Here is a 144,179-nt window from a genome sequence, read left to right as displayed (position 1 = left end):
CATTCTTATTTATTGCATTTGATGTTCCGAAATGCAAATAATGCTATATAAGATCCAAGTCATGACATGCAAGAACCGTCATCTCTAAAACAAACTTACTATCAGTGTTTTGCGCCCAGATTACTATATAACAAATCAATCCTCTATTTGTGATGTACTTCACAATTGGTATTTGGGATGTCTAATTTTATTCAAGTTTGTTACCAACCTCATTTAGAAGAAGTGGATGTCTTGCCCTTTTATTTTTCAATCTTATTCCCTTTTATTTTTGCCAATAAGAGGATTGATTGGTTGAATCAGATACTGATACACTGATACTTCACATGATTAGCATTTGAACGTGAAATGCTGTAGAGTTGTCTCTGGAAGTGTTATTACCGATTCATACAACTATACTGGTAATTATGATTCTGTTTTTTATTTGCTCTAAATAAATTTGCCAATGGATAAACAACTCAAAACGTTATGCTCGACTCCTAGTGGCATGTTCTTATAGCATTTCACATAATAGTTTCTTCTTCCTTTTCTCGTTTCTTGTGTTAACTCCTGTGTCATTGCACTGATTAATTTCGGATTCTTGCAGGTCGACTTTGGTCAGGAGATGTCAAATGTTACCCTCTGGATTGTCTAGATAGATTATTTTCTTAGGATTATATATATACTATGTAATAGTTGGTTTTATGGTACTGGGGACTCTTGAATTTTCGGCCTAGAATCTCTACGGGCAGTGGAGCGCACAAAGGCACCTGTGTCCATATTCAGCAAAAATTAAGATGTGGAATTCTTTAAATTAAATAAAGATGGTTGAGCGTAGCTCTTACTACAAGTACGTTTGATGAATTTTTTTAATTGTATCTTAGATTTTGAAGTACTCCCTCCTCGCAAAATAACTCGCTCGAATTTGTCTATATACGGGAGTACTACCTCTGCTTTGATGAATAAGACGCACACGTATTTCAGGATGAACTTTAACCGGAAAAATTGAGGAACAAAGTCTTGACTATATGTAGGAAGTTAGTATTGTTGGGTTGGTTTTAAAAATCATTTTCTAATGTTATATCAGTATCCTTATATATTTTAGAGTAATTCTTAGTTAAAGAAAAAAACATGAAAATCGAGCACATCTTACTCATTGTAATGGAGGGAGTATGAAATATAGACATTAAAATCAGCCAAACCTATCACATAGCTCATAGCTCTGTCGTGGGCGTTGCTACGGACAAAACCATGGAAGCTACCAACATCAGCAGAGCAAATCCCGTCATTTTCTACTGTGCTACGGTTTGGTTTAAAAGGCTCACTTTCAAAAACACTCAACTACAAAAACCTCGACGGTTAATGCTCCCGAAATAAAAGCATTTAGTTTCAAAACCCTCCCCAATTTATGCTTTAAAATTGTATTTCTCCGCGCTGTAAGATGTAGTGGTATTCTCACAATGAACATGTAGTGTCAGTGATTCAGAAAGTTGGCACATTTTTCTTAGCGAAGGCGACAACAATAAACCAATAATGCTCTTGTCTTCTACAGTACAACTTATTGGTTCAAACTGCTATTCCGGAAATACTCCTTGTAGGATTTATTTCATGTGAAAAATGCAGGAGCAATATTGGAAACCGAAGAAAACAGTCCTTCGTTAGAGCATGTCTAACAGGCCCCTTACTTTTCTACCCCGTATATCGCGATTATTTCGCCCCGTATAAAAAAAGTGCTCGTCGATACACCGTTCCGTCTAGCAGACCCCGTATATCACCCCGTAAATTCGTAAATTTAAAACCCGGGAAACTTGTTCATATTCATAGTTCGTCGATCATACATACGGATCAACGTATATACAAACAAAATGCGCGATCCTCATGGATCGCGACTTCTAGTCGGAGAGGTCGACGATGTACGAGTCCGCCTCCGCCTCCGCCTCCCGCAAATGCGCCTCCTTCACGGCGGCGATGGCCGCCGCCTCCTCTTCCTCCTCCACCATCTTCCTCTCGGCGTCGTCCTTGAGGGAATCTTGTATCGCCTTCAACAAGTCGGGGTCCTCCTCCTCCTCGCCGGCGAGCGGAACTCCTCCGCCGCTGGTGCTCCCGATGCTCGCGTTCCAAGCCGCCTTCGCACAGCGTCGGCGCTCCCACTCGGCGCGCCACTCGTCGAACTTGGGGCCGCTCATCGGCTTCATCGGCGGATCCTGGTTGTACCAGCGCCCGCCCGCCGCAAACTCAACAAGCTTCGGCGGGACGTACGCGGCGCCGGCGTACCTGCAGGCAGCACGGCGGCTCCCGGCGGCGGATCTCTTGCATTGGAGACGCCACGCATCCTCCACGGTGTCCGGTGACATAGGCATCCCCAATGGGCCTGCCGAAGATAGTACCATGGGTTTACTGAAGGCCCACGACCCAAAGAATATGAAGATTCGGAAGCCCAAGTTGATATTAAGGAAAGTTAGAATTGTAATAGAGATGATGTTTGTAATCTTGCGGGATGAGTTGTAAACCCTCCCGGACTCTGTAACTTGTACAATACGAATCCCTCGACTCCACCTCCTATATAAGGGGGAGTCGAGGGACAAAGAAAGCATCGAATCATTGTTTCTCAAACCCTAGTTTTCATAATCGTCGAGTACTTTTCGGCTGAAACCTTCGAGATCTACTTGCCCTCTACTTCCAACTAAACCCTAGTCTACAACCCGTAGGCATTGACAAGTTAATCCCTTGTCAGTTGGCGCCGTCTGTGGGAATTAGAGGCGTCAAGGATCTGGTCTCGATGGCACGTTCAAGATCGTCGACTTCATCAACAGCAAGCAACGCGATGGACCGAGGTAAACAGATCGCAACTGGTCTTGTCGATTTTGTTACTCACCCGCCCTCCCGTTTGGATGCATATGCGTATCTGGAGGAGCCTATGGAGATGACGTTCGGAAGATTCCACTTTCGCGTCGAGAAAGAGGGAACGTATCGTCTCGAAGTTCCGATCTCGTCGGGATTTTTGGCGGTCGATTCCGATTTTTCAAGCTCAACATCGTCAATCGAGTCAGGCGAAGAGAAGACTTCATCGCCACGCTTCATCAGCACCAGGGCAAGCGAAAAGCTCGCCAAGATCTTCAGCGACATGTCCTTCGAGTCATCTGCAGACTCCTATATAAGCGATGACTCGAGCAGTGTCGACAACTTCAACTTCATCGACAAATCCACTACAGTGGGCAAGGTCTTCACCAATCTTTATGATGGTGTCACCAAACACAACACAGATCTGAATACAAAATACCATCAGATTTATGCCATCGGAGAGCCAAGCCGCGATCAGGAGGAAACATCTGAGGCTTTCGACGATTTGGGAAATCCATATGTCGATCCCTCTGATTTACGACGAGGTCTAGGCAACAAATATATCGGGTCTGAGCCTCGTGATAGAGTTCAACTCCCGCAAGCAGCATGGGACAGAGCCGCAAGAGCTATGGATGGCTCAGAACCAATGGCTACAACAGCTACGCCAGAAGAGTTGCAAGCATATCAATATAGGCTCGCACGAGCTGCGAGGGAATTGGAAAAACAGACAGCTGCCCTGAACAGAAGAAAGGAGGCAGCCTCTGCGTCAAGCAGGCGAAGGGCGGAGCTGAGTCGACAATCTGGAACCTCGGGAGATAGCCACAGGGAAGCTCGAAACAGAGCAAGGTCAAGGTTGCAACATATACCTGAAGGAGAAAGAGAGCACTTGGTTTAAAACCTCGACATGTCTTTTATGTCGATAGACACGAGAGGGAATATTATCCCCAAGACACCAGAAGCTGGGTATATGGCGACACAATCCTTTATCCTTGCGTCCAGGCCACCTCCAGGAGATCCAAGGGAGGCACTGTACAACATGGCAATGGCAGGAGTTGGAGCCATGGGAACGGCGTTTGCATCAACACCTCCCGAAGGAACAGCAAGGCAAAATAGTCCACGACCTGTGGCAGCAACAACAGCGACTCCCGAAGGAACAAGTGGAGCAAGAGACACGGCATCACAAGCAAGGGTGGACAGAGCACGACAAAGCAGAAGGGAACATCGGCACTCCCCAGAACTAAACGACGAGGATATGTGCGGTTTGCCATGCTTCACAAGGAGAGTACGAAAAACTCGAGTCCCTTCGGGATTTAAATTGCCTGATAACTTCAAGAAATTCGACGGCCTGCAAGATCCAGAGGATTGGCTAGTTGATTACCTCGAGACGGTGAAGCTCACTGGAGGGACCAGAGCAACAGCTATGCAAAGCATCCAGGTGCATCTAAGTGGAGCTGCGCGATCTTGGATCAAGAAGCTTCCTCCAGGATCTATCGACAGTCTGGGATAGCTTCGAGGACATATTCGTCAAGAATTTCTGGTCCACCTGCAAAAAACCCGCATCGCTAGAGGAATTGCGGGCATGTCGGCAGAAGCCAGACGAATCAATGAGAAAATATATCCAGAGGTGGAATATCATCAAAAACTCGGCAGAGAATATATCTGACGAGAGAGCGATAGATGCGTTTGTCGCAGGAATCAGGCGAGGAGATTTTGTCGAGGATTTGGGGAGAACCAATCCAAAGATAGTATCAGCATTAATGGAGATAGCAAACAGATGGGCAGATGGAGAAGATGCTGTTCACAACAAACGACATAGGTCACCAGAGGAAGACCGCGGCCGAAATTATCAAAATAGGCGACGATTTCCTCGGCAGTACTCGGGTTATGATGCACCTGGGCAAATTTCGGCTGGCTTCCGAGCGAGCGCCGGAGGAAACAATAGAGATGATTACCAGAGGAGCAACGAGCAGCGAGGCGACAATAGAGATGACTCTCGAAACAACAGGCAAAACACCGGGTCGAGGTTTCAGAGGCCTTTCGTGTCTCCCGAGGAGATGATGAACGGGCCGTGTCAAATGCATTTTTATCTTGACAACAACGGAAAAGAGAGTCGGGACATTTGCAGAAGGATTGCCGAAATTTTCAGGCAATGTTAAGGTGGGCCGGGCATGCCAATGCTCATGTAGCACCCAGAAATCCTCAGGGGCCCAGGAGTGAGATTCACCTACCACCCCCTCCCGCAATTACGGACGATAATCGACACCAGCTCAGAATTGCGGCAGCACCTGCACCACCGCCTTATGTTGATCCCAATTCCAATGGAGCGGTCTCGATGATTCAGAAAAGCAGGCCATCCAATAGAGCTCAGAAAGTAATCTCGCGACAGGTGTTCATGGCAGAGAAGATGCCTCCACCAACGGTTGAGTATCTTAATTGGTCAGGGCAAGATATTGGCTTCACAATAGCGGATCATCCACAGCAAGTTCCTCGACCAGGGCAATCAGCACTCATCTTACCAGCAGTAATTGCAGGATTCGACGTATCTCGAGTGTTCATAGACGGCGGCAGCAGTTTAAACCTTATGTATGCAGATACATTAAGGAAGATGAACATATCCCTAGCAAATCTAAAACCAACCGACACACGATTCCACGGCATTACACCAGAGAAGCCAAGTTATCCGCTGGGGAAGATTAATCTCGATGTTCAGTTTGGCACCCGAGAAAACTACAGAATAGAGAGGCTGGAATTCGAAGTCGTGGATTTCCCATCACAATACCACGCTTTGTTGGGACGACCAGCATATGCTAGGTTTATGGCGGTACCACATTACACGTACCTGCTGTGGAGGATGCCTGGGCCTAAGGGACCAATCACAGTCAAAGGGAGCTTTGCGCTAGCCGATAAGTGCGATAAGGATTTTCATCGACTGTCAGAAACTTTCGGGATGTAAGCAGAATATATGGCGTCAAGACTCACGACTGACTATGATGTGCTACCAGATGTAGGAAGGCCAAACAAAGAATCAACTTTCAACACTGAGAAAAATTCTAAGGAGGTGCAGATTCACCCGACAGACCCGAAGAAGACGACGTCCATCGCAAAAGATATGGACCTCGCATAGGAAAGCGCGCTTGTCGAGTTCCTCCGTGAGAACTCGGAAAATCTTCACATGGTGTCCAGTCGACATGCCAGGAGTACCCAGGGAACTTGCCGAGCACCACCTAAACTTGGATCCACTAGCGAGACCAATCAAACAACCTTTGCGGCATTTTTCGGAGCCAAACCGCAAAGCTATGCTGTCAGAAATAGATCGACTAGGAGAAGCTGGTTTTATAAAAGAGCTGCATACAGAGGCCACATGGGTAGCAAATCCAGTGTTGGTGCCGAAGAAAAACACTAAAGTCCTTTGCATGTGCGTCGATTTTACGTGTCTCAATAAACATTGTCCAAAGGATCACTTTCCCCTCCCGAGGATCGATCAAATTATCGACTCCACGGCAGGATGTGAACGTCTTTCCTTCCTAGACGCATATTCTGGTTATAATCAGATCAGATTGAAAGAAGAAGATGAAGTCAAAACAGCGTTCATCACACCTTACGGCGTGTTTTGCTATAGAACAATGCCTTTTGGTTTGAAAAACGTGGGAGCAACATACCAGAGGATGATGCAGAAGTGTTTGGCAACACAGATTGGAAAAAACGTACAAGTATACATCGATGATGTCGTCATAACATCAAAGAAGGGGACGACGCTAATCGAGGATCTGAAGGAAACTTTCGACAACCTCGACAAATTCTGCCTCAAGCTGAATCCGACGAAGTGTTCCTTTGGCATCCCTGCAGGAGAACTTCTTGGTTTTCTAGTTTCAGCGAGAGGGATTGAGGCAAATCCCAAAAAAATCCAAGCGATCATAACCATGAGGAAGCCAACAAAGTTAAAGGAAATACAGCAGTTAACTGGGCGAGTCGCAGCTTTAAGTAGATTTGTTGCCAGGCTGGGAGAGAAAGCGTTACCGTTCTATGCTTTAATCAAGCAAGGGGAGAAATTCCAGTGGAACGAAGAGGCCGATAGAGCTTTCGAGGATTTGAAGCGCACAATTTCGACACCACCAATCCTGGTGGCGCCGAAAGAGAAGGAACCTCTCCTGTTATACATCGCAGCCACACCCCAGGTGGTTAGCACGGTGCTAGTCGTTGAAAGAGAAGAAGAAGGAAAACTCCATGGAGTGCAAAGGCCGGTATATTTTATCAGTGAAGTTTTATCTCCTTCAAAACAGCGGTACCCGCAGTATCAGAAGTTAGCGTATGGAGTATTCACGACAGCAAGAAAATTGCGCCACTATTTTTCGGCACACCCGATCATAGTGGTCAATGAAGCACCTCTATCACATATACTGAATAATCCATAAGCTACAGGACGTGTCTCCTTTTGGGGAATAGAACTCTCCCCTCGGGACATCACGTATGAAAAAAGAAAAGCAATCAAGTCGCAAATTCTGCCAGATTTCATTGCAGAGTGGATGGAGCTACAAAATACAGGACCCCCAGATTTGTCGAGAACCTGGACCATGAACTTCGATGGGTCCAAGAGAGTAGAAGGAGCTGGTGCAGGGGTGATACTCATATCACCCGAAGGCGACAAATTAAAGTACGTCCTACGGATGACGTTCCCGAACGCATCTAACAATGAAGCAGAATATGAAGCCCTTATACACGGGATGAAGATGGCGAAAGCCTGCGGCGCAACTCGACTAAAAATCTTTGGCGACTCACAATTGGTAGCTCAGCAAGTTATGAACCAATGTGATGCAGTCAACGACAGTATGGTGGCATACAAGGAGGTATGCAACGAACTCGAGAAACTGTTTGATGGATGCGAAGTAAATCACATCAGTAGGCTGAGCAACGATGAAGCCGATGTTCTTGCAAACATCGGGTCGCAGTGCCTTGCAATACCGCCAGGAGTGTTTTGGGAAGAAATAGCTGAGAGATACACAAAGCCAAAGAAGGCGCAGAAGAAAACGAAGGAGGAGAAAACTTCGGCGCCTCTCAAAGAATCTCCAGACGAAGAAGAGGACCAGGAGATGGTGATGATGGTAGAAGTTCCTTGGATGCAAGCGTACATATCGTATATCCTAAGGAAAGAAATACCCGAAGATCCAATTGAAGCAAGGCGAGTTATTCGATGATCCAAAGCCTTCACAGTGGTCAAAGGGGAGTTATACAAGCGAAGTATTTCGGGCGTGCTGCAAAGGTGCGTTACACCCAAAAAAGGAAGGAAAATCCTAAAAGACGTACACGAGGGAATATATGGTCACCACGCGAGCAGTCGAGCTATTGCAGCCAAGGTATTTCGGGCTGGATTTTACTGGTTGTCGACAATCGAGGATGCAAAAGAGATAGTACGAACCTGCGACGCGTGCCAAAGATTTGCAGCAAAACCCCACTCTCCGGCGGCAGAGTTGATGCCAATACCATTGTCTTGGCCGTTTGCCCAATGGGGACTCGATATGGTGGGAAAATTGCACAAAGCTTCGCCAGGAGGATACGAGTACATGTTGATTGCTGTCGATAAATTCACCAAGTGGATAGAAGCAAAGCCGATAAATTCACCAGATGGAGAATCAGCAGTCAAATTCGTAAAGGGCATCGTTTTTCGATTTGGAGTACCTCACAGCATCGTCACAGACAATGGTAGTAACTTTACGTCCAAGGAATTCAAGGAATACTGCGCGGAAGTAGGCATCAAATTGCACTTCGCGTCAGTTGGGCACCCGCAAACCAATGGACAAGTCGAGAAAGCCAATGGTATCATCTGCAACGGTATCAAAAAGCGTCTGCTAGGACCACTTGAAAAAGCTCGATATACCTGGCCAGAAGAATTACCAAGTGTTTTGTGGAGTATTCGAACAACACCAAATACGGCGACACAAGAAACTCCGTTCTTCCTCGTCCACGGAGCTGAGGCAGTACTACCAATTGAGATAGAGCATGATTCTCCAAGAGTGACAGAGTATGACGAGGAAACTTCAAGAAAGGCTTTGGAGGACGACGTAGATGCACTCGATGAAGCTCGAGATGAAGTACTTTCACGAGTCACCAAGTACCAGCAGGACCTCAAAAACTACCATAGTCGACGGTTAAGGCCAAGATCTTTCCAGGTCGGAGATTCGGTCCTACGGCTAAATCAAAAAAGTACTGAAAAGCTCGAGTCGCCATGGCTAGGCCCTTACGTTGTCACAGAAGTAATCGAAGGAGGAGCATACAGGATCAAGGATAAGAAAACGGGGGTTCCCGAGAAAAACCCCTGGAACGTGGCGTAGCTCAGGCGGTTCTACGCCTAGAGCTAAAAATATAGTCCTCCCTTGTAAAGATACAATGTACTGAAAAGCCCGCGAGTTTTCAAATGCACTCTTTTCCTTTTCAGTGCACCGAGTGGGGCTGGAAAGGTTTTTAATGAGGCGGGCTCGCGGTGCTGCAATATAATAAAAATAGTGAAGATATACTTCTTGTTCTTCGACATGCTCGGGGGCTAAATGCCTTCAAGGTTACAAAATATAAACAATATAGATGAACTAGACTTACAAAAATATTTCGCCTTGGTACAAAATACCTCGCCAAATAGAAAATCAGGGGTTAACACCTATAAATATAGTATACTCGTTCAAATTCTATTGCTTTGGTCTGAAAACCTCGCAACAAAAATATAGAACGTCGCCATCAAGACACTCGAGGGCTCATAACCCATCGACAGCAAAATATATGTATTCTCGCAACAAAGAAAAATCTTCGAGATAACAAAATAGTATAAGCTCCAGCCAAAGGCTCGGGGGTTTCACAACATAGACTACACTTTACAATATAAACAACTTCATCAATACAAAAGAGTTCGACAAAAATATAGACATAACGTCTCGCAATATAGTACAACTCAGTCAAGGCCTAATATACTATCTATGGATAAACCTTTGGCTGTCTTGTGCTCAGCATAGGTCCCCTTGACGAAGAATTCTGAATCCATCCGAAGAAGTTCATCCATCATCGCCTCAGCTACAGGAGTCACCATGTCATTGATTGCGTCAATGTTATTTTTTCGCCGCGTTTTCTTGGCCAAGCAGTCAGCGACAATCTTCGTCAGGTCCAATTTGGGATGGCAAATATGTATCATGATCATGGCGAATCTTGCTCCGACGAGTTAGCCGAGCTCGCACAAAGTTATGAATACGGGGGCATCTCCGAATTTCTCCATCAATCCAAGAAGAGTTTCGGGAGCCTCATCTCGAGGGAACAGAGTCTTGTAAACAAGGGTCAAGGTTCTCGTGCAGAAGTTAAGAAATTCGCGAACCTGACAGGCGCGATCTTGAAACCTGACAATTTGTTGGGTTCGTTCGGGAGTGGCCCAGAACAGATAGCCATGGTTAAGTGAAAGATTGACGAGGAGGTTCGTTCTCACATTCACTCTCTCATCTTCAGCAGCAGCGTCAAGAACTAAACCTATTGAGCGACAGAGCAAGAAATTTAAGGAGAGGTACATCAAAAAGCAGAAGCAGTGCTAAGTTGGAAAAACATACCTAACATATCCACACTAGCTTCAGTCATTAGCTCGAGCATACTATTTTCTCGAGTAGTTGCTTTCTCAGCTTCCGAAACAGCAGCGTCCTTAGCAGCTATGGCTTCTTTAGCTTGTTGAAGAGCAATTTTCTCTCTTTCGGATGCTTTTCGAGATTGCTCCATCATCGCCAGGGTTTGTTTTTTCATGGATTGAAGTTGTTGGCGAAGTTCTTGCAAATCTGGCGACAAGTGTTTGCTTGAAGAACCTTCGATAAGGTTGTCATCGACAAGGGTTTTCTTCGAAAAGGAAGAAGCAGGCGAAGTATCGGCAGGACAAGGATTGGCGGAGTAGTTATCAAATATCAACTGGAAAAGAAAATTTCAACATCAAATGATCACGCAAGATAAGAATTCCATTAATCTTCAGGAAATTTACAAGGATATTACAGGAGTTCTTCAAAAGGACTACTACGACTATTGTCGCCAAAGCTACTGTCGCGACAATATCTACAGAAACAGAAAATATAGAAAGGAAAAGATAGGGCATTCAACTAGACCTCCGGCTTTGACGAGCTAGGAGTTGAAGTTGGCTTGATTCCAAGATAGGCAAGGATTTTCTTCGTGTTGGGCTTCGCAGCCTTGATCAGTGATCGCCACTTAGTGGTCTCCAACTCTTGTGTGTCGCCCACTTTAGTCCAGTCGATGGTTTGCTGGCTGTCTGCAATTAAGGCAATAGTGCTTTCGACAGCAATCTTCATATTCTCTTGGCGCATCTTCAGTCCAAGATCTTCTGGTGGATTGAACTCCTTGGCAAGAGCAAGGAAAGTAGCGGGTTCCTTTTTCTTCGGGAAGAAGTAAGGGAATAGCCGCGACAATCCTGTTTCGGCCTGTTCAATGCCTTCACGAGTTTCTGTTCCATGAAACTCAAGGACAGAGAGTGCGTCGAGAAGAGGATCGTTGTCGGGATCTTCAAGCTCAAATTCTTGGTTTGTTTTATCTGTCAAGGAAAATATATGTTGGTCGACAAGCAAGTAAAGAAAAGCAAGTCTAAAGAAGACAAAATAGATCGAAAAACTTACTGACAAAGCGCCGATTCTGCGAGTTCAAGCGCTTGAGGATCGCTTTTTCACGAGTAGCCTGCGCGGCTTTATGCTCGCTCAAGGAAGTTTCGGCATCATGAAGTCTCTTCTCAAGATCTTCGACACCAGCAGCTTCTGCCTTGGCCTTATCAGCCTCTGCCTTAGCTTTGCCAGCATCAGATTCGGCCTTCTTGCGAGCTGCCTCACTTTGCTCTAATTTCTGAGCAAGCGTGTCGGCAAGTTTGTTGGCCTCCGCAAGTTTTTCCGCCAAAATAGTTAAAAATAGTCAAAATTGTGATAAAACAGGAGCAAGAAGTCATGAACAAAGGCAAGCAGGGAGTCATTACCTTCGGTCTTGCTGGCATACTCGCGATACCCAACGAATTGGGCACCGATGCGAATAAGTTCTTTGATCATAGGCTGTCAAAGAAGGGTAAAGAAAGAGAGTGTTGGTATGAAAAAAAAAACATGATGGCACAAAGAAGCAAACAGAGAAAATATAGACAATGACAAAAAGAAGTTAAGGACTTACATCATCCAAAAGAGGACTCGAGGAGCTACCCGATTGTAGGGTAGGCTCCGTGATTGTTTCAACCCTTGTCCTTTTTGGTGAAGGGACAAGGGGGCTTGCAGGAGGAGTAGGAGCGTTGATGTTTTGTTGAGGAGGCGAAGATTCTTCTCCTTCAACATGCACTTCAGAAACAACTAGAGTATGCGACGTACTCGTTCGGGCAGTCGCATCAAAAGTTGGCATTTCTTCCTCGTCGCCACTACGATTAAATGACGGCACTATAAAAAGCAAGATAGAGAAAAATCTTCGAGTAGCAAAACAAGGAGAAACAAAAGATAACTTACGAGCTGACGAGGGCTTCAAGGTATGGATCAAAAGCTGCCTTCTGGCGTGAAGGAGCAGCTTCTTCGGCTTTGGAGGTGCCGGAATCTTCGACATCAGCCCTTTTCCTTTTGTTCTTTGGAGAAACAGCAGGAGGAGGAGATTGTGCCGACGTGGTACCCTCTGATTCAGCTTCCTTTTCAGAGGATCCCGTAGATTTTTGAGAACCTGCGGGTTCACTATCAGGGACAGGAGCATCTTGGTTTTCTTCATTGACAACAGCACGTTCTTCGACTTCTCCACCTTCAGGAAGGGGAGGAAGCGAGACAAGATCTGGATGGTTCTATATGAAAACAAGGGGGAACGTCAGCAAAAGAGTTATGCAAAGGATGGTAAATCAAAATGAGCAAAGTCGACAAAGGTTACCTCGGGGAGCGCATTGGTGGCGCTGTATGGTTTTACGCGACAAGAAGAAGGGACAGGATCCTTTTTGCTGAGGGAGGAGATTTTTCGGACAAGTTTCTCTAAGTCCTTGACCTCTAAATCCACCGACAACCGATCCGCATCCTTGTTGCCAGCATACTTCCAGAGAGGGTATTTGCGAGCCTGAAGAGGCTGCACTCTGATTCTAAGGAAATATGTTGTGATTTGGATACCTGATAGCTCTTTGCCGCGAGTGTTTTGCAACTCGTGGATGCGAGTCATCAATGCCTCTGTCGCCGTTTTTTCTTCCTCGGTAGCCTCTGCATCCCAAGAGCGGCGGCGATAGATTTTCTCGGCACCGTCAAAAGGAGGAATATTATCTTCAGCACATCCATGGTTCTCCTCATGGATGTACAGCCACTTCTTGCGCCACCCTTGAACTGAGTCAGGAAATTTGACGTCGAAATACTCGACATCGGGGCGAACGCAGATAACAATGCCGCCTATATTATAGGCGACATTGGGAGAGCCATTGCGGCGACAAAAGAAAATGCGCTTCCATAGCGCCCAGTTAGGTTGGACGCCAAGGAAGGCTTCGCAGAGTGTGATAAAAATGGAAATGTGGAAGATAGAATTGGGCGTGAGGTGATGAAGTTGCAGACCGTAAACAAAAAGCAATCCTCGAAGGAAAGGGTGAATGGGGGCAGAAAGGCCGCGGATGAGATGGTCGACAAAACTAACCCGATACTCCATTGGAGGGGCTGGGTAGCTTTCTTCGCTGGGGAAGCACAGCGCCTTGGGTTTCTTGCTGATCCCTAGTTTCTTCAGGAGGTTGATGTCTTGGGTGGAGATTTTGGATCTCTCCCACTCGACGCTTCCCAGATCCACGGAAGCCATCGTCGATTCTGGCGTGCTGTGTCTGGTCAATCTGCGTGGTGGCATTAACAATGGCGCAGGAATGCAGCTTGGGAGAAGATGAGCTCAGGGAACTGTGGGGCGCAAGAGGAGTTTTTGCAGAGGAGAGCAGGAGAACGGCGCGAGCGGAGGTGCTCGAGGAAGAAGAAGGGGATCTTATATAGAGGTGCGGCGAAGCGGCGTACCGTTGGATGGAAAAAGTGTGCGGCAGATGATGGCCACGTGGAATAGGGGTATAATAGTAATTTAACCCTAGAGGAGTTACAGTGCGTGCGCCAGGAAAAGCGGAGGACGTGTGTCCCCCACTTGCACGACGTGTCAACATGATGCGTAATTTGGGCCCGCAAGGCAGCGGGAGAGGACTGATACGTCCAAAACGTATCTACTTTCCCGAACACTTTTGCTATTGTTTTGCCTCTAATGTGTGTATTTTGGATGCAACTAACACGGACTAACGCTGTTTTCAGCGAAGCGTTACAGTGTCTCGTTTTTGTGCAGAAATCCAACTTTCGGGAAAATCCTCGGAATTTATGCGAAGGCCCTATTTTCCCGGAATGCGACGGAGCCGGAGAAGGACAATTAAGGTGGAGGCCCGAGGGCCCCACACCATAGGGCGGCGCGGCCTAGGGGGGGCCCACGCGGCCATGTGGTGTGGCCCCCTCGGCCGGCCTCCGACGCCCTCCTTCGGACTATTTATCGGCCTCGACCTAAAAATGCACTGAGAGAAGTCGAAGTCGCCAGAAACCCTCCAGAACGCCGCCACATCGCGAAACTCCGTCGCGGGAGCCGAGAGTCTCCGTTCTGGCACTCGGCCGGGACGGGGAATTGGAGGAGATCATCACCGCCATCACCGCCAACGCCTCTACATCAACCAGCCATGTTTCCCCCATCCATGTGTGAGTAATTCCCCCGCTGTAGGCCGAAGGGGATGGTAGGGATTGGATGAGATTGGTCATGTAATATCATAAGATTGTTAGGGCATAGTGCCTAGTGTCCGTAATTGGTACTTTGATGATATTGTTGCAACTTGTTATGCTTAATGCTTGTCACTAGGGCCCGAGTGCCATGATCTCAGATCTGAACATGTTATTGTTTCATCATGATATTCATTGTTTATTGATCTTACCTGCAAGTTGTATACACATGTCGTTGTCCGGAACCGATGGCCCCGAAGTGACGAAATCGGGACAACCGGAGGGAATGGTAGCGATGTGAGGATCACATGTGTTCACGGAGTGTTAATGCTTTGCTCCGGTACTCTATTAAAAGGAGTACCTTAATATCCAGATAGTTTCCCTTGAGGCCCGGCTGCCACCGGCTGGTAGGACAAAAGATGTTGTGCAAGTTTCTCATTGCGAGCACGCACGACTATATATGGAACACATGCCTATTGATTGCTTTGTACTTGGACACCGTTTTATTATTATCCGCAAATGCCACCGCTATGATTGTTACATGAGTTTCTCTCATCCATGCAACGCCCGTCATCCGTCCCCGTGCCTACGGTATTTTAATCCTCGTTGTTTACTAAAATCACTACTGCTATGCTGTGTTACTCTGTTGCTATTATTTCACTACTGCTATTGCTATAAAGCTAGTTACTATCGATAAACTCTTGCGAGCAAGTCTGTTTCAGTGTGCAGCTGAATTGACAACTCCGTTGTTAAGGCTTCCAAGTGTTCTTTGTCTCCCCTTGTGTCGAATCAATAAATTGGGTTTTACTTCCCTCGAAGACTGTTGCGATCCCCTATACTTGTGGGTCATCAAGACTATTTTACGGCACCGTTGCCGGGGAGCATAGCTTTATTTGGAAGTTCACTTGGATTAATATTGTTCGCTGCAAATTCTCCATCATGGGTAAACCTCGCGATACTAAGATCGCCATATTACCATCCACTACAAGAAAAGGTACAATCCTGAGTACCTCCGCTACACTTGATTCACCATCTGTGATTGATAAACTTGTTTCACCGCCACATGCTTCACATGCGGGTACTTCGCTGAATCTGAAAACTCTCATAATATTGATAATATTTCTGCTGTGCTTGATGATAGTGGTTCTTTGGGATCTTTTCTAGATGCTACAATTGCTAGGTCTAGACAAATTGAAAATACTGAAACTCCTAATGCTACTACACCTGTTAATTCACCTAAACTTGATTATTTTAGTGATGATCCTGATGAAGATTATGTGGAGCTTAATGATGATTTTATTGAAAAATGCAATGCTACTACTGATGCAAGAAAAATTAAAAAGTTGCTTGCGAGAACATGCTGTTAGATATAAAGCTGTCTCCCGATCCTAAGTTTGCCACATCTCCCATAAACATTAAGGATAAAGATTATGATTTTTCTCTTGATCTATCTCATATAGCTATTGTTGAGAAAACACCCTTTTGTGGTACTTGAAAAAGAAAGTGCTCGTTGAACACATGAGCTGAGTTATCTACTCTAAGTAGCTTGTTTTCCGATGATGTCAAGATGCGTACTTACTTTGTTGCTAAAATCTTTCCATTCTCATTAAAGGATGACGCTAAAACTTGGTATAATAGTTTGCCACCTAATTCTATTAAAAGTCCAAAAGAATTGCTTGATGTTTTCTTCCGTAAATACTTTCCTGCTAGTGCTCAACATATTGCTTTGCGGAGAATCTATAATTTTGACCGGGGAGATGGAGAGAAATTGCTCGAGGCTTGGGCGAGATTTTGCTCTCTTATTAGAGCTCGGCCTGATCATGATTTGGAAAAGCATGATTTACTTGATATATTTTATAGCGGACTAACCATTGAGTCTAGGGCATACCTGGATAGTTGTGCTGGTTGTGTTTTCAGGAAAAGAACTCCAAACGATGCTGAAAAATTATTGGCTAAAATAGGCCGTAATCATGATGATTGGACTACGCCTGAACCAACTCCAACGCCAATATTGAAGAAGAGGGGTTTAATTAAATTGAATGATGAAGATATGAGGGAAGCCAAGAAGTCTCTCAAGGAGAAAGGTATTAAACCTGAAGATGTGAAGAATCTTCCTCCCATAGAAGATATATGTGAGATAATTCCCCCTTCATCCATGATTGAGGTAAACTCCCTTCAACGCTTTACTAGGGAGGATATTCCGTATTCGAAACCTCCTGCACAATGCTTAGATGAGTTTGATAATTATATTGTTAAGCAAGAAAATTTTAATATGAGAGTAGAGAATCATTTAATGGAAAATTCTCGAGCTATTAGTGAATTGCATGATATTGTGGAGAGAACCTCCAATGATGTTAAGATGCTTGTTAAACATTTTCATATGATTCAAACTCAAATTGATCAACTCACTAAAGTGCAAAATGACTTGTTGGGGAATAATTCTAAAGAGAAACATGCTTATGAAGTAACAACTAGAGGTGGTGTCTCTACCCAGGATCCTCTATATCCTGAAGGGCATCCCAAAAGAATTGAACAAGATTCTCAACGCATTAAACCTAGTGCTCCTTCTAAGAAGAAAAAGAAGAAGAAACATAAAAATGTTGTAGAATCCTCTGAACCTGTTAATGATTCTAATAGTATTTCTATTTCTGATGCTTGAAACCGAAAGTGGTAATGAACATGATAAAGATAATGATAAGAATGATGCTCTCGATAAAGAAGAGGTTGAAGAAGAACACTGAAAAGCATGCTAAAAATAAAAAGTACACTAAAGAAGATTTTATTGCTGAGAAACATGGTAATGAAAGAGAACCTTGGGTGCAAAAGCAAATGCCTTTTCCTGCTAAGAAACTAAAATCAAAGGAAGAAGAACACTATAATAAATTTTGTGATTGGATGAAACCTTTATTCTTGCAAATCCCTTTGACTGATGCTATTAAATTGCCTCCTTATTCAAAGTATATGAAAGATATTGTTACTAACAAAAGGAAAATCCCCAATGAGGAAATTTCCACTATGCTTGCTAATTACTCTTTCAATGGCAAAGTTCCAAAGAAGTTGGGCGACCCGGGTATACCTACTATTCCTTGTTCTATTAAGAATAATTATGTTAAGACTGCTCTATGTGACTTGGGAGCCGGTGTTAGTGTTATGCCTTTTTCTCTTTATAAGAGACTTTACTTAGATAAGTTGATACCTACTGACATATCTTTGCAAATGGCTGATAAATCTACTGCTATTCCTGTTGGTATATGTGAGGATGTTCCTGTTCAAGTTACTACTAACTGCTTGATATTAACTGATTTTGTTGTGTTGGAAATGCCTGAAGATGATAATATGTCTATTATTCTTGGGAGACCTTTTCTTAACACCGCGAGGGGCTGTTATTGATTGCAATAAAGGAAAGGTTACTTTCAATGTTGATGATAGGGAGCATACCGTTTATTTTCCCAAGAGGATTGAGAAAGCGTGCGGAGTTAATACTATTTCTAATGTGAGAACTATCAAAGTGGGAACTATTGATTGTCCTATATATGAGCCTAAAGAAGAATATCAAACTCTCGTGATTGGATCCATATCAATACAATTCAAGGTAACATGATTGATTTGAGGTTTATTTCTTCTTATGCTATGTAAAATTTATTTGGTGGCAAGACTTGATCAACCTTGTTAACAAATACTTTTTATATGCATAGAGGAGGTAAACAACATCTCTTTCTTCCTCCACTTGCTCTAGTTGCTGTAGCACTTTTAATTTGCAAAGTTCCTTAGTTAATTGGAGATTTCAAAAATTTTCCTGGCCAGTATTAATAAATTAAATACCCAGAAATGTGCATTTTTCAAAGTTTTCAAAAATTCACAAAAATTATACGATTGGTCCTATTTTTCGACGAGGCACTCGGGAGCACCGAGAGGATGACCTGTGGGGCACCAGAGGGTGCCACACCACAGGCCGGCGCGGCCAAGGAGGGGGGCGCGCCACCCTGTGGTGTGGGCCCCTCCTTGCCCCACTATCTCATCTCTTTCTCCCAGCACCTTCTCTCTCCCAAAAAATTCGTACCAGGTTCCTCTCACTCGCGTTTTTGCTCAAGAGCTCCAGATTTCTCGATCTCTTTGTTCAGCCCAGATTTCTTGCTGAAATTTGGCACATTTGTTCCTTGGTATGTGACTCCTCCACCCATCCAAGTAGAATTTTGTTTGGTTGAGTATATCTTGAATATTTTGCTGCTGTAGGTAACATGTTTAGTGAGCTTGCATGCTTGTTCTAAGTGGTAGAAACTAGTTTTGATGCATGATTAGCACTCTAGCAAATTCCTATGGTAGTTTCCCTCGATTATATGTCACCAAATCAAATTTTTATATTGTTTGTTGAAATTTCAGAAAATGGAGTGGAATAGATATCACTTGAACCAACAAGAATTGGAAGTCCAACAAGTTATGAGAGTCAATCGTGAAGAGGGAGTATACCCCTCTTACTACCCGTGCGCGGATTTCATGAGAAGCGCGGGAATATTTGAAGATGTTCGAAGCCTAATTTCTCGTGCAGGGCTGAGTGACTTTGTTGAAGGAGAGCCAAGACAATATGCAAAATTAACTATGTCTTTTCTGCAGGACTTTAAGTTCAATTGGTCGCGATCTAACCCTACGGTCCAGTATAAAATTTACAATAAAGCTGTCAACTTGCCATTCAGTGATTTTTGTGCAGCAATTAGAGTACCGCAATGGGGGTCATGCGAGAAGATAAGGGGATCGCCGCAAGAACTCTTGGACCTCTTCAAGATGATTTGCTATGGAAGGAGTTTCTCAGAGGATAGTGGTAAAATCACTAGCATTCAGCTCCCGGCTATCCGCTACTTTGCCTATTTTATTACCAAATGCGTTCTTGCTAAAAAGATTGGTGGTAAACTTTCTATCCCGGATTTAGCTTTTCTAGCTGCGGCACTGCAAAGTAGTAGGACTTATAATTTGGGGGCATTGATAGCTTATAGACTTGCTACTAACCGTGAGAAAGGTGGAATTTGTGGAGGTCTCATCGCCTCTCGTTTACTAGCTTTTCATAATGTAGAACCTCATCATTTTGATATTCCATTCCCCATAGAAAAACTTGACATAGCCTCTATGATTAAACATGAATTTGTTTCAGATTCCTCCAACTTGGGTAACCTGTTTTACAAGATGACATTTTATAAGAAAGTCTGGAAAATAACTAAGAAAACTGAGAAACTAGTAAGATTGCCTGCGCCTGTTCTGTCTAACCTTGATTCCAGGGGAGATTGGTCGGTCACGGAAGGTGCACTGGATGCACACATAGAGAGAGGAGGTCAACATGCAAGAGACGACACGGAGGTCGAGGAGCACCTCGACTCATCATCCGATGCAGCAAGTTCCTCGCATCAACATGTTGGACATGTGGAGCCTCCACGCTTTTCTTCTGCACAGGAACTTTACTATGACTACTCCATGAATTACCCACCGGCGAGGAACAACGATCCTCGTTGTGGTTGAACTCCACTTAGGCCAAAAGCCTAAGCTTGGGGGGGGGGGTATACCGGCATCACTCATTCTTTGCATATTATGGTTGCTGGATACTTGTACATATTTGTTTTGTTCGTTTGAGTGGTTTTCTAATGAGAGGAAGATGATATTTGGGGAAGTACTGCCTGAAAACAGATTCTGGACTGTTACTAGAAAAATTCGTGCGCACAGCCAGAACGTTATTTTGAGCTGCCAATTTTTGTGCAGGTTCCCCAGGATGTTATCTAACTTTCATTAGTTGAACACTTTTCGAGCTGAGCAACGTAAGATTTTTGTAAAAATCGATTTCTGTACTGCTGTCAGGTTTTGGCAGATTTCCGCCATCTCGCTTTTCTGTGTTTCTTCTAGTTTGCTATTTCTTGTTTTCGCTTTGTTGCTTTCCCAAAACACAAAAAGACCAAAAATATTTCTGTTTTTTCTCTTCACCATTTGTTTGCTTTGGTTTCTTGCATTTGTTTTGCTTTATTTGCTGTTGCTAGTTTGTTATAAGAAAACCCAAAAAGATTTTGCTTTGTTTGTTTGTTTCCTCTTGTTCTTGTTCTCAAATTCGAAAACACCAAAAATATTTGCTGTTCTTCTTTGGTTTGTAAAGTTCTTTATGAGTTCAATGGTCTTCGGTGGCTGGAGCGTGGTTTTCATTTCATATTATCCAAGCTACACAAGTGAAAAGGCAATAATGACGATCTACGACAATCGATTGTGGTGAGAGGCTGGTATGAACTCTATTTGTTTTCATTTTTGTACATATACTCATCCATGTGAGCATGCTTAGTTGGTTCATGTGAGGTATATGTTATTTGAGAAAGTCTATTAGTTTATGATCTCTCATGTTTAGCTCCAATCTATTAATATGAGTAGCATGTCATGGATGTTTGCTTGCATTGTTTTATTCATAAGTAAGTATGGCATTGTGATATCCTCCTCTGAATAATTCATTTATATCGACTTGGCACATGCTCACGCATGCATATGACTGAACAAAAAGTCAATTAAGCCTCGATGATCTATATTGCTTCGAGTTCTTGTATCACTTTTATGCCTCCGTTAATTTATTTTGCCGCAAGCATGATTATGACGATTCTTGCTCTCTTGATTTGTCGCTCCCTAGTCTATTGCTAGCCTTCACTTGTACCGAGCGGGAACGCTGCTCGTGCTTCCAAACACATGAAAACCAAGTTATTCCGGAGTGTCCACCATAAATACCTATGCATGGCATTTCAAACCATTCCAAGTAAATTCTCATGCGCTACCTTTAAAACCTTCAAAATGCTTCTCAATTTGTGTTTATGTTTCATAGCTCATGAGGAAGTATGTGGTGTTTAGCTTTCAACCTTGTCATTTACTTTTGACGGACTCTCATATGGACTAGTGGCACATCCGTTTATCCAATAATTTTGCAAAAAGAGCTGGCAATGTGACCTCTCCATGATTGACATAGCTGTTAGATGATCTTATTTGCATGTATCTCATTATGAACTGCTTAAGTATTAGCCATAGCATGAGAATATATACATCATATGAGCAAATGTGTTCGTGAAAGTTCTTTTATCGCTCGGTTGTTAATCGAATTGCTTGAGGACAAGCAATAAGCTAAGCTTGGGGGAGTTGATACGTCCAAAACGTATCTACTTTCCCGAACACTTTTGCTATTGTTTTGCCTCTAATGTGTGTATTTTGGATGCAACTAACACGGACTAACGCTGTTTTCAGCAGAATCGTTCGGTGTCTCGTTTTTGTGCAGAAATCCAACTTTCGGGAAAATCCTCGGAATTTATGCAGAAGGCCCTATTTTCCCAGAATACTGACGGAGCCAGAAGGACAAATAAGGTGGAGGCCCGAGGGCCCCACACCATAGGGCGGCGCGGCCCAGGGGGGCCCGCGCGGCCATGTGGTGTGGCCCCCTCGGCCGGCCTCCGACGCCCTCCTTCGGACTATTTATCGGCCTCAACCTAAAAACGCACGGAGAGAAGTCGAAGTCGCCAGAAACCCTCCAGAACGCCGCCACATCGCGAAACTCCGTCGCGGGAGCCAGAAGTCTCCGTTCTGGCACTCCGCCGGGACGGGGAATTGGAGGAGATCATCACCGCCATCACCGCCATCACCGCCAACGCCTCTACATCAACCAGCCATGTTTCCCCCATCCATGTGTGAGTAATTCCCCCGCTGTAGGCCGAAGGGGATGGTAGGGATTGGATGAGATTGGTCATGTAATATCATAAGATTGTTAGGGCATAGTGCCTAGTGTCCGTAATTGGTACTTTGATGATATTGTTGCAACTTGTTATGCTTAATGCTTGTCACTAGGGCCCGAGTGCCATGATCTCAGATCTGAACATGTTATTGTTTCATCATGATATTTATTGTTTATTGATCTTACCTGCAAGTTGTATACACATGTCGCTGTCCGGAACCGATGGCCCCGAAGTGACAGAAATCGGGACAACCGAAGGGAATGGTAGCGATGTGAGGATCACATGTGTTCACGGAGTGTTAATGCTTTGCTCCGGTACTCTATTAAAAGGAGTACCTTAATATCCCGTAGTTTCCCTTGAGGCCCGGCTGCCACCGGCTGGTAGGACAAAAGATGTTGTGCAAGTTTCTCATTGCGAGCACGCGCGACTATATATGGAACACATGCCTATTGATTGCTTTGTACTTGGACACCGTTTTATTATTATCCGCAAATGCCTCGCTATGATTGTTACATGAGTTTCTCTCATCCATGCAACGCCCGTCATCCGTCCCCGTGCCTACGATATTTTAATCCTGCTCGTTTACTAAAATCACTCGCTGCTCGTCCGTGTTACTCTGCTGCTCGTTATTTCACTATCGCTATTGCTATAAAACTGTTACTATCGATAAACTCTTGCGAGCAAGTCCGTTTCCAGTGCAGCTGAATTGACAACTCCGCTGTTAAGGCTTCCAAGTGTTCTTTGTCTCCCCTTGTGTCGAATCAATAAATTGGGTTTTACTTCCCTCGAAGACTGTTGCGATCCCCTATACTTGTGGGTCATCAAGGACTTCTCGCGATTTCAGAAAATTGCAATCGTGGTTATCGTCAGCAGTAACGTCACTTTGGTAGGAGAAAAATTCGACTTCACAGCTTCGTGAAAAAGGCGATAGTAAAAAAAATACATTGGAGAGCCTTTGATCAAATACAAGTTTTTGATCAAATGCTCGGGGGCTACTTTGGAAAAATGAAAAGTTCGAGAAAGACAAAATAGAAATGGCGTGAGCCTATGATCAAATACAAATATTTGCTCATAGCCTCGGGGGCTACTCCCATCGGGAGCGCTGTTCGCGCACCCGAGAAATTTGAAAAATTCGGAAAAGAAAGAAAATATAGCGGCATAAGGCGTGAAGCCTACACCCAAGCACAAATCCTTGGCTGTAGCCTCGGGGGCTACTCCCATCGGGAACGCTGTTCGCATGCCCGATGAAATTATAAAAAAAAAGAGGGAGAAGAAGACAGATCAAAGCACAAGAGAGTATACTTCGAGTTATGTACATAACTCTACATATACTGCCATCGGGAGAGCAATATAAGTCATCCGTTGACTCAATAAAATGTGTCATTCCAACAGCCGAATAAGCACTCGACAATATATTCTCAGAACGCCAAAGTTGCGAACAATTTCTGAATGCCGTAAATTTGCGAAGGTAAGACCCCAGATCCGTTCTGTGTGGCGTGGCGCCGTCTCTGACGTTGGTTTGCTAGTTCTATCTGTATCAGCTGATACGAAGAAAAATCCTAACGGACGCGTTAGGTACCCGATAAATATGACTGGGACTCGATAGAATGGTAAGACCTTAAGCGGCACCTGTCGAAGTTTACACCAGTATCCCGAGATCATGTCCAGGGACGTGATCTTGAAGTAGGTTTTTGCGGATTGCCACTAGAGCAGTTAACTAGTACCTGATCTGTCAGATGAACTAGCCCCAACTACCATTATCCCTGTACAATATAGAAATTCATGTGAAGAAATATAGTGAAGTGTTAAGTTGTCGAGTAAAAATAAACAGTGGAGATTTTCCCTGACTCTACGATTCAAGCAAAATCTCGGGGCTATCGACATAGGCATCCCCAATGGGCCCGCCGAAGATAGTACCTTGGGTTTACTGAAGGCCCACGACCCGAAGAATATGAAGATTCGGAAGCCCAAGTAGATATTAAGGAAAATTAGAATTGTAATAGAGATGATGTTTGTAATCTTGCGGGATGAGTTGGAAACCCTCCCGGACTCTGTAACTTGTACAATACGAATCCCTCGACTCCACCTCCTATATAAGGGGGAGTCGAGGGACAAAGAAAGCATCGAATCATTGTTTCTCAGACCCTAGTTTTTATAATCGTCGAGTACTTTTCGGCTGAAACCTTCGAGATCTACTTGCCCTCTACTTCCAACTAAACCCTAGTCTACAACCCGTAGGCATTGACAAGTTAATCCCTTGTCATTCGGCGAGCGGGATCGCTTCGATCCGCTCGCCGGCGAGGCGGTACTGCGGCGGCGTGCGTCCATGCCGAAGCTGGGGTGAAATGTGGAGCTAGGTAGTGAGGGATTGCTCGCCGGAGCTAACTACGGAGGCGGCGGCGCACGGCGGAGCTAGGGGTGCGAGTGAGGGGCACCTGCACCCGGTATAAGTAGGGGGCGGCGGGGCCGATTTCCTGGGGCCCGTATTCCGCTAAAACGGGCCGGTTGGAATACGGGGCCTGCTAGACGGCCCAAATCACGCATGTCCCGTATCCCGCCGGAATTTTACGGGGTGGACGGATTATAAGGGGCCTATTAGACATGCTCTAGGTTTCCATGGTTTCCATTCCGGTTTTTCTTTTTTGGCAACTTCTTCCCCAAAAAAAAATATAATCAATCCACCTTCTCTTGTCCCGCCGCCTCTCCCTGGAGGTCGACGCGGCACTGCCATGGGAGCTCGACTCCCGCCGGCGGCCGCTTGAGACCGCCGCTGATAGATTCCTCGGCCAACCCCCACCGGCCGCCGCTCGTCGCCTCGAGTCTCCAAATCACCCGCAGCTTCCACTTCCGCCGCCGTGCACTCGAGGTTTGCTTCTCTGCGCCTCCTTATCTAATCTTGTACTCAACCAAAACTAAGCCCTGCAGTTTACAGGTTTGATCCCCATCAGTTGGGGATGCCGAGGTCCAGGAAGAAGAGGCAGCCCGCTGCGAGCCTCCCCGACGACCTCCTCGTGGAGATCCTGGCGCGGGTGCCCTACAGGTCGCTCTGCCGCTTCAAGTGCGTGTCGCAGTCATGGCACGCCCTCTGCTCCGACCCCGACCTCCGCAAGCGGTCACCGCAGACCCTATCAGGATTCTTCTGCCACACTCGCGACAGCGGCGTCCGGTTCGTCAATCTGTCGGGGAAAGGCCGGCCTCTTGTCGACCCCGAACTCCTCTTCCTGCGTGACTTGGCCGCATTCGGCATCATCCTTGTGGACTGCTGCAGCAGCCTTCTCCTCTGCAAATGCTTCAAGACTTATTTCGACGCAGATTGGGTAGTTTGCAATCCTGCAACTCAGAAGTGGACTGTGTTGCCTGCTACGGAAGCGCTGCATTGTTCCAACACTTTCACCATACGTTTGGGCTTCGACCCGGCCACCCCCACCCGCTTTCAGGCATTTGTGCTCAAGCAGGATGCCTACATTGATGGTCGAATCACTGGAGTGGAGATCTACTCATCGGAAACTGGACGATGGATTTCCATGAAGAGTGAGTGGGGCAGAGAAACTTGTGTGCATCTTGTCGATTCACAATTTGTCTTCTTCAATGGCACTCTGCATTTCACGACTTTTCATTCCTCTGCCCAAGATGATTCTTTTTGTCCGAAAGATTCTACATGTGAATGTGATTACTCACTAGTCACAGTGGACACGGAGGGGAAGACATGGAGGAAACTTCCATTGCCGTACCATGCGAGTAAATTTTGTTCCATCGGGCTGTCACAAGGACACCTGTATGCTATGCATTTGGATCATCACAGAAATTGTTGTACGCTCTCAGCTTGGCTTCTTGAGGATTATGGTACTGGACAGTGGACCCTAATGCATACTGCTAATGTTCCACAACTGTTTGGGAGGCATTGTCGCAACAGGGATGAGTTCTGTTCATTAATCGCAATCCATCGAGAATGCAATGTGATTTTCCTTATCGACGACGTGACGAGGATGCTTGTGGCATACAATATGGACGACCAGAAAGTTCGTTTCATCTGCAGCGTTAAAGATTACTACCATCTCCCATTTCCACCTTATATTCCCTGTTTATCCGAATGGCCGTCAAGTGGTAAGTATAACTCAGTTACTTCATCATTGCTAAGTTAGCATGGCCAGACGCCTTTGTAAATATCAGATGTTGAATTTTTGGCGGATCTTCTATTTTCGGAGCAGTGGCTTGGATAAGTCTTGTGTCTAATTCAGTTTAGTTTTCTTATGTGTTCGCTTTTCGGTGTATTCGCTTTGTGGCTTTTAACAATGTTGATTAGTCATGGAGAATGTGTATGCTAGGCTTCAGTTTGTGCTGTCTAGATATGAACATATCGTGCAACTTAATCTATTTGCTTCAGTGGCTAATTGCTGTGGACACTTGTTAGGTCCCCATGTGGATTAAATGTTAGAGAACACACTGTATATATTTGGAAATGTCTGAATTTTCGTCTCTTTCTTTCTACACATTTTTTGCAATTAAGTTTTGTACAGTATGCAACTTGTTATCCGTAGACGTTAGATATTGATGTCACCCGTCTATGAATGTGGGTCGGTGGGTCCTGCAATTATATGCTATATTGTCGAAACTTGATGTATTACTCAATGATTTTTTATTTGAAATGGATATTTTTTTCCTGCAGTTATATAGCATTGTGATTCGAGGATTGAATTCTCTAGGTTGTTGTACTTGCATATATACATGGCGGACAAATGCAATTTTTCCTTTGATGAAATCTGCACGTTGTCCCATTGTTGTTGTCAAAGTCAAACACTGTAGATCACAGGGTTCAAAACCGATTAAAAGATAACCGTATGCTACTAGGCCTATAGGACAGAATTGTTTCCTTTTCGGGGTTAGCTAACATCATAATTCACCAACGATATGTTTGTACTTAAAGAATGGTTCTGTATTACCAGACAAGTTAGGAATTCATCACTTTGACTCATGCACCGCTGGGTGTTGTCTATTCTTGCTTTTATTAAGCTGTCCATGACCAGTATTTTACTATCTTAAATTCTTATCTGAACTGTCATACTTCATCAGCAACTAGGTTGTTGCCCCACGAAATCCATTTTGTGCAGCATATTTCCCTCCCAAGATGTTTTGTCCAGACTCCATGCTTCCACAGTGTAAATATGCAGATATTTCTTGTCAACTAGTGACTGTTCCACATTGTGTAGCTTAGGTTTTTTAGTATTGCTAATTGAATTCTTTTCTAACTGATATGCAACAGTCCTGAGAGAATATTTCTTGAAACTAGTTTATTTTATGGAAATAATCAAATCTATAAACTGAAATCTGGGCATGCCTTATATATCATGCAAATTGTACTGCTAATCAGATTCTATTCTAATTACTGCAGCTCACTGCTCACCAGCATCCATATTTCGTCTCTGTGTTTGTGCACATTGCTAAAGCTTGGTGAATCATCAAAATTTTCTGATGGCACAATCATTGTGTCACGATGTTCAAACATATAGGTCTAAAACTTCTCCCAGTGGTAAACGGAGAGTAAATTTGTACATGTCGATCTATAACTATTGAACGGAAAACTAACTCAAATGTTGGGGCTTGCCAAACATATTCAGGGTTTCAAATGATAAGTTAAATCAGCAAGCTCAAATTGTGTGAGAAGTTTCAATTGCCAAAATCGAACAACTATTATGGCAAACTGATTATAACTTGATGGTCTAAAGTCGTTTAAAAATTTAGCAGTGATTACCACTTGATCTGAATTTGAGAAAAGGTGGAACCAATTAATCGCCAACACCAAGTGATGATGACGGCAAACGCAGGAGATATCATTATTAGGACCTAAACATTTCATTAATGGAATAATGAGCTTAAGCCCCATCTTTATTTACTGTAAATTCCTGAAAATAATCACAGTTAACACTAGTCTAAATTCTACTCAATATATTAGTGTGATTTACCTTCTGGATTACCTTTTTACCTACCGTAGTTGCATCCCCTCCTCGCATTAACATTTTTTTGAAAGAAGACGCATTTTAGATCTGCCCTGAACTTAAGGGACAAGCTAAATAACATTGTTTCATGAATACATTTCTAGTAAGTTTTTCTCACATCACTTTCTGGGCAAGTTGGATGCTAACATCAGGTGTTTCTGATATCATACTGCTTATGTCTTTCATGTTCGCAGACTAGCTAATCCATGCTTACTTATCCCGGCATTCAATCTCATCGCCGTAATTAATTAAAGCAACTAGATTTGTGGTATTGTCTCATTTACTTGTTTATTATTATTACGATCGTAAATTAGTTGCTTTCTCTACTGTAGCCTTCTGCTATTCCGATTTCTCCTGAAATGACAATATGAAATCCCTCTCTGCATGTTTACATTTCTGGCAGTCTGGTATACATGCTCATCTTTCATACGACCACGGCCTAAGGATCAGCTGCTGACATCTCTTGCACAGACAATTCTACAATAGAATTACACAAACTAACCATGCAAAATGTACTAGAGAACTTGCTTTACCTATATAGCATAAATGATACAACTTATAGTGCAGAAACCATGCCTCAGACCATTAGTCTGTAGATCATGTGCTTGCTCAGATATTTCATTCCCAGAAACAGCCAACATTGCACATCTAGTGAAGAATGCAAGCTCGACACAAAGAATAACATGTTGAAAGATGTGAAACAAAATACACAAGAGGAATAAAACTCTGGTCTTTTGAATTGAATATATCGTTTTAGCGATAGAAAATGTGTAGGTATCTAAACCTGAACGGTCACACATCTGCTCTTGCCTACAAAAAGAAAAGATGGAACACCTTGCTGCTGATTAGAAAACAACATGTGATTGCAATACAAGACAGCTGAGTCGGTATGACATGATTTTTGATAGAAATACCGGATGTAAATACTTCAAGATGCTACCTTAATTGCCAAAAAAAAAGCTTGTATCTAACCAATATCTCTATTGAATGTTCTGCCACAAAAAAATGCAGCAAGAAATAAATTACAAAAAATATGAACAATCACTTTTTGGATACTCTTATAAGCTAGGACTAACCTGTGGATATGAAAAGTACGGCATAACGATAAGAATGCAGTGTAAGATCTCAAATAGAGATGCCATTAAGAAAATCTGGCGAACTTATAGAGAAAGCAGAATATAAATAAAATTTGAGAATGGGATTATTTTTTGGAAAAGAAATATAAACAAAAAACTCATCAAGAAGATATTCACTTTTATGCTGCTACTGCAGTAATGTTTTATCCCTTGCTATAGAGACCACTGTATGTAGTCTCTGACAGTATGCTTGTGCATACAAGAGAGAAACATCACATCATTGGAGAGAGCCTCCTGGGCTGGCCATATTGAAAGCATGTTGGCTCTTTTTGTTTCACCAGTGATGCATATAGGTGATGGATACATATCGGGTCCGCCGTTGTCTGCTAATTAACCTTAGCGAGCTTTCTGACAATGGCATTACTGGTTTTGTAACCAAGTCACAATGGATCCCATATAGCCGATAGAGACCTTCAGTGAGATGTTTCAAGTCTCCAACATAGTTTCCTTTTCGACTACTGCAGGTAGATACTGCAACTAAGAACTCATTCTAAGTATAATTATATGTGGAGGGTCGTGTGACAGATACATAAACAAATTGGAATTGACGCTGAAACCGTTTCAAGTTGGCGACATAGCAGCAAAAATCAAGTACTTACTGGTTGTGTCATGATTCATGAACATTTGAATGCATGTAAACGCGTTTGTGCTCACCTCATGGTGGTGCGTGACACCCTTCATAGAGAAATCCATGCCATCTCCCACAGTCAAGTATCTCAAGCAAATATTTCAATTTTTAGCATCAATAGACAATAAGCAAATGTGTGACTCAAGACTGCATGTACCAAGGTTGGCAACAAGGGGGAAAAGTTGAGATATCCCTATACACAAATTACTATTCATCAGAGGTATAACAACATCTTCATTCTGTTCACAAAGGGAACAAAGTCCTATGCGAATGTTACAAGTTAATGCTTTATTTTTTACAATAATTTTATTACAAGAATATGATTTTGCGTTCATAATATTGGCAAGAAATATAAGCGAGCTATGATAAGTAAAAATGACAATTAAATACCACCCTATACACAAATTACTATTCATCAGAGGTATAACAACATCTTCATTCTGTTCACAAAGGGAACAAAGTCCTATGCGAATGTTACAAGTTAATGCTTTATTTTTTACAATAATTTTATTACAAGAATATGATTTTGCGTTCATAATATTGGCAAGAAATATAAGCGAGCTATGATAAGTAAAAATGACAATTAAATACCAACACAATGGTGAAATATGAATCCTACCTAGTAGTGCATCGTTCCTTACTAAATTCATCTGTTCCTTTACCTGTATGACGAATTTAGCTGGAAAAATTACCCTACCCCGCCAGGTTCATGGTATGAGCAAATTGATTTAAGATATGCACTGACTGCATTAGAAATGTATCAAAAATCATATGTATAGCAATCAGAATGTAAACATTTCAGCTGGCCCATCGTCTAGAACAACTCTCCTTGCAGTTGATTTTGCTACCAGAATCAATGAAAGCCACTGAATGTGGTTCATCTCCAACCTCACCTGCACTCTCTGCATTTGGGCATCCATCCTGATGATGCTTTGCCTACCTGACATTGTCAGCCTTTGTCCCCTCCGGTCGCCCCCATCATATCCTGGATCCAAAGGGGAAGCATCCGCGGTTGAATCACCGAACTCGAATCTGGTCAAGTGCACACCGTTTTCCTGCAATCAAATTTTGGTAAACCGATCTTGGTTTCAGAGGAGCACCGTGGACCTTTGACAATAAGCAAAGGGGAAGAACAATTTTTTTTTTTTAGATAAGGGGAGTACCCCAGCCTCTGCATCAATTGATGCATGCAGCCTCTTATTAAACTTATTTAAACAGTCTGAGTTACAATCTTAAAACAAATCATGGATCACACAAAGTTTCCACATAAAACAGCCATCTAAAGAAAAAGAGGAAAACAAGCCGCCACAAGATCTTCATGTGAGCCGCCTATCAGTACGCCAACCGCACCGGCTGTATAAATCCCGTGCTACCATCACCAAGCGGTTGCACCCAATATCCATGTCCAGGCGCGCATCCTCCGGCTGGAGATAGGACCACATATGAATCCAATGAGTAACTAGTGGAATAACCTGCAGAAAAGATGGGAAACTTTTTTTGTTAAAGATAAAATTGTTGCGGACATTCCATATTGCCCAAAGTAAAGCGCACACACCAACTCTAATGTGGCCTTTATTTTTCTTAGTTACACCATTTAACCAATTTCCAAACAGATTAGACACGTTAGCAGGAGGTGGAATATTGAAGGTCATGTGAACAATACGCCAAATGATCTTTGTAAACGGACAAGTAAAAAATAAATGTTGAATTGTCTCATCTTGATCACAAAAACAACATTTAGAACACCCCTGCCAATTACGCTTCTTGAGATTATCTTTTGTGAGAATGACCCTCTTGAGAAGGAACCACATAAAAATTCTGATTTTTAGTGGAACCTTGATTTTCCAAATATACTTCTTGAAATCACCAACATGACCATCTAGTAAATCAAGGTACATAGATTTAACCGAAAATTGACCTGATGCTGTGAGATTCCAATGAAAAACATCATCATTATCTGAGAGCTGAACTCCCATAAGATGAACAACAAGGTGAGCCCATCTATCCCACCTATTACCTGAGAGTGCCCGTCTAAAACCTATATTTATGGGGGTCGCATTCCAAACCTGGGCTACCGAAACATTAGTCTGATTGACAATGCAATACAAAGAAGGATATTGCTCGCAAAGAGGTCTATCCCCAAGCCAAGCGTCCTCCCAAAATCTAGTATTATGACCATTCCCTACCTCCATCGACCCTCTCATGAAGAAATCATCTTTCACACCCATTAACCCTTTCCAGAACGGAGAGTCTGATGGTTTCGCACTTGAGATAAAGTTTTATCTTTTAGATACTTATTCTGCAGTAATTCTTGCCAAACACCTTGCTCATTTATAAGTTTAAATAGCCATTTGCTAAGGAGGCTCTTGTTCTTTAACTCGAGCACCTCAACGCCCAAACCCCCCTGTTCCTTTGGCCAACATATAATCTCCCATTTCGTCAGTCTATATTTTCTCTTATGCCCATCACTTTGCCAAAAAAAATGGGATCGAAAGAAGTCTAATCTTTTCCTAACCCCAACCGGAATCTCAAGAAAAGACAGCATAAACATCGGCAGACTCGTGAGTACAGAATTAATAAGTGTTAATCGATCTCCGTAAGAGAGCATCTTGCCCGCCTAACAACTGAGTTTTTTTCTCAAAACGATCCTCTACAGGTTTCCACTCCCCATTTCTTAACTTTCTAAAATGGATTGGAATTCCCAAGTATCTGAATGGCAGAGACCCAATGTCGCACCTAAATAAAGTCTTATAGTCTGATTCCATATCTTTGGCCTTCCCAAAACAAAAAATCTCACTCTTGTGAAAATTTATTTTGAGACCGGATAGCTGCTCGAAAAGACATAGAATTAGTTTCATATTAAGGGCTTTGTCTAAATCGTGCTCCATAAAGAGAATTGTGTCATCGGCGTACTGTAGAATAGAAATTCCACCATCAACTAGATGAGGAATAAGCCCACTAACCTAACCATCTCTCTTCGCTCTCTCAATCATAATAGCGAGCATGTCAGCGACTATATTAAAAAGAATAGGAGATAAAGGGTCTCCCTGTCGCAGCCCCTTCTTGGTCTGAAAACAATGACCTATGTCGTCATTCACCCTAATATTAACACTCCCCTTCTCAATATATCGTTGAACCCATTGACACCAAGTAGGGTCGAAGCCCTTCATACGCATAGTTTGCTGTAAAAAATCCCAATTAACTTTATCATACGCCTTTTCGAAATCAATTTTAAAAAGTACTCCATCCATTTTCTTCCTATGAAGTTCATGAATGGTCTCATGAAGAATTACCACCCCTTCTAAAATATGTCTACCCGGCATAAAAGCAGTTTGTGTTGGCTGTACAACATTCTCTGCGATACCCGTCACGCGATTTGTCCCAACTTTCGTGAACACTTTAAAGCTAACGTTGAGGAGGCATATTGGACGATATTGCTGGATTTGAGTAGCATTCTCTTTCTTAGGCAAGAGAATAATCGTCCCAAAATTCAAGTGGAACAATGGCAGCTCATCATTTTGAAAAGCAATAAACATCGCCATGAGGTCAACTTTAATCACATCCCAGAAGCGTTGATAGAATTCAGCTGGAAATCCATCAGGACCTGGGGCTTTATTCTTTTCCATTTGCGAAATAGCCTCAAAAACCTCCTTTTCAGAAAATGAAGCCGTCAAAATACTATTTTCTTCTGCAGAGATCTGAGGAATATCTTGTGTCATAGACTCATCCATAACACAAGTATTCGGAATAGGAGGCCCGAAAAGAGTTTTATAATAATCCGAAATATAGTTTTTAATATTCTCTTGGCCTATAATCGTTCCCTCGTCTTGCTCAAGTTGGAAAATTTTCTTTCTTCTATGCTTCCCATTAGCGATTAGATGAAAATATTTGGTATTCTCCCCTCCTTCCTGGACATGCTTAACTTTAGCACGTTGAGCCCATTTAGATTCTTCATCCCGACGGAGTTTGGCGATAGCGTCCTGAGCACTACGCAAGGCCCGTCGCTCATCCTCATCAAGAGGAGCAGATTCAGCTTTACAATCAAGAAAATCGATGATGCTAAGAAGGTGCTCTTTTTCGGCCTTATAGGACCCACAAAGGTTTTTCGCCCATCCCCTCAAAAACTGCCTGAGATGCCTAATCTTATTTTGCCACACCTCCATCGGGTTAGAACCAGAAGTGATAGAGGCCCACTCACGAGCCACTATCTCAGCGAAACCATCATAATTAAACCAAGCTAGTTCGAAGGAAAAGTAAAATTTATTCCCCTTAAAGGGGAAGAACAAATGTGAAGGTTCATCTAGATCGGGCAGTGGCATCGCCTGATTGGACAAATATTTACCCCCAAAGCTGTGTAAGTCACCTAACCTCATCACGGTCTGTACTGCTCGCTTTTAAGCAGAATAATACTGTGAGCTTACCTTGTCGGCCCAGGCGGTACGAGGCTTTCTGGGAGAGAGAAGAGACCCTAGCTGAAGAAGTCAAATTAGCATGGGAGAGTCACAGTCGTCCAAGTGATCTGGGGAATGTAGCTGTAAACCTGTCTGGTGTAATGGAGTGTTTGCAATCCTGCAGCAAGAAGACAGTCGGCTCTGTCTCAAAACGCATTGAAAAGCTGAGAAAGAAGCTAGAAAATATAAACAGAGGGTTCCCACGTTACAACCATGATGAAAAGAGAAATGTAGAGAGAGAGCTGGACAGTTTACTTGAGCAAGAAGAACTATACTGGAGGCAGCGTTCAAGAATAAATTGGTTAAAGGATGGAGACCGAAATACAAAGTTCTTTCATCAGAAAGCCACTTGGAGAGCAAAGAAAAATAATATTGATCGGTTAATTGGAGAAATCGGATGGTAGTACGACTGAAAATAAAGATGAGACGAAAGATATGGCCACTAACTTCTTCAGGGATCTGTATACGGCAGACAACCATGTGCAGCCTGAAATAATAAAGGATTTAGTGCAAGCCCAGATTTCACATGAAATGAATGCAAAGTTATGTCCGGAATATTCAGATGATGAGATTGGAAATGCTCTGTTTCAAATAGGATGGATTCCTAGCAAGGTTCTACCAACGACATTGAGGAGTCTTTAAAAATGATATTATTTCTGCGGTAAAAGAGTTTTTTCGCTCTGGGAATATGTCAGAAGGTATAAATGACATGGTAATAGTGTTAATTCCGAAAAAGAAAAACCCAGTGTGCCTTAGAGACTTTAGACCTGTAAGCTTGTGTAATGTTATTTATAAAACAGGCTTCGGCCGCTACTTCATGACATCATTGCCTATTCATTAGTGCTGAAGAAATAAAATTAAAACAGTGTTGAACAAATATGAACAAGCTATCGGACAACTTATTAGTGCTGACAAATGCTCATTGCTACTTGGAAACAAATGTACGGAAGCAGAAGGTCAAATAGTGACATCTATCCTGAATATTCAAACAGTGGGTTTTGAGGAAAAATACCTCGGCCTCCCTGTTCCTACCTACGCTGAAAAATACTCGTCATGTGGTGCAAAGGATGCATTAATAAAATCAGTGATTCAAGCCATCCCTACGTTCCCTATGAGTGTGTTCAAGTTCTCGGAGGGGCTTTGTGAAGACTTAGTGAAATTAACAACAGATTTTTGGTGGGGAGATGAAAATGAGAGAAGGAAAATGCATTGGATGAGCTAGGATAAAGTAACGAGAAGAAAGGGACAAGGTGGTATGGGTTTCAGAGATTTGCATCTCTTTAACCAAGCTCTTTTAGCTAGACAAGCCCGGAGACTCATTGCCTTTCCAGATAGCCTTTGCGCAAGACTTCTGAAGGCAAAATACTACCCGCCAGAGGAGTTAACAGACACCGCCTTTATTAGAAACCCGTCCCCGTGCTGGCAAGGTATTATGCACGTCCTTAAGCTTCTGAAAAAAGGCATCGCATGGAGGATCGGAAATGGGAAGAAAGTGAGGATATGGAGAGACAATTGGATACCAAGAGGAGATATGAAAGTCACGGCAAACTTGACGCATTCAAGAGTTCGCAAAGTAGAAAAGCTCATTAACCAAGATGATCGGTCTTGGAAAGAAGACTTGGTGAGAAGAATTTTTATGTAACATGATGCAGAAGAAATTCTCAAAATTCGTCTTCCTAAATTTGAGGAAGAAGATTTCATCTCATGGACTCCAGAAAAGCATGGAATGTTCACTGTACGGAGTGCATACAACTTAGTCCTTGATCTTCGCTCAAAGACTCCTCCAAACTCAAGTACAAATCGGGATGGTGATAGAGGTTTGTGGAAAACTATTTGGAAATCAAAGGTTCCACCAAAAGTAAAAAATCTTTACCTAGAAGCTTGCTACAAATAGCCTTGCAGTCCAAGAGAACACAAGCATAAGGCTTTCAAATGTTTAGCCCACCTGTACTATTTGTGGTATGGATGTAGAATCGGGATATCATGCCATTATGAGTTGTACAAAGGCAAAAGCACTAAGACAAGGTCTCTCTGAAGTTTGGAACCTTCCACATGAGTCTGATCTTGTTTATACCAGAAAAGAGTGGGTTCTTGTATTACTAGACAAATTGAACCAAGAAATGAGAGACAAAATGATGTTCTTATGGGGTAGGGCCTGGCATCATAGGAACAATTCAATTTTTGGTGACGGTAAATCCTCTATTGACAATTCTATTAGCTTTGTATAGAATTATCTGCTTACTGTGCAGAATTTGGCGAAAGGAAATCTCAAAATTGATAGAAAAGGCAAGGCAAAGATGGACCAATCCGAAGATATGGTTGGAGCGGCTTAGCAAGGAAGCAAGTACTTGGAAGTATCCTGGGAGAAACCCCCTCTTGGCCGGGTAAAATGTAACGTTGACGCAAGCTTTTGTTAATGAAGAAAAGAGTGGCTCATGGGGTGCCGTTCGGTATGTGATGTGATTACCCACTGTCAGACAACAGCTATGGGAGAAGCCATTGCATGCCTGGAAGGTTTAAAGATGGCACTAGCAAATTCAAATGCAAACATTATTGTTGAAACTGATTGTGCATCTATTTTGGAGGCGTTTAAAGATGGTAGATATGATCGCTCTGAAGTTTATCTGATTGGGAAGGAATTCCACTTGCTGAAACCTCCGGATCGATGAATTACTGTCTCTAAAGTGAATAGGATTTGTAACAAAGTTGCACATGGTTTGTGTCAACTTAGCCGTAATGTGTTGTGTAGTGGAGTGTTACAAGGCGCGGTGCTGACCTGCGTGTCTAAAGGGGCTTTGGATGATTGTAACAAATACATTATTAGGTGATTAATACACATCACATTTTAAAAAAATGGTAACCCGATAGAATCAAAAGCAAATCGTACAGATAAGAGGCCTCAATACTGCATTTTCTAGAAGACCGGTCCCACCGACAAAGTCTGACATTCCCAAATCACAATGCTGCACTGGCTGATCCAGATAGTATAATCATCTGGTCGTATGAGTCAAAACGCCACCTCCCACATCTTAGTCTAAATTGCTGCTTGGCTACCTAAATGATTATGTCTAAGCTCTTGGACCTCGGGTGCCTCATATTTGCATGAACATGTAAGAGTAATTAAGTAGGAGCATGTGTTTGAAGTGTCATGTGGAATTAGTCCAAAAAAAAATTAAAGAAAGTGAATTCCTCCTTTGCATACCCTAGATTCCAAACAACCAAAAAGAATACATTCTTATAGAATCTGGAACCAAAGAGGAAAGAGGGCCATTAGAGAATCGGTTTCAGTGGAATCGAGGAGATAATTTTTAGAAGACAAGCTTGATGTACAAGACATAACGGGGTGGCAGCTGCGAGATTGAGGAAGGCGAAGAAAACGTTCTAGACCGTTGGATTGTAAAAAAAGATTCGATATTTTAAACAGCGTGACCGTGAAAGTAGTAGAGTGTTGGAAAGAAGTCCTGTCTATCTAATCGTCGTTATATTTTCTCTCCAGTCAGTTATAAAAAAGCCCAAGGAGAATTAACTTTTTGATTTTTTTGTACCAATTTTCAAAATATAAAGGCCTCGGCAAAGCACTCCTTGCATTGGGCTAAATGTTTGACAAATGGGCCTTCTTGTCTATGGACGCAACTGGTCAAGACATGCTATGGCAGCCCAACTATCGAACCAGGCCATGCCACTAGGTGGGCTGGCCAATCCAGCAATTTCTTCTCTTATTAAACGGAGCGAAAAAAAAACAAATAAATCGCGGAGTTCCCGACGCTCTCTCTCTCTCTCTCTCTCTGCCCGCATTCCCCAACCCAATCCTCGACGCCGGCATCGGCGGCGGCGCCGCCGCCCTCCCCGGGAAGTATCGCTCCGTTTCCGCTCCCATCCCGCCTCCTCCCCGCGCCCGAATCGCGCTCGCGCCTCAGATTTCGCCCTCCTGCTGCCCCCGTATTCCCCTTTTCCTCCACGATTTCGGCTTGGGTTCGCGGCTGGCTCGTTAGGGTTCCGATTCGCCGGGACTCGACCCCCGACTGCCCCGATCGGAGACCGCCGTCGTCGCCTCGGAGCGCGCTCGGCCGCGCCTTCTTCATCTTCCCCGGTACGGAGGAAACGTTTGGCGGTTTCCATTTGATCCCCTCTCCATTCCGCCCCGATTCCTCACGATCGTGACGAGTACCGCGTGATTTAACTTCGGTTTTCCTCGCCCGCGTATCCCTCACTCTCGATGTGTTGCTGGCGCAGGTTGAATGGAGGAGCACATGTTCGGCGGCGCCTGGGGCTCGTTGCCCTACCCTGGCTCCAACGCCAACGCCAACGAGAACCAGTTCATGTTTGATGCCAAGGCCGCCCCGCAGCAGCTGCAGCTCTTCGGGAGCAACGCTGGTATGATGATGATGATGTTGATCATTCCCTTGTGCTGCATTTTCATATGTATGTTCATCGCTTCGTCTTGTTGTAGAGTTCAGAGTTAGAGCCTAGGCAGTCCTGTAGGATTTACTGAATGTTCTTACCGAGATGAGCAGATACGTTACACCAATGCTGCAAAGACACTTGTGCATCCCTACTCCCTGTTGTTTGTTGTTTGTGGTTGCTACAGTCGAGTACTTTATCGGTAGTATAAGCTGGCCACGTTTCAGATGTATATTGCATCAGTATGTGCAGAGCATCAGAGTTGAGCGTAGGCAATCCTGATCTAGTAGCCGGATTCACTGAATGCAGTAAGCCGGTGCTGGGCAGACATTGTGTGTCCCTACTCATAGTACTCCCTGTTCTTGGTTGCAGTCATAATTTTGTACCTTATCAGTTGTGTAGGCTAGCCATGTTTCAGATATATATATTGCACCATTATGTATACAGAGCATCGTATTGCATTGTTCCAAGTTAGCATTGAACTGGTTCTGGCTATTGTCTAGTCCAACTCATTTTCTTTGATGGAATAAAGGAATTTCCCCCCAATTAGATGATCTTTTGACTGAATCTGTAGGGTAGGCATAGTGGCGTTAAACCTTGTTTACAGAGCTCAATTGTGTGGTACCAGGATAAAAGGATGTTCATACCTCAGGTGCAAGGTTTATTGAGCTGGCTTGTTAACGATCATAATTTTGTAGTATTACCGTCAGTCTGCAAATCATACGAGATTGGAGCCGCAGATATTACTCTATATATTAGTATTACTCCTTCAAAACTTACCATGATAACCCCCAACTGCTCTCTGATGAGCTATTTTTTATCAGCTAGTAATGTGTGGGATGTCAATATTAATCCATTATTATTCAGGCATGTTTGGAATTCATTCTATTTTTGAAGTGCCCTATTAATCTATTATACATTGGATTGTGCCTAAAATGATAGCATTTTGCCTGATGAGTTTTGTGATTAATTTTATTTTGAGTTGTGATGGTTTTAGCAAGTACAGTCTTCTTGCTGCCTTGCCTTTCAGATATGCATTGGTTAAATATTTATGTGCCAAATTCTTGCTTCAACGCCTTTTTATCCTTGTAGTCTTGTTTTTGGTTATCCATATTGACTTCATTATGAATGAGCCAGCTGATTAGCATATCTACCTCCAACAGGAGTGGCTTAGGCAGTTTGCCTTCTTGCATTTCTTGCAGTTGCCACCAGTGGTTGTTATAATCCTGCCGTGTGATGCACAAATAAATGCTTCGATGTTAATCTTTTTATCAAATGCATTTCTTGCAGTTGGCACCAGTGGTTATTATAACTTCAATGGAAACAATAACTTGTCTGTTATGAACCAAGCAAGAAAGACAGGCAACTATACAGTTGATGAGAAGCAGCTCAAGCTTCAGATGTCCTTGAACAACTATGCTGACGGGTTAGCATGTACTGGTAATTCAAGCGTTGTGTCTACAGGGCTGAAATTGTCCTATGAGGATAATGAGCGTAATTCTTGCATCACATCTGGTAGTGGAAGCATGTCTTTGACTAGCACAACGCCATTTGTCAATGATATCATGAAAGAAATGGAGAAAGGAAACAAAGAGATTGACCATTATTTCAAAATTCAGGTAATATTTTAATCTACTTCACTGTCGACCAGTTTTGAGGTGTAATTTTTGCTCAGATACTAATGATAATATTTACTGTCTGGACTTGCTTATGTTTTTCCTACCCTTTAGTTTATCATGCAAACATTAGTTGATGCAGTTTAGTGTGGAATGTTCAAGTTTTAATTTTGAAGTTGGTGGCATCACAACTAGTCACTTTCTAACCTTGTAAATGGTCGGTCTTCATACTTCCTGATTGTCAAATATGAAATATATTGACATATTTCAGGCCTTGTAATCTTTCTTCTTTGGTCAAATTGTCCATATAGAAATTTATAATTTGTTAGACTGTTACTGTATAGAGTGATTGCAAGGATATGGAAGATGTCGTGCTGGTTCCTTAATGTTGCATATGAGTGGTCCAAATGTCATAGGCTCTGGTGGCTAACACACACTTGTTGGTTCCATGGTCAATCTCTTTGTTTAAAGTAACTCAACTAAGTCACATATGTTTTTGATGGTTTTGTTCTGCCTCTCTGTCACAGATGGAACAACTCAGTAAGCGTGTGAAAGAGATGGAGCAGAGGCGGATGGTTTCCTTTCTGGCATCTCTGGAACGAGGAGTAGGAAAGAAGCTGAGGGAGAAGGAACTCGAGGTGGAAGCCATGAACAGGAAGAGCCAGGAGCTGAACGAACAGATCAGACAGGTCTCCATGCAAGTCCAGTCATGGCAGTCAGCGGCGATCTACAACGAATCCATCGCCAGCAGCCTGAAGAGCCAGCTGATGCAAGTGGTGGCTGACCATGCCAACCGCACCAGGGAAGGCTGCGGCGACAGCGAGGTGGAGAGCGCAGCGCCCGGCCAGAAGAACGACATCAACGCCGCCACCCCTGGAGGCTTTTTCGAGTCGAGCCTCCTCCTCAGAGGCAAGAATGTCGCTAGCGGCTCTGGGCCGGCGGTGGCAGCTGCTTGCAGGTGGTGTGGTGCAAAGGAGGCGGCGGTGCTGGTGATGCCCTGCCGCCACCTGTGCCTGTGCGTCGACTGCGAGAGGGTCGCTGATACCTGCCCCGTGTGTCACTTCCCCAAGAGTGGTAGCGTCGAGATAAACATGTCTTAAGTAAACAATCTTATGTGCGTCAAAATGGACTGTGAAGCAGAACAAGTGTACATAGATATAGTATATCCAGTTGCTCTTGCCTTACTGTCATGATTCTGGCTTGGTCTTGCAATCAGTGGCCCTAAATTTTTTGATGGTGGAGGAAGATTTTGTCTCTTGTAGAATGATCGATTGTTTTTTCCCAGATCCTGTGAGAAACGAGAAGATTGTTCAGAAATCATGTGGTTCCGAACATTCTTTGGAACGGCATAACCGATAGAATTGTCAACTTTCCCACGACAGTTACAGGCTTTGAGCAAAAAGGTGATGATTATATTACTGATTATATCTTTTTTCTGTTGCAGAAGCAACCAAAAAAAAGGGAATCAAATATGAGCAGACACGCCGTGCGTCATGGGACGTTGCGGCAGAAACAATGTGAGGGTCACCAGCAAAGCTAGCTAGGCCAGCAGCACACGCAAGGCAACGTGCAACGCAGGGGATCGGTGCTGCTGGCTTTGCCAGCGGAAATTGGGTCGGATGAGTGCGTACATACCAAGGCATCGTCGGCACACCGCAGGTGCGGTGCCATGAGCCATCTGCAAAACCAAACGGTGCTGGTGAGGTTTCATGATTGACACCTTGATCTAACTTGAGAAAGGTTTCAGCCCATGGGGATGTGTAGATGAGCCAAATGCAATGTGTCTTCTTGTCTCTGGGTGAACCTCGACCGTCCGGTGAAGAAGATGATCGGCGGGAACCTGGACAGATGGCGTGGAACAGTAACAAGCCGCGGGGTTTTTCTTTTTCCCGCTACTAGGGTTGCCATGTGGCATTGTGCTCTGTCGGAGGAGAATGTCACTGCTATGTTTCTACGAAAAACAAAATCATCTTTCTCTGTTGCTCCACTGCAATCATTTGGCCGGCTCTTGAGAGGATTGCAAATGAAGTGGGAGACGCTACCGAGGAGAGGAGCGTGATTGCAAAGAATCTAACCGTGGAGCTACATCACCGATCGTCAATCATGAAATGTAGCATCACCGTGTGCCACCTTTGGTTAATGTGAGTCTCTTTAGTTAACAAGATTCTAAATAACCTAGGATGGCACTAGCATGTTGTCTTAATCCTACACTACACCATACCAAAAACTACATAAAATTCTACTATGTCTATATCACTATATGAGGCAAGCAATGGGATTTTTATTTCATGTATAAATGAAGGAGCCTACAGCGGAAAAAGGATCACCGTACTACAAATTTTAAAAAATGGGAATCAACGAGGGATGCATGGATGAATACCGATTATAGTCCACCCTTTGTGGCCTTTTTTTTTTGGCTTTGCTTCAAAAGTGAAAGAATGATTAAGCATGGCGTAAGCTATCAACGCTAATGTAAAGAATCCAAAAAAAGGTCCCCTAATCCTCTGCAAAAGGGTCCATGGTTTCATGGATGGATCCATCTAGTTCTTGCAAGAAACAATAAGTTATGACCTGTCATCCTCTCACAATTGGTATTACGACCAGGCTAGCTAACGTTTGAGCCAATGATGACGCTATTTTCCTTGGCGTGTGTAGCATTACAGTGCCGGCGATACGATTTGATTTTCAGTAGGAATATCTTGCAAATCAAATGGACAAAATGCCAAGGAAGAGAATATCAGAAGGTTGGATGGATTGCATGCTAGCTTGGGCATAGTGGGTCGTATTGCAGAGGATGAGTAAAGCATAAACTACACCTTGCTCTGTCGCACACTGCTATCATTCACTTGCGAGCACTTCAAGTCCAAGGAGAAACGAACACTCTACACCTCCCTCTCCCTCTCTCCTTGCTTGCTCCCACTATAAATTGTGGCACGTACGACCCTTCCAAACCAAGCCAAGTCTTCGTACACATTCATACATGCTCACACACACCATCGTTCCATGAAATGGAGCGAGGGAGAAGAAAAGGAAGAGGCATGAGAACAGCACCGCTGTTCTTGGTGCTGGTGTTCCTATTCATGGCCGTGGCGGCCGAGGAGAGAAGCGATGCCGGCAATGTCGATGTCGGTGGTGGAGGCGAAGAAGAGGCGTTTGACAAGAGGTTTTTGAAGCTGTGGACTGATGGTGGCGGCGGAGATGAGGAAGACCACCTCAGATGGTACGGCGACGATGATGAGTATGATGACGACGACGAGGAAGAAGAAGACGGACATACCGTCATGTTGGGTGGTGCCAGATGCCCGCGGCCGACGAAGAAGAAGAAGAGGAACGTTGTGAGGGTCGACGACTTCGGCGCGGCAGGGGACGGCTGCGCCGACGACACTGAGGTACATCTTTGCGTACGTACATCATGCAAGTTTTAGTTTCCACGAATGATGAATCGTTCATGCCAACACCGTGACACCTACACGGAGCTGCCGACTACCCATGGCGTGACGACAATAGCTAGCTATGTGGCAAGTGCATGGAAATGCTGAGACACTGGCCGGCGCGAAATTTCAGAAGCGTTTCCGGCCGATCGATCTTGCGTTCAATATCTTGCGATTTTTTTTTTCTGAAATCAAAAGTTCAGATCGAGAGAGCTTAGATATTTTGATTAAGTAATTTATTGTGCTGGGCGGTTCTTTCTCAAGATAACAGATCAGTCAACTTGGCACACGATGCATGCTTAATCAATTAAAGGAAAGACGACTGATTAACACTCTTCATTTGCTTAAAGGATCTTTCAGAAATGAGAGAAGAAACAGGTCTATATTGTTTCTAGTAGACATGTTTCTTCTTTTGTTTCATAATTCTTGTCGTGGTAATTTGAACTAAAATCACGACAATACATATAGAACGGAGTACATGTCACTCAGACAGAGGGCAAGGATTTGATGCTGCGTGAAAAGTAGGTAGCCAGACCATCCAAATGCAGCTAGGACGATGTCACACTTTCTATGTGCACTTTAAGCGATGTGAGCTAACCTGATAAGATAATAAAGAAGTGACAAGAGATTTGATAAGGATTGGCAGTTGCTTAGCTTAACTGGCTCATCATTCAATCATCATATCCACCGTCTGGCGGCGTGCAAATCTCGTTGAGAGATCCATCCTCGTAAGAAACATATTATCATTTGCGTGCACGTTGCCTGCCAACTAAAGCCCAAAAGAAAAGACAGAGAAACGAAAAAAGAAACAAATATCAACATCGGCAAATCGAGGAAAACGAAGACGGCCCACATACGTTGCACCCTCATGAGGCATGGGAAGTCCCACCACACTCCTAGCACATGGAAGTGCCCCATACCAAGCAACACCTTGAGCAAGGAAGCGAAGACGGCTCTGCTGCTGCCCGGATTAGTCCTACGGTTTCCTCGTTACGTGGAGGGGAGTGGGTAGGGGTACACTCGACGCCCTTTAGCAAGGAATGACGGCAACCGCAAGTGTCACCGCTTGGTGCTGGACGGGCCGACAGGGATTTCTCCTGACCCCAAGACCACCACCCCAGACGATCCGGAGTGCTCCACCCAACCTGCCGCCCACCAAGACGCGCATTAGCGGACCTACCATCCCTCTTGCCAGGGAAACCCTCCGGGCTTCTGGCCAGCCGACAAGCCTATTTTCGCCCCTATTTCATATGCATTTGACAAAAATGAGCACACTTAAGCATTTTTGCCCGAGCTTCAAAATTTTCTTAGGTCCGCCTTTAAACACACGCCACCACGGTCTTGAAGCCATCCTCGCTATCTCACTGTGGTCATCATCGCAAGGCCTAGAAGGAAAGAATGGGACAACAGGTTTAGGGTAGCAACACTACAGTCACGCGGGAGGGAACAACCTCCACCGCCTTCGCGATAGCCAGCCGGATGTGACAGCAGAGACACACAAGACCCCTTTTGGCCCGCTCAGGCCCAAACAGACCTGGAAAATCCATGTTGCCACGATGCAGTAGGCCAGCTGATAGCGCTGCCCCACCCATCCCTGTTGACGCACCTCTGCCACCTCCACGGAGAGCCACCATCGTTCCTGAGGTGGTCTGCCCAGGCCCAGATGGGGCCCAAACGGCCCAGATCTGAGTTGGTAGGGCGTCAAACAGGTGGCCAGCCGGCCGCCCACAAGCCACCACGACGTCCTGATGCCGAGAAGCCACGTTGCCACCTCAAAGACCACCCAACCGCGTCGGCCCGTCACCTGGCCGAAGGACATCGCCTAGAGTCGCACCACCACTCCACGTGCGCGGGGAAGGTCCGGCTACCGGGACCGCACGGGCAATGCCCGACGGCCCGCGCTACCGGCGGAGGAGAAGGAGAAGGAGAAGGAGTAGGAGAAGGGTGAGACGAGCGGCGGCAGCCTAGGGTTTTCCCGTGCTCGCTCGAGGGGGGGGGGGGGCGAGACAGGAGCGAGGTCGAAGAGTTTTTCGCTTTCATGCTTAGTTTGGTACTCAATATATGTTTTTCTGTACATTGCAAAAGCTGTGCTTATTTTTGAGAGCCTTGTCAGAAGAAAATTGAAGTGTCGAACTATATGTTAGTTTTCAGAGCTATTTTTTAAATTGATTTAAGGGTACTATAAAAGAGCATTTCATTTATACACGAGTGATGAGCAGCAAATTCGATTTTAGAAACCTGAAGAAGACGATGGTTATGTAAATCCAGTACCGAGCTAAGCTCACTTCATATTTCCTATTTTCATTTCTCTTAAAATAGCATGAAAATTGATGTAGAGTATCTAATTCAGTATTTCAGTAACAAGACGAAGTGAAGTGTTGAGATTGCTGATCCTTGTCCTTTAATCCTTGATCAACTACCAGGCATTCGCGAAAGCGTGGGAGAAGGCGTGCTCGCTGAAAGACGCCGTGTTCGTGGTCACCGCCAACCGCCGCTACAAGGTAGGCCCGATCAGGTTCATGGGCCCGTGCAAGGAGAGGCTGGTGATCCTGATCCACGGCACCATCGTGGCGCCGGAGGAGCCGTCGGAGTGGGACCCCAAGAGCCCACGTCTATGGCTCCTCTTCGGCGGCCTCGTCGGCGCGCGCATCCAGGGCGGCGGCGTCATCGACGGCTCCGGCTCCAAATGGTGGGCAAACTCGTGCAAGATCGACAGGTCCAAGACGTGCAAGGGCGCCCCGACGGCGGTGACCATCGACTCGTGCTCCGGCGTGCGGGTGCGCAGCCTCCACATCCAGAACGCGCAGCAGATGCACCTGACGGTGTCGCGGTCGCGCGCCGTGCGGCTGGACAAGATGGCCATCACGGCGCCGGGGACAGCCCGAACACCGACGGCATCCACGTCGCGGAGTCCACCGCGGTGACCATCACGAGCTGCCGCATCGGCACCGGGGACGACTGCATCTCCATCTCCAACGCCAGCTTCGCCGTCAAGATGAGGGGCATCGTGTGCGACCCGGGCCACGGCATCAGCATCGGCAGCCTCGGCCAGGGCGGCTCCTACGCCGCCGTCGAGGGCGTCTCCCTCGACAACGCCCGCATCGCCCGCGCCCAGAACGGCGTCCGGATCAAGACGTGGCAGGGCGGCGCAGGGTACGTCCGGAACGTCCGGTTCTCCAACGTGCTCGTCGACGACGTCGACCACCCCATCATCATCGACCAGTTCTACTGCGACCAGAAGACGCCGTGCGCGAACCAGAGCACGAATGTGCAGGTGAGCAACGTGGTGTACCGGAACATCACCGGCACGTCGAGGCGGGCGGAGGCGATCAAGTTCGCGTGCAGCGACGCCGTGCCGTGCAGCGACATCGTGCTCAGCAACATCAACTTGTTACGGGAGGACGGCTCCGAGGTGCAGACAGTGTGCAACTGCGCCATGGGGTTCGACTATGAGCCCGTTCGCCCTGCCGCGGACTGCCTCAGAAACAGCGAGTGCGACGGCGGCGGTGACAAGAAGGTCGGCGGCGAGGAGCCAAAGGCCCTGCCGCTACACACCGAACTCTGAAAACCATACGATGGTGCTGATGCAACGTTCCAGACATGCCCTTTTGACCAAGTTTGTAAGTGCTATAATTAACTAGGGTTTTTATTTATTTTTATCGTCCCTTGTACCACCCGTTGATAAATTAATCAGAGTATGATGTTTGATTTTACATGTGTCCGTGTGTGTGGTGACTGGCGAGAAAAATACTTTGCCTTTTTTTACTTCTATAAAAGAACTTATAACTATTTCGTGTTGCATGCTTAAATCTTTTCAATCTGATAAGTGTGGAGACAACAGGGTCAGGCCATCAGGGTATACTCACCTGAACATATTACTGATCAAAGTATTCAGCTTGGCCTCTTTTTCTAGAAATCATAGGTCGTCTTCTAGATTTGTGTACGATGTTTGTAACACTATTCATCCTCAATTGGATCGTACTTGTACGCTGCAGGCTACTTATAGGGTTGCAGTTGATGCACGCATGAACCCAACACATCCTTTTTCAGCTCAACATATGAACGTAGAGACATGCAAGCATGACAAATGAAATGAAAGCAAAACGAAGAACATATTGATGATAGTTTAGATTACTGCATCTGAAACATCTGGTACAGATGGAGATCGAATAGTAGTAGCTACTAGACAGGACGATCGACTCAGAAACATGACCCTCTTATATCTAGGAATGGACAGTAGTACGATTTATCTGATGACCCGCCGAAATTTATAAGGGGAACATATATATGCTAGAGGGATTTAGGAAGCACGAAACTTGGAGATGAGCTCCTTCAGGCCGGAGAGGCTGGTGGTTCTGATGATCTGGTCCAACAAATCAGCGGTGAATACCTTGTGCACGCTCGTGTGGGATTTGATGTACTCCAAGCACACATCCTTCAACCAGCAGTATCCCCTCCGCTCAGCCACCACAATAATGTCTGCCACGCTGTCTATGGTTAGGTAATAACTGGCCAATGTCTCTTCACAGATTATCTTCAGCTTTTGGAGATCATAATGGACCGCAGCTTCAAGCAAATTTAGCACATGAGTGACCTCTCCTTTCTCTTCTTCTTCTGCTCCATTGTTCACAGTGTTGTCTTCTTCCTCTTCTTTTGCTACATTGTCCTCCATGTCGCCTCCTTTCTCTTCTTCTTCCACTCCATTGTTCTCACTGTTGTCTCCTTCTGCTCCATTGTCCTCAGTGTAGTCTCCTTCCTCTATATCTCCTTCATTCTCCTCCATTAGGATGAACCATGCAACTGCGTCGGTGTAGATGAAGGTAAGCAACGTACTAAATACGTTTGCTTCGATGTCATTTATCTTGAGGACACTTGGCGCAGTAGCGCCCTCATCCATGGCGCCGAATAGCTGTGCCTTGAAGACCGTAGATCGGGCTGCAAGCACAATCCTGTGCGCCGCGAACTTCTTGCCACCAACCTCAAACGTAATGTCGGCACCCTCCTTTGTGAGGAGAAGGTTGCTGAAATGGCTTTGCATGTCATACGGCGGCAATTGGATAAACACAGGAGCCATGGTACCGGTACCGGTGGCCTGCTGCTCAGTGTTGTTTTTTCTCTTTTTGCGGGGATGCTCCTCAGTATTGTTATCCGCCCTGATGACAACAAGGTCGCATCGGATGGCGAAGCTATCGTTCTTAAGGTGTCTCGATCTTTCCAGAGCGTCGTTTCGCATGAACGTTGAGTAGCCCATAGCAACATCGATGTCATATTTGTTATCTCGACGTATGATCGTTGGCACCTGCAACTCTGGTTGATCAATGAAACTTAACTCATACTGAACCTTGATGCCCTGGCTGACACCTTCATGTCCTCCCACATCGTCGTCACTCTCAAGTATAAGCGACATATACTCCTCATTGTCATCATCGTCATCCTTACCATTTGGGTAGTACTTGACAATCCAGCGATGGCCACCAACCAGGAAAGGACGAGACGAGATGCAACTCTTGTTTGGTGTTGTGCCTTTGGTGTTGGAGTATCCTTGGACCACGAGCAAGTGGTACCCGCTGTCCGCGCGAGCGTCGAAGGGCGACGAGGTGGAGTCGCACAACTTACCATCGACGATGAGGGACACGCCAGCGAAAGCCATGTCCGACGAGGCGACGAGTGGTAGAGCTGCGAGAAACACCAGGATATGCGTGAGAATCAACTACTATGGGGCTCAGTTCGTACATGATGATGTACTGGGCAAAGAATGATCTAAGAAATTAAATCTAAAGTCAGGGGGGAGGCATATCATCGCACGTATACTTACGGAGGATCGCCGGAGCGGCCGGACAGCCGCTGTGGGAGAAGATGAGACGATCCTTTGGAGGAGAGATTTGCCAGAGGAGGACCGGAGAGAGCAAGGCTGAGGTTGGGCGCATTTATATAAACACTCCTCCTCTTCTCAAAACCTCGTCGTGTTCAAACCTGATTATTCCCGAGCGCCTCCTCGATAGCTTAAACACGTACGCACTATGCCGTATTAATGCAGGATTACAGTTCCGAGGAGACAATCGGTTGCGCCTGACCTGAAATCGATTCATTTTGTTCACACTGGTACTGCATGCACGTACACGCGCTGAAAAACTGTTGTACACCCAACGCCCTCTCGGCTCTCTATGCTCCCGTGCCAACACAAACCACACCCAAAGGCGAGCACACGACATTAGTGAGAGTGCAAATCGATTGCCACCTCGCCAGCATTTGTACATCGTAGTAGTCAATGAGAATTTCGTCGTGATCAAACGCAGCAATTAGCAAGAAGTGCCCCTATCCATTTCTTTTTTGGTTGTTTTTTAAGGAAAATGCCATCCACTACGGGAGAATTGGACTTTGCCGTGCACCAAAATCGCACGGCAAAGGGGCAAATCGGCTCGGCAAAGCCTTTGCCGTGCGGCCATGCGCGGTAAAGATTGCTCGGCAACGACCCGCCAGGCAAAGCCATATTTATCGTGCGTCGCGCGAAAATCGCACGGCAAAGGCTTTGCGCGACGCAGCTTTGCCGTGCGTTGTGACTTCTTTGTCGTGCGCTTTTCTTTGCCGTGCGGCACTCTTTGCCGTGCGCTTTCCCTCCAACCCGCACGGCAAAGACTTGGCTTTATCGTGCGCTTCCCCTCCACCCCGCAGTGCACAGGTGGGCGGCCTTTGCCGTGTGGTGCACGGTCAAGATGGCCTTTGCCGTGTGCACATGTCTTTGTGAAAATTTTCCAGATTTTTCATGTTTCCCCATTAATCCCTGCATATGCAATTCACAAATATCAATAATCATCCAGATACACATATAGCACAATATATAGAGCATTTGCACATCATCAACAACAAAGTTCACACACGAATAGTCCAACAAAGTCCATACAATTGTCCATACAATAGTCCAACAACAAAGTCTCCAACATAGAATGTTCCAAGTCGCACAATAAAGTTCATACAACCAACATCAACCTTCGCCATTTCCGTGGCCACTTCCTTGTCCTTCTCCACCTCCTTGTCCTCCTACAAGTTCATAGATGCATAAGTGGCATGGAATGGCTAAAATTGACATGTAAGGCATGAGAGAACTAAAATTGACATGGAATGGCTAAAATTGATATGGTGGAATAGCTAAAATTCAAGTACCTCACAAGTGACATGGTATGGGAGAACTAGAAGTGTAGAAGAACCTACAAGTGTAGGAGAACTCACCTAGAAACTGCTGCAGGCTCCGGATGATGCCCGTATTGTTGACGGTCATCTGAGGTGTCAGCGGGCTCTAACTTGGGCCAACATGTGCGGATCAGGCGCGGGCTGCAATATCCAAAGTTCGGTTAGACAACGAACAAGATTGAGACGGAGATATTAAGTTAACCACTTACCCAGTTGAACATAGGAGGACACGACGTGCTAGGAGCACTACTCCCCGGTGGGGAAGTCAGCACGGCCTGGTTCATGAACATCTGCTGGAACATATGTTGTTGTTGTTGTTGTTGTTGTTGTTGTTGCATCTACTGCAACATCTGCTGCTGCATTTGCATGCTGTCCCTAAACTGCTGCTGCATCTGCATCTTCTCCTCTTGGTTCCTCCGTTTCCTTTCTTCCATCTCCGCCTACGTTGTGTTGCCGCGATGTCAGTAAGATTGCAATGGAAAACATGTAATGAAGCGTAGAGGATCGACGAAAAACTTACCCGTAACTTCTCGACAGCTAGATCCGAAACTCGTGGGCGGATCTCTACACGAGGCTGCTCGCTCGTACGCTCACGACGGATCTGGCGTAAAGATGGAATGGTCCTTGGGTCGACTAACCCGTCAGCAATCCATAGGCGGCCACCCTTCTTGCCTTGTCCCGCAAGCACAGTTACATCATCAACGAGAGTTTGTAAAAAGAAACTAGAGGTTCATCAATCTAATTACAAGATAGCTTTGAAGAAAAAAAACAAGACCTAGCTGTTATATGTGCTGCCATGTTAGACTCTCTATAACAATGATTAAAACTCGACCTTCCCGATTACTCCTCCGCAATCTGCATACACTGAAGTTGCCTCGTTGCAAATTTGTTCCTGTCCAGAGCAATAATGAATGACTTCCATGGAATATGTTGATTTCTATATCGTTAGCCCCCATCGAAACTGCTACTTGTAATCCATATTGCGTAGCCAAAGCTTCAGCCATAGCAACTATGGCCACGTGAGGAATGAATTTTGTAGCTGCTGCAATAAAGGTGCCATTTCTTTTTTGGTTGTTACTTCATGTTTGTAAAATTTGACCAACAAGTAGTGAAGTACATATACATACTCCTCCCGTTCTCATTTAGTCTGCATTCTACAAATTATGAGTCCAATTAGCAAGTCATTTAATAATACTCCCTTCATAAAAAAAGAATAATATCGCATATTTATTTAAATTTAAATGTATCTAGACACTAGATCGCGTCTAGATACCTTCAACTTTAGATAAATCTGTGACATCTCTTTTTAAGACGCAGGGGGTACTAGTTTGATATGTAAACAACCAATCTAAGTTATTTAAATTAATGACATCCAATAGAGGGAACATTACTGCTTCGTGTTCTATGTTACTGTTGGTTACAAAGTTAAAATATAGACTAATTCAAAACTAGTTCCAGGCCTAGGATGTAGAGTATTTGAGAACGGATAGACTATAGTTTGTCGGTGTTTTTACAAAATTAATGAGTTAAGATAAAGGCAACTAAACTAGGGCAGATTTTTTGGTTAATAAAAGTTGGTCAAGAGAAAACATTAAAAAAAGAGCTACAACGCCAGCTTGGAAACTAGGCCATCCATAGCCTAGTGGGCTTGTGCCGGTTGACAGTCTCATGGCCACTCAGACTTCTGAATACAAATTCTTAATGGAGACAATCCTTCGGAGGAGATAAATAATAGGTTCATATATTATTCTTCCTGAGGTACCCAAACCCACCATCTTTGTCTAAATACCATCCTATCAGCTTGTGCAATGTGATCTTCAAAATGGCATCCAAGTACTTGCTAATTAATTTGAAGTATATCCTCCTTGAAATTATTTCTAAAGGGCAATCGACATTTGTCTCGGACGGCTTATTATTTATAATGTAATCACAGCTGACGAATGCTTTCATTTTATGAATGAAGAATGGAAGTAAGAGAAACGTTCACTGTGCTCGGTGTGGATCCCAAGATCCCCTACACAAGGCCCAACCTGGCCGCTCACCTTCGGTTGGAGGAGGCCGTCACAACCATGCCCGGGTCGCCGCCCTAGCGCCCATGTGGTACAAGCAGAGCAGCAAGTTGCCGTCACTCGCATGATCCTTCCCAGACGCACGAGCGCACCACTGTGGCCCTCCATGCCCTGACGGGTCTAGATCAGCACCAGGGGACGAAAGCTGCTCGTCTTGGCTCTTGGGCACATGCAATAGCCTGATCTTGTGTGACGACAGGAAGCCACCCAGTGTCGTCGCCCTGGCCAACCCGTCCACCGGTAAGCCTCTCGCCGCTGCCATGCGTCACCGACATCATCACTCGTCTCAACCCGGAATGGCACTCGCTCCGGATCACCCGCTCCCGCCGCGCGATCTGGCCGGAGTGCCATCGCCTCTTCTCTCCGAGCAAGAGTCGCTCGCCATCACAACTCGTCGTTCGGCTGCCGGCCATGGCTCTACCTCTCCTGATCCGGCGGTCATCTGCCTCGTCTCCGGCCGACCGCGCGATCTGGCCGGAGTGCCATGCCCTCTCCTCTCCTCTCCTCTCCGAGCAAGAGTCAAAGTCTAAGTCATAGTCACACGCGCAATCCGCACGCGGTGTGTGAGGAGAGCTTCTTACTTATAGAGTCGACATCAGATTTCAATTTTGAAGAGGGAGGTGCGAGCGGGAACAAGATGATGGGCCGGTGCTAATTTCGCTTCTCTCTTGATCAGCTTCCCTCGTTGATCGTGGGGAGCTAGATGAGCGGCTGAGATTTACACCGCCACAGATCGGTGACATGGATAACATCTTGCCGAACCAAATCAATTAAATTCGCGGTGATTAAATGACCTGTGATTACGGGATATACAAGGCCAGCGGATCAACTCTATGGAGGTATTTAATATAGACACCGAGATGCAGGACTGACGGTTCGGTTCTCTGAATGTAGTTAATGTGTGCTGCCCCGCTCTGCCCGTGGACACGCCCTAGCTGTAATGCGAAGGCACGCAGCTTACATGGACTAGGCACGTAGCAATTTGATCAGGTCATAAAATTATCTTTCCTCACCTCTCTATTGCTTGCCACATCAATCAGCCACCTGGGTTAATTCTTTTTGCGAGCAAATGAGGAATCAATCAGCTCCGTAGGTGCTTAACCATGTTATCTTTTGCTCATCGGTCGATCAATGCTCTTTTGGGAACCACACATGTGGAATGGGCCAAAACAAACGCAGTATCCAACCTCTTCGTGACTTGTGGCGCCGGCTGAGACAATCATGATATGTTACTTGGTCAGCTAATCAAGCAAGTCATGATCGATCATGCTACAGCAGCTTTCATTTACTGCTAGCACTAGACATTTGACATGCACCACCTGCATATATTTGCTATTACCTGGCCATCACATAACTGAATCATTTTCCTCAGTGTAGGCGCAAAACTAGATTACCGGCAGCAAATTAGTAACAAAAAATAGTATTCGGCACTCAAAATTTTGGCACAACTTCTCATCTTTTTTTATCATTCACAACACACAACAAACAATAATGTGCACACATCACAAATCATATCATTTCAAATACAAAAACCCACAAGACTCGAAAGTATGACCAGCTACTTAGTATCACCACAACTCCCTGGCCAGGAGCATTACAAAGACGACCCTACAAGTACGAAAACGACAGTATCACACACACGCCACGGCCAGCATATCACCAGCAGCGGCACCGCCAATGCCAGCTTTAGAGGACATGCCAAACTCCAAAGAGGCCAAAAACATTACGAGGACCTAAACTACTTACTTCAGATCATCTTAGCCTTTTCTTCTTTACCTGAAAATCACAAAACAACAAGATAATAAGTATCAGATGTATAAAACGAGGACACAATAAGCAACTACTTGGAAATTGGAATTGGGGTGTAAATCTAAAGGAGGAAGTCATGGACGGTTTTAGAAAAAAAAACTCAAGACTAGATAATGGATATGATAGAATTTGTACGCAAAATACAGCATGATCCTACATATGAACAACTCTCATCTGCAACTTACTGTTGCAAATAGCTAACTGGAGTAGAACTCTGGCAAACAAGTACAAATAGGTATATTGGATACATCTTAACTATCAGTAGGTAACTATATAGTACAGGAACAGTCTCCACTGCTTCACATCAAATACAATCTATCACAAATCATTTTGACTACCACATCGAAGAAATATGAATGTTGTCTACTTATCAGACCATCGGTAAAAAAGTTGAAATTTGGTGCTCAAAATAAGCTCTTCACAAGACATTTGCTTGTCATTTTTACACAGGACACAAAAAATGTCGGTTTCGTGCGAAACTACACACATGGATTGTTGACATATACGCGTGAAATTTTTGTTCGTAATTTTTGTGATATTTTAAAATGTTTTTCTCGGTGGCAGAAGCATAAGCACCTGAGATCAAAATTGCATTTCCATCAGTTAAGCAGTAACATAATTAATCTTTATAAGCCAGCATTAATTGTGTTGAATCACAAGAGTAGAAAATACCAAAACCCTGAATACACATTGATCTAGCAGTCCAGATCATCTCCGACAAGTGCAACCACAGCCAAAAGATAGCAAATACCAAAAAACCCTCATATTAAGTAAGAACTCAATCTCCAAGTTCAACCCAAATAAAATAATAATCTGGATTCAGATTATTGAGCAAGACAACAACTAAATCAAGGAAGCCCACTAGATTAGGTCAAAGGAAATGTCTTGTGAGGCTTTTGACCATTTCAAAATAAGTGTACAAGTAAACAGGTTGCTGGTTCAATCAATCTACGTAGATAGATAGATGGAGCAGGAAATGCTAGCTTAGCTAGCTCCAGGCCTGAACCTCAATTTATACAAGTATAGCTAGTTCTTGATACATGACTGCTCACCTGATTGTTGTGGGCACACTTGTTATTACAGCAGTTGGCATTCCTCAAATGCATGCGTAAATAGCTCCTGAATTGAAGAGAAAATTAGGAGATATGAGCTAATAAAACATTGCATGCTTGAAATCTTACTACTAATGTTTACAAGTAACAAGTACAATAAATTATTGGTAAGAACTGTAACCAGACACACGAGGAAAAACTAGAAATGGAGTAATAAGAAGTCATATTTACTATTCAATATATTAAGCACAATTTCATAGTAAGCTATGGAAGTGGCACCACCATGAACAACCAGATTAGCATGTAATCAGGTCAGACAATCTGGAGTAATTCCGCAATAACATCAAATTACAAACATCAGCTATTCATCATGCAACCAGAGCAAACTAAGCAAGAACAGTCTAAGCCAGTGCAGCCGTGTGCGCAACAACTCTTTCATGGAGCAAAGCGAGTGCAAGTGCAAAGCATACATGTCGGCTCATCCCTAAAGGCATACAAGCCACCATTTCCAGATGGGTGCCACCAATTGATTAATCTCGTTGGATACATCAATAATATGAATTTTCATGGCAATACAAAAATTTCGCACGAGCACAATGAATTGAGGCTCTTCTTCTCTCTACGAGCATAAGCAAGAAAAAAAAAGCTTGCTTTTTTAGGTCTGGACGCGGAGAGGACCACAGATGGGTAGCTTACTATGGCTTGTGAGGTCGACACGGGCATACTGAAGCCATTGAGGAGGACCTCCATCTCCAGTGCCTCGGCTGCTGCAGCTGCTTGGCTCCTTGCCGTTTCCGTCATGGCAGCCAGCGCACCACAAGCTGCTGCCGGCGGAGGAGGTGCTCCATGGCCTAATGCAGCAGAAATGAGCAGACCTTTAGATACATGACAGTGAACCTGGAACAGAGTATGGAAGGAAGTACAAAACTACATGAATCAAGCCTGATTGTTGTGTTGCACGAGCAGCACCGAAAAAGGACAAAGTTATGACGAAACGCAGAAGGATGCACCTTACTACAAGTTGTCGTGGCCGCTCTTGTCCCCAGCGTTGTCCAAGTGGAGCAAGTCGTCGTTCCTGAACCCACCACTGCCCACAACAACATTGTCAAAGCCTTTTTCCCAAGCAAGTTGGGGTAGGCTGCACGTCCTTGTTGACGTCCAGCGTAGGTCTTTGTCAACCCTTCTTCTTGTGTGTCAACGCTGAGGCAATGGTCAGCCAGTTGCCGCACATGTGTCTTAAATTCTAACAATTTAGTAGTGAACAATTACTTTAAAAATGAAATAAAGATCAATCAAAGCATGCACAGATAGAAAAATATAAGTCATGCCAATTAATCAAGATGGCATGCTGCTCATGGTTCGCCAAGTGGAATATTAAATCATATATCTGGTGGGAAGATACTTGAACATAAAATGAGCAACCAGAAAGTGTGTTGCACTTTGTTCCTCACCAACCATAAAAATGAGACTTAAATACTAAAGAGTCACAGGAGCATTGCTCCATCATATTGTTGCAGTTTGTTCCTCATCATTTGACCCTCACAGATTTAATAAAGGGGATATAAAAATACACAAGAAGATTAAAAAAGTTTGTGTAATTATAAGCTCAGCTAGTGTTCTGATAAATCATAAAAAAGTAAACAAATCATGTAGACAATGATTTAAAAAATGTAGATAACAATTGAACAAACTGAGACAACAACTATGAAATTCTCCCAGTAGCACCTAAGGAACATAACTTTTTGTTTATGAACAGAAACAGGCATTTAGAAACTGAGGAATGAAACCAAAAAAAATAGCTCAAAATATGAAATATCTTCTCATGAATGCCGTGGCATCTCTGAAGTCTGACATGTGTTGTGCATTTCATGACTCATCCAGCATTTTTGCAGTTGTGGGCACAAAGCTGACCAATGGTAGAATGGGAGAGTGGGATATATTTGAAAACATACACCAATGTGTAGTCAACCATCATTCCTCTTGCGAGATCAAGCTATTCCTACAATGAACTACCGAGGGCACGACGGCAGAAAAAATAGAACTATAAAAACTACAGTTTTTAGCCCATAGTTACTAATTAGTGGTAATGACTTTCAAAAACTCAGCCTTATCACTATGTCAACCCTTATTGACAAATGCTAACCCTGATTATTTACATAACCAGTAGTGTAGTACTTCTGTCTCCTCTAATCTACATGCAACACCGGATCTCTATTTTAACAGCAACTAGAGACATTATCACAAAAAGTCATAAATGATTATTAGTAGAGCAAAGCATGTTAGGAAGCTAAATGCTACAAACTACCTTATGGTAAGCATCCACTTTCGAACAACTATCCAACCTTGCATACAAATTTTGTGTAAGCCTTCAGTCAAACAAATTCTGAACCAAATCATCTAGCCCTGAATCTACTAACGACAGCTCCCAGAATCCAATAAAGTAGCGCCAAGACGCTTTTTCTTAAACCTACATGCTCCGAAGACAAGGGATGAGAAGTCTCACCGGCTGAGGTGAAGGATACCGACACAGCTGACGTCGCCAGGAACTTGGCGGCGGTGAAGGATACCGACACCATCTTTCCTGCCTGCAATTACAAGATAACAATATTACAAACTTTTCTTAATGCAGGATAAAAACGTGATGTCATGGGCACATGAAATCCTACACAGAAAAATTAGTTCTTGGATAAGTTATTTTCAGATACTAGGAGCAAGCCTGGAGCTTTCTTGTGACTGATACTTGTTAAAATATGAAAAGCGAAGTGCTTTTCAATGGATCGGAGTACACTCACAAAATAAATAGCATGTCAAATCACCATTGGATGAGAAATCAAACTATTTTACAATCCGTATAAGTGCGAGAGCTTGCTTGCCAAATGCTAGCCTGAATGTTTACATAACCAGTAGTTTAGAACTTATGTCTCCTCTAATTACAAGATTACACAACTTTCTTTACTTCAGTGGGCTGATAAAATTCTAAGAAGCAGACGACGAGACAAACTTTGCGGAGATTAAGGAAGCTCACCAAAATGGAGCCACCGGCGCTACAACCACCACGACATGTTCCTGTTAAAACCATAACTAGGCCCCAAAGATAAAGTGTAGCATGTCAACATGAAGCAGAAGATGATTTACCTCCTTCTAGGCAGACCGGTGACTGCGGTCAGTTTGTGGCGCAAGCTGGATCTTCTTCAGCACATACCTGCACGAGACACGGAGGTCCTTACCACAAAAAAAAACTTAAGTAAAACTGATCTGAGTAGGTAAGTGGAAGGGGCGGTGCTATTCAGAGTTTCAGAGTCACTTCTTCACTACCTTGTGCCTCACTACAGAGCAGAGTCAAATTCTCCTTTAGCAATCCGCTCCAACACCTCTTACTTGTCCATGCTCATTTCCCAATCTGTGCGAACACCTCATACTGATCAATCCTTGTGGAGTCTGTTGCTCACACACAGCAGGATAATTTCTTTCTTTTTTCAGTCCTGAGGGTTAAAAGGATAGAAATATCAGTACTTCTGTCAAGCAATGGTGAATAATGCGGAACATCACGTGCATTGAAGTACCCGCATAACTCAATTGCTTGGTTAATAATGAAAAAAAGTATTTTTAGAGATACCAAAACAAAATGGCTCCACGAAACATTTTTGAGGAAAAGGAGATGGGGAACACATGAGCTCACAAGAAAAGACAAGCAATCCATAATTACAAAGGCAACGAAAGGGAAGCATTAGGGGAGATTAAACCAAAATGTTCAAAATAATTCAGAGTAAAAATATTGTTCCTATATAATACAGATTTGAGGGAATTGGGTTCAGGACTGGATCCATTAGATACCATACCAAATTAGGAACCAAAACTTCCAGCTGTGGTTGTTGTAATAGTGTTTTCGGTAACACAATTAAATAGTGACCAGGTAGAATCAGGACATGATCATCTAATACAAACGCTGATCAACTGGATGCTTTGTAAAAATAAATATGGTATGCATCTCACTAGCAGGAAGACCGCTGAATTTTTTATTGATCATCACAGAGAACAACACTAGAAAAAGACCTAAGAATGAAGGATTTATACCAATTTGCCAAGGAAAAGGAGCAGCTACCTTTGGCCATCCTGTCGCTAGCAGGGCAGGGGTGCTTACAGCGTGTCGGCGGCGGTGGTCTTTGTCCGGGGCCGGCACGAGCAAGAGCATGGCTTGGTCGCAACCCACTAGCAAGAGGTGCAGCTCCTCCCACCGTCTTTGTTCCTGCATATGCACACCACAACTTTTTTACCGATTGAAACAAATTTGCATCCACACATGCATATGCTTGGGTCTAGTGCCTATATATTCAACAGAGATAAAAATAAGCGAACAATACATGAAAGGGGGAGAAAGAGACCTCACCAGCAGCAGCAGCTCAGAGTGGTGGCTGGTTGGAGTGGTCACCAGTAGCAGCAGTAGCGTTGTCCAGGTGGAGCAACTCGTTGTTCCTACACCCCATCCTCGCCTTCACGACCTCCTTGGGCTGTACTAGCATTTGTGAGACGCATCAACATTATTTTCATGTGTCGAAAAACAAAAAAGCGAGAAAAGGTAAGAGAATGACTGAAATACTGATATAGTCAACGCACAATCCTTTATCGTGCATATCTTTGGTTTCACCATTAGAATTATGAATGGATTGATATCCTGAAGGACGGTTAACATTGTTCATACATATACAATATAAAGATTTTTGGGCTACAGCAAATCACTTTATACAAGCTCGGTAAAACAAAGATGATGACCTGACACCATAATTGGAATCTTTCACATAGCATATAGTTAAGAAACAATCCATTTACAGATGCACACATGGCAAACAGAAAAAAAGAAAGACAAACTTCGATGCTTTTGGAAATAGACCAGACGCTCAATCCTCTCATATAATACTTGGACTTGTGCTGATTGATCTCCTGGACTACACGGTAAACACCAATTCTAGACCAACCATTGCCTTTTTCATACCTCGTAAACTGATCAAATCCATCACTCCCAACAATTCGGTCCTCATAAAAATCTTGTGTAATGGTAGGTAGCTTGCTTGACTCGTGATGTACCATATTTTAGATGCTACTGCTTGTGCAAAAATAAATAAATCATATTGTGTTCAAACATATATATGTTTTTCTTCTTGCCCTTAAAAATAACATCAACCTTTAAAAACAAAGCTACTGCCCCAGCTGATCGCCCTCTCAAGCTCTCAAGCTATCTTCACAATACTAGTAGAAATGTGTGGGAAACACTACACTACAGTACAGAATGAAGATTTTAGTTAATTAAAACATAACTGCTGCTGACACCTACTATGCAATAGACAGGCTTCATATTTTGCCCAGTCGAGAGTGCTACTGGTCATATCCAACTTTATCTTTCCTTTTATATACCACACTTCAGATTTTGTAGGACTACATGATCATTAGAGGTTAGAGCATGTAAATGTAGAACTTTCCAATGTAATCATTTCAGCTACCTTTTTTTTTTTTGAACAATCAGCTACCTATTTGAGAAGGGGCAAGAAACTCTAGAGAACTTTTCCGTAAACATGGCAGCACTTGGACATCTACATGTTACGAAGATTTTGCAGCATGTCAAATATATGAAATTATAACTGTAAACATCAAGGTTTCTTTTCTGGAAATAAAGATCGAGATACCATACGGTCTGACAATACTAACAAGCAGAAATGAGGCACTAGTTAGGATAATCTTGTAAACATATTTTCCAGTATTAATATGGTAGCTGCGTCCAACAAGCGATTTCATGCAGATAAACATGTCTCAGAGGTTCAAATCGGCTTTCGCAAGCCAGTTGAAGCTCACCATTGGCAACTAATGATATCAACAACAAAGGAGTACCAGCTAGTACAGTAAAACTGGCAAAGTAAAAAGAGAGAATGGTCACCCACGCAAATCGGCAGCACTTATACATCCACATGTTCACCTATGTGGAATTATTGTGAACATCATGGCTTTAAATATAATAAAATAATCAAAACGAAAGAGACACACCATGATTAAAATGTTTAATCCATCATAGTAGAATATTTCAAAAAACGCAGCACCTACACCATAACCAACTTGGCACAGATATTGTATCATTGGGAAAAGCAACCCGGTCTATATATAGCAAGTGAATTGAACTGGCTAGAAACAAAAAAGACAAGGTGATGTACATCTTGGAAATTAGCATAGACATGATCATGTCACAGGAGTTGCAAAATAGCAATATAAAAATAAGTTTATACTTTCGAGAACGACAGCTTAGTCTACATATAGTTCAGTGCGTACTCGCACAACTTTGGAGTAAAGACGACAAATGTTAACTTCTGACATAAGTAGAAGATACTGTACTAAACTATCTTCAAAACTATATAAAGGACTACAATTACATACAAAGTATGTGCTGTTGTATAATAGCAAAGGCCACTGATATTTTAAGATCCAAAACATATTCAGAAGATCAAATTGATAGGAACCACGTGCCTCTTAAATAAACACGGCAATAGAGGTCAAGCATATGTTACAATTGATTTCAGAATACGAAATCGAGCGCAACAAATAACCAATGATGCAAAACACCATCACATCACATCACATCACATCACATCAAAGTAGTAAATAAAAACGAATCTTAGTGCAGGAGCCTCATTCACAGCAATCATACCTCACTATGGCAGAACTGCACTCAATAAAGACATGCAGCTGCATCAGGCTTGGGTCGTCGTCTAGGTCCCAGGCAGCTGGAATGCCTGAGCAGCAGGGCATGTGCAACATGTTCACCAACCATCAGCACGCAGAACAGCTCCTCCCGCTCAATCTTTCAGTCTTAAAATAAAAGCAATGACCATTAAACAGAGAACATTCTATCCTAAATTTCTAGTCTTTTAAACGTTCAGTTTAAATATTAACTGTCCTTCCTCTATAATATAAGCATGCACTGAGAATTATACATGAACATTCACTGAGTAGATGGAAGCTATATTAATCACTTATTATTCACAACACTTCCCTAAAAATTCAGAATCTTAACTGAGCAAGAGAGAAATTCATATCCTAAAGTGAATTAAATAAACATAACTTACAATACTTGGGCATCAAAATTACTGCTGTCAAACTATTCTGAACCAATTCATGCATTAAAATAGCGCTAAACTTTCACAATTGGAATGAAATAGACATAAGTGGAAATTGATCTCAGACCTTGATTCAGAGATTCATATAAACATGTAGTTTTTCGAATTTGTTTTATAAATCTGCACTAAAGGGCAAATGGGCAGCAATAGCAACACGGTGTATTCATGCATCTCGCCCAGCTCGGACTAGCTAATTCTCCACAGCCAAAGAAACAAGTATGAGTTGACACCAGAGTTGTAAAGCAGCAATTCCCAATTTGATACAGACACTATCGTGATTGGCCGGTGGAGATTACGTGAAGTAGAGACTGCACTTCCCTTATCCAGCAGACTGGTCGTTTAATCCATTAAAACCACGACCACCAAAAGTAAGCAAGTTTGAACCAAATTGCACTTTCAGCCCCCATAAAACCATATCAAAATGATATGCTCATTCCCTAGCGCCGCCAGCATACACGTATCAAAATCCACGAACCAGAGCATCTTGAACCAATAGGATAGGAGCTTCCCATACCTGGAAACTGTTGCCCCTCCAAGGTAGCTGCAAGGGATGTGAGGGAGAAGCTGCTGGACCGGCGGGACTACAGCTAGGAAGCCTCGCACCTCCTCCTGTTGCTCTGTCAAGAAACATTATTTCAGTCAAAAAAGTGAAACGGGGGAACCAAAGGAATAGGTTCAGGGTACTGGATACCATACCTGCACGTCGGCGTCCCGGAGCAGGGGGCGGCGAATGCCACGGTCTGGGCCTCGGTGGAGACGGAGGGCAGAACGGCGGAGCTGCGCCTCCGCGTCCGCTAGGCCGGCACCACCTCGCCGGGTGAAGCAGCACCGGCCCGGCGCGCGCGCGACGCGGGCACCAGGTTCGACGGAGAGCTGCAAACCGTCGTACCGGTGCACGCGCGCGCCGGCGAACGAGCCGCCGCGACGCAGTAGTACTTGCGGGCACCGCCTCTTTCCTCGGCGAGGCCATGGCTTCCGCGGTCGTTCTGGTGCAGGAGACGGAGGGAGGGGATGGAGGAGGTGAGAGGGAAGAGCGGCGACGGAGGCGGCGGAGGCGACGGCGGCGGCGGCGGCGTTCGATCTGGGTTTCGTTGGGTAGGGGAGGGAATCGAGTTGGGTGTGGCGGGATCGAGGTGGAAGGGAATGGAGAAATGATGGGATAAAGTAGGGTTTTTGGGTCTAAATTATTTTGTTCAGCGCGGGGAGCGCATTGACCGTCCACATTACATCGGACGCAAATATATATATTCCAGTTATTTTTCTATTCACACAAATATGATCCACACATATTCCTGTTATATAGTTTCAGTTTGCTTAAAATACCTCCATCTGAAACCAAACTATCAATATATCCTTTGTGACCCACTAAAGGAAGAAAAAATTGACGGATGTTGACGGCCTTGATCCTACGCCGACGACTTTTCTCGGGGTTGTCGGCATAGGTATCGAGGAAGGGAGTGGAGAAGTGTGGTCGTTGGCGTAGATGGACCTAGCCGTCGGCGTTGGCTAAGTATGCCCTTTGGCATACAGCAGGCCATCGTTGTAGCCGGCCATCCTGACGGACTACACGACGGGGGCAGGTCGATGACGTCAGCATAGATTTTTTTTTGTCGAGCTGATCATGCTTCTGTTCTTATTTACTTATTTCCCAAGATATTTGGAATATAGTTATATTATTTAAATATATAAATTTGAGGGATGCCGATTAGCGGTATCCACACCCCGACATGCATAAAATATTGGCTCCGTTCAACAAACTATGCGGTGGTTAAGTCCATAACCTAGCTCATTTTGCTTGAAAGCCATAGAACTTCAGTTTTGTGAAGGGTTTTTTCGGAAAAACTATTATAGTCCATGTATGTCGATGTTCCTCGCAACTAGGTCACATAAAATGATGTTGCATGTTGGTCTTTCCATTTTTTGATTCTTTTTGAATTAATTGCCGCTAAACTTTGGTTTCACATGAAATGATAGAGCATGAATCTCGCACCGCGGGGTCCCCGGGTGTGACCGGCTTCACGCACATGCGCTTACGGAACTTAGGAAGGTTCTTGGAGGAACTCCCTCTTGGAATGAACCGGAGGGAATCTTGAGAGTACATAGGTTGATCCTTGTTACCACATATGCCTATGACCTAACCAAGGTCAAATAAAGGCATAAGTCCAGTCAAAGTTGTAGTCCGAGGAGTCAACGGATTAGGATTTCTCTGGATCCTACTCCTCGTGGGGTGGGAATTACCTAAAATCTTGTGTGTATTCGCATGGTGTATACACCAGTGTGGTGGTATGTTGCTATATCTAATATTGAACCCCGGGGTGTGATTCGCTTCACACACATGCAATGGCGACAAGTAGAAAGGTTTTGGACGTATAGGAGGAACTCCCTCGTGGGGGGTGGGGGACCGGAGGGAATCTTGAGAGCATATGGGATGATCCTTGTTCCATATGACCATGGTGTGGTTTCTATGGAGGTTCAAAGTCCGTCGGCATAGTTTCTGACAGTCGGGAACTGGCGTCAACTGACGATAGATCAACACCGACGGCCACGCATAGGCGTGGCCGTTGACCGTAGACCGACGTTCATCCCGTGCGACGATGGCTAGAGGAGAGGCGTCGACAACGCTATGTAGATGGCTGTCGTCGGCGTAGAGGAGCGCCGACGGGAGCCAGCCATTGGCGTAGACGGCGAGTCCTGTGAGCCCTAGTCACCATGGTGTGGTGGTAGTAGCGACTTTCGTGTGTTTGTGTGATGGTTTTGAAGCCTCTCCAAGTCGTTGACGTCTATGATTCCAGCTCAGATCGGTGAGCCGCTCCCCTTTAGTGAGATGTCTAGAGCTTCCAGTTGTGCTTGGGACCATGGTGTAGGCCCCATATTTTCTGGGCAGACATGAGCCAACGCGGTGTGTATGGCATCCAGTTACGCAGAGCACGGGGTAGATGTGCATGGTCGTACGAGTCGGCGGGGAACACATCGTCGGTGTTGGTCACATCGAAACCATGACCCTTGCGCGTGTCGAGGACCACGTGGTGGACGCCGGTGGATATGTGTCGACACGCTGATCTTGAGCAACATATGTTGTGTCGTCAGGGATGTCGGGAGAGGCGGACGATGGTCCATATGGTTTCAGTCCGCATGATCTTGCGGCACCTTGCAAAATCGGCGAGTAGTGCGGTCCAAGTTGGCTCACCGGTTTAGTCAGGTTGGAATGAGAGCATGCACAGGTTTTCGAGAACGAGGGAATGTCCAGCGAGACCGGCGTGAGAGACGTACGCGTGGTGCTTTGTGAAGTCATTATTTGCTCAAATTGTGTGATATGAAAAGAAGAGGAAAAGGTGTGAGATGGAATTCAATTTTGGAGCACTCGTATCTAAATTGACCTTTGGTATTATAATAATAATAATAATTAATTAATAATTACCACTTAATTTTGTTGGTAAAGGAATTCGATCCCCGGCCTGCTTATTTTCCGGTTCATGGATCCAGCTGTTTTTCGCCATTAATTCGCGACGGATGGGGATTTGTTTCATTTTTGGTTGGCTCTTTCCGATGGACCACCGCTTCATGCAGTACGTGGACTTGTCTTCCGGTGATGTTTAATTTCCGATTGATTGGCTCCACTGAATTAACCAAGTGCCAGGCTGGCTGGCGTACGTGACGCGAGGAAAGGAAGGAAAGGGGATCGATCGAGGCGCTGTTTAATTAATAATTAATTATTTTGGTTGAAAACAAGGCAGGAAGAGGGGAGATCGATCTGGTTTGTCCAGCTGAATCGGTCGATGGATCGGTTTGGGCGTTTGGCTCGCGTTGACCGCGTCCTCCAGCCGTTGACGCGGGGGTCATTCTTGAGCTCTGCTCCAGGAGGCGAAACGCCGTTTTACCAGACGTGGGAGTTAAGCTCACTTATACTATTTCCTATTTTTCTTTCTCTAAATACGGTAAAATAGCATGAAAAATTATGTACTCCCTATATTCATATGTTTTTGTTTCCAAGGATTAACTAATTCAGTAACAAGACGGAAGTGAAGTGTTGAGATTGCTGATACTTCTCCTTGATCAACTACCAGGCATTCGCGAAAGCGTGGGAGAAGGCGTGCTCGCTGAACGACGCCGTGTTCGTGGTCACCGCCAACCGCCGCTACAAGGTAGGCCCGATCAGGTTCATGGGACCGTGCAAGGAGAGGCTGGTGATCCTGATCCACGGCACCATCGTGGCGCCGGAGGAGCCGTCGGAGTGGGACCCCAAGAGCCCACGCCTATGGCTTCTCTTCGGCGGCCTCGCCGGCGCGCGCATCCAGGGCGGCGGCGTCATCGATGGCTCCGGCTCCAAATGGTGGGCCAACTCGTGCAAGATCGACAGGTCCAAGCCGTGCAAGGCCGCCCCGACGGCGGTGACCATCGACTCGTGCTCCGGCGTGCGTGTCCGCGGCCTCCACATCCAGAACGCGCAGCAGATGCACCTGACGGTGTCGCGGTCGCGCGCCGTGCGGCTGGACAAGATGGCCATCACGGCGCCGGGGGACAGCCCGAACACCGACGGCATCCACGTCGCGGAGTCCACCGCCGTGACCATCACGAGCTGCCGCATCGGCACCGGGGACGACTGCATCTCCATCTCCAACGCCAGCTTCGCCGTCAAGATGAGGGGCATCGTGTGCGACCCGGGCCACGGCATCAGCATCGGCAGCCTCGGCCAGGGCGGCTCCTACGCCGCCGTCGAGGGCGTCTCCCTCGACAACGCCCGCATCGCCCGCGCCCAGAACGGCGTCCGGATCAAGACGTGGCAGGGCGGCGCCGGGTACGTCCGCAACGTCCGGTTCTCCAACGTGCTCGTCGACGACGTCGACCACCCCATCATCATCGACCAGTTCTACTGCGACCAGAAGACGCCGTGCGCGAACCGGAGCACGAACGTGCAGGTGAGCAACGTGGTGTACCGGAACATCACCGGCACGTCGAGGCGGGCGGAGGCGATCAAGTTCGCGTGCAGCGACGCCGTGCCCTGCAGCGACATCGTGCTCAGCAACATCAACTTGTTACGGGAGGACGGCTCCGAGGTGCAGACAGTGTGCAACTGCGCCATGGGGTTCGACTATGAGCCGGTTCGGCCTGCCGCGGACTGCCTCAGAAACAGCGAGTGCAACGGTGGCGGGGACAAGAAGGTCGGCGGCGAGGAGCCAAAGGCCCTGCCGCTACACACCGAGCTGTGAAAACCATACGATGGTGCCGATGCAACGTTCCAGACATGCCCTTTTGACCAAGTTTGTAAGTACTATAATTAACTAGGATTTTTATTTATTTTTATCGTCCCTTGTACCCGTTGATAGATTAATCAGAATATGATGTTTGATTTTACATGTGTCCGTGTGTGTGGTGACTGGCGAGAAAAATACTTTGCCTTTTACTTCTATAAAAAAAACTTATAACTATTTCGTGTTGCATGCTTAAATCTTTTCAATCTGATAAGTGTGGAGACAACAGGGTCAGGCCATCAGGGTATACTCACCTGAACATATTACTGATCAAAGTATTCAGCTTGGCCTCTTTTTCTAGAAATCATAGGTCGTCTTCTAGATTTGTGTACGATGTTTGTAACACTATTCATCCTCAATTGGATCGTACTTGTACGCTGCAGGCTACTTATAGGGTTGCAGTTGATGCACGCATGAGCCCAACACATCCTTTTTCAGCTCAACATATGAACATAGAGACATGCAAGCATGACAAATGAAATGAAAGCAAAACGAAGAACATATGATAGTTTAGATTACTGCATCTGAAACATCTGGTACAGATGGAGATCGAATAGTAGTAGCTACTAGACAGGACGATCGACTCAGAAACATGACCCTCTTATATCTAGGAATGGACAGTAGTACGATTTATCTGATGACCCGCCGAAATTTATAAGGGGAACATATATATGCTAGAGGGATTTAGGAAGTACGAAACTTGGAGAAGAGCTCCTTCAGGCCGGAGAGTCTGGTGGTTCTGATGATCTGGTCCAACAAATCAGCGGTGAATACCTTGTGCACGCTGGTGTGGGATTTGATGTACTCCAAGCACACATCCTTCAACCAGCAGTATCCCCTCCGCTCAGCCACCACAATAATGTCTGCCACGCTGTCTATGGTTAGGTAATACCTGGCCAATGTCTCTTCACAGATTATCTTCAGCTTTTGGAGATCATAATGGACCGCAGCTTCAAGCAAATTTAGCACATGAGTGACCTCTCCTTTCTCTTCTTCTTCTGCTCCATTGTTCACAGTGTTGTCTCCTTCCTCTTCTTTTGGTACATTGTCCTCCATGTCGCCTCCTTTCTCTTCTTCTTCCGCTCCATTGTTCTCACTGTTGTCTCCTTCTGCTCCATTGTCCTCAGTGTAGTCTCCTTCCTCTATATCTCCTTCATTCTCCTCCATTAGGATAAACCATGCAACTGCGTCGGTGTAGATGAAGGTAAGCAACGTACTAAAGACGTTTGCTTCGATGTCATTTATCTTGAGGACACTTGGCGCAGTAGCGCCCTCATCAATGGCCCCGAATAGCTGTGCCTTGAAGACTGTAGATCGGGCTGCAAGCACAATCCTGTGCGCCGCGAACTTCTTGCCACCAACCTCAAACGTAATGTCGGCACCCTCCTTTGTGAAGAGAAGGTTGCTGAAATGGCTTTGCATGTCAGAAGGCGGCAATTGGATCAACACGGGATCCGTGGTACTGGTACGGGCGGACTGCTGCTCAGTGTTGTTTTTCCTTTTTTTGCGGGGATGCTCCTTAGTGTTGTTATCTGCCTTGATGACAACAATGTCGCATCGGATGGCGAAGCTATCGTTCTTAAGGTGTCTCGATCTTTCCAGAGCGTGGTTTGACATGAACTTTTTGTAGCAAATATCATCATCGATGTCATATTTGTTATCCCGACGTATGATCGTTGGCACCTGCAACTCTGGTTCATCAATGAAACTTAACTCATACTGAAACTTGACGCCCTGGCTGACACCTTCATGTCCTCCCACATCGTCGTCACTCTCAAGTATAAGCAACATAAACTCCTCATTGTCATAATCGTCATCCTCACCATTTGGGTAGTACTTGACAATCCAGCGATGGCCACCAACCAGGAAAGGACGAGACGAGATGAACTCCCCGTTTGGTGTTGTGTCTTTGGTACGGGAGTATCCTTGGACCACGAGCAAGTGGTATCCGCTGTCGACGCCAGCGTCGAAGGGCGACGAGGTGAGGTCGCACAACTTACCATCGACGATGAGGGACACGCCAGCGAAAGCCATGTCCAACGAGCCTCGAGTGGTAGAGCTGCGAGAAACATCAGGATATATGCGTGAGAATCAACTACGAGATGGGGCTCAGTTCGTACATGATGATGTACGTACTGGGAAAAGAATGATCTAAATCTAAAGGCAGTTCGCATGTATACTTACCGAGGGTCCCCGGAGCCGCCGGATAGCCGCGGTGGGAGAAGATGTAACGATCCTGTGGAGGAGAGATGTGCCGAAGGAGGACTGGAGAGACCCGCGCTGGGAGAAGATGACGATCTGCATTTATATACATACATATACATCCCTCCTTTTCTCAAAACCTCATCGTGTTCAAACGTGATCATTCTCGAGAGCGCGCTTCTCTGCCTCCTCGATAGCTTAAACACGCACTATGCCGTATTAATGCAGGTTTACAGTTCCGAGGAGACAAACGATTGCGGCTGACCTGAAATCGGTTCATTTTGATCACACTGGTACTGCAGGCACGTACACGCGCTGAAAAATTGTTGTACACCCAACGCCCTCTCTATGCTCCCGTGCCAAAAACAAACCTCCCCAATTCTGATTCTGCTTATATCGTTAGCTCCCATCCAAACTACTACTTGTAATCCATATTGTAGTCAAAGTTTCAGCCATAGAAACTGTGGCCACGCGAGGAATGAATTTGCAGCTGCTAGGGCCGCACTACAGGAACGCGCCGAGACACCGACGGCCAGCTGCCCTCGGCGTATGCCTCGCAAGCCGTCGGCGTAGCATACGCCGAGGGCAGCCCTCGGCGTAGCCCCTCGGGCTAGATGGGCCTCGTCGTAGGCCTTTTTGCCCTCGGCGTAGCCTGGCCGTCGGCATAGCAGTTGCTACCCCGAGGGCAGCCCTCGGCGTAGACAGGCCGTCGGCGTATATTTCGTATATTCAAATTTAATTTTTCAAAAAAAAATAAAAAAAATTCTTTTTTTATCCTTATTTTTTTTTCTTTTACTTGTTTATCACACTTTGAATTCTAAGTATAGACTTAGCTCTAAGTTAATTACAACTTCCATCGGTCACCCATCCTCACTCTACTCCAGCCTTAGCACGTTTAACTTCTTGGTTCCTTCGGGTTAGCTTCCATGAAAGAAATAACACCTTTACGGGAATATTACCTTATCACTCCTATTTAACCCTTGGAACCCGATGTCACAACTCTTTATTTTTTGAATTTCAAAAAATTACTTAAGCAAACAACAATAAATATATAAGTAATAATAATATAGAATTCAAATAACAATAAATGATTTTTTTGTCTTTTATTTAATATGGAACAATTAATATTTTTAAATCCATAAATCGGAATCGGATAAATAATATGTCTAAATCGATCAGAAAAATGATAGGAATTCAAATATAACATCCATATCATCTTTGAACCTAGAAAATGAGAGGAATCTAAATATAACATTCAGTTTGCCATCTGGCCCAAAAAGGCCCCGGGAGGTGCGGTATGGCCGTACCGGGCGCGCGGGTGCACCCGTTTACCAACGCGCTAAACGGATAAAACTTAGCATATAAAATGATGTGTCGTAGACCTAAAAATATTTTTCCAAAAATTTATCAAGCAACAAAAAGTGTACCCCTAGTTTAAATTCGGTCAGTTTCCAGCAGATTCGGCGGGACACCGCAGGAAGCCGCATGGATTTTCAGATGGCTAGCGCGCACATATGGCATGTGATAGGTGGTGCGTAGACGGTCTCCTACCACTGCGCGGGGGTATCACGCTATCACCTAACTTGTTCCTTGTAGCTGCTTCACAAAAAAGCCGTTTCGACACCCCGAAAATGAAAATACCGTCGCCCGATGGTCGGATTGGAAATCCGCGACCAGGGCCTTGCTTCTCATCCCAGGGACCACACACGTGTCAAATATGGTCTCGTTCCTACAAACTATGCGGTGTCACATGTCGTTTCCTACTCATTTTCCCTAAAAGCCATAGAACTCCGGATGTGATAGCCACTGTTCATGAAGAGTTTTTCAAAATAATTACCGTATCCCAACTCGACTTTTGGAGTGGTTACTAGGACACATAAAATGATTCCAAAATTTATCGAGCAACGGAAAGTGTACCCCTAGTTCAAATCCGGTCGGTTTCCAACGGATTCGGCGGGACACCGCAAGAAGCCGCGAGATTTTCAGATGGCTAGAGCGCGCATATGGCATGTGATAGGTGGTGTGTAGGCGGTCTCCTACCACTTTGCGCGGAGGTCTCACGCTATCACCTAACTTGTTCCTTGTAGCTGCTTCACCCGTTTCCTACTCATTTCCATCAAAGTTTTGGACATATGAATTATTGTGACAAACTTCATTATTCAGGTATGCATGATTTTGATATAAACGGATTGAGGATGTTTTCCTGAAAATTTTGATACCTTATATGCATTTTTCTGACATCTTATGAATTAGTTATGATTTATACAATTTTGTACAAATTTAAAAAAAGAGCTACGCCGAGGGTGACCGTCGGCGTAGAGCCAAGAAAAAATACGAGGAGGCTATGCCGAGGGCTACCGTCGGCGTAGCCCTGCCTTACGCCAAGGGCTTTTATATGCCGAGGGTGGCCGTCGGCGTATCATGGCCTACGCCGAGGGCGTAGCTACGCCGACGGCTCACGCCGCGGGTTGGCTTGGCCGGGGTCTACGCCGACGGCCCCGACTTTTGGCCGTCGGCGTAGAGGATGGCCGTCGGCATCTTCAGCCATTCCTCGTAGTGCCGGCAGCGAAAATAGGCTCGCATCGGTGCGCCTCAAACGGCGCCGCCAACTTTCGAGCCTAATAGAATCGCCGGCAACCCCATGCTGTCTCCTTCGCCAAGGGCGCGAATCGGGAGCGCCGGCACCTCGTTGTACGTCTGAAAACGAGTGTGGCCTCCACCTGGCAGCCAGACACACTGATTTCCCACCTCCTACACACACCCGAGCCGACTCCCGCCCCTCAAGATCGCCATCGTCGCCGTCGCCGCCACGCCCCTGCTTGCAATAGACACCGCCGACTGTCTAGGAACCGCCGTCCATCGACACGGCTGCCACCCCCTCGACCGGCGACCGCTGTTTCGTCCGGAATAGAGCTCGCCGCCACCGCGATGGTATCGCCCCGCCCGTAAGGTTTTCTTCCGATTACCGTGATGGACAGCGACGATGAGATGATGGTGCAGCTGTTCACGGAGGAGCAGAACGCTTAGGCTGTTCGGCATCAACATCAGCAGCTGATTCTGACGAACATGCTGCACGTTCGCTAACCTTTCTTCATCATGCCTCGGTGCGGCGGCTCAAAGCCAGGCAAGAGGAGGAACATCAACCGGCATCGTGAAGCCGGCGCAATGCTGCTTGATGCCGACTACTTCAACGACGACGCGACTCATTCGCCAAAGGAATTTCGGCGCCGGTTTAGGATGAATAAGGAGTTGTTCTTGAAGATTTTCCACGACATCAGGGAGTATGACAAGTACTTCATGGCCAAGAAAGATTGCATAGGTTTGTGGGGCTTCACCTCAATTCAGAAGTGCACTGCTGAAATGCGCTGTCTAGCATACGGAGCTCCTCCAGATACACCCAATGACTACCTACTGATGGCAGAGTCGACATGTACAGAGACTCTCTACAGGTTCTGCCGAGTTGTCATAGCGGTATTTGCTAAGGACTATTTGAGAGCACCAAGATAAGATGATACAGCTCGGATCCTGCAAAAGAATGCAACAAGAGGGTTTCCTGGGATGCTCGGAAGCATTGATTGTATGCATTGGGGCTGGAAGAATCGCCCTTTTGCTTGGCAGGGGATCTACAAGGGGCATGCCGGTGAGTGCGAGTGTAATTCTTGAGGCGGTGGCAGATGATACGTCTCAAACGTATCTATAATTTCTTATGTTCCATGCTACTTTTATGATGATACTCACATGTTTTATACACATTATATGTCATTATTATGCATTTTCCGGCACTAACCTATTAACGAGATGCCGAAGAGCCGGTTGTTGTTTTCTCGTTGTTTTTGGTTCCGAAATCCTAGTAAGGAAATATTCTCGGAATTGGACGAAATCAACGCCCAGGGGCCTATTTTCACACGAAGCTTCCAGAAGACCTAGGGGGAGACGAAGTGGGGCCACGGGGCGCCGCCACACTAGGGCGGCGCGGCCCAGGGGGGGCCCGCGCGGCCCTGGCGTGTGGGGCCCCCGTGACTCCTCCGACTCTGCCCTTCCGCCTACTTAAAGCCTCCGTCGCGAAACCCCCAGTACCGAGAGCCACGATACGGAAAACCTTACTGAGGCGCCGCCGCCGCCAATCCCATCTCGGGGGATTCGGGAGATCGCCTCCGGCACCTCGCCGGAGAGGGGAATCATCTCCCGGGAGGACTCTACACCGCCATGGTCGCCTCCGGATTGATGAGTGAGTAGTTCACCCCTGGACTATGGGTCCATAGCAGTAGCTAGATGGTTGTCTTCTCCTCATGTGCTTCATTGTCGGATCTTGTGAGCTGCCTAACATGATCAAGATCATCTATCTGTAATGCTATATGTTGTGTTTGTTGGGATCCGATGGATAGAGAATACTATGTTATGTTGATTATCAATCTATTACCTATGTGCTGTTTATGATCTTGCATGCTCTCCATTGTTAGTAGAGGCTCTGGCCAAGTTTTTGCTAGTAACTCCAAGAGGGAGTATTTATGCTCGATAGTGGGTTCATGCCTCCATTAAATGCGGGACGAGTGACAGAAAGTTCTAAGGTTGTGGATGTGCTGTTGCCACTAGGGATAAAACATTGATGCTATGTCCGAGGATATAGTTATTGATTATATTACACACCATACTTAATGCAATTGTCTGTTGCTTGCAACTTAATACCGGAAGGGGTTCGGATGATAACCTGAAAGTGGACTTTTTAGGCATAGATGCATGCTGGATAGCGGTCTATGTACTTTGTCGTAATGCCCAATTGAATCTCACAATACTCATCATGTCATGTATGTGCATTGTCATGCCCTCTCTATTTGTCAATTGCCCAACTGTAATTTGTTCACCCAACATGCTATTTATCTTATGGGAGAGACACCTCTAGTGAACTGTGGACCCCGGTCCATTCTTTTACATCGAATACAATCTACTACAATACTTGTTTTACTGTTCTCTGCAAACAATCATCATCCACACTATACATCTAATCCTTTGTTACAACAAGCCGATGAGATTGACAACCTCACTGTTTCGTTGGGGCAAAGTACTTTGGTTGTGTTGTGCAGGTTCCACGTTGGCGCAGGAATCCCTGGTGTTGCGCCGCACTACATCTCGCCGCCATCAACCTTCAACGTGCTTCTTGGCTCCTACTGGTTCGATAAACCTTGGTTTCTTACTGAGGGAAAACTTGCTGATGTACGCATCACACCTTCCTCTTGGGGTTCCCAACGGACGTGTGTATACACGCTATCAAGCATATTTTCTGGCGCCGTTGCCGGGGAACTGAAGAAAAGCTACACCACAAAGATTTCTAACTCCCACGTCAACTACGCGCCAGTAGCATATTTTCTGGCGCCGTTGCCGGGGAGATCAAGACACGCTGCAAGGGGAGTCTTCACAATCCAATCTCTTTACTTTGTTTTTGTCTTGCTTTATTTTATTTACTATTTTGTTTGCTGCACTAAATCAAAACACAAAAAAATTAGTTGCTAGTTTTACTTTACTTGCTATCTTGTTTGCTATATCAAAAACACAAGAAAAAAAACCATCAGCTGGGAATGAATTAAAGTGTAACGTACCAGTAGAGAAGATGGGTGATCTGAACCTTGTCCCCAACCACACGGAAGGAGTCGATGGTGAACTCCCCTCGCGGTGATGGTGCTGGTCTTGTCGAAGGCGACGGCCGTGATCTCGCCCGGCGACTCGAGGATGTCCCCTCCTTTGATGAGGATCCCCCTCCTCGGCGCCGTCGGGAGAGCGCGAGAAGCTGGCCACGGGTGTGGACAGCACCCGGCGTGCCGGGCACGCGCTCACCGGCGAGCACCGGCGACAGCCTCAGCCATCGCTCCGGATCACCCGCTCCCACCGCGCGATCTGGCCGGAGTGCCATGGCCTCTTCTCTCCGAGCAAGAGTCGCTCGCCATCGCAACTCGTCGTTCGGCTGCCGGCCATGGCTCTACCTCTCCTGATCCGGCGGTCATCTGCCTCGTCTCCGAGCAAGAGTCGCTCGCCATCGCAACTCGTCGTTCGACCGCGCGATCTGGCCGGAGTGCCATGCCCTCTCCTCTCCTCTCCGAGCAAGAGTCAAAGTCTAAGTCATAGTCACACGCGCAATCCGCACGCGGTGTGTGAGGAGAGCTTCTTACTTATAGAGTCGACATCAGATTTCAATTTTGAAGAGGGAGGTGCGAGCGGGAAGAAGATGATGGGCCAGTGCTAATTTCGCTTCTCTCTTGATCAGCTTCCCTCGTTGATCGTGGGGAGCTAGATGAGCGGCTGAGATTTACACCACCACAGATCGGTGACATGGATAACACATGCACTATCTTGCTGAACCAAATCAATTAAATTCGTGGTGATTAAATGATCTGTGATTACGGGATATACAAGGCAAGCGGATCAACTCTGTGGAGGTATTTAATATAGACACCAAGATGTAGGGCGGACGGTTCGGTTCTCTGAATGTAGTTAATGTGTGCTGCCCCGCTCTGCCCGTGGACACGCCCTACCTGTAATGCGAAGGCACGCAGCTTACATGGACTAGGCACGTAGCAATTTGATCAGGTCATAAAATTATCTTTCCTCACCTCTATATTGCTTGCCACATCAATCAGCCACCTGGGTCAATTCTTTTTGCGAGCAAATGAGGAATCAATCAGCTCCGTAGGTGCTTAACCATGTTATCTTTTGCTCATCGGTCGATCAATGCTCTTTTGGGAACCACAAATGTGGAATGGGCCAAAACAAACGCAGTATCCAACCTATTCGTAACTTGTGGCGCCGGCTGAGACAATCATGATATGTTACTTGGTCAGCTGATCAAGCAAGTCATGATCGATCATGCTACAGCAGCTTTCATTTACTGCTAGCACTAGACATTTGACATGCACCACCCTATTGCATGCATATATTTGCTATTACCTGGCCATAACATAACTGAATCATTTTCCTCAGTGTAGGCGCAAAACTAGATTACCGGCGACAAATTAGTAACAAAAAATAGTACTCGGCATTCAAAATTTTGGCACAACTTCTCATCTTGTTTTATCATTCACAACACGCAACAAACAATAATGTGCACACAGCACAAATCATATCATTTCAAATACAAAAACCCACAAGACTCGAAAGTATGACCAGCTACTTAGTATCACCACAACTCCCTGGCCAGGAGCATTATAAAGACGACCCTACAAGTACCAAAACGAGAGTATCACACACACGCCACGGCCAGCATATCACCAGCAGCGGCACCGCCAATGCCAGCTTTAGAGGACATGCCAAACTCCAAAGAGGCCAAAAACATTACGAGGACCTAAACTAGTTACTTCAGATCATCTTAGCCTTTTCTTCTTTACCTGAAAATCACAAAACAACAAGATAATAAGTATCAGATGTATAAAACGAGGACACAATAAGCAACTACTTGGAAATTGGAATTGGGGTGTAAATCTAAAGGAGGAAGTCATGGACGGTTTTAGAAAAAAAAAACTCAAGACTAGATAATGGATATGATAGAATTTGTACGCAAAATACAGCATGATCCTACATATGAACAACTCTCATCTGCAACTTACTGTTGCAAATAGCTAACTGGAGTAGAACTCTGGCAAACAAGTACAAATAGGTATATTGGATATATCTTAACTATCAGTAGGTAACTACATAGTACAGGAACAGTCTCCACTGCTTCACATCAAATACAATCTATCACAAATCATTTTGACTACCACATCGAAGAAATATGAATGTTGTCTACTTATCAGATCATCGATAGGTGTGTAGGATCAGCATCAATTTGCTAATATGTATTAAAAGTGGCAAGAGAGGGAACATGATAGCCAAGTTTGAAGCTATGAACCTGGCAACATACACATTCATCGGCTATATGGCCAATGTATCGAGAGCATAGAGAGGAGATAGGGGTAGCACAAGAAAACTTACCGAAACCCCAGAGTCGAATGCGGAGCTAACGTACATGCAGTCCATGTGGCACGACAGTGTAGGGTACTGGTTCATGAATTGAGAAGTAACATTCACAGGTATGTTAAATTCTAGATGTTTTCCTGTTTGCAACATCATTTTGAAGTAGATGCATGTTCTCTAACAACTATCCACATGTATAAAAACGCACTTCACAAACGAATTACTGGATTCATATACTAAGTCTAGCTCATGCCATCAACTACCTACCTGCAAAACAGTGCCGCATCGCTGCAATCCTGGACCACAACTTCCTTCGGTATACATACTTGCTCCAGGCCCTGGATAAATTTCCAAGTCAGCCAAACAATTTGGGAATATAAATTCTTCTTTCTATAAGCATCAATTCAGTGACATGTCATTTCTGCTCCCAGGAGCACATGCTCCTGGTTTTTTAAAATAAATTTCAACGTATTATATAATATCGAAAAATTCCGACAAAAAATATCACGGATACATCTTGATGTTCTATGTGTTTGCAAAGTTGTTTCACGAAAAATTGATACTTTTTGTGTCATGTGTAAAATAGTTAAAATTTGGTGCTCAAAATAAGCTCTTCACAAGACATTTGCTTGTCATTTTTACACAGGACACAAAAAATGTCGGTTTCGTGCGAAACTACACACATGGATTGTTGACATATACGCGTGAAATTTTTGTTCGTAATTTTTGTGATATTTTAAAATGTTTTTCTCGGTGGCAGAAGCATAAGCACCTGAGATCAAAATTGCATTTCCATCAGTTAAGCAGTAACATAATTAATCTTTATAAGCCAGCATTAATTGTGTTGAATCACAAGAGTAGAAAATACCAAAACCCTGAATACACATTGATCTAGCAGTCCAGATCATCTCCGACAAGTGCAACCACAGCCAAAAGATAGCAAATACCAAAAAACCCTCATATTAAGTAAGAACTCAATCTCCAAGTTCAACCCAAATAAAATAATAATCTGGATTCAGATTATTGAGCAAGACAACAACTAAATCAAGGAAGCCCACTAGATTAGGTCAAAGGAAATGTCTTGTGAGGCTTTTGACCATTTCAAAATAAGTGTACAAGTAAACAGGTTGCTGGTTCAATCAATCTACGTAGATAGATAGATGGAGCAGGAAATGCTAGCTTAGCTAGCTCCAGGCCTGAACCTCAATTTATACAAGTATAGCTAGTTCTTGATACATGACTGCTCACCTGATTGTTGTGGGCACACTTGTTATTACAGCAGTTGGCATTCCTCAAATGCATGCGTAAATAGCTCCTGAATTGAAGAGAAAATTAGGAGATATGAGCTAATAAAACATTGCATGCTTGAAATCTTACTACTAATGTTTACAAGTAACAAGTACAATAAATTATTGGTAAGATCTGTAACCAGACACACGAGGAAAAACTAGAAATGGAGTAATAAGAAGTCATATTTACTATTCAATATATTAAGCACAATTTCATAGTAAGCTATGGAAGTGGCACCACCATGAACAACCAGATTAGCATGTAATCAGGTCAGACAATCTGGAGTAATTCCGCAATAACATCAAATTACAAACATCAGCTATTCATCATGCAACCAGAGCAAACTAAGCAAGAACAGTCTAAGCCAGTGCAGCCGTGTGCGCAACAACTCTTTCATGGAGCAAAGCGAGTGCAAGTGCAAAGCATACATGTCGGCTCATCCCTAAAGGCATACAAGCCACCATTTCCAGATGGGTGCCACCAATTGATTAATCTCGTTGGATACATCAATAATATGAATTTTCATGGCAATACAAAAATTTCGCACGAGCACAATGAATTGAGGCTCTTCTTCTCTCTACGAGCATAAGCAAGAAAAAAAAAAGCTTGCTTTTTTAGGTCTGGACGCGGAGAGGACCACAGATGGGTAGCTTACTATGGCTTGTGAGGTCGAGACGGGCATACTGAAGCCATTGAGGAGGACCTCCATCTCCAGTGCCTCGGCTGCTGCAGCTGCTTGGCTCCTTGCCGTTTCCGTCATGGCAGCCAGCGCACCACAAGCTGCTGCCGGCGGAGGAGGTGCTCCATGGCCTAATGCAGCAGAAATGAGCAGACCTTTAGATACATGACAGTGAACCTGGAACAGAGTATGGAAGGAAGTACAAAACTACATGAATCAAGCCTGATTGTTGTGTTGCACGAGCAGCACCGAAAAAGGACAAAGTTATGACGAAACGCAGAAGGATGCACCTTACTACAAGTTGTCGTGGCCGCTCTTGTCCCCAGCGTTGTCCAAGTGGAGCAAGTCGTCGTTCCTGAACCCACCACTGCCCACAACAACATTGTCAAAGCCTTTTTCCCAAGCAAGTTGGGGTAGGCTGCACGTCCTTGTTGACGTCCAGCGTAGGTCTTTGTCAACCCTTCTTCTTGTGTGTCAACGCTGAGGCAATGGTCAGCCAGTTGCCGCACATGTGTCTTAAATTCTAACAATTTAGTAGTGAACAATTACTTTAAAAATGAAATAAAGATCAATCAAAGCATGCACAGATAGAAAAATATAAGTCATGCCAATTAATCAAGATGGCATGCTGCTCATGGTTCGCCAAGTGGAATATTAAATCATATATCTGGTGGGAAGATACTTGAACATAAAATGAGCAACCAGAAAGTGTGTTGCACTTTGTTCCTCACCAACCATAAAAATGAGACTTAAATACTAAAGAGTCACAGGAGCATTGCTCCATCATATTGTTGCAGTTTGTTCCTCATCATTTGACCCTCACAGATTTAATAAAGGGGATATAAAAATACACAAGAAGATTAAAAAAGTTTGTGTAATTATAAGCTCAGCTAGTGTTCTGATAAATCATAAAAAAGTAAACAAATCATGTAGACAATGATTTAAAAAATGTAGATAACAATTGAACAAACTGAGACAACAACTATGAAATTCTCCCAGTAGCACCTAAGGAACATAACTTTTTGTTTATGAACAGAAACAGGCATTTAGAAACTGAGGAATGAAACCATAAAAAATAGCTCAAAATATGAAATATCTTCTCATGAATGCCGTGGCATCTCTGAAGTCTGACATGTGTTGTGCATTTCATGACTCATCCAGCATTTTTGCAGTTGTGGGCACAAAGCTGACCAATGGTAGAATGGGAGAGTGGGATATATTTGAAAACATACACCAATGTGTAGTCAACCATCATTCCTCTTGCGAGATCAAGCTATTCCTACAATGAACTACCGAGGGCACGACGGCAGAAAAAATAGAACTATAAAAACTACAGTTTTTAGCCCATAGTTACTAATTAGTGGTAATGACTTTCAAAAAACTCAGCCTTATCACTATGTCAACCCTTATTGACAAATGCTAACCCTGATTATTTACATAACCAGTAGTGTAGTACTTCTGTCTCCTCTAATCTACATGCAACACCGGATCTCTATTTTAACAGCAACTAGAGACATTATCACAAAAAGTCATAAATGATTATTAGTAGAGCAAAGCATGTTAGGAAGCTAAATGCTACAAACTACCTTATGGTAAGCATCCACTTTCGAACAACTATCCAACCTTGCATACAAATTTTGTGTAAGCCTTCAGTCAAACAAATTCTGAACCAAATCATCTAGCCCTGAATCTACTAACGACAGCTCCCAGAATCCAATAAAGTAGCGCCAAGACGCTTTTTCTTAAACCTACATGCTCCGAAGACAAGGGATGAGAAGTCTCACCGGCTGAGGTGAAGGATACCGACACAGCTGACGTCGCCAGGAACTTGGCGGCGGTGAAGGATACCGACACCATCTTTCCTGCCTGCAATTACAAGATAACAATATTACAAACTTTTCTTAATGCAGGATAAAAACGTGATGTCATGGGCACATGAAATCCTACACAGAAAAATTAGTTCTTGGATAAGTTATTTTCAGATACTAGGAGCAAGCCTGGAGCTTTCTTGTGACTGATACTTGTTAAAATATGAAAAGTGAAGTGCTTTTCAATGGATCGGAGTACACTCACAAAATAAATAGCATGTCAAATCACCATTGGATGAGAAATCAAACTATTTTACAATCCGTATAAGTGCGAGAGCTTGCTTGCCAAATGCTAGCCTGAATGTTTACATAACCAGTAGTTTAGAACTTATGTCTCCTCTAATTACAAGATTACACAACTTTCTTTACTTCAGTGGGCTGATAAAATTCTAAGCAGCAGACGACGAGACAAACTTTGCGGAGATTAAGGATGCCACCACCATCTACTCCTGCCAGCAATTACATGATTACACAACTTTTTTTACAGCAAACAAGCATAAAACCGTGATGCCATGGGCTGATCAAATCCAACAGAGCAAAGGTAGTTCTTGGAAAATTTATATTTCAGATAGTAGGAGACTAGAGCTTTCTTGTGAATACTATAAGGCGCCAAACAAAGACTAAACATATTTGAACCAATACCCATTTAACTAACTATACCTCATGTACTTACAATTGAAATTCAATCGCTCAATTACTAAGCCTTAAAAAGAGATCAATAGCCGTTTCAAAAAAAAAAGATATAAGTTAAATAAATTTTCCAGAAACCAGCTAAATAAACATTGCACAACACAAATCAGTAGCTAGGTGACCAAATCCCAGCTACAAATATACCACAACAGATAAACACCATGGGTCATGGGCTAGCTGACCAATCAAGATCATCACAAAACAAAGTGGGAGAGGAAGAACAAGCAGAGAAGGGAAGCTCACCAAAATGGAGCCACCGGCGCTACAACCACCACGACATGTTTTGTATGAAGAATGACATAAATAACCTGGTTTTGATGAACAAAAGGGTTCCTGTTAAAACCATAACTAGGCCCCAAAGATAAAGTGTAGCATGTCAACATGAAGCAGAAGATGATTTACCTCCTTCTAGGCAGACCGGTGACTGCGGTCAGTTTGTGGCGCAAGCTGGATCTTCTTCAGCACATACCTGCACGAGACACGGAGGTCCTTACCACCAAAAAATACTTAAGTAAAACTGATCTGAGTAGGTAAGTGGAAGAGGCGGTGCTATTCAGAGTTTCAGAGTCACTTCTTCACTACCTTGTGCCTCACTAACAGAGCAGAGTCAAATTCTCCTTTAGCAATCCGCTCCAACACCTCTTACTTGTCCATGCTCATTTCCCAATCTGTGCGAACACCTCATACTGATCAATCCTTGTGGAGTCTGTTGCTCACACGCAGCAGGATAATTTCTTTCTTTTTTCAGTCCTGAGGGTTAAAAGGATAGAAATATCAGTACTTCTGTCAAGCAATGGTGAATAATGCGGAACATCACGTGCATTGAAGTACCCGCATAACTCAATTGCTTGGTTAATAATGAAAAAAAGTATTTTTAGAGATACCAAAATAAAATGGCTCCACGAAACATTTTTGAGGAAAAGGAGATGGGGAACACATGAGCGCACAAGAAAAGACAAGCAATCCATAATTACAAAGGCAACGAAAGGGAAGCATTAGGGGAGATTAAACCAAAATGTTCAAAATAATTCAGAGTAAAAATATTGTTCCTATATAATACAGATTTGAGGGAATTGGGTTCAGGACTGGATCCATTAGATACCATACCAAATTAGGAACCAAAACTTCCAGCTGTGATTGTTGTAATAGTGTTTTCGGTAACACAATTAAATAGTGACCAGGTAGAATCAGGACATGATCATCTAATACAAACGCTGATCCACTGGATGCTTTGCAAAAATAAATATGGTATGCATCTCACTAGCAGGAAGACCGCTGAATTTTTTATTGATCATCACAGAGAACAACACTAGAAAAAGACCTAAGAATGAAGGATTTATACCAATTCGCCAAGGAAAAGGAGCAGCTACCTTTGGCCATCCTGTCGCTAGCAGGGCAGGGGTGCTTACAGCGTGTCGGCGGCGGTGGTCTTTGTCCGGGGCCGGCACGAGCAAGAGCATGGCTTGGTCGCAACCCACTAGCAAGAGGTGCAGCTCCTCCCACCGTCTTTGTTCCTGCATATGCACACCACAACTTTTTTACCGTTTGAAACAAATTTGCATCCACACATGCATATGCTTGGGTCTAGTGCCTATATATTCAACAGAGATAAAAATAAGCGAACAATACATGAAAGGGGGAGAAAGAGACCTCACCAGCAGCAGCAGCTCGGAGTGGTGGGCGGTTGGAGTGGTCACCAGTAGCAGCAGTAGCGTTGTCCAGGTGGAGCAACTCGTTGTTCCTACACCCCATCCTCGCCTTCACGACCTCCTTGGGCTGTACTAGCATTTGTGAGACGCATCAACATTATTTTCATGTGTCAACAAACAAAAAAGCGAGAAAAGGTAAGAGAATGACTGAAATACTGATATAGTCAACGCACAATCCTTTATCGTGCATATCTTTGGTTTCGCCATTAGAATTATGAATGGATTGATATCCTGAAGGACGGTTAACATTGTTCATACAGATACAATATAAAGATTTTTGGGCTACAGCAAATCACTTTATACAAGCTCGGTAAAACAAAGATGATGACCTGACACCATAATTGGAATCTTTCACATAGCATATAGTTAAGAAACAATCCATTTACAGATGCACACATGGCAAACAGAAAAAAAGAAAGACAAACTTCGATGCTTTTGGAAATAGACCAGACGCTCAATCCTCTCATATAATACTTGGACTTGTGCTGATTGATCTCCTGGACTACACAGTAAACACCAATTCTAGACCAACCATTGCCTTTTTTCATACCTCGTAAGCTGATCAAATCCATCACTCCCAACAATTCGGTCCTCATAAAAATCTTGTGTAATGGTACGTAGCTTGCTTGACTCGTGATGTACCATATTTTAGATGCTACTGCTTGTGCAAAAATAAATAAATCATATTGTGTTCAAACATATATATGTTTTTCTTCTTGCCCTTAAAAATAACATCAACCTTTAAAAACAAAGCTACTGCCCCAGCTGATCGCCCTCTCAAGCTCTCAAGCTATCTTCACAATACTAGTAGAAATGTGTGGGAAACACTACACTACAGTACAGAATGAAGATTTTAGTTAATCAAAACATAACTGCTGCTGACACCTACTATGCAATAGACAGGCTTCATATTTTGCCCAGTCGAGAGTGCTACTGGTCATATCCAACTTTATCTTTCCTTTTATATACCACACTTCAGATTTTGTAGGACTACATGATCCTTAGAGGTTAGAGCATGTAAATGTAGAACTTTCCAATGTAATCATTTCAGCTACCTTTTTTTTTTGAACAATCAGCTAACTATTTGAGAAGGAAAATGCTTATAATCCGGCGACCGATCGTCGTGCGGAAAATCGGTCGCTCGATTGGTCAACCGAGCACGTCGCTTTCATTGATCCGCACCACACGTACGTCACTTTCTCCCTGCCTTCAGCTTTCTCCGTGTCGAGTCTACGTGCACAGCTGTAGCTACCCGCCTACCCCTACTTCATGCATCATCAAAGCCTTCTCACGTGGGTTAACTCGCATCGGATGTACTGTACGTCAGTGCATGTCCCGTTCCACTTTTGGCTACTCTTGTTAATTGTTGGGTACATGGACGAGGGTGTAGAAAACATGCAGCTACAAAACAATATTGCCACACTTAGCTAGTTACTCACCTTTTTTTATACTCCATATCACGGTCCAAAGAAATGTCTGCTGATTTATGAATCTGTTACAATAGATCTTGGAGAAGAAATTTGTAAGGTTAGATTTTTGCCGAGAGACCTAGAATTTATTGTTAACTATTGTTGTAAACATATGGATTTTTTTGTTGTTGTAATTGTTTGTGACTTTTGTAAAAATATTTGATCATTTTTATTGTAATTCAACCTGTAGCAAGTTAACTATTGCTTAACAATTTTGCATTGTTTGCAAACATATGGAACTTTTTGTTGTAATCATTTCTGACTTTTTATAAAAATAGGTGGTTATTTTTGTTGTAATTAAATATATATAAAATTAATTGTTGCTTGACCAATTTGCATTGTTTATAAACATATGAAATTTTTGTTGTAATAGTCTGTGGTTTGTTGTTGTTGTAATTGTTTCGAAATTTTGTTAAAATGGTTGGCAATTTTTGTTGTAAATCAAAATGCTGTAAAAAATTGTTTCTTAACCACATTTTTGTAGTATTCCTTCTTATAATTTCTTACAATGATTTGTTGTAATATTATAATTTTTTGTACACGAAGTATGAAAGATTTTTTAGCGAAGTACCATGCACAAGCCAGCTAGTAGCAACAAGGTTGCGTGCCTGGCAGGATCTAGCAGGGAGCTGCAAGGAAGGCGTGCAGTCCAACGCTTTTGCCTTTTATTCATTGCATGCATGCAGCAGCGGTGCAAGACGAGAAAAGTAAGAAGGGTGCAGCCTCGACGCAGATCAGCAGCCGCGGAGCAGATGAAAGCGACGTGACGAGACGCTAATTCCAGACCACCGGATGCTACGAAACGGACCGCGGGCGTGCGACCGATCCGCGGGCGGAATCGGTCGGCCGACGCCTAGCGCCCGCCATTTGAGAAGGGGCAAGAAACTCTAGAGAACTTTTACCGTAAACATGGCAGCACTTGGACATCTACATGTTACGAAGATTTTGCTGCGTGTCAAATATATGAAATTATAACTGTAAACATCAAGGTTTCTTTTCTGGAAATAAAGATCAAGATACCATAGGGTCTGACAATACTAACAAGCAGAAATGAGGCACTAGTTAGGATAATCTTGTAAACATATTTTCCAGAATTAATATGGTAGCTGCGTCCAACAAGCGATTTCATGCAGATAAACATGTCTCAGAGGTTCAAATCGGCTTTCGCAAGCCAGTTGAAGCTCACCATTGGCAACTAATGATATCAACAAAAAAGGAGTACCAGCTAGTAGAGTAAAACTGGCAAAGTAAAAAAGAGAGAATGGTCACCCACGCAAATCGGCAGCACTTATACATCCACATGTTCACCTATGTGGAATTATTGTGAACATCATGGCTTTAAATATAATAAAATAATCAAAACGAAAGAGACACACCATGATTAAAATGTTTAATCCATCATAGTAGAATATTTCAAAAAACGCAGCACCTACACCATAACCAACTTGGCACAGATATTGTATCATTGGGAAAAGCAACCCAGTCTATATATAGCAAGTGAATTGAACTGGCTAGAAACAAAAAAGACAAGGTGATGTACATCTTGGAAATTAGCATAGACATGATCATGTCACAGGAGTTGCAAAATAGCAATACAAAAATAAGTTTATACTTTCGAGAACGACAGCTTAGTCTACATATAGTTCAGTGCGTACTCGCACAACTTTGGAGTAAAGACGACAAATGTTAACTTCTGACATAAGTAGAAGATACTGTACTAAACTATCTTCAAAACTATATAAAGGACTACAATTACATACAAAGTATGTGCTGTTGTATAATAGCAAAGGCCACTGATATTTTAAGATCCAAAACATATTCAGAAGATCAAATTGATAGGAACCACGTGCCTCTTAAATAAACACGGCAATAGAGGTCAAGCATATGTTAAAATTGATTTCAGAATACGAAATCGAGCGCAACAAATAACCAATGATGCAAAACACCATCACATCACATCAAAGTAGTAAATAAAAACGAATCTTAGTGCAGGAGCCTCATTCACAGCAATCATACCTCACTATGGCAGAACTGCACTCAATAAAGACATGCAGCTGCATCAGGCTTGGGTCGTCGTCTAGGTCCCAGGCAGCTGGAATGCCTGAGCAGCAGGGCATGTGCAACATGTTCACCAACCATCAGCACGCAGAACAGCTCCTCCCGCTCAATCTTTCAGTCTTAAAATAAAAGCAATGACCATTAAACAGAGAACATTCTATCCTAAATTTCTAGTCTTTTAAACGTTCAGTTTAAATATTAACTGTCCTTCCTCTATAATATAAGCATGCACTGAGAATTATACATGAACATTCACTGAGTAGATGGAAGCTATATTAATCACTTATTATTCACAACACTTCCCTAAAAATTCAGAATCTTAACTGAGCAAGAGAGAAATTCATATCCTAAAGTGAATTAAATAAACATAACTTACAATACTTGGGCATCAAAATTACTGCTGTCAAACTATTCTGACCCAATTCATGCATTAAAATAGCGCTAAACTTTCACAATTGGAATGAAATAGACATAAGTGGAAATTGATCTCAGACCTTGATTCAGAGATTCATATAAACATGTAGTTTTTCGAATTTGTTTTATAAATCTGCACTAAAGGGCAAATGGGCAGCAATAGCAACACGGTGTATTCATGCATCTCGCCCAGCTCGGACTAGCTAATTCTCCACAGCCAAAGAAACAAGTATGAGTTGACACCAGAGTTGTAAAGCAGCAATTCCCAATTTGATACAGACACTATCGTGATTGGCCGGTGGAGATTACGTGAAGTAGAGACTGCACTTCCCTTATCCAGCAGACTGGTCGTTTAATCCATTAAAACCACGACCACCAAAAGTAAGCAAGTTTGAACCAAATTGCACTTTCAGCCCCCATAAAACCATATCAAAATGATATGCTCATTCCCTAGCGCCGCCAGCATACACGTATCAAAATCCACGAACCAGAGCATCTTGAACCAATAGGATAGGAGCTTCCCATACCTGGAAACTGTTGCCCCTCCAAGGTAGCTGCAAGGGATGTGAGGGAGAAGCTGCTGGACCGGCGGGACTACAGCTAGGAAGCCTCGCACCTCCTCCTGTTGCTCTGTCAAGAAACATTATTTCAGTAAAAAAAAAGTGAAACGGGGGAACCAAAGGAATAGGTTCAGGGTACTGGATACCATACCTGCACGTCGGCGTCCCGGAGCAGGGGGCGGCGAATGCCACGGTCTGGGCCTCGGTGGAGACGGAGGGCAGAACGGCGGAGCTGCGCCTCCGCGTCCGCTAGGCCGGCACCACCTCGCCGGGTGAAGCAGCACCGGCCCGGCGCGCGCGCGACGCGGGCACCAGGTTCGACGGAGAGCTGCAAACCGTCGTACCGGTGCACGCGCGCGCCGGCGAACGAGCCGCCGCGACGCAGTAGTACTTGCGGGCACCGCCTCTTTCCTCGGCGAGGCCATGGCTTCCGCGGTCGTTCTGGTGCAGGAGACGGAGGGAGGGGATGGAGGAGGTGAGAGGGAAGAGCGGCGACGGAGGCGGCGGAGGCGACGGCGGCGGCGGCGGCGTTCGATCTGGGTTTCGTTGGGTAGGGGAGGGAATCGAGTTGGGTGTGGCGGGATCGAGGTGGAAGGGAATGGAGAAATGATGGGATAAAGTAGGGTTTTTGGGTCTAAATTATTTTGTTCAGCGCGGGGAGCGCATTGACCGTCCACATTACATCGGACGCAAATATATATATTCCAGTTATTTTTCTATTCACACAAATATGATCCACACATATTCCTGTTATATAGTTTCAGTTTGCTTAAAATACCTCCATCTGAAACCAAACTATCAATATATCCTTTGTGACCCACTAAAGGAAGAAAAAATTGACGGATGTTGACGGCCTTGATCCTACGCCGACGACTTTTCTCGGGGTTGTCGGCATAGGTATCGAGGAAGGGAGTGGAGAAGTGTGGTCGTTGGCGTAGATGGACCTAGCCGTCGGCGTTGGCTAAGTATGCCCTTTGGCATACAGCAGGCCATCGTTGTAGCCGGCCATCCTGACGGACTACACGACGGGGGCAGGTCGATGACGTCAGCATAGATTTTTTTTTTGTCGAGCTGATCATGCTTCTGTTCTTATTTACTTATTTCCCAAGATATTTGGAATATAGTTATATTATTTAAATATATAAATTTGAGGGATGCCGATTAGCGGTATCCACACCCCGACATGCATAAAATATTGGCTCCGTTCAACAAACTATGCGGTGGTTAAGTCCATAACCTAGCTCATTTTGCTTGAAAGCCATAGAACTTCAGTTTTGTGAAGGGTTTTTTCGGAAAAACTATTATAGTCCATGTATGTCGATGTTCCTCGCAACTAGGTCACATAAAATGATGTTGCATGTTGGTCTTTCCATTTTTTGATTCTTTTTGAATTAATTGCCGCTAAACTTTGGTTTCACATGAAATGATAGAGCATGAATCTCGCACCGCGGGGTCCCCGGTGTGACCGGCTTCACGCACATGCGCTTACGGAACTTAGGAAGGTTCTTGGAGGAACTCCCTCTTGGAATGAACCGGAGGGAATCTTGAGAGTACATAGGTTGATCCTTGTTACCACATATGCCTATGACCTAACCAAGGTCAAATAAAGGCATAAGTCCAGTCAAAGTTGTAGTCCGAGGAGTCAACGGATTAGGATTTCTCTGGATCCTACTCCTCGTGGGGTGGGAATTACCTAAAATCTTGTGTGTATTCGCATGGTGTATACACCGAGTGTGGTGGTATGTTGCTATATCTAATATTGAACCCCGGGGTGTGATTCGCTTCACACACATGCAATGGCGACAAGTAGAAAGGTTTTGGACGTATAGGAGGAACTCCCTCGTGGGGGGTGGGACCGGAGGGAATCTTGAGAGCATATGGGATGATCCTTGTTCCATATGACCATGGTGTGGTTTCTATGGAGGTTCAAAGTCCGTCGGCATAGTTTCGACGAGTCGGGAACTGGCGTCAACTGACGATAGATCAACACCGACGGCCACGCATAGGCGTCGCCGTTGACCGTAGACCGACGTTCATCCCGTGCGACGATGGCTAGAGGAGAGGCGTCGACAACGCTATGTAGATGGCTGTCGTCGGCGTAGAGGAGCGCCGACGGGAGCCAGCCATTGGCGTAGACGGCGAGTCCTGTGAGCCCTAGTCACCATGGTGTGGTGGTAGTAGCGACTTTCAGGTGTTTGTGTGATGGTTTTGAAGCCTCTCCAAGTCGTTGACGTCTATGATTCCAGCTCAGATCGGTGAGCCGCTCCCCTTTAGTGAGATGTCTAGAGCTTCCAGTTGTGCTTGGGACCATGGTGTAGGCCCCATATTTTCTGGGCAGACATGAGCCAACGCGGTGTGTATGGCATCCGATTACGCGAGCACGGGGTAGATGTGCATGGTCGTACGAGTCGGCGGGGAACACATCGTCGGTGTTGGTCACATCGAAACCATGACCCTTGCGCGTGTCGAGGACCACGTGGTGGACGCCGGTGGATATGTGTCGACACGCTGATCTTGAGCAACATATGTTGTGTCGTCAGGGATGTCGGGAGAGGCGGACGATGGTCCATATGGTTTCAGTCCGCATGATCTTGCGGCACCTTGCAAAATCGGCGAGTAGTGCGGTCCAAGTTGGCTCACCGGTTTAGTCAGGTTGGAATGAGAGCATGCACAGGTTTTCGAGAACGAGCGAATGTCCAGCGAGACCGGCGTGAGAGACGTACGCGTGGTGCTTTGTGAAGTCATTATTTGCTCAAATTGTGTGATATGAAAAGAAGAGGAAAAGGTGTGAGATGGAATTCAATTTTGGAGCACTCGTATCTAAATTGACCTTTGGTATTATAATAATAATAATAATAATTAATTAATAATTACCACTTAATTTTGTTGGTAAAGGAATTCGATCCCCGGCCTGCTTATTTTCCGGTTCATGGATCCAGCTGTTTTTCGCCATTAATTCGCGACGGATGGGGATTTGTTTCATTTTTGGTTGGCTCTTTCCGATGGACCACCGCTTCATGCAGTACGTGGACTTGTCTTCCGGTGATGTTTAATTTCCGATTGATTGGCTCCACTGAATTAACCAAGTGCCAGGCTGGCTGGCGTACGTGACGCGAGGAAAGGAAGGAAAGGGGATCGATCGAGGCGCTGTTTAATTAATAATTAATTATTTTGGTTGAAAACAAGGCAGGAAGAGGGGAGATCGATCTGGTTTGTCCAGCTGAATCGGTCGATGGATCGGTTTGGGCGTTTGGCTCGCGTTGACCGCGTCCTCCAGCCGTTGACGCGGGGGTCATTCTTGAGCTCTGCTCCAGGAGGCGAAACGCCGTTTTACCAGACGTGGGAGTTAAGCTCACTTATACTATTTCCTATTTTTCTTTCTCTAAATACGGTAAAATAGCATGAAAAATTATGTACTCCCTATATTCATATGTTTTTGTTTCCAAGGATTAACTAATTCAGTAACAAGACGGAAGTGAAGTGTTGAGATTGCTGATACTTCTCCTTGATCAACTACCAGGCATTCGCGAAAGCGTGGGAGAAGGCGTGCTCGCTGAAAGACGCCGTGTTCGTGGTCACCGCCAACCGCCGCTACAAGGTAGGCCCGATCAGGTTCATGGGACCGTGCAAGGAGAGGCTGGTGATCCTGATCCACGGCACCATCGTGGCGCCGGAGGAGCCGTCGGAGTGGGACCCCAAGAGCCCACGCCTATGGCTTCTCTTCGGCGGCCTCGCCGGCGCGCGCGCATCCAGGGCGGCGGCGTCATCGATGGCTCCGGCTCCAAATGGTGGGCCAACTCGTGCAAGATCGACAGGTCCAAGCCGTGCAAGGCCGCCCCGACGGCGGTGACCATCGACTCGTGCTCCGGCGTGCGTGTCCGCGGCCTCCACATCCGGAACGCGCAGCGGATGCACCTGACGGTGTCGCGGTCGCGCGCCGTGCGGCTGGACAAGATGGCCATCACGGCGCCGGGGGACAGCCCGAACACCGACGGCATCCACGTCGCGGAGTCCACCGCCGTGACCATCACGAGCTGCCGCATCGGCACCGGGGACGACTGCATCTCCATCTCCAACGCCGGCTTCGCCGTCAAGATGAGGGGCATCGTGTGCGACCCGGGCCACGGCATCGGCATCGGCAGCCTCGGCCGGGGCGGCTCCTACGCCGCCGTCGAGGGCGTCTCCTCGACAACGCCCGCATCGCCCGCGCCCGAACGGCGTCCGGATCAAGACGTGGCAGGGCGGCGCCGGGTACGTCCGCAACGTCCGGTTCTCCAACGTGCTCGTCGACGACGTCGACCACCCCATCATCATCGACCAGTTCTCACTGCGACCCAGAAGACGCCGTGCGCGAACCGGAGCACGAACGTGCAGGTGAGCAACGTGGTGTACCGGAACATCACCGGCACGTCGAGGCGCGCGGAGGCGATCAAGTTCGCGTGCAGCGACGCCGTGCCCTGCAGCGACATCGTGCTCAGCAACATCAACTTGTTACGGGAGGACGGCTCCGAGGTGCAGACAGTGTGCAACTGCGCCATGGGGTTCGACTATGAGCCGGTTCGGCCTGCCGCGGACTGCCTCGGAAACAGCGAGTGCAACGGTGGCGGGGACAAGAAGGTCGGCGGCGAGGAGCCAAAGGCCCTGCCGCTACACACCGAGCTGTGAAAACCATACGATGGTGCCGATGCAACGTTCCAGACATGCCCTTTTGACCAAGTTTGTAAGTACTATAATTAACTAGGATTTTTATTTATTTTTATCGTCCCTTGTACCCGTTGATAGATTAATCAGAATATGATGTTTGATTTTACATGTGTCCGTGTGTGTGGTGACTGGCGAGAAAAATACTTTGCCTTTTTACTTCTATAAAAAAAACTTATAACTATTTCGTGTTGCATGCTTAAATCTTTTCAATCTGATAAGTGTGGAGACAACAGGGTCAGGCCATCAGGGTATACTCACCTGAACATATTACTGATCAAAGTATTCAGCTTGGCCTCTTTTTCTAGAAATCATAGGTCGTCTTCTAGATTTGTGTACGATGTTTGTAACACTATTCATCCTCAATTGGATCGTACTTGTACGCTGCAGGCTACTTATAGGGTTGCAGTTGATGCACGCATGAGCCCAACACATCCTTTTTCAGCTCAACATATGAACATAGAGACATGCAAGCATGACAAATGAAATGAAAGCAAAACGAAGAACATATGATAGTTTAGATTACTGCATCTGAAACATCTGGTACAGATGGAGATCGAATAGTAGTAGCTACTAGACAGGACGATCGACTCAGAAACATGACCCTCTTATATCTAGGAATGGACAGTAGTACGATTTATCTGATGACCCGCCGAAATTTATAAGGGGAACATATATATGCTAGAGGGATTTAGGAAGTACGAAACTTGGAGAAGAGCTCCTTCAGGCCGGAGAGTCTGGTGGTTCTGATGATCTGGTCCAACAAATCAGCGGTGAATACCTTGTGCACGCTGGTGTGGGATTTGATGTACTCCAAGCACACATCCTTCAACCAGCAGTATCCCCTCCGCTCAGCCACCACAATAATGTCTGCCACGCTGTCTATGGTTAGGTAATACCTGGCCAATGTCTCTTCACAGATTATCTTCAGCTTTTGGAGATCATAATGGACCGCAGCTTCAAGCAAATTTAGCACATGAGTGACCTCTCCTTTCTCTTCTTCTTCTGCTCCATTGTTCACAGTGTTGTCTCCTTCCTCTTCTTTTGGTACATTGTCCTCCATGTCGCCTCCTTTCTCTTCTTCTTCCGCTCCATTGTTCTCACTGTTGTCTCCTTCTGCTCCATTGTCCTCAGTGTAGTCTCCTTCCTCTATATCTCCTTCATTCTCCTCCATTAGGATAAACCATGCAACTGCGTCGGTGTAGATGAAGGTAAGCAACGTACTAAAGACGTTTGCTTCGATGTCATTTATCTTGAGGACACTTGGCGCAGTAGCGCCCTCATCAATGGCCCCGAATAGCTGTGCCTTGAAGACTGTAGATCGGGCTGCAAGCACAATCCTGTGCGCCGCGAACTTCTTGCCACCAACCTCAAACGTAATGTCGGCACCCTCCTTTGTGAAGAGAAGGTTGCTGAAATGGCTTTGCATGTCAGAAGGCGGCAATTGGATCAACACGGGATCCGTGGTACTGGTACGGGCGGACTGCTGCTCAGTGTTGTTTTTCCTTTTTTTGCGGGGATGCTCCTTAGTGTTGTTATCTGCCTTGATGACAACAATGTCGCATCGGATGGCGAAGCTATCGTTCTTAAGGTGTCTCGATCTTTCCAGAGCGTGGTTTGACATGAACTTTTTGTAGCAAATATCATCATCGATGTCATATTTGTTATCCCGACGTATGATCGTTGGCACCTGCAACTCTGGTTCATCAATGAAACTTAACTCATACTGAAACTTGACGCCCTGGCTGACACCTTCATGTCCTCCCACATCGTCGTCACTCTCAAGTATAAGCAACATAAACTCCTCATTGTCATAATCGTCATCCTCACCATTTGGGTAGTACTTGACAATCCAGCGATGGCCACCAACCAGGAAAGGACGAGACGAGATGAACTCCCCGTTTGGTGTTGTGTCTTTGGTACGGGAGTATCCTTGGACCACGAGCAAGTGGTATCCGCTGTCGACGCCAGCGTCGAAGGGCGACGAGGTGAGGTCGCACAACTTACCATCGACGATGAGGGACACGCCAGCGAAAGCCATGTCCAACGAGCCTCGAGTGGTAGAGCTGCGAGAAACATCAGGATATATGCGTGAGAATCAACTACGAGATGGGGCTCAGTTCGTACATGATGATGTACGTACTGGGAAAAGAATGATCGATCGCATGTATACTTACCGAGGGTCCCCGGAGCCGCCGGATAGCCGCGGTGGGAGAAGATGTAACGATCCTGTGGAGGAGAGATGTGCCGAAGGAGGACTGGAGAGACCCGCGCTGGGAGAAGATGACGATCTGCATTTATATACATACATATACATCCCTCCTTTTCTCAAAACCTCATCGTGTTCAAACGTGATCATTCTCGAGAGCGCGCTTCTCTGCCTCCTCGATAGCTTAAACACGCACTATGCCGTATTAATGCAGGTTTACAGTTCCGAGGAGACAAACGATTGCGGCTGACCTGAAATCGGTTCATTTTGATCACACTCACTACAGGAGAGCATGTCATTGCCGTGCAAGCAAGTTGGACGGCAAAGGGGGTTATTTGCACGGCAAAGGCTTTGCCGTGCGAAGTCGCACGGCAAAGACCGCACGGCAATGTCTAGCCCGGCAATGCCATCGTTGCCGTGCGCCTCGCAAAAATTGCACGGCAAAGGCTTTGCCGTGCGTTCCTACCTTTGCCGTGAGCCGAGACCCTTTGCCGTGAAGCGTCTCATTGCCGTGCGCCGACCGTCCTCTGCCGTGCGGCTTCTCATTGCCGTGCGCTGCGTCTGTGTCATGGCTGAACTACAGTTCTTTGCCGAGTGTTATCACGGCAGCACACGGCAAAGTTTTGTGGCTAGAAAAAAAAAAAATGGTCGAGCTGGCGGCTGGGATAGAGGGGCTATCACTGCCGCGAGGTAGGGAGGGGACGCGGCAGGTGAGAGAGGGTGGGGTTCTACGGGCGGCGCGCGCTCAAGGTGGGTACTGGCCACGGCATGCGGTCGAGGTAGGGCCGACGGCGACGAACAAGAAGTCCTCGGGTCGGCCAGCGTCGTGGAAGTCCTCGGGTCGGCACAGCGCCGACGGGAGGGGACGTGATGAAGGCGGCTGCCCTGCTAGGTGCGGCGCCGACGAGGAGCTGCAGCGTGGACCGGACCCCTGCGCGCGCCGACGAGGAGGAGACTTGGAGACGAGGAAGAGCTGCAGCGAGGAGCGGCAGCGCGGAACGGAGTGGCGAGGTGCTCGTGGACGAGCTGAGGCGTGGAGCGGCAGTGCGGAACAGAGCGTACGCGCGCCGGCGGCGCACTCCAGGAGGAGCTGCGCAGCGTTGAGGCTGCAGCAAGCGTGCGTACGCGCGAGAGGATGAAGAGATGCTCGTGGGGAGAGGATAAGGTTGGTGAGGAGGAGGAGAAGATAAGGTTGGTGTGGGAATTATTTTTTAATCTACTTGGTTGGCAGGGGATCTATGGAATGCCGAACGTCCGATTTTGGATGATCCAACGGTCACCAAGTGTGATCCGTGGGATGCAGACTTAGACCAATCAAAACATAGGATCTTTGCCATGCGCTAACCAGGGACCAGGGACTTAGAGCATCTCCAACCGCGAGAGGGAAGGCGCTGTCGCCAACGGCTTTGGCCGGCGCTCCCTCCATGTCACCTAGGCGCGCGCTCTATGGGACGCGCGCTACCCCGTCCCGCCGGACATGCGCTTCTCGGACCACCTCACGACGGAGGATGGGAACGAACCCTAGTGGTCGCCGGACAACGATGACGCCTGGATGGCATTCTTCGTCCGGCAGCGCGCGGACTGCCTCGCCGCCTACGATGGCAATGGCGACCCGCCATCCAACCACAATATAGTTGGACGGAGGCGGTTGTGGAGCGCGCCCGGGAGGACGGCCGGCGTGGGTCCTCTAGTACATCGGCACTGCGGCTGGCGGCGCCGCGGGGCAGTGGGCGCTGCGCCGCGCCGATCCTCATCATTGTCAAGCTCCTCCTCCTCCTCTCGTGGGTCCTCGGCGGTACTCACCTTATAACACACCGTCGCCAAGGTTCTTGGCGACGGTGAAGGACGAGTCGGGGGAGTTCCCTGGGCTGCGCCACCGCCGGAGTACAAGGCGGCGGCCTCCATCGTCAAGGTGGAGGACGACCCGGACGAGTTCGCCGGGCTGCGCCAAACCCGGATGGAGTCCTTGGTGGCGTCGGACGCCTTCGCCGAAGCGTGGAGCGCGGCGGACTACCGCATTGGTGGAACCTCGCCCGGAGAAATCTAGGGGGTAAACCCACTGGGGCACACGTATCGCCGTTTTCGGGGGGAATGGCCGCTGGAGCACCGTAATCCCACCAAATATATCATGTGGACCTAGGATATGTGTAAAAGCGTGGTGGAAGGTGTGATTCACCAAATGGTGCAAGGCATAGCTCCCCGGTGTGACATTCCTCACATTCGGTTGATAACACTTAGTTAGCAGATTCCTCAACCGCGGTTTGCTCCGAAATACTAATATATATGTTGGGGGTGAAAATGTAGAGTACTTGTCGTATTGTAAAAGTGTGGGTATACTCATTGTCTTAAGTAACCCTATCTAAAAACTAAAACAAATTTAAAGAGAAAATATAATAAGTATTAAAATATATACAAAAGAAAATTTTAAAAAATGAAAATTCCATATTACACACGGCAAAGGCCAAAACGCATGGCAAAGGCTTTATTTGCCGTGCATCCTGACCTTGCTCACGGCAAAGGGAATTACACGGCAATTCGGGGTGGCTTTGCCGTGTATTATGTCTTTGCCGTGCGCCTCTTTCACTCTTTGCCGTGAAGCTATTCTTTGCCGTGCGCTTTTCTATCGTTTGCCGTGCTGCATATCTTTGCCGTGCGCTTTGTCTATTCTTTGCCATGTGCCTGTGCTTTGCCGTGCGTTTTCCTGTGGTCGCACGGCAAAGGCGGCTTTGCCGTGCGACAACGCATGGCAAAGAAAAGGTGGCCGGCAACGCCAGTTTTTCCCGTAGTGACTGGTACTGCAGGCACGTACACGCGCTGAAAAATTGTTGTACACCCAACGCCCTCTCTATGCTCCCGTGCCAAAAACAAACCTCCCCAATTCTGATTCTGCTTATATCGTTAGCTCCCATCCAAACTGCTACTTGTAATCCATATTGTAGTCAAAGTTTCAGCCATAGAAACTGTGGCCACGCGAGGAATGAATTTGCAGCTGCTAGGGCCGCACTACAGGAACGCGCCGAGACACCGACGGCCAGCTGCCCTCGGCGTATGCCTCGCAAGCCATCGGCGTAGCATACGCCGAGGGCAGCCCTCGGCGTAGCCCCTCGGGCTAGATGGGCCTCGTCGTAGGCCTTTTTGCCCTCGGCGTAGCCTGGCCGTCGGCATAGCAGTTGCTACCCCGAGGGCAGCCCTCGGCGTAGACAGGCCGTCGGCGTATATTTCGTATATTCAAATTTAATTTTTCAAAAAAAAATAAAAAAAATTCTTTTTTTATCCTTATTTTTTTTCTTTTACTTGTTTATCACACTTTGAATTCTAAGTATAGACTTAGCTCTAAGTTAATTACAACTTCCATCGGTCACCCATCCTCACTCTACTCCAGCCTTAGCACGTTTAACTTCTTGGTTCCTTCGGGTTAGCTTCCATGAAAGAAATAACACCTTTCTGGGAATATTACCTTATCACTCCTATTTAACCCTTGGAACCTGATGTCACAACTCTTTATTTTTTGAATTTCAAAAAATTACTTAAGCAAACAACAATAAATATATAAGTAATAATAATATAGAATTCAAATAACAATAAATGATTTTTTTGTCTTTTATTTAATATGGAACAATTAATATTTTTAAATCCATAAATCGGAATCGGATAAATAATATGTCTAAATCGATCAGAAAAATGATAGGAATTCAAATATAACATCCATATCATCTTTGAACCTAGAAAATGAGAGGAATCTAAATATAACATTCAGTTTGCCATCTGGCCCAAAAAGGCCCCCGGGAGGTGCGGTATGGCCGTACCGGGCGCGCGGGTGCACCCGTTTACCAACGCGCTAAACGGATAAAACTTAGCATATAAAATGATGTGTCGTAGACCTAAAAATATTTTTCCAAAAATTTATCAAGCAACAAAAAGTGTACCCCTAGTTTAAATTCGGTCAGTTTCCAGCAGATTCGGCGGGACACCGCAGGAAGCCGCATGGATTTTCAGATGGCTAGCGCGCACATATGGCATGTGATAGGTGGTGCGTAGACGGTCTCCTACCACTGCGCGGGGGTATCACGCTATCACCTAACTTGTTCCTTGTAGCTGCTTCACAAAAAAGCCGTTTCGACACCCCGAAAATGAAAATACCGTCGCCCGATGGTCGGATTGGAAATCCGCGACCGGGGCCTTGCTTCTCATCCCAGGGACCACACACGTGTCAAATATGGTCTCGTTCCTACAAACTATGCGGTGTCACATGTCGTTTCCTACTCATTTTCCCTAAAAGCCATAGAACTCCGGATGTGATAGCCCTGTTCATGAAGAGTTTTTCAAAATAATTACCGTATCCCAACTCTGACTTTTGGAGTGGTTACTAGGACACATAAAATGATTCCAAAATTTATCGAGCAACGGAAAGTGTACCCCTAGTTCAAATCCGGTCAGTTTCCAACGGATTCGGCGGGACACCGCAAGAAGCCGCAGAGATTTTCAGATGGCTAGAGCGCGCATATGGCATGTGATAGGTGGTGTGTAGGCGGTCTCCTACCACTGCGCGGAGGTCTCACGCTATCACCTAACTTGTTCCTTGTAGCTGCTTCACCCGTTTCCTACTCATTTCCATCAAAGTTTTGGACATATGAATTATTGTGACAAACTTCATTATTCAGGTATGCATGATTTTGATATAAACGGATTGAGGATGTTTTCCTGAAAATTTTGATACCTTATATGCATTTTTCTCGACATCTTATGAATTAGTTATGATTTATACAATTTTGTACAAATTTAAAAAAAGAGCTACGCCGAGGGTGACCGTCGGCGTAGAGCCAAGAAAAAATACGAGGAGGCTATGCCGAGGGCTACCGTCGGCGTAGCCCTGCCTTACGCCAAGGGCTTTTATATGCCGAGGGTGGCCGTCGGCGTATCATGGCCTACGCCGAGGGCGTAGCTACGCCGACGGCTCACGCCGCGGGTTGGCTTGGCCGGGGTCTACGCCGACGGCCCCGACTTTTGGCCGTCGGCGTAGAGGATGGCCGTCGGCATCTTCAGCCATTCCTGTAGTGCCGGCAGCGAAAATAGGCTCGCATCGGTGCGCCTCAAACGGCGCCGCCAACTTTCGAGCCTAATAGAATCGCCGGCAACCCCATGCTGTCTCCTTCGCCAAGGGCGCGAATCGGGAGCGCCGGCACCTCGTTGTACGTCTGAAAACGAGTGTGGCCTCCACCTGGCAGCCAGACACACTGATTTCCCACCTCCTACACACACCCGAGCCGACTCCCGCCCCTCAAGATCGCCATCGTCGCCGCTCGCCGCCACGCCCTCGCTTGCAATAGACACCGCCGATCGTCTAGGAACCGCCGTCCATCGACACGGCTGCCACCCCCTCGACCGGCGACCGCTGTTTCGTCCGGAATAGAGCTCGCCGCCACCGCGATGGTATCGCCCCGCCCGTAAGGTTTTCTTCCGATTACCGTGATGGACAGCGACGATGAGATGATGGTGCAGCTGTTCACGGAGGAGCGGAACGCTTAGGCTGTTCGGCATCAACATCAGCGACTGATTCGACGAACATGCTGCACGTTCGCTAACCTTTCTTCATCATGCCTCGGTGCGGCGGCTCAAAGCCAGGCAAGAGGAGGAACATCAACCGGCATCGTGAAGCCGGCGCAATGCTGCTTGATGCCGACTACTTCAACGACGACGCGACTCATTCGCCAAAGGAATTTCGGCGCCGGTTTAGGATGAATAAGGAGTTGTTCTTGAAGATTTTCCACGACATCAGGGAGTATGACAAGTACTTCATGGCCAAGAAAGATTGCATAGGTTTGTGGGGCTTCACCTCAATTCAGAAGTGCACTGCTGAAATGCGCTGTCTAGCATACGGAGCTCCTCCAGATACACCCAATGACTACCTACTGATGGCAGAGTCGACATGTACAGAGACTCTCTACAGGTTCTGCCGAGTTGTCATAGCGGTATTTGCTAAGGACTATTTGAGAGCACCAAGATAAGATGATACAGCTCGGATCCTGCAAAAGAATGCAACAAGAGGGTTTCCTGGGATGCTCGGAAGCATTGATTGTATGCATTGGGGCTGGAAGAATCGCCCTTTTGCTTGGCAGGGGATCTACAAGGGGCATACTGGTGAGTGCAGTGTAATTCTTGAGGCGGTGGCAGATGATACGTCTCAAACGTATCTATAATTTCTTATGTTCCATGCTACTTTTATGATGATACTCACATGTTTTATACACATTATATGTCATTATTATGCATTTTCCGGCACTAACCTATTAACGAGATGCCGAAGAGCCGGTTGTTGTTTTCTGCTGTTTTTGGTTCCGGAAATCCTAGTAAGGAAATATTCTCGAATTGGACGAAATCAACGCCCGTGGGCCTATTTTCACACGAAGCTTCCGGAAGACCTAGGGGAGACGAAGTGGGGCCACGGGCGCCGCCACACTAGGGCGGCGCGGCCCGAGGGGGCCCGCGCGGCCCCGGCGTGTGGGGCCCCGTGACTCCTCCGACTCGCCCTTCCGCCTACTTAAAGCCTCCGTCGCGAAACCCCCCAGTACCGAGAGCCACGATACGGAAAACCTTACTGAGGCGCCGCCGCCGCCAATCCCATCTCGGGGGATTCAGGAGATCGCCTCCGGCACCCTGCCGGAGAGGGGAATCATCTCCCGGAGGACTCTACACCGCCATGGTCGCCTCCGGATTGATGAGTGAGTAGTTCACCCCTGGACTATGGGTCCATAGCAGTAGCTAGATGGTTGTCTTCTCCTCATGTGCTTCATTGTCGGATCTTGTGAGCTGCCTAACATGATCAAGATCATCTATCTGTAATGCTATATGTTGTGTTTGTTGGGATCCGATGGATAGAGAATACTATGTTATGTTGATTATCAATCTATTACCTATGTGCTGTTTATGATCTTGCATGCTCTCCATTGTTAGTAGAGGCTCTGGCCAAGTTTTTGCTAGTAACTCCAAGAGGGAGTATTTATGCTCGATAGTGGGTTCATGCCTCCATTAAATGCGGGACGATGACGTAAAGTTCTAAGGTTGTGGATGTGCTTGTTGCCACTAGGGATAAAACATTGATGCTATGTCCGAGGATATAGTTATTGATTATATTACGCACCATACTTAATGCAATTGTCTCGTTGCTTGCAACTTAATACCGGAAGGGGTTCGGATGATAACCCGAAAGTGGACTTTTTAGGCATAGATGCATGCTCGGATAGCGGTCTATGTACTTTGTCGTAATGCCCAATTGAATCTCACAATACTCATCATGTCATGTATGTGCATTGTCATGCCCTCTCTATTTGTCAATTGCCCAACCGTAATTTGTTCACCCAACATGCTATTTATCTTATGGGAGAGACACCTCTAGTGAACTCGTGGACCCCGGTCCATTCTTTTACATCGAATACAATCTACTACAATACTTGTTTTACTGTTCTCTGCAAACAATCATCATCCACACTATACATCTAATCCTTTGTTACAACAAGCCGATGAGATTGACAACCTCACTGTTTCGTTGGGGCAAAGTACTTTGGTTGTGTTGTGCAGGTTCCACGTTGGCGCAGGAATCCCTGGTGTTGCGCCGCACTACATCTCGCCGCCATCAACCTTCAACGTGCTTCTTGGCTCCTACTGGTTCGATAAACCTTGGTTTCTTATCGAGGGAAAACTTGCCGATGTACGCATCACACCTTCCTCTTGGGGTTCCCAACGGACGTGTGTATACACGCTATCAAGCATATTTTCCGGCGCCGTTGCCGGGAACTGAAGAAAAGCTACACCACAAAGATTTCTAACTCCCACGTCAACTACGCGCCAGTAGCATATTTTCTGGCGCCGTTGCCGGGGAGATCAAGACACGCTGCAAGGGGAGTCTTCACAATCCAATCTCTTTACTTTGTTTTTGTCTTGCTTTATTTTATTTACTATTTTGTTTGCTGCACTAAATCAAAACACAAAAAAATTAGTTGCTAGTTTTACTTTACTTGCTATCTTGTTTGCTATATCAAAAACACAAGAAAAAAAACCATCAGCTTGGAATGAATTAAAGTGTAACGTACCAGTAGAGAAGATGGGTGATCTGAACCTTGTCCCCAACCACACGGAAGGAGTCGATGGTGAACTCCCCTCTGGTGATGGTGCTGGTCTTGTCGAAGGCGACGGCCGTGATCTCGCCCAGCGACTCGAGGATGTCCCCTCCTTTGATGAGGATCCCCCTCCTCGGCGCCGTCAGGAGAGCGCAGAAGCTGGCCACGGGTGTGGACAGCACCAGCGTGCCCGGGCACGCGCTCACCAGCAGCACCAGCGACAGCCTCAGCCATCGCTCCGGATCACCCGCTCCCACCGCGCGATCTGGCCGGAGTGCCATGGCCTCTTCTCTCCGAGCAAGAGTCGCTCGCCATCGCAACTCGTCGTTCGGCTGCCGGCCATGGCTCTACCTCTCCCGATCCGGCGGTCATCCGCCTCGTCTCCGAGCAAGAGTCGCTCGCCATCGCAACTCGTCGTTCGACCGCGCGATACTGGCCGGAGTGCCATGCCCTCTCCTCTCCTCTCCGAGCAAGAGTCAAAGTCTAAGTCATAGTCACACGCGCAATCCGCACGCGGTGTGTGAGGAGAGCTTCTTACTTATAGAGTCGACATCAGATTTCAATTTTGAAGAGGGAGGTGCGAGCGGGAAGAAGATGATGGGCCGAGTGCTAATTTCGCTTCTCTCTTGATCAGCTTCCCTCGTTGATCGTGGGGAGCTAGATGAGCGGCTGAGATTTACACCACCACAGATCGGTGACATGGATAACACATGCACTATCTTGCTGAACCAAATCAATTAAATTCGTGGTGATTAAATGATCTGTGATTACGGGATATACAAGGCAAGCGGATCAACTCTGTGGAGGTATTTAATATAGACACCAAGATGTAGGGCGGACGGTTCGGTTCTCTGAATGTAGTTAATGTGTGCTGCCCCGCTCTGCCCGTGGACACGCCCTACCTGTAATGCGAAGGCACGCAGCTTACATGGACTAGGCACGTAGCAATTTGATCAGGTCATAAAATTATCTTTCCTCACCTCTATATTGCTTGCCACATCAATCAGCCACCTGGGTCAATTCTTTTTGCGAGCAAATGAGGAATCAATCAGCTCCGTAGGTGCTTAACCATGTTATCTTTTGCTCATCGGTCGATCAATGCTCTTTTGGGAACCACAAATGTGGAATGGGCCAAAACAAACGCAGTATCCAACCTATTCGTAACTTGTGGCGCCGGCTGAGACAATCATGATATGTTACTTGGTCAGCTGATCAAGCAAGTCATGATCGATCATGCTACAGCAGCTTTCATTTACTGCTAGCACTAGACATTTGACATGCACCACCCTATTGCATGCATATATTTGCTATTACCTGGCCATAACATAACTGAATCATTTTCCTCAGTGTAGGCGCAAAACTAGATTACCGGCGACAAATTAGTAACAAAAAATAGTACTCGGCATTCAAAATTTTGGCACAACTTCTCATCTTGTTTTATCATTCACAACACGCAACAAACAATAATGTGCACACAGCACAAATCATATCATTTCAAATACAAAAACCCACAAGACTCGAAAGTATGACCAGCTACTTAGTATCACCACAACTCCCTGGCCAGGAGCATTATAAAGACGACCCTACAAGTACCAAAACGAGAGTATCACACACACGCCACGGCCAGCATATCACCAGCAGCGGCACCGCCAATGCCAGCTTTAGAGGACATGCCAAACTCCAAAGAGGCCAAAAACATTACGAGGACCTAAACTAGTTACTTCAGATCATCTTAGCCTTTTCTTCTTTACCTGAAAATCACAAAACAACAAGATAATAAGTATCAGATGTATAAAACGAGGACACAATAAGCAACTACTTGGAAATTGGAATTGGGGTGTAAATCTAAAGGAGGAAGTCATGGACGGTTTTAGAAAAAAAAAACTCAAGACTAGATAATGGATATGATAGAATTTGTACGCAAAATACAGCATGATCCTACATATGAACAACTCTCATCTGCAACTTACTGTTGCAAATAGCTAACTGGAGTAGAACTCTGGCAAACAAGTACAAATAGGTATATTGGATATATCTTAACTATCAGTAGGTAACTACATAGTACAGGAACAGTCTCCACTGCTTCACATCAAATACAATCTATCACAAATCATTTTGACTACCACATCGAAGAAATATGAATGTTGTCTACTTATCAGATCATCGATAGGTGTGTAGGATCAGCATCAATTTGCTAATATGTATTAAAAGTGGCAAGAGAGGGAACATGATAGCCAAGTTTGAAGCTATGAACCTGGCAACATACACATTCATCGGCTATATGGCCAATGTATCGAGAGCATAGAGAGGAGATAGGGGTAGCACAAGAAAACTTACCGAAACCCCAGAGTCGAATGCGGAGCTAACGTACATGCAGTCCATGTGGCACGACAGTGTAGGGTACTGGTTCATGAATTGAGAAGTAACATTCACAGGTATGTTAAATTCTAGATGTTTTCCTGTTTGCAACATCATTTTGAAGTAGATGCATGTTCTCTAACAACTATCCACATGTATAAAAACGCACTTCACAAACGAATTACTGGATTCATATACTAAGTCTAGCTCATGCCATCAACTACCTACCTGCAAAACAGTGCCGCATCGCTGCAATCCTGGACCACAACTTCCTTCGGTATACATACTTGCTCCAGGCCCTGGATAAATTTCCAAGTCAGCCAAACAATTTGGGAATATAAATTCTTCTTTCTATAAGCATCAATTCAGTGACATGTCATTTCTGCTCCCAGGAGCACATGCTCCTGGTTTTTTAAAATAAATTTCAACGTATTATATAATATCGAAAAATTCCGACAAAAAATATCACGGATACATCTTGATGTTCTATGTGTTTGCAAAGTTGTTTCACGAAAAATTGATACTTTTTGTGTCATGTGTAAAATAGTTAAAATTTGGTGCTCAAAATAAGCTCTTCACAAGACATTTGCTTGTCATTTTTACACAGGACACAAAAAATGTCGGTTTCAGTGCGAAACTACACACATGGATTGTTGACATATACGCGTGAAATTTTTGTTCGTAATTTTTGTGATATTTTAAAATGTTTTTCTCGGTGGCAGAAGCATAAGCACCTGAGATCAAAATTGCATTTCCATCAGTTAAGCAGTAACATAATTAATCTTTATAAGCCAGCATTAATTGTGTTGAATCACAAGAGTAGAAAATACCAAAACCCTGAATACACATTGATCTAGCAGTCCAGATCATCTCCGACAAGTGCAACCACAGCCAAAAGATAGCAAATACCAAAAAACCCTCATATTAAGTAAGAACTCAATCTCCAAGTTCAACCCAAATAAAATAATAATCTGGATTCAGATTATTGAGCAAGACAACAACTAAATCAAGGAAGCCCACTAGATTAGGTCAAAGGAAATGTCTTGTGAGGCTTTTGACCATTTCAAAATAAGTGTACAAGTAAACAGGTTGCTGGTTCAATCAATCTACGTAGATAGATAGATGGAGCAGGAAATGCTAGCTTAGCTAGCTCCAGGCCTGAACCTCAATTTATACAAGTATAGCTAGTTCTTGATACATGACTGCTCACCTGATTGTTGTGGGCACACTTGTTATTACAGCAGTTGGCATTCCTCAAATGCATGCGTAAATAGCTCCTGAATTGAAGAGAAAATTAGGAGATATGAGCTAATAAAACATTGCATGCTTGAAATCTTACTACTAATGTTTACAAGTAACAAGTACAATAAATTATTGGTAAGAACTGTAACCAGACACACGAGGAAAAACTAGAAATGGAGTAATAAGAAGTCATATTTACTATTCAATATATTAAGCACAATTTCATAGTAAGCTATGGAAGTGGCACCACCATGAACAACCAGATTAGCATGTAATCAGGTCAGACAATCTGGAGTAATTCCGCAATAACATCAAATTACAAACATCAGCTATTCATCATGCAACCAGAGCAAACTAAGCAAGAACAGTCTAAGCCAGTGCAGCCGTGTGCGCAACAACTCTTTCATGGAGCAAAGCGAGTGCAAGTGCAAAGCATACATGTCGGCTCATCCCTAAAGGCATACAAGCCACCATTTCCAGATGGGTGCCACCAATTGATTAATCTCGTTGGATACATCAATAATATGAATTTTCATGGCAATACAAAAATTTCGCACGAGCACAATGAATTGAGGCTCTTCTTCTCTCTACGAGCATAAGCAAGAAAAAAAAAAGCTTGCTTTTTTAGGTCTGGACGCGGAGAGGACCACAGATGGGTAGCTTACTATGGCTTGTGAGGTCGAGAGCGGGCATACTGAAGCCATTGAGGAGGACCTCCATCTCCAGTGCCTCGGCTGCTGCAGCTGCTTGGCTCCTTGCCGTTTCCGTCATGGCAGCCAGCGCACCACAAGCTGCTGCCGGCGGAGGAGGTGCTCCATGGCCTAATGCAGCAGAAATGAGCAGACCTTTAGATACATGACAGTGAACCTGGAACAGAGTATGGAAGGAAGTACAAAACTACATGAATCAAGCCTGATTGTTGTGTTGCACGAGCAGCACCGAAAAAGGACAAAGTTATGACGAAACGCAGAAGGATGCACCTTACTACAAGTTGTCGTGGCCGCTCTTGTCCCCAGCGTTGTCCAAGTGGAGCAAGTCGTCGTTCCTGAACCCACCACTGCCCACAACAACATTGTCAAAGCCTTTTTCCCAAGCAAGTTGGGGTAGGCTGCACGTCCTTGTTGACGTCCAGCGTAGGTCTTTGTCAACCCTTCTTCTTGTGTGTCAACGCTGAGGCAATGGTCAGCCAGTTGCCGCACATGTGTCTTAAATTCTAACAATTTAGTAGTGAACAATTACTTTAAAAATGAAATAAAGATCAATCAAAGCATGCACAGATAGAAAAATATAAGTCATGCCAATTAATCAAGATGGCATGCTGCTCATGGTTCGCCAAGTGGAATATTAAATCATATATCTGGTGGGAAGATACTTGAACATAAAATGAGCAACCAGAAAGTGTGTTGCACTTTGTTCCTCACCAACCATAAAAATGAGACTTAAATACTAAAGAGTCACAGGAGCATTGCTCCATCATATTGTTGCAGTTTGTTCCTCATCATTTGACCCTCACAGATTTAATAAAGGGGATATAAAAATACACAAGAAGATTAAAAAAGTTTGTGTAATTATAAGCTCAGCTAGTGTTCTGATAAATCATAAAAAAGTAAACAAATCATGTAGACAATGATTTAAAAAATGTAGATAACAATTGAACAAACTGAGACAACAACTATGAAATTCTCCCAGTAGCACCTAAGGAACATAACTTTTTGTTTATGAACAGAAACAGGCATTTAGAAACTGAGGAATGAAACCATAAAAAATAGCTCAAAATATGAAATATCTTCTCATGAATGCCGTGGCATCTCTGAAGTCTGACATGTGTTGTGCATTTCATGACTCATCCAGCATTTTTGCAGTTGTGGGCACAAAGCTGACCAATGGTAGAATGGGAGAGTGGGATATATTTGAAAACATACACCAATGTGTAGTCAACCATCATTCCTCTTGCGAGATCAAGCTATTCCTACAATGAACTACCGAGAGCACGACGGCAGAAAAAATAGAACTATAAAAACTACAGTTTTTAGCCCATAGTTACTAATTAGTGGTAATGACTTTCAAAAAACTCAGCCTTATCACTATGTCAACCCTTATTGACAAATGCTAACCCTGATTATTTACATAACCAGTAGTGTAGTACTTCTGTCTCCTCTAATCTACATGCAACACCGGATCTCTATTTTAACAGCAACTAGAGACATTATCACAAAAAGTCATAAATGATTATTAGTAGAGCAAAGCATGTTAGGAAGCTAAATGCTACAAACTACCTTATGGTAAGCATCCACTTTCGAACAACTATCCAACCTTGCATACAAATTTTGTGTAAGCCTTCAGTCAAACAAATTCTGAACCAAATCATCTAGCCCTGAATCTACTAACGACAGCTCCCAGAATCCAATAAAGTAGCGCCAAGACGCTTTTTCTTAAACCTACATGCTCCGAAGACAAGGGATGAGAAGTCTCACCGGCTGAGGTGAAGGATACCGACACAGCTGACGTCGCCAGGAACTTGGCGGCGGTGAAGGATACCGACACCATCTTTCCTGCCTGCAATTACAAGATAACAATATTACAAACTTTTCTTAATGCAGGATAAAAACGTGATGTCATGGGCACATGAAATCCTACACAGAAAAATTAGTTCTTGGATAAGTTATTTTCAGATACTAGGAGCAAGCCTGGAGCTTTCTTGTGACTGATACTTGTTAAAATATGAAAAGTGAAGTGCTTTTCAATGGATCGGAGTACACTCACAAAATAAATAGCATGTCAAATCACCATTGGATGAGAAATCAAACTATTTTACAATCCGTATAAGTGCGAGAGCTTGCTTGCCAAATGCTAGCCTGAATGTTTACATAACCAGTAGTTTAGAACTTATGTCTCCTCTAATTACAAGATTACACAACTTTCTTTACTTCAGTGGGCTGATAAAATTCTAAGCAGCAGACGACGAGACAAACTTTGCGGAGATTAAGGATGCCACCACCATCTACTCCTGCCAGCAATTACATGATTACACAACTTTTTTTACAGCAAACAAGCATAAAACCGTGATGCCATGGGCTGATCAAATCCAACAGAGCAAAGGTAGTTCTTGGAAAATTTATATTTCAGATAGTAGGAGACTAGAGCTTTCTTGTGAATACTATAAGGCGCCAAACAAAGACTAAACATATTTGAACCAATACCCATTTAACTAACTATACCTCATGTACTTACAATTGAAATTCAATCGCTCAATTACTAAGCCTTAAAAAGAGATCAATAGCCGTTTCAAAAAAAAAAGATATAAGTTAAATAAATTTTCCAGAAACCAGCTAAATAAACATTGCACAACACAAATCAGTAGCTAGGTGACCAAATCCCAGCTACAAATATACCACAACAGATAAACACCATGGGTCATGGGCTAGCTGACCAATCAAGATCATCACAAAACAAAGTGGGAGAGGAAGAACAAGCAGAGAAGGGAAGCTCACCAAAATGGAGCCACCGGCGCTACAACCACCACGACATGTTTTGTATGAAGAATGACATAAATAACCTGGTTTTGATGAACAAAAGGGTTCCTGTTAAAACCATAACTAGGCCCCAAAGATAAAGTGTAGCATGTCAACATGAAGCAGAAGATGATTTACCTCCTTCTAGGCAGACCGGTGACTGCGGTCAGTTTGTGGCGCAAGCTGGATCTTCTTCAGCACATACCTGCACGAGACACGGAGGTCCTTACCACCAAAAAATACTTAAGTAAAACTGATCTGAGTAGGTAAGTGGAAGAGGCGGTGCTATTCAGAGTTTCAGAGTCACTTCTTCACTACCTTGTGCCTCACTAACAGAGCAGAGTCAAATTCTCCTTTAGCAATCCGCTCCAACACCTCTTACTTGTCCATGCTCATTTCCCAATCTGTGCGAACACCTCATACTGATCAATCCTTGTGGAGTCTGTTGCTCACACGCAGCAGGATAATTTCTTTCTTTTTTCAGTCCTGAGGGTTAAAAGGATAGAAATATCAGTACTTCTGTCAAGCAATGGTGAATAATGCGGAACATCACGTGCATTGAAGTACCCGCATAACTCAATTGCTTGGTTAATAATGAAAAAAAGTATTTTTAGAGATACCAAAATAAAATGGCTCCACGAAACATTTTTGAGGAAAAGGAGATGGGGAACACATGAGCGCACAAGAAAAGACAAGCAATCCATAATTACAAAGGCAACGAAAGGGAAGCATTAGGGGAGATTAAACCAAAATGTTCAAAATAATTCAGAGTAAAAATATTGTTCCTATATAATACAGATTTGAGGGAATTGGGTTCAGGACTGGATCCATTAGATACCATACCAAATTAGGAACCAAAACTTCCAGCTGTGATTGTTGTAATAGTGTTTTCGGTAACACAATTAAATAGTGACCAGGTAGAATCAGGACATGATCATCTAATACAAACGCTGATCCACTGGATGCTTTGCAAAAATAAATATGGTATGCATCTCACTAGCAGGAAGACCGCTGAATTTTTTATTGATCATCACAGAGAACAACACTAGAAAAAGACCTAAGAATGAAGGATTTATACCAATTCGCCAAGGAAAAGGAGCAGCTACCTTTGGCCATCCTGTCGCTACCAGGGCAGGGGTGCTTACAGCGTGTCGGCGGCGGTGGTCTTTGTCCGGGGCCGGCACGAGCAAGAGCATGGCTTGGTCGCAACCCACTAGCAAGAGGTGCAGCTCCTCCCACCGTCTTTGTTCCTGCATATGCACACCACAACTTTTTTACCGTTTGAAACAAATTTGCATCCACACATGCATATGCTTGGGTCTAGTGCCTATATATTCAACAGAGATAAAAATAAGCGAACAATACATGAAAGGGGGAGAAAGAGACCTCACCAGCAGCAGCAGCTCGGAGTGGTGGGCGGTTGGAGTGGTCACCAGTAGCAGCAGTAGCGTTGTCCAGGTGGAGCAACTCGTTGTTCCTACACCCCATCCTCGCCTTCACGACCTCCTTGGGCTGTACTAGCATTTGTGAGACGCATCAACATTATTTTCATGTGTCAACAAACAAAAAAGCGAGAAAAGGTAAGAGAATGACTGAAATACTGATATAGTCAACGCACAATCCTTTATCGTGCATATCTTTGGTTTCGCCATTAGAATTATGAATGGATTGATATCCTGAAGGACGGTTAACATTGTTCATACAGATACAATATAAAGATTTTTGGGCTACAGCAAATCACTTTATACAAGCTCGGTAAAACAAAGATGATGACCTGACACCATAATTGGAATCTTTCACATAGCATATAGTTAAGAAACAATCCATTTACAGATGCACACATGGCAAACAGAAAAAAAGAAAGACAAACTTCGATGCTTTTGGAAATAGACCAGACGCTCAATCCTCTCATATAATACTTGGACTTGTGCTGATTGATCTCCTGGACTACACAGTAAACACCAATTCTAGACCAACCATTGCCTTTTTTCATACCTCGTAAGCTGATCAAATCCATCACTCCCAACAATTCGGTCCTCATAAAAATCTTGTGTAATGGTACGTAGCTTGCTTGACTCGTGATGTACCATATTTTAGATGCTACTGCTTGTGCAAAAATAAATAAATCATATTGTGTTCAAACATATATATGTTTTTCTTCTTGCCCTTAAAAATAACATCAACCTTTAAAAACAAAGCTACTGCCCCAGCTGATCGCCCTCTCAAGCTCTCAAGCTATCTTCACAATACTAGTAGAAATGTGTGGGAAACACTACACTACAGTACAGAATGAAGATTTTAGTTAATCAAAACATAACTGCTGCTGACACCTACTATGCAATAGACAGGCTTCATATTTTGCCCAGTCGAGAGTGCTACTGGTCATATCCAACTTTATCTTTCCTTTTATATACCACACTTCAGATTTTGTAGGACTACATGATCCTTAGAGGTTAGAGCATGTAAATGTAGAACTTTCCAATGTAATCATTTCAGCTACCTTTTTTTTTGAACAATCAGCTAACTATTTGAGAAGGAAAATGCTTATAATCCGGCGACCGATCGTCGTGCGGAAAATCGGTCGCTCGATTGGTCAACCGAGCACGTCGCTTTCATTGATCCGCACCACACGTACGTCACTTTCTCCCTGCCTTCAGCTTTCTCCGTGTCGAGACTACGTGCACAGCTGTAGCTACCCGCCTACCCCTACTTCATGCATCATCAAAGCCTTCTCACGTGGGTTAACTCGCATCGGATGTACTGTACGTCAGTGCATGTCCCGTTCCACTTTTGGCTACTCTTGTTAATTGTTGGGTACATGGACGAGGGTGTAGAAAACATGCAGCTACAAAACAATATTGCCACACTTAGCTAGTTACTCACCTTTTTTATACTCCATATCACGGTCCAAAGAAATGTCTGCTGATTTATGAATCTGTTACAATAGATCTTGGAGAAGAAATTTGTAAGGTTAGATTTTTGCCGAGAGACCTAGAATTTATTGTTAACTATTGTTGTAAACATATGGATTTTTTGTTGTTGTAATTGTTTGTGACTTTTGTAAAAATATTTGATCATTTTTATTGTAATTCAACCTGTAGCAAGTTAACTATTGCTTAACAATTTTGCATTGTTTGCAAACATATGGAACTTTTTGTTGTAATCATTTCTGACTTTTTATAAAAATAGGTGGTTATTTTTGTTGTAATTAAATATATATAAAATTAATTGTTGCTTGACCAATTTGCATTGTTTATAAACATATGAAATTTTTGTTGTAATAGTCTGTGGTTTGTTGTTGTTGTAATTGTTTCGAAATTTTGTTAAAATGGTTGGCAATTTTTGTTGTAAATCAAAATGCTGTAAAAAATTGTTTCTTAACCACATTTTTGTAGTATTCCTTCTTATAATTTCTTACAATGATTTGTTGTAATATTATAATTTTTTGTACACGAAGTATGAAAGATTTTTTAGCGAAGTACCATGCACAAGCCAGCTAGTAGCAACAAGGTTGCGTGCCTGGCAGGATCTAGCAGGGAGCTGCAAGGAAGGCGTGCAGTCCAACGCTTTTGCCTTTTATTCATTGCATGCATGCAGCAGCGGTGCAAGACGAGAAAAGTAAGAAGGGTGCAGCCTGACGCAGATCAGCAGCCGCGGAGCAGATGAAAGCGACGTGACGAGACGCTAATTCCAGACCACCGGATGCTACGAAACGGACCGCGGGCGTGCGACCGATCCGCGGGCGGAATCGGTCGGCCGACGCCTAGCGCCCGCCATTTGAGAAGGGGCAAGAAACTCTAGAGAACTTTTACCGTAAACATGGCAGCACTTGGACATCTACATGTTACGAAGATTTTGCTGCGTGTCAAATATATGAAATTATAACTGTAAACATCAAGGTTTCTTTTCTGGAAATAAAGATCAAGATACCATAGGGTCTGACAATACTAACAAGCAGAAATGAGGCACTAGTTAGGATAATCTTGTAAACATATTTTCCAGAATTAATATGGTAGCTGCGTCCAACAAGCGATTTCATGCAGATAAACATGTCTCAGAGGTTCAAATCGGCTTTCGCAAGCCAGTTGAAGCTCACCATTGGCAACTAATGATATCAACAAAAAAGGAGTACCAGCTAGTAGAGTAAAACTGGCAAAGTAAAAAAGAGAGAATGGTCACCCACGCAAATCGGCAGCACTTATACATCCACATGTTCACCTATGTGGAATTATTGTGAACATCATGGCTTTAAATATAATAAAATAATCAAAACGAAAGAGACACACCATGATTAAAATGTTTAATCCATCATAGTAGAATATTTCAAAAAACGCAGCACCTACACCATAACCAACTTGGCACAGATATTGTATCATTGGGAAAAGCAACCCAGTCTATATATAGCAAGTGAATTGAACTGGCTAGAAACAAAAAAGACAAGGTGATGTACATCTTGGAAATTAGCATAGACATGATCATGTCACAGGAGTTGCAAAATAGCAATACAAAAATAAGTTTATACTTTCGAGAACGACAGCTTAGTCTACATATAGTTCAGTGCGTACTCGCACAACTTTGGAGTAAAGACGACAAATGTTAACTTCTGACATAAGTAGAAGATACTGTACTAAACTATCTTCAAAACTATATAAAGGACTACAATTACATACAAAGTATGTGCTGTTGTATAATAGCAAAGGCCACTGATATTTTAAGATCCAAAACATATTCAGAAGATCAAATTGATAGGAACCACGTGCCTCTTAAATAAACACGGCAATAGAGGTCAAGCATATGTTAAAATTGATTTCAGAATACGAAATCGAGCGCAACAAATAACCAATGATGCAAAACACCATCACATCACATCAAAGTAGTAAATAAAAACGAATCTTAGTGCAGGAGCCTCATTCACAGCAATCATACCTCACTATGGCAGAACTGCACTCAATAAAGACATGCAGCTGCATCAGGCTTGGGTCGTCGTCTAGGTCCCAGGCAGCTGGAATGCCTGAGCAGCAGGGCATGTGCAACATGTTCACCAACCATCAGCACGCAGAACAGCTCCTCCCGCTCAATCTTTCAGTCTTAAAATAAAAGCAATGACCATTAAACAGAGAACATTCTATCCTAAATTTCTAGTCTTTTAAACGTTCAGTTTAAATATTAACTGTCCTTCCTCTATAATATAAGCATGCACTGAGAATTATACATGAACATTCACTGAGTAGATGGAAGCTATATTAATCACTTATTATTCACAACACTTCCCTAAAAATTCAGAATCTTAACTGAGCAAGAGAGAAATTCATATCCTAAAGTGAATTAAATAAACATAACTTACAATACTTGGGCATCAAAATTACTGCTGTCAAACTATTCTGACCCAATTCATGCATTAAAATAGCGCTAAACTTTCACAATTGGAATGAAATAGACATAAGTGGAAATTGATCTCAGACCTTGATTCAGAGATTCATATAAACATGTAGTTTTTCGAATTTGTTTTATAAATCTGCACTAAAGGGCAAATGGGCAGCAATAGCAACACGGTGTATTCATGCATCTCGCCCAGCTCGGACTAGCTAATTCTCCACAGCCAAAGAAACAAGTATGAGTTGACACCAGAGTTGTAAAGCAGCAATTCCCAATTTGATACAGACACTATCGTGATTGGCCGGTGGAGATTACGTGAAGTAGAGACTGCACTTCCCTTATCCAGCAGACTGGTCGTTTAATCCATTAAAACCACGACCACCAAAAGTAAGCAAGTTTGAACCAAATTGCACTTTCAGCCCCCATAAAACCATATCAAAATGATATGCTCATTCCCTAGCGCCGCCAGCATACACGTATCAAAATCCACGAACCAGAGCATCTTGAACCAATAGGATAGGAGCTTCCCATACCTGGAAACTGTTGCCCCTCCAAGGTAGCTGCAAGGGATGTGAGGGAGAAGCTGCTGGACCGGCGGGACTACAGCTAGGAAGCCTCGCACCTCCTCCTGTTGCTCTGTCAAGAAACATTATTTCAGTCAAAAAAAAGTGAAACGGGGGAACCAAAGGAATAGGTTCAGGGTACTGGATACCATACCTGCACGTCGGCGTCCCGGAGCAGGGGGCGGCGAATGCCACGGTCTGGGCCTCGGTGGAGACGGAGGGCAGAACGGCGGAGCTGCGCCTCCGCGTCCGCTAGGCCGGCACCACCTCGCCGGGTGAAGCAGCACCGGCCCGGCGCGCGCGCGACGCGGGCACCAGGTTCGACGGAGAGCTGCAAACCGTCGTACCGGTGCACGCGCGCGCCGGCGAACGAGCCGCCGCGACGCAGTAGTACTTGCGGGCACCGCCTCTTTCCTCGGCGAGGCCATGGCTTCCGCGGTCGTTCTGGTGCAGGAGACGGAGGGAGGGGATGGAGGAGGTGAGAGGGAAGAGCGGCGACGGAGGCGGCGGAGGCGACGGCGGCGGCGGCGGCGTTCGATCTGGGTTTCGTTGGGTAGGGGAGGGAATCGAGTTGGGTGTGGCGGGATCGAGGTGGAAGGGAATGGAGAAATGATGGGATAAAGTAGGGTTTTTGGGTCTAAATTATTTTGTTCAGCGCGGGGAGCGCATTGACCGTCCACATTACATCGGACGCAAATATATATATTCCAGTTATTTTTCTATTCACACAAATATGATCCACACATATTCCTGTTATATAGTTTCAGTTTGCTTAAAATACCTCCATCTGAAACCAAACTATCAATATATCCTTTGTGACCCACTAAAGGAAGAAAAAATTGACGGATGTTGACGGCCTTGATCCTACGCCGACGACTTTTCTCGGGGTTGTCGGCATAGGTATCGAGGAAGGGAGTGGAGAAGTGTGGTCGTTGGCGTAGATGGACCTAGCCGTCGGCGTTGGCTAAGTATGCCCTTTGGCATACAACAGAGCCATCGTTGTAGCCGGCCATCTCGACGGACTACACGACGGGGCGGAGTCGATGACGTCGGCATAGATTTTTTTTTTGTCGAGCTGATCATGCTTCTGTTCTTATTTACTTATTTCCCAAGATATTTGGAATATAGTTATATTATTTAAATATATAAATTTGAGGGATGCCGATTAGCGGTATCCACACCCCAGACATGCATAAAATATTGGCTCCGTTCAACAAACTATGCGGTGGTTAAGTCCATAACCTAGCTCATTTTGCTTGAAAGCCATAGAACTTCAGTTTTGTGAAGGGTTTTTTCGGAAAAACTATTATAGTCCATGTATGTCGATGTTCCTCGCAACTAGGTCACATAAAATGATGTTGCATGTTGGTCTTTCCATTTTTTGATTCTTTTTGAATTAATTGCCGCTAAACTTTGGTTTCACATGAAATGATAGAGCATGAATCTCGCACCGCGGGGTCCCGGGTGTGACCGGCTTCACGCACATGCGCTTACGGAACTTAGGAAGGTTCTTGGAGGAACTCCCTCTTGGAATGAACCGGAGGGAATCTTGAGAGTACATAGGTTGATCCTTGTTACCACATATGCCTATGACCTAACCAAGGTCAAATAAAGGCATAAGTCCAGTCAAAGTTGTAGTCCGAGGAGTCAACGGATTAGGATTTCTCTGGATCCTACTCCTCGTGGGGTGGGAATTACCTAAAATCTTGTGTGTATTCGCATGGTGTATACACCGAGTGTGGTGGTATGTTGCTATATCTAATATTGAACCCCGGGGTGTGATTCGCTTCACACACATGCAATGGCGACAAGTAGAAAGGTTTTGGACGTATAGGAGGAACTCCCTCGTGGGGGGGGGACCGGAGGGAATCTTGAGAGCATATGGGATGATCCTTGTTCCATATGACCATGGTGTGGTTTCTATGGAGGTTCAAAGTCCGTCGGCATAGTTTCTGACAGTCGGGAACTGGCGTCAACTGACGATAGATCAACACCGACGGCCACGCATAGGCGTGGCCGTTGACCGTAGACCGACGTTCATCCCGTGCGACGATGGCTAGAGGAGAGGCGTCGACAACGCTATGTAGATGGCTGTCGTCGGCGTAGAGGAGCGCCGACGGGAGCCAGCCATTGGCGTAGACGGCGAGTCCTGTGAGCCCTAGTCACCATGGTGTGGTGGTAGTAGCGACTTTCAGGTGTTTGTGTGATGGTTTTGAAGCCTCTCCAAGTCGTTGACGTCTATGATTCCAGCTCAGATCGGTGAGCCGCTCCCTTTAGTGAGATGTCTAGAGCTTCCGGTTGTGCTTGGGACCATGGTGTAGGCCCCATATTTTACGGGCAGACATGAGCCAACGCGGTGTGTATGGCATCCGATTACGCGAGCACGGGGTAGATGTGCATGGTCGTACGAGTCGGCGGGGAACACATCGTCGGTGTTGGTCACATCGAAACCATGACCCTTGCGCGTGTCGAGGACCACGTGGTGGACGCCGGTGGATATGTGTCGACACGCCGATCTTGAGCAACATATGTTGTGTCGTCGGGGATGTCGGGAGAGGCGGACGATGGTCCATATGGTTTCGGTCCGCATGATCTTGCGGCACCTTGCAAAATCGGCGAGTAGTGCGGTCCAAGTTGGCTCACCGGTTTAGTCGAGGTTGGAATGAGAGCATGCACGAGGTTTTCGAGAACGAGGGAATGTCCAGCGAGACCGGCGTGAGAGACGTACGCGTGGTGCTTTGTGAAGTCATTATTTGCTCAAATTGTGTGATATGAAAAGAAGAGGAAAAGGTGTGAGATGGAATTCAATTTTGGAGCACTCGTATCTAAATTGACCTTTGGTATTATAATAATAATAATAATTAATTAATAATTACCACTTAATTTTGTTGGTAAAGGAATTCGATCCCCGGCCTGCTTATTTTCCGGTTCATGGATCCAGCTGTTTTTCGCCATTAATTCGCGACGGATGGGGATTTGTTTCATTTTTGGTTGGCTCTTTCCGATGGACCACCGCTTCATGCAGTACGTGGACTTGTCTTCCGGTGATGTTTAATTTCCGATTGATTGGCTCCACTGAATTAACCAAGTGCCAGGCTGGCTGGCGTACGTGACGCGAGGAAAGGAAGGAAAGGGGATCGATCGAGGCGCTGTTTAATTAATAATTAATTATTTTGGTTGAAAACAAGGCAGGAAGAGGGGAGATCGATCTGGTTTGTCCAGCTGAATCGGTCGATGGATCGGTTTGGGCGTTTGGCTCGCGTTGACCGCGTCCTCCAGCCGTTGACGCGGGGGTCATTCTTGAGCTCTGCTCCAGGAGGCGAAACGCCGTTTTACCAGACGTGGGAGTTAAGCTCACTTATACTATTTCCTATTTTTCTTTCTCTAAATACGGTAAAATAGCATGAAAAATTATGTACTCCCTATATTCATATGTTTTTGTTTCCAAGGATTAACTAATTCAGTAACAAGACGGAAGTGAAGTGTTGAGATTGCTGATACTTCTCCTTGATCAACTACCAGGCATTCGCGAAAGCGTGGGAGAAGGCGTGCTCGCTGAACGACGCCGTGTTCGTGGTCACCGCCAACCGCCGCTACAAGGTAGGCCCGATCAGGTTCATGGGACCGTGCAAGGAGAGGCTGGTGATCCTGATCCACGGCACCATCGTGGCGCCGGAGGAGCCGTCGGAGTGGGACCCCGAGAGCCCACGCCTATGGCTTCTCTTCGGCGGCCTCGCCGGCGCGCGCATCCAGGGCGGCGGCGTCATCGATGGCTCCGGCTCCAAATGGTGGGCCAACTCGTGCAAGATCGACGAGGTCCAAGCCGTGCAAGGCCGCCCGACGGCGGTGACCATCGACTCGTGCTCCGGCGTGCGTGTCCGCGGCCTCCACATCCGAACGCGCAGCGGATGCACCCGACGGTGTCGCGGTCGCGCGCCGTGCGGCTGGACAAGATGGCCATCACGGCGCCGGGGACAGCCCGAACACCGACGGCATCCACGTCGCGGAGTCCACCGCCGTGACCATCACGAGCTGCCGCATCGGCACCGGGACGACCGCATCTCCATCTCCAACGCCGGCTTCGCCGTCAAGATGAGGGGCATCGTGTGCGACCCGGGCCACGGCATCGGCATCGGCAGCCTCGGCCAGGGCGGCTCCTACGCCGCCGTCGAGGGCGTCTCCCTCGACAACGCCCGCATCGCCCGCGCCCGAACGGCGTCCGGATCAAGACGTGGCAGGGCGGCGCAGGGTACGTCCGGAACGTCCGGTTCTCCAACGTGCTCGTCGACGACGTCGACCACCCCATCATCATCGACCAGTTCTACTGCGACCAGAAGACGCCGTGCGCGAACCGGAGCACGAACGTGCAGGTGAGCAACATGGTGTACCGGAACATCACCGGCACGTCGAGGCGCGCGGAGGCGATCAAGTTCGCGTGCAGCGACGCCGTGCCCTGCAGCGACATCGTGCTCAGCAACATCAACTTGTTACGGGAGGACGGCTCCGAGGTGCAGACAGTGTGCAACTGCGCCATGGGGTTCGACTATGAGCCCGTTCGCCCTGCCGCGGACTGCCTCAGGAACAGCGCGTGCGACGGCGGCGGGGACAAGAAGGTCGGCGGCGAGGAGCCCACGGTCCTGCCGCTACACACCGAGCTGTGAAAACCATACGATGGTGCCGATGCAACGTTCGAGGCAATGCCCTTTTGACCAAGTTTGTAAGTGCTATAATTAACTAGGTTTTTTATGATTTTTTATCTTTCCTTGTATTGATAAATTAATCAGAGTATGATGTTTGAAATTTACATGTGTCTGGCGAGAAAAATACTTTGACTTTTTTTACTTCATAAAAAAGAACTTGCTTAACTATTTTGTGTTGCATCCTTATATCTTTTCAATCTTTTTTTTTTCAAAAATTATGTCGATCTATTAATAATCATCAATAGCAGTACAAACAGAACCAAAAGTAATAAAAATTAGAAGTAGGTCTTTCGACCACCTAGCAGTGACTACAAACACTGACGCGAGCCGAATTATGGAGACGTTATAAAAAGCAGTGTGAGAACCTGAACATATTACTGATCAAAGTATTCTAAGACCAAGCTGGTGGCCTCTTTTTCTAGAAATCATTGGTGTGGAGGCTGCAATGCATACGTCGAGACATATTCCTTCGTCTTCCATTTCATACCCTGTGCCAAGCACGGGCATTATGCGTATTTGATATCCCTTCTTATTTTGTCTTCTAGATTTGTGTAGTTCTCAATTGGATGGTACTTGTACGCTGCAACTGGATCGTACTTGTACGCTGCAGGCTACTTATAGCGTTGCAGTTGATGGCACGCATGGACCCAACACATACTTTTTCAGCTCAACATATGAACACGGAAAATGAAAGCATGACAAAATGAAAGCAAATTGAAGAATATGCATATAGATGATAGTTTAGATTACTGCAGCTGAAGCATCTAGGACATATGGATATCGAATAGTAGCTGGGAGGTACTAGACAGGACGATCGACACACAAACATGATCCTCTTATATATAGGAATGGATAGTAGTACTACGATTTTTCTGATGATCCGTCGAAATTTATAAGGGAAACATATATATGAAGTAGGACCTAGGTTTCTCGAGGGATTTAGGAAGCAGAATACTTGGAGAAGAGCTCCTTCAGGTCGGATGGGCTGGTGGTCCTGATGATCTCGTCAAGGCAACCAGCGGTGAATACCTTGTGCACGGTGGTGCGGGATTTGATGAACTCCATGCAGACATCTTTCAACCAGCGGCATCCCCTCCGCTCAGCCACCACAATAATGTTTGCCACACTGGCCATGGTTATGGAACAACTGGCCAATATCTCTTCACAGATTATCTTGAGCTTTTGGAGATCATATCGGACCGCAGCTTCAAGCAAATTTAGCATCATTTTTACAATTCTATCTTCTTCTTCTTCTTCTTCTTCTTCTTCTTCTTCTTCTTCTTCTTCATTGTTCTCTGTGTTCTCTCCTTCTGCTCCATTATCCTCAGTGTTGTCTCCTTCCTCTATATCTCCTTCATTCTCCCCCAGTAGGATGAACCATGCAACAGCATCGGTGTAGATGAAGGTAAGCAACGTACTAAAGACGTTTGCTTCGATGCCATTTATCTTGAGGACACTTGGCGCAGTAGCGCCCTCATCCATGGCCCCGAATAGCTGTGCCTTGAAGACCGTAGATCGGGCTGCAAGCACAATCCTGTGCGCCGCGAACTTCTTGCCACCAACCTCAAACGTAATGTCGGCACCCTCCTTTGTGAGGAGAAGGTTGCTGAAATGGCTTTGCATGTCAGACGGCGGCAATTGGATAAACACAGGAGCCGTGGTACTGGTACTGGCGGCCTGCTGCTCAGTGTTGTTTTTTCTTTTTTTGCGGGGATGCTCCTCAGTATTGTTAGCCGCCCTGATGACAAGAAGGTCGCATCGAATGGCGAAGCTATCGTTCTTAAGGTGTCTCGATCTTTCCAGAGCGTGGTTTGACATGAACCTTGTGTAGCCCATACCATCATCGATGTCAAATTTGTTATCCCGACGTATGATCGTTGGCACCTGCAACTCTGGTTGATCAATGAAACTTAACTCATACTGAACCTTGACGCCCTGGCTGGCACCTTCATGTCCTCCCACATCGTCGTCACTCTCTAGTATAAGCGACATACACTTCTCATTGTCATCATCGTCATCCTTACCATTTGGGTAGTACTTGACAATCCAGCGATGGCCACCAATCAGGAAAGGACGAGACGAGATGAACTCCCCGTTTGGTGTTGTGTCTTTGGTAGGGGAGTATCCCTGGACCACGAGCAAGTGGTACCCGCTGTCCACGCCAGCGTCGAAGGGCGACGAGGTGAAGTCGCACAACTTACCATCGACGATGAGGGACACGCCAGCGAAAGCCATGTCCAACGAGCCTCGAGTGGTAGAGCTGCGAGAAACATCAGGATATGCGTGAGAATCAACTACAAGCTAGATGGGGCGCAGTACGTACATGATGATGTACTGGGAAAAGAATGATCTAAGAAATTAAATCTAAAGTCAGGGGGAGAGGCATATCTTCGCATGTATACTTACCGAGGATCGCCGGAGCGGCCGGACAGCCGCTGTGGGAGATGATGAGACGATCCTTTGGAGGAGAGATTTGCCAGATCGAGGACCGGAGAGAGCAAGGCTGAGGTTGGGCGCATTTATATAAACACTCCTCCTCTTCTCAAAACCTCGTCGTGTTCAAACCTGATTATTCCCGAGCGCCTCCTCGATAGCTTAAACACGTACGCACTATGCCGTATTAATGCAGGATTACAGTTCCGAGGAGACAATCGGTTGCGCCTGACCTGAAATCGATTCATTTCTTTTTTGGTTGTTTTTTAAGGAAAATGCCATCCACTACGGGAGAATTGGACTTTGCCGTGCACCAAAATCGCACGGCAAAGGGGCAAATCAGCTCGGCAAAGCCTTTGCCGTGCGGCCATGCACGGTAAAGATTGCTCGGCAACGACCTGCCAGACAAAGCCATATTTATCGTGCGTCGCGCGAAAATCGCACGGCAAAGGCTTTGCGCGACGCAGCTTTGCCGTGCGTTGTGACTTCTTTGTCGTGCGCTTTTCTTTGCCGTGCGGCACTCTTTGCCGTGTGCTTCCCCTCCAACCCGCACGGCAAAGACTTGACTTTGTCGTGCGCTTCCCCTCCACCCCGCAGTGCACAGGTGGGCGGCCTTTGCCGTGTGGTGCACGGTCAAGATGGCCTTTGCCGTGTGCACATGTCTTTGCCGTGTGCATACGCACGGCAAATGTGCTGAAATTTTTTCAGATTTTTCCTGTTTCCCCATTAATCTCTGCATATGCAATTCACAAATACCAATAATCATCCAGATACACATATAGCACAATATATATAGCATTTGCACATCATCAACAACAAAGTTCACACACGAATAGTCCAACAAAGTCCATACAATAGTCCAACAACAAAATCTCCAACATAGAATGTTCCAAGTCGCACAATAAAGTTCATACAACCAACATCAACATTCGCCATTTTCGTGGCCACTTCCTTGTCCTTCTCCACCTCCTTGTCCTCCTACAAGTTCATAGATGCATAAGTGGCATGGAATGGCTAAAATTGACATGTAAGGCATGGGAGAACTAAAATTGACATGGAATGGCTAAAATTGAACATAATCGCTAAAATTGACATGAAATGGCTAAAATTAACATGGAATGGCTAAAATTGAACATAATGGCTAAAATTGACATGGTGGAATAGCTAAAATTCAAGTACCTCACAAGTGACATGGTATGGGAGAACTAGAAGTGTAGAAGAACCTACAAGTGTAGGAGAACTCACCTAGAAACTGCTGCAGGCTCCGGATGATGCCCGTATTGTTGACGGTCATCTGAGGTGTCAGCGGGCTCTGACTTGGTGGTCGCTGGAGGAGCGCCAACATGTGCGGATCAGGCGCGGGCTGCAATATCCAAAGTTCGGTTAGACAACGAACAAGATTGAGACGGAGATATTAAGTTAACCACTTACCCAGTTGAACATAGGAGGACACGACGTGCTAGGAGCACTACTCCCTGATGGGGAAGTCAGCACGGCCTGGTTCATGAACATCTGCTGGAACATCTGTTGTTGTTGTTGCATCTGTTGCAACATCTGCTGCTGCATTTGCATGTTGTCCCTAAGCTGCTGATGCATCTGCATCTTCTCCTCTTGGTTCCTTCGTTCCCTTTCTTCCATCTCCGCCTACGTTGTGTTGCCGTGATGTCAGTAAGATTGCAATGGAAAACATGTAATGAAGCGTAGAGGATCGACGAAGAACTTACCCGTAACTTCTCGACAGCTAGATCCGAAGCTCGTGGGCGGATCTCTACCCGAGGCTGCTCGCTCGTACGCCCACGACGGATCTGGCGTAGAGATGGAATGGTCCTTGGGTCGACTAACCCGTCAGCAATCCATAGGCGGCCACCCTTCTTGCCTTGTCCCGCAAGCACAGTTACAACGTCAATGAGAGTTTGTAAAAAGAAACTAGGGATTCATCGATCTAATTACAAGATAGCTTTGAAGAAAAAAAAAACAAGACCTAGCTGTTATATGTGCTGCCATGTTAGACTCTCTATAACAATGATTAAAACTCGACCTTCCCGATTACTCCTCCGCAATCTGCATACACTTGCATTGCCTCGTTCCAAATTTGTTCCTGTCCAGAGCAATAATGAATGACTTCCATGGAATATGTTGATTCTGTTTCTATATCGTTAGCCCCCATCGAACTTGTAATCCATATTGCGTAGCCAAAGCTTCAGCCATAGCAACTATGGCCACGTGACGAATGAATTTTGTAGCTGCTGCAATAAAGGTGCCATTTCTTTTTTGGTTGTTACTTCATGTTTGTAAAATTTGACCAACAAGTAGTGAAGTACATATACATACTCCCCCCGTTGTCATTTAGTCTGAATTCTACAAATTATGAGTCCAATTAGCAAGTCATTTAATAATACTCCCTTCATAAAAAAAGAATAATATCGCATATTTATTTAAATTTAAATGTATGTAGACACTAGATCGCGTCTAGATACCTTCAACTTTAGATAAATCTGTGACATCTCTTTTTAAGACGCAGTGGGTACTAGTTTGATATGTGAACAACCAATCTAAGTTATATTTAAATTAATGACATCCAATAGAGGGAACATTACTGCTTCGTGTTCTATGTTACTGTTGGTTACAAAGTTAAAATATAGACTAATTCAAAACTAGTTCCAGACCTAGGATGTAGAGTATTTGAGAACGGATAGACTATAGTTTGTCGGTGTTTTTACAAAATTAATGAGTTAAGATAAAGGCAACTAAACTAGGGCAGTTCAAATTTTTTGGTTAATAAAACTTGGTCAAGAGAAAACATTAAAAAAAGAGCTACAACACCAGCTTGGAAACTAGGCCATCCATAGCCTAGTGGGCTTGTGCCGGTTGACAGTCTCATGGCCACTCAGACTTCTGAATACAACTTCTTAATGGAGACAATCCTTCGGAGGAGATAAATAATAGGTTCATATTATTCTTCCTGAGGTACCCAAACCCACCATCTTTGTCTAAATACCATCCTATCAGCTTGTGCAATGTGATCTTCAAAATGGCATCCAAGTACTTGCTAATTAATTTGAAGTATATCCTCCTTGAAATTATTTCTAAAGGGCAATCGACATTTGTCTAGGACGGCTTATTATTTATAATGTAATCACAGCTGACGAATGCTTTCATTTTATGAAGAATGGAAGTAAGAGAAACGTTCACTGTGCTCGGTGTGGATCCCAAGATCCCCTCCACAAGGCCCAACCCGGCCGCTCACCTTTGGTTGGAGGAGGCCGTCACAACCATGCCCGGGTCGCCGCCCTAGCGCCCATGTGGTACAGGCAGAGCAGCAAGTTGCCGTCACGCGCATGATCCTTCCCAGACGCACGAGCGCACCACTGTGGCCCTCCATGCCCTGACGGGTCTAGATCAGCACCGGGTGACAGAAGCCGCTCGTCTTGGCTCTTGGGCACATGCAAAGGCCTGATCTATCTGTGTGACGATAGGAAGCCGCCCGGTGTCGTCGCCTTGGCCAACCCGGCCACCGGCGAGCCTCTCGCCGCTGCCATGCGTCACCGACATCATCACTCGTCTCAACCCGGAATGGCACTCACTGTATAGCTTTGCGCACCACCAGATGGACGGGAGGTACACTGTGGTGCACATCATGTGTTCCTTCGACCACGTCTACGAGTTCGATACGACTGCAGGTGTTCATGCTTGGCGAGGCGGCCTGGCGAAACGTCAGGATGCCATGGATCAGCGGTGTCACGGCGGGGTGCCACCTCGACATTGGCGTAGTGAGCCCGTGAGCGTCGATAGTGCGAACTATAGGGTCATGGAGGAAACCGATGAGATCATATCTTTCGATCTTGGGGACAAGCGTGTCACGCCGGTCAAGACGCTCCACGTGCAAGTTGAAGCCGGAGACGGTTGGTCATGCCAACGCCTGACAGAGGTGCACGGGAGGCTGGGCATGGCCATCTTCTGTAGTTCACGGAAGGACAAAAAGACCAAAGTGTGGTTACTGGAGAGTGCCAGTGCCAGGGTGATGACGTTGGGACTTCAAGTGAAGAGTGTTGTGTCAACAGAGTATTTTCCCCACAAGTATGACTCGACGGTTATATCGAACGCTCGGGGAATGGACTAAAGATTTATCTCTCCCTCTCTTCTTCTAGCAATCCTGCAAAATAAAATAAAGCCTTGTGTCCCCAACTCCACCGTGTGGTTGTCAAGCGCAAGATTTCGTGTAAGTAAAATAGTAACTAGAGTAAAATAAACTAAACAAGTAGAGTAAAGTAAGTAAAAGTAGTAATGGAAAGTATTTTATGTTTTGGAATTAAAATAGTGCTGCAAATAAAAAGTAAGATAAAATTAATGGAAAGGTATTAAGAATTAACAAAGAGATGATGCAACACATCTCTCTTATACTTCACAAGACAGGAAAAACTTTATGCAATCTTGTATTAAGAATTAACAGAGTATAGTCATAAGTACTTTGACATTATGTTTGAATATCAAATATGCTACCTTGATCAAACAAGATTATCACTTTTGTCACGTCACGAACATAGCACACACATTCACTTTATCCCTAGTGATATAGCAAAAGAAAAGGCAAAGCCATAATAGATCATGGATTTATTGTTACTATTCAATCACTAAAACAATGCTATTCCATCTAACACACACATAACCCCACACATGTTCTTGTATACAAGTTGGATCAGAACCAATACTTAAGAATGGGGTACATAATATGCATCTATCAATACATCTTACACAAAGTATACACTACTAGGAAATCCTATAGCTGCCAACACTGCTGTTGGCGCACCACAAAAGGTGCCCACCCGTGGTAAATACTACCGGCGTACCGTGTTTTGAGCGCGCCGGTGATGGCCCAATACTGTCGCCGCAACAAAAATTTAGTGTGCTGGGGGTAAAGTTTAAAGAGGTCCGGGCTAGATCAAAAATTCCAGCCCCTTACCCTCGGCACGCCCCTACGGTGGTGCGCCGGTGGTAAACAATTTACCACCGACACACCACCATAGAGGCGCGCCTGGGCTAAGGGGAGCATATATTTTATCTCCACCCCCCTCCTCCTCGGGAACGCCTTTTTCCGTTTTGAAAAAAAATTGAAAATTATAGATATTTCAAAAAATTAAATCCATCGAGATTCCCATGTGTTATGCCATCTAATTTTAATGAAAATTTAAAACACATGAACTTCGATATATTATGCAAAATGGCGTCATGTTTCGGTAAAATGGAAGTTCTGGTTGCATATGACCTCCGATGAAAAACTTTTTTATATCAAAATGTATCTATGTGAAATTTCCTATCCAATTTCAACATCCTACGATTTTTTAGTGATTTTTTAGATTACCAAATTAGAGAAGGAAAACAGAGTTTTTTGAGGTTTTAAATTTTGATAAAAAAATAAAAAATTACCCCTGGCGCAACACCATACTAGGTGCGTCGGCGGTAACATTTTCTACATAGGCACAAACCAGCCTCCTCCTCCTCCTCTTCCACTTCTCCTCCTCCTCCTCTTTCACTTCTCCTCCTCCTCCTCCTCCTCCTTCACTTCTCCATACCTCCTCCTCCGACCACCTTCTCTTCTCCTCCCTCCACTTTCCCTTCTCCTCTTCTACCTTCTTCATCTCCCTCCCTCTGGCAAGAACCTTCTCAAGCTAATCACCGTTGACCACCTCATCGAACTCCCTCCTACGAGTTTCTACATCCGGCCGGCCTCCCTCCGATAAGCTTCTCGGGCGACCTCCTCTCACTCCGGTGGCCACCTCCTTTCACTCCAATGGACACGGACACGGCGACAACCACGGTGTAAGAGCCGACCACGGTGATGGAGATGCCACAGTCACGAACTAGAACTCGACATAGACTTAGACCTAGATCTAGATCTGGATCGGGCTTTTTTTGAATCCTATAAATAACATCGATGGTGCACCAGGCTGGTGCGCCGTCAATAACTCGTATTACCGCTGGCGCACGGGCTAGTGCATCGGCAATAATCCATTACCACCAGCCTGTTTCCACCAGCGGGCTCTAATGCGCCGGCAGACACCTTTTTTGGTGTGCCAATAAGGCTTTTCCTAGTAGTGATAGTCAAATCTCATAGCATCATATCATGGAATAAAGATCCACCACATAGGTATTACAAATATGACCATAATCATGTTGGGCAACTCATATGGCACTAAGAACTATGAAGAACATGAGAGAAATAGATCAAGCTACTACCACAAACCCAAAGTCCAGAGGTGGACTACTCCCCCTTGATCATGGTGGTGATGAGGAAGACGTTGGAGAAGGTGGAGATCGCTCCGGCGGTGGCTCTGGCGGAGTTTCCTGATGCATGTAAAATACATACATGAACTTTGTCCTTTATCATATTGAATTACCACATATTTGCAACATATATGATGATAATACCACGTTTTACATTGATTTATGGGGATTTACCAATGATCCCCTTTATTTGGTTTATAACTCTGCAGAACAGAAAAACCCCGTTTTGCGTATTTTTCACTTTTAGAGACCTATATGGAGTCTAATTGACCTGAGATTTTTGGAGCGTCACTTTTTCATTGGGAGAAGCACCCTGGGCCCTGGAACCACACCTGGAGAGGCCTGAGGCCCGAAAGAGTACAGGTGGTGCGCCTATCAAGGTAGGGCACGCCACCCACCCTCTTTCAGTCGTTGATCGTCCGATTGCCCCGATTCTTTCGCCCATCGACATATTTTGACCTAAAAATCACTATATATATGACCCCGAAGAGTTCTCGGGAGGAGAGCGCCGCACAAACACAGAAACACGAAAATGGAGGCTTCTGCAGAGAAGATTGGAGGGGGAAACTCCGTCGGGATCACCGCCGGAGGGATCTCGACCTTCTCCAACGTCTTCATCATCATCACCATGATCAAGGGGGGGTAGTCCAACTCTGTACTACGGGTTTGTGGCAGTAGGTTGATATATTTCTCTCATGTTCTTCATAGTTCTTAGTATCATATGAGCTGCCTCACATGATTATGGCCATATTTGTAATACGCATGTGGTGGATCTTTATTCTATGATATTGTGCTATGAGATCTGATCATATTATGTGTAAAATGTATTGATAGATGCATATTATGTACCACGTTCTTAAGTATTTGTTATAATCCAACATCTATGCAAGAGTGTGTGTGGGGTGATGTGTGTATTAGATGGAGTAGCATGGTTCTAGTGATTGGATAATGACAATATTTTCAAGATCTATTATTGCCTTGGCCTTTTCCTTTGCTACCTCACTAGGGATAAAGTGAATGCATGTGCTATATTCGTCACGTGACAGTAGTGATGATCTTGCTTGTTCAAGGTAACATATTTGATATTCAAACTTCATGTCAAAGTGCTTATTGATATGCTCTGCTAATTCTTAATACAAGATTGCATGGAGTTTCTTTCTTGTGGAGTATAAGAGAGATGTGTTGCATCATCTCTATGTTAGGACGTGATGTCCATATTAATTCTGATCTTAGGCATACTATTATTTGCACCTTCATATCTCACCGATGAATTACTATTTGTTCACTACAACTTAAAGAGATAATAGTCAAGTAAACCCGTGAACCCCGATCCACTTTTTATCATAAGAAACACCTTTATATTGATTTTATCTTGTTTTCTATTTGTTGCACTATTTTAATCCGAAAATACAAAAAAATACTTTTCCTATTTGCATCCAAAACACACAAAAAAAATCAACCCCTTTACAGTTTTTACTTAGTTATTTTATATAGTCTAGTTTTATTTGCTTTATTTTTTACTTGTGTTTATTTACTTACATGAAACGTTGTGTTTGACAATCACATGGTGGAGTTGGGGACACAAGGCATTTATTTACTTGCACGATTGCTAGAAGAAGGGAGAAGAGAACACTCTTTCTCTAGTTCATCGAGAGTTTTATATAAGCCCTCGAGTCACCCTTGTGGGGAAATACTCTGCTGACACAACACTATGCACTTGTAGTCCCCATGTCATCAAGATATTTTCTGGCGCCGTTGTTGGGGAACTGAGAAGAGTGTATTACAGTGATTGTCAACTTCCACAGCAAGTGCAAGGTATTTTCTAGCACCCTAAGAAAAGCTTGGGGAGGTAACACCCATGCGAGCTTTCTTTTCTCTTTTAGATTTTGCATCCTATTTTATTTGTCTTGTTTTTAGTCTTTTATTGCTTGTTAGTTTTTTTTCTTAAAAATTGAAAAACTCATAAATATTAGTGCGAACCATGTTTAAGCAACATAAAAAGTAAAGAGGAGCGGCATGGGGTTGTAGCCATATTACATCCACAAAGGGCATTAGCTACCACATTGATCCTAAGATAAAAATTTCTATCTACAAATCAAGATTTGATCATGGGAATGCCTTGGCAGATGAACTTCATATTAATATTTTTGATGAAATTTGTGCTAAAACTGTTACTCCCAACATGGACCCTGGTCAACTACTTTATAATGATGATGATTTAGCTTTATTGGTCAACTACTACAATATATGCAAACGACTAAAAATAAAAACAAACAAAAAATTCGAAGAAAATTCAAAGTTAAGTCCTTTCAAGTCAATGTCTTTTGATATTCTTTTCACATCTTGACTCTTCTCCTTGCTCTTGAACCCTGATACGTTGCAAACATATCCATAATTTTTGATGATCCATGCTTATTTTACACCAATTTCTATATTCGTGGCACTTCTATGCATTTTCTGAAACTAACCTATTGACAAGATGTCACAGTGCCAGTTCCTGTTTTCTGATGTTTTGTATTTCAGAAAAGTTGTACAGGAAATATTCTCGGAATTGGACGAAACAAAAGCCGAAGTTCCTATTTTACTGTAACGAAGATAGAGTCCATAGGACAGACGGAGGAGGGCCAGGAGGCGGCCACACCAAACCTGGGCGCGGCTCAGCCCCTGCCCGCGCCTAGGGGTGGTGCGGGGCCCCTGGCACCCAGTTCTGCTACATGTTTCTAAGCACTGAAACACCGTTTACAACCAGTTCTGCTACATGTTTGTTTGCTGCCATTTTTATTTCAGATTGCAATTACCACTTACAATCATCCATATTACTTGTATTTCACTATCTCTTCGCCGAACTAGTGCACCTATACACCTGACAAGTGTATTGGGTGTGTTGGGGACACAATAGACTTCTTGTATCGTAATTGCAGGGTTGCTTGAGAGGGATATCTTTGACCTCTATCTCCCTGAGTTCGATAAACCTTGGGTGATCCATTTCTGGGAAACTAGCTACTATTCTACAAACCTCTGCACTTGGAGGCCCAACACTGTCCACAAGAATAGAAGTGTGCGTAGACATCAAGCTCTTTTTTAGCGCCGTTGCCGGGAGGTAAGGTAAAAGGTACTCACATCCTATGGCTACTAAGCTATCTTCTATTTGCAGGTGAGTGCTCAAAGTTATTTCCTTTAGATTCTGCAATTATATCTTCTTCTTTTTTCACTTGTTAGGCTTAATGGAAAACAACAACAAAATTAGAGAGCTTTATAATTTATCTTGAGTTAGGACATGAGGTGTTTAAAGAGAAAATTAAAAAAACCTATGGAACTTTACTTGCATGCTAGTAGCAATGTTATTAGTATAAATTCTTTGAACACTGCTGACGTGGGAGTTGGATTGCAACGGTGCCAGAAAGTAGCTTCCTTGTGACGGTAAAGCACTCGTCCGTTGGGAACCCCAAGAGGAAGGTATGATGAGTACAGCAGCAAGTTTCCCTCAGTAAGAAACCAAGGTTTATCGAACCAGTAGGAGTCAAGAAGCACGTTGAAGGTTGTTGGTGACGGAGTGTAGTGCGGCGCAACACCAGGGATTCCGGCGCCAACGTGGAACCTGCACAACATAATCCAAATACTTTGCCCCAACTTAACAGTGAGGTTGTCAATCTCACCGGCTTGCTGTAAACAAAGGATTAAATGTATGGTGTGGAAAATGATGTTTGCGAAGAACAGTAAAGAACAAGTATTGCAGTAGATTGTATTCGATATAAAGAATTGGACCGGGGTCCACAGTTCACTAGAGGTGTCTCTCCGATAAGAAATAGCATGTTGGGTGAACAAATTACAGTTGGGCAATTGACAAATAGAGATGGCATAACAATGCACATACATATCATGATGAGTAGTGTGAAATTCAATTGGGCATTACGACAAAGTACATAGACCGCTATCCAGCATGCATCTATGCCTAAAAAGTCCACCTTCGGGTTAGCATCCGCACCCCTTCCAGTATGAAGTTGCAAACAACAGATAATTGCATTAAGTATGGTGCGTAATGTAATCAACACAAATATCCTTAGACAAAGCATTGATGTTTTATCCCTAGTGGCAACAACACATCCACAACCTTAGAACTTTCTGTCACTGTCCCAGATTTAATGGAGGCATGAACCCACTATCGAGCATAAATACTCCCTCTTGAAGTTACAAGTATCAACTGGGCCAGAGCCTCTACTAGCAACGGAGAGCATGCAAGATCATAAACAACACATATTTGATAGATTGATAATCAACATAAAATAGTATTCCATATTCATCGGATCCCAACAAACACAACATGTAGCATTACAAATAGATGATCTTGATCATGATAGGCAGCTCACAAGATTTGACATGATAGCACAATGAGGAGAAGACATCCATCTAGCTACTTCTATGGACCCATAGTCCAGGGGTGAACTACTCACACATCGATCCGGAGGCGATCATGGCGATGAAGAGCCCTCCGGGAGATGATTCCCTCTCCGGCGGGGTGCCGGAGGCGATCTCTCGAATCCCCGAGATGGGATTGGCGGCGGCGGCGTCTCTGGAAGGTTTTCCGTATCGTGGCTCTCGGTACTGGAGTTATTATCGACGAAGGCTTCTTATAGTCGGAGAGGTAGGCTTAGAGGCGACGCGAGGGGCCCACACAACAGGGCCGCGCGGCCAGGGCCTGGGCCGCGCCGCCCTGGCGTGTCGCCGCCTCGTCGCCCACTTCGTTTCCCTTTCGGACTTCTCGAAGCTTCGTGGAAAAATAAGATCCTGGGCGTTGATTTCGTCCAATTCCGAGAATATTTCCTTACTAGGATTTCTCAAACCAAAAACAGCAGAAAACAGCAACTGGCTCTTCGGCATCTTGTTAATAGGTTAGTGCCGGAAAATGCATAAATATGACATAAAGTATGTATAAAACATGTGTGTATCATCATAAAACAAGCATGGAACATAAGAAATTATCGATACGTTGGAGACGTATCAGCATCCCCAAGCTTAGTTACTACTCGTCCCGAGTAGGTAAACGATAACAAAGATAATTTCTGAAGTGACATGCCATCATAATCTTGATCAATACTATTGTAAGCATATGTAATGAATGAAGTGATTCGAAGGAATGGTAAAGATAATGAATAAACAACTGAATCATATAGCAAAGACTTTTCATGAATAGTACTTTCAAGACAAGTATCAATAAGTCTTGCATAAGAGTTAACTCATAAAGCAATAAATTCTTAGTTCAAAGTTTTGAAGCAACACATAGGAAGATATAAGTTTCAGCAGTTGCTTTCAACTTCAACATGTATATCTCATGGATAATTGTCAACACAAAGTAATATGATGAATGCAAATAAGCAAGTATGTAAGAATCAATGCACAGTTAACACAAGTGTTTGCTTCTAAGATAGAAAGAAGTAGGTAAACTGACTCAACATAAAAGTAAAAGAATGGCCCTTCGCAGAGGGAAGCATGGATTGCTGTATTTGTGCTAGAGCTTTTATTTTGAAAACAAGAAACAATTTTGTCAATGGTAGTAATAAAGCATATGTGTTATGTATATTATATCCTACAAGTTGCAAGCCTCATGCATAGTATACCAATAGTGCCCGCACCTTATCCTAATTAGCTTGGATTTACATGGATTATCATAGCATAGCATATGTTTTAACCAAGTGTCACAAAGGGGTACCTCTATGTCGCCTGTACAAAGGTCTAGGGAGAAAGTTCGCATTGGATTTCTCGCTTTTGATTATTCTCAACTTAGACATCCATACCGGGACAACATAGACAACAGATAATGGACTCCTCTTTAATGCATAAGCATTCAACAACAGATAAAATTCTCATATGAGATTGAGGATTGTTGTCCAAACTGAAACTTCCACCATGGATCATGGCTTTAGTTAGCGGCCCAATGTTCTTCTCTAACAATATGCATACTCAAACCATTTTATCATGATAAATCACCCTTACTTCAGACAAGACGAACATGCATAGCAACTCACATGATATTCAACAAAGGAGTAATAGTTGATGGCGTCCCCAGGAACATGGTTATCGCTCAACAAGCAACTTATTAAGAAATAAGATACATAAGTACATATTCAATACCACAATAGTTTTTAAGGCTATTTTTTCCATGAGCTATATATTGCAAAGACAAAGAATGAAATTTTAAAGGTAGCACTCAAGCAATTTACTTTGGAATGGCAGAAAAATACCATGTAGTAGGTAGGTATGGTGGACACAAGTGGCATAGTTTTTGGCTCAAGGATTTGGATGCACGAGAAGTATTCCCTCTCAATACAAGGCTTAGGCTAGCAAGGTTGTTTGAAGCAAACTCATGTATGAACCGGTACAGCAAAACTTACATAAGAACATATTGCAAGCATTATAAGACTCTACACTGTCTTCCTTATTGTTCAAACCCTCACCAGAAAATATCTAGACTCTAGAGAGACCAATCATGCAAACCAAATTTTAACAAACTCTATGTAGTTCTTCATTAATAGGTGCAAAGTACATGATGCAAGATCTTAAACATGATCTATATGAGCACAACAATTGCCAAGTATCAAGTTATTCAAGACATTATACCAATTACCACATGTAGCATTTTCTGTTTCCAACCATATAACAATTAACGAAACAGTTTCAACCTTCGCCATGAACATTAAGACTAAAGCTAAGAACATATTTGTCCATATGCAACAGCGGAGCGTGTCTCTCTCCCACACAATGAATGCTAGGATCCATTTTATTCAAACAAAAACAAAAACAAAAACAAACAGACGCTCCAAGCAAAGCACATAAGATGTGATGGAATAAAAATATAGTTTCACTAGAGGAACCTGATAATGTTGTCGATGAAGAAGGGGATGCCTTGGGCATCCCCAAGCTTAGATGCTTGAGTCTTCTTGAAATATGCAGGGATGAACCATGGGGGCATCCCCAAGCTTAGAGCTTTCACTCTTCTTGATCCTATTGTATCATCCTCCTCTCTTGATCCTTGAAAACTTCCTCCACACCAAACTCAGAACAAACTCATTAGAGGGTTAGTGCATAATCAAAAATTCACATATTCAGAGGTGACACAATCATTCTTAACACTTCTGGACATTTCACAAAGCGACTGAAAGTTAATGGAACAAAGAAATCCATCAATCATAGCAAAACAGGCAATGCGAAATAAAAGGCAGAATCTGTAAAAACAGAACATTATGTAAAGACGTATTTTTCTGGGGCACTAAACTTGCTCAGATGAAAATGCTCAAATTGAATGAAAGTTGCGTACATATCTGAGGATCACTCACGTAAGTTGGCATAATTTTCTGAGTTACCTACAGATGGGGCGACTCAAATTCGTGACAGTAAGAAATCTGTTACTGCGCAGCAATCCAAATCTAGTATCAACTCTACTATCAAAGACTTTACTTGGCACAACAATGCAATAAAATAAAGATAAGGAGAGGTTGATACAGTAGTAACAACTTCCAAGACTCAAATATAAAACAAAAGTGCTGTAGTAAAATAATGGGTTGTCTCCCATAAGCGCTTTTCTTTAACGCCTTTCAGCTAGGCGCACAAAGTGTGAATCAAGTATTATCAAGAGATGAAGCATCAACAGCGGGGTTTGGAGTTTTCTCAACAATGCATTGTATTTTATCTATGTAAGTTTCAGAGCCTCCTTTTTCATTACTTTTAGGCTTGCTATTCTCATCAAACAAATTTTCAGGAACAAGCCAATCAAAATTCTTTTCTAGAGCCTCATGCATTCCTAAGAGCTTGCAAGGTATTGGTGCTTTAATCTCCCCCTCACCATTGACATTATTAGTGTAGTTTAATCTATTCATGTCCATCTTTTCAAGTGTTCTTTTAAAATCAGTGAACAAACCAAGACTCTTATGCTTAATAAAAACTTTTCTAGCTTCTTTAGCTATACCACCAAATTCTCTAAGAAGGACCTCTAAAACAAAATCTCTCTTTTCTCCTATTTCCATATCACCTAGTGTAAGAAACATATGTTGCATTATAGGATTAAGATTAACAAATTTAGTTTCCAACATGTGTACCAAAGAAGCAGTAGCAATTTCATAAGTAGGAGCAAGTTCTACCAAATGTCTATCTTCAAAATCTTCAACCATACTAACGTGAGTGAAAAATTCTTCTATATTATCTCTTCCAATGATAGACCCTTGCCCTACCGGTATGTCTTTATGAGTGAACTTAGAGGAAAGCATGATGAAATAAACGAAAGGTAAATAAAGTAATGCGAGTAACTAATTTTTTTTGTGTTTTTAATATGGAGAACGCAAACAAGATAGTAAATAAAGTAAAGCGAGTAACTAATTTTTTTGTATTTTGATATAAGAAAGCAAACAAAGCAATAAATAAAAGCAAGACAAAAACAAAGTAAAGAGATTGGAAGTAGGAGACTCCCCTTGCAGCGTGTCTTGATCTCCCCGGCAACGGCGCCGGAAATTTAGCTGCTGGCGTGGGAGTTGGATTGCAACGATCCCAGAAAGTAGCTTCCTTGTGACGGTAAAGCACTCGTCCGTTGGGAACCCCAAGAGGAAGGTATGATGAGTACAGCAGCAAGTTACCCTCAGTAAGAAACCAAGGTTTATCGAACCAGTAGGAGTCAAGAAGCACGTTGAAGGTTGTTGGTGATGGAGTGTAGTGCGGCGCAACACCAGGGATTCCGGCGCCAACGTGGAACCTGCACAACACAATCCAAATACTTTGCCCCAGCTTAACAGTGAGGTTGTTAATCTCACCGGCTTGCTGTAAACAAAGGATTAAATGTATGGTGTGGAAAATGATGTTTGCGAAGAACAGTAAAGAACAAGTATTGCAGTAGATTGTATTCGATATAAAGAATTGGACCGGGGTCCACAGTTCACTAGAGGTATCTCTCCGATAAGAAATAGCATGTTGGGTGAACAAATTACAGTTGGGCAATTGACAAATAGAGAGGGCATAACAATGCACATACATATCATGATGAGTAGTGTGAAATTCAATTGGGCATTACGACAAAGTACATAGACCGCTATCCAGCATGCATCTATGCCTAAAAAGTCCACCTTCGGGTTAGCATCAGCACCCCTTCCAGTATTAAGTTGCAAACAATAGATAATTGTATTAAGTATGGTGCGTAATGTAATCAACACAAATATCCTTAGACAAAGTATTGATGTTTTATCCCTAGTGGCAACAGCACATCCACAACCTTAGAACTTTCTGTCACTGTCCCAGATTTAATGGAGGCATGAACCCACTATCGAGCATAAATACTCCCTCTTGGAGTTACAAGTATCAACTTGTCCAGAGCCTCTACTAGCAACGGAGAGCATGCAAGATCATAAACAACACATATTTGATAGATTTATAACCAACATAACATAGTATTCCATATTCATCGGATCCCAACAAACACAACATGTAGCATTACAAATAGATGATCTTGATCATGATAGGCAGCTCACAAGATCTGACATGATAGCACAATGAGGAGAAGACATCCATCTAGCTACTGCTATGGACCCATAGTCCAGGGGTGAACTACTCACACATCGATCCGGAGGCGATCATGGCGATGAAGAGCCCTCCGGGAGATGATTCCCCTCTCCGGCAGGGTGCCGGAGGCGATCTCCTGAATCCCCCGAGATGGGATTGGCGGCGGCGGCGTCTCTGGAAGGTTTTCCGTATCGTGGCTCTCGGTACTGGAGTTATTATCGACGAAGGCTTCTTATAGTCGGAGAGGTAGGTTTAGGGGCGACGCGAGGGGCCCACACAACAGGGCCGCGCGGCCAGGGCCAGGGCCGCGCCGCCCTGGCGTGTCGCCGCCTCGTCGCCCCACTTCGTTTCCCTTTCGGACTTCTGGAAGCTTCGTGGAAAAATAAGATCCTAGGCCTTGATTTCGTCCAATTCCGAGAATATTTCCTTACTAGGATTTCTGAAACCAAAAACAGCAGAAAACATCAACTGGCTCTCGGCATCTTGTTAATAGGTTAGTGCCGGAAATGCATAAATATGACATAAAGTATGTATAAAACATGTGTGTATCATCATAAAACAAGCATGGAATATAAGAAATTATCGATACGTTGGAGACGTATCAAACACCATTATTGCTAATGCTATGGAAAAGTCTAAGCTTGGGGAAGCTAGTTTTTATGAAAACGATCTTTTTAGTTCCCTAGTTTTAGAGGAGGAAATTTGTTATGATGATATTATGCCTCCAATATATGATGATTACAATGATGATTATGTTATTTTTAGTCCACCTACTATTGAGGAAAAAATTAATTATGATTACAATATGCCTCCTATATTTGATGATTATGGTGATGAGAATAATAATGATAGTTATTTTGTTGAATTTGCTCCCACTACAATTAATAAGAATGACTATGCTTATGTGGGGAGTAATAATTATTTTATACATGTGGCTCATGATAAGAATGTTCTATGTGATAGTTATGTTGTTAATTTTATTCATGATGCTAGTGAAAGTCATTATGAGAGAGGGAAATATGGTTTTATGTATCTCAACAATATTAAGTTTCACCTCTTTATGTTAATTTTTTGGAAGCTGCACTTGTTTTGCTTTCCTATGCTTGTTGCTTTGTGCTTCCATGACTTATTTCTTTACAAGATTATCTTTCATATGAATTGGTTTAGACTTAAATTTGTTTTATATTTGCTTATTTATGCTCTCTTTTACTTCAATTCATATTTCTTATGTGAGCATTTTCTCAAACTACTGCGCCTAGCTGAAAGACGTTAAAGAAAAACACTCTTGGGAGATAACCCATGTTTTATTTCTGTAAATTTTTTTTTGAGTCTTGAAAATTAATACCTGTACAATAACCTCTCATTATCATTTTTATTTCGTTTTTGTGCCAAGGATACCATCTAATAGGAAGAAGGTAAGATTTAGAGAAGTTGATGTCTTGAAACAGATTATGTGCTGTCACAAAAAAAAATCGTATTCCCAGCCAGAACGTCGGATTGATATGAAAAATTATAAGCATATGCCCCGAGTTATTATATAACTTTCATTAGTTTTGCACTTTTCGATTTGAGAAACAGAGGAATTTCGAAAAAATGATATTTTTCTGTTGTTCCGTTTTGACAGATTTCTGCTACTATTTGCATTTGCCTCTTAATATTTTTATTTTTCAGTTCTTTTGAGAGAAAGAGATTTTAAAAGATGTTGCTACAGTATCTAATGTTCTAATAGATGTTTGACTTGTGTTGAAACCGAACCAAAGTGGATTTGTTATTTTGATTGCACTAATGATGCTAATGAAAATTGTGTGAAGTTTTGTATGAAGAAAGTTTTCAAGTGTAGGGAGAGAAGAATGATGTGATGAGATGAAGTATGAACAATAGCTTGATACGTCTCCAATGTATTCTTATGTTCCATGCTACTTTTATGATGATACTCACATGTTTTATACACACTTTATGTCATATTTATGCATTTTCCAGCACTAACCTATTGACAAGATGCCGAAGAGCCAGTTGTTGTTTTCTGCTGTTTTTGCTTTCAGAAATCCTAGTAAGGAAATATTCTCGGAATTGGACGAAATCAACGCCCAGGGTCTTATTTTTCCACGAAGCTTCCAGAAGACCGAAGGAGTTACGAAGTGGGGCCACGAGGTGGCGCCACACTAAGGCGGCGCAGCCTAGGGGGGGCCCGCGCCGCCCTAGCGTGTGGGCCCCTCGTGACGCCCCCGACTCTGCCCTTCCGCCTATAAAAAGTCTTCGTCGAGAAAACCCCAGTACCGAGAGCCACGATACGGAAAACCTTCAAGAGACGCCGCCACCACCAATCCCATCTCGGGGGATTCAGGAGATCGCCTCCGGCACCCTGCCGGAGAGGGGAATCATCTCCCGGAGGACTCTTCATTGCCATGATCGCCTCCGGATCGATGTGTGAGTAGTTCACCCCTGGACTATGGGTCCATAGCATTAGCTAGATGGTTGTCTTCTCCTCTTGTGCTATCATGTCAGATCTTGTGAGCTGCCTATCATGATCAAGATCATCTATTTGTAATGCTACATGTTGTGTTTATTGGGATCCGATGAATATGGAATACTATGTTATGTTGATTATCAATTTATCATATATGTGTTGTTTATGATCTTGCATGCTCTCCGTTGCTAGTAGAGGCTCTGGCCAAGTTGATACTTGTAACTCCAAGAGGGAGTATTTATGCTCGATAGTGGGTTCATGCCTCCATTAAATCCGGGACAGTGACGAGAAAGTTCTAAGGTTGTGGATGTGTTGTTGCCACTAGGGATAAAACATCAATGCTTTGTCTAAGGATATTTGTGTTGATTACATTACGCACCATACTTAATGCAATTGTCTGTTGTTTGCAACTTAATATCTGGAAGGGGTGCGGATGCTAACCCGAAGGTGGACTTTTTAGGCATAGATGCATGCTGGATAGCGGTCTATGTACTTTGTCGTAATGCCCAATTGAATCTCACTCTACTCATCATGATATGTACGTGCATTGTTATGCCCTCTCTATTTGTCAATTGCCCAACTGTAATTTGTTCACCCAACATGCTATTTCTTATCGGAGAGACACCTCTAGTGAACTGTGGACCCCAGTCCAATTCTTTACATCTGAATACAATCTACTGCAATACTTGTTCTTACTGTTCTTTGCAAACATCATCTTCCACACTATACATCTAATCCTTTGTTACAACAAGCCGGTGAGATTGACAACCTCACTGTTACGTTGGGGCAAAGTACTTTGATTGTGTTGTGCAGGTTCCACGTTGGCGCCGGAATCCCTGGTGTTGCGCCGCACTACACTCCGTCACCAACAACCTTCACGTGCTTCTTGACTCCTACTGGTTCGATAACCTCGGTTTCTTACCGAGGGAAAACTTGCTGATGTACGCATCACACCTTCCTCTTGGGGTTCCCAACGGACGTGTGCTGTACGCGTATCATAGCTCAAGCTTGGGGATACCCATGTCACCCAAGAAATATCCAAGAAGTACAAGCGTCAAAGCTTGGGGATGCCCAAGGCATCCCCTTCTTCATCAACAAATTATGAGGTCATCTTTCAAGACGCTATATTTTTATTGCTTCATATGCTATGTGTTGTTCTTGGAGTGTCTTTATTTTTCTTTTTAGTTTTATTTTGTTTTGTTTGATGTAGAATATGGTTGGATCCAGGAAGTCTCCACAGTAAGTATGTGTAATGTGGTACCGCCATAAACCTAGCATAGGCTGGTCGTCCCAACAAAGCGTGATATTGCGACGGGAAATCCACGACCTCAAACTCCAACCTCTCTATTCTGTAATTTTCGCGG

At 44.6% G+C, this 144,179-nt stretch overlaps 6 protein-coding genes, 4 long non-coding RNA genes, 3 other non-coding genes and 6 pseudogenes across 34 annotated transcripts; 5 read left to right on the top strand and 14 right to left on the bottom strand.

Annotated features, from left to right (window-relative positions):
* The first annotated feature begins 38,356 nt into the window (after positions 1 to 38,356).
* LOC124686352 (E3 ubiquitin-protein ligase BOI-like) lies at positions 38,357 to 41,914 on the top strand. The gene is made up of 4 exons (XM_047220317.1): positions 38,357 to 38,559; positions 38,703 to 38,843; positions 40,161 to 40,489; positions 41,014 to 41,914. Exons 2-4 carry the CDS (start codon positions 38,708 to 38,710, stop codon positions 41,584 to 41,586), a joined length of 1,038 nt encoding a protein of 345 aa, XP_047076273.1. The 5' UTR covers positions 38,357 to 38,559; positions 38,703 to 38,707; the 3' UTR covers positions 41,587 to 41,914.
* Positions 41,915 to 43,494: 1,580 nt separating this feature from the next.
* On the top strand, positions 43,495 to 47,482 carry LOC124689655 (annotated as a pseudogene).
* A 735-nt stretch (positions 47,483 to 48,217) lies between these two features.
* On the bottom strand, positions 48,218 to 49,567 carry LOC124689654 (BTB/POZ and MATH domain-containing protein 3-like). Its single transcript, XM_047223148.1, has 2 exons — positions 49,093 to 49,567; positions 48,218 to 48,948 (listed from the first exon to the last, which is right to left on the bottom strand). Exons 1-2 carry the CDS (start codon positions 49,565 to 49,567, stop codon positions 48,218 to 48,220), a joined length of 1,206 nt encoding a protein of 401 aa, XP_047079104.1.
* Positions 49,568 to 54,621: 5,054 nt separating this feature from the next.
* On the bottom strand, positions 54,622 to 63,980 carry LOC124691694. Of its 8 annotated transcripts, XR_006999104.1 has the most exons (13): positions 63,889 to 63,980; positions 63,707 to 63,809; positions 62,724 to 62,884; positions 60,423 to 60,543; positions 60,138 to 60,281; positions 59,351 to 59,517; positions 59,171 to 59,237; positions 59,061 to 59,079; positions 58,539 to 58,620; positions 57,046 to 57,278; positions 56,732 to 56,886; positions 56,036 to 56,102; positions 54,622 to 54,950 (listed from the first exon to the last, which is right to left on the bottom strand). It is a non-coding gene; the product is annotated as an uncharacterized LOC124691694 (long non-coding RNA). The 8 variants fall into 8 exon arrangements; XR_006999103.1 differs by having other exon boundaries at positions 59,061 to 59,237; positions 60,423 to 60,548; XR_006999099.1 differs by having other exon boundaries at positions 59,061 to 59,237; positions 60,418 to 60,543.
* Positions 57,488 to 57,574, bottom strand: LOC124693837 (annotated as a pseudogene).
* LOC124693858 lies at positions 57,829 to 57,922 on the bottom strand. The gene has a single exon (XR_007000306.1). It is a non-coding gene; the product is annotated as a small nucleolar RNA R64/Z200 family (small nucleolar RNA).
* Positions 63,981 to 66,431: 2,451 nt separating the features above from the next.
* Positions 66,432 to 68,399, top strand: LOC124689653 (polygalacturonase-like). Its single transcript, XM_047223146.1, has 2 exons — positions 66,432 to 66,458; positions 67,257 to 68,399. The coding sequence occupies exons 1-2, from the start codon at positions 66,432 to 66,434 to the stop codon at positions 68,397 to 68,399; spliced, it is 1,170 nt and encodes a 389-aa protein (XP_047079102.1).
* Positions 68,400 to 69,125: 726 nt separating this feature from the next.
* On the bottom strand, positions 69,126 to 70,475 carry LOC124689652 (BTB/POZ and MATH domain-containing protein 3-like). The gene has a single exon (XM_047223145.1). The coding sequence runs from the start codon at positions 70,473 to 70,475 to the stop codon at positions 69,126 to 69,128; it is 1,350 nt and encodes a 449-aa protein (XP_047079101.1).
* A 7,202-nt stretch (positions 70,476 to 77,677) lies between these two features.
* Positions 77,678 to 89,564, bottom strand: LOC124691693. 9 transcript variants are annotated; one of them, XR_006999094.1, is made up of 15 exons: positions 89,473 to 89,564; positions 89,289 to 89,391; positions 88,306 to 88,466; positions 84,767 to 84,892; positions 84,482 to 84,625; positions 83,694 to 83,861; positions 83,514 to 83,580; positions 83,355 to 83,419; positions 82,338 to 82,419; positions 80,844 to 81,076; positions 80,530 to 80,684; positions 79,833 to 79,899; positions 78,852 to 78,922; positions 78,603 to 78,668; positions 77,678 to 78,016 (listed from the first exon to the last, which is right to left on the bottom strand). It is a non-coding gene; the product is annotated as an uncharacterized LOC124691693 (long non-coding RNA). The 9 variants fall into 9 exon arrangements; XR_006999090.1 differs by having other exon boundaries at positions 84,762 to 84,887; XR_006999093.1 differs by having other exon boundaries at positions 83,514 to 83,600; positions 84,767 to 84,887.
* On the bottom strand, positions 81,286 to 81,372 carry LOC124693836 (annotated as a pseudogene).
* LOC124693857 lies at positions 81,627 to 81,720 on the bottom strand. Its single transcript, XR_007000305.1, has one exon. It is a non-coding gene; the product is annotated as a small nucleolar RNA R64/Z200 family (small nucleolar RNA).
* A 2,449-nt stretch (positions 89,565 to 92,013) lies between the features above and the next one.
* LOC124689651 lies at positions 92,014 to 93,986 on the top strand (annotated as a pseudogene).
* Positions 93,987 to 94,713: 727 nt separating this feature from the next.
* LOC124689649 (BTB/POZ and MATH domain-containing protein 3-like) lies at positions 94,714 to 96,063 on the bottom strand. The gene has a single exon (XM_047223144.1). The coding sequence runs from the start codon at positions 96,061 to 96,063 to the stop codon at positions 94,714 to 94,716; it is 1,350 nt and encodes a 449-aa protein (XP_047079100.1).
* A 9,694-nt stretch (positions 96,064 to 105,757) lies between these two features.
* Positions 105,758 to 108,630, bottom strand: LOC124691692. The gene is made up of 5 exons (XR_006999088.1): positions 108,611 to 108,630; positions 107,914 to 107,980; positions 106,932 to 107,002; positions 106,683 to 106,748; positions 105,758 to 106,096 (listed from the first exon to the last, which is right to left on the bottom strand). It is a non-coding gene; the product is annotated as an uncharacterized LOC124691692 (long non-coding RNA).
* Positions 108,631 to 108,640: 10 nt separating this feature from the next.
* LOC124691691 lies at positions 108,641 to 117,642 on the bottom strand. 7 transcript variants are annotated; one of them, XR_006999086.1, is made up of 11 exons: positions 117,551 to 117,642; positions 117,367 to 117,469; positions 116,384 to 116,544; positions 112,849 to 112,974; positions 112,564 to 112,707; positions 111,776 to 111,943; positions 111,596 to 111,662; positions 111,437 to 111,501; positions 110,420 to 110,501; positions 108,926 to 109,158; positions 108,641 to 108,766 (listed from the first exon to the last, which is right to left on the bottom strand). It is a non-coding gene; the product is annotated as an uncharacterized LOC124691691 (long non-coding RNA). The 7 variants fall into 7 exon arrangements; XR_006999082.1 differs by having other exon boundaries at positions 112,844 to 112,969; XR_006999085.1 differs by having other exon boundaries at positions 111,596 to 111,682; positions 112,849 to 112,969.
* LOC124693835 lies at positions 109,368 to 109,454 on the bottom strand (annotated as a pseudogene).
* On the bottom strand, positions 109,709 to 109,802 carry LOC124693856. The gene has a single exon (XR_007000304.1). It is a non-coding gene; the product is annotated as a small nucleolar RNA R64/Z200 family (small nucleolar RNA).
* A 2,424-nt stretch (positions 117,643 to 120,066) lies between the features above and the next one.
* On the top strand, positions 120,067 to 122,057 carry LOC124689648 (annotated as a pseudogene).
* A 978-nt stretch (positions 122,058 to 123,035) lies between these two features.
* On the bottom strand, positions 123,036 to 124,331 carry LOC124689647 (BTB/POZ and MATH domain-containing protein 3-like). Its single transcript, XM_047223143.1, has 3 exons — positions 123,907 to 124,331; positions 123,469 to 123,717; positions 123,036 to 123,366 (listed from the first exon to the last, which is right to left on the bottom strand). Exons 1-3 carry the CDS (start codon positions 124,329 to 124,331, stop codon positions 123,036 to 123,038), a joined length of 1,005 nt encoding a protein of 334 aa, XP_047079099.1.
* Positions 124,332 to 144,179: the final 19,848 nt, after the last annotated feature.

The sequence above is a fragment of the Lolium rigidum genome, chromosome 2 (genome assembly GCF_022539505.1).
Source record: "Lolium rigidum isolate FL_2022 chromosome 2, APGP_CSIRO_Lrig_0.1, whole genome shotgun sequence".
Classification (NCBI taxonomy): Eukaryota; Viridiplantae; Streptophyta; class Magnoliopsida; order Poales; family Poaceae; genus Lolium; species Lolium rigidum.
This window is presented reverse-complemented; position numbering and strand designations above follow the sequence as displayed.

Coding starts and splice junctions, on each gene's coding strand:
- LOC124686352 (XM_047220317.1), top strand. CDS start 38,708: ATGGAGGAGCACATGTTCGGCGGCGCCTGGGGCTCGTTGCCCTACCCT. Junction 38,844..40,160: donor GCTCTTCGGGAGCAACGCTG/GTATGATGATGA, acceptor CATTTCTTGCAG/TTGGCACCAGTGGTTATTAT. Junction 40,490..41,013: donor ACCATTATTTCAAAATTCAG/GTAATATTTTAA, acceptor TCTCTGTCACAG/ATGGAACAACTCAGTAAGCG.
- LOC124689654 (XM_047223148.1), bottom strand. CDS start 49,567: ATGGCTTTCGCTGGCGTGTCCCTCATCGTCGATGGTAAGTTGTGCGAC. Junction 48,949..49,092: donor GAACGATAGCTTCGCCATCC/GATGCGACCTTG, acceptor ATGACATGCAAA/GCCATTTCAGCAACCTTCTC.
- LOC124689653 (XM_047223146.1), top strand. CDS start 66,432: ATGTCCAGCGAGACCGGCGTGAGAGAC. Junction 66,459..67,256: donor GCGAGACCGGCGTGAGAGAC/GTACGCGTGGTG, acceptor ATCAACTACCAG/GCATTCGCGAAAGCGTGGGA.
- LOC124689652 (XM_047223145.1), bottom strand. CDS start 70,475: ATGGCTTTCGCTGGCGTGTCCCTCATCGTCGATGGTAAGTTGTGCGAC.
- LOC124689649 (XM_047223144.1), bottom strand. CDS start 96,063: ATGGCTTTCGCTGGCGTGTCCCTCATCGTCGATGGTAAGTTGTGCGAC.
- LOC124689647 (XM_047223143.1), bottom strand. CDS start 124,331: ATGGCTTTCGCTGGCGTGTCCCTCATCGTCGATGGTAAGTTGTGCGAC. Junction 123,718..123,906: donor TACACAAGGTTCATGTCAAA/CCACGCTCTGGA, acceptor GCCGTCTGACAT/GCAAAGCCATTTCAGCAACC. Junction 123,367..123,468: donor GATGCTGTTGCATGGTTCAT/CCTACTGGGGGA, acceptor AGAAGAAGAAGA/AGAAGAAGAAGAAGAAGAAG.